The sequence below is a fragment of the Glycine max genome, chromosome 9 (assembly GCF_000004515.6).
Source record: "Glycine max cultivar Williams 82 chromosome 9, Glycine_max_v4.0, whole genome shotgun sequence".
In the NCBI taxonomy this organism is placed as follows: domain Eukaryota; kingdom Viridiplantae; phylum Streptophyta; class Magnoliopsida; order Fabales; family Fabaceae; genus Glycine; species Glycine max.
This window is the reverse complement of record NC_038245.2, coordinates 2338173-2482351: the sequence shown is the minus strand read 5'-3', so window position 1 is coordinate 2482351 and position 144179 is coordinate 2338173. Positions and strand designations below refer to the sequence as shown.

The following is a 144179-nucleotide window of genomic DNA, read 5'->3' as shown; positions in this document are numbered from 1 at the left end:
AATTTTAATATAAGAGGAAAGGGTAGTGTAATATTCTTATTTCTCAGAGAAGAATAGTGTAATTTACTTTTACTATAATTAGTATAATTATTTTTATAAATAAAATATGGTGAAATTTCGATAAAAAAAAGAATATATATGTTGTTGCTATATGACATTTTTCTATATAACAAAACTATCTTTTATAATAATATAATTGATTATTTGTTTTTTTTTATTATTTTGATTTTCACATAATTGATTAGTTGCAAATTAATTTTCTTTAATGCTACATCTCAAGCTTCAAATCTTTATAATTATGTTACGGGCATACTTGATTGAGTTTTTCTTGGTACATAAAAAAAATTCAGGAAGATAATATGATGTCCCACTGATTAGAGAGTGATTATTTTCTCATAGATAAATAAAATAAGTTTTATCTCTTAAAACGAAGTATCATTCATTCACATAATCCGAAATCAAACTACCAATAACATATTTAACAAACTTAACTATTTATTTAGTGTGTTGAACGTGGATGGTCCTTAAAATTGGTGTTTTGGAACAACACCTTGATTAAAATGTGACCTTTGTCCTTTAGACATTGGCAAACATAGAAATAGCCTATCAGCATGATGGTGATGCAACAAGTGTGCGTGTGTGAAGTCAAATTATTGAATTGATTCCACACAATGAAAAAAGGGGACACAATCAAGGTAGGTAGGAGTAATCAAATCAAAGACATCATGGAAAACTTAAAGCATCTCCTACCAATAAATCCATCAAATTTTATCTTATACTTTTTAATAATATTTTACACTTTCTAATAATATTACATTACATTTTTTCCTTTAAACATTTTAATCAAATTTTTATAAGTTTACTAAAATTTCTCAAATGGATCCCATAATATTTTTTTTAAGTCACGTCTCTGCATTTATTTAATAAAATATAATACAAATGAGTCCATTATGCAATAAGAGAAACCAATGTTGTAGTTGGTAGCTCTCTTTTGAAATGGACCTACCAAGTTACTCTCCAATAATAAAAGAGAGACTTCATCAAACTTTTGTGCATGTCAGCAAGAGACCTCCACTAGAGTTGCTCTAGGTGTCATTTTAATTTTTGATTATCTATAGTACAACCTTGCAAATATTCTGCTTTAAAAGTAAACCTTGCAAACATTTGTAGAGATTATTTGGGCAACGAATAGGGATAAAAAATAAAAACGCAAAGATCATGAATGACAGAATAAATAAATTCGAAGATAGTAATATTCCCAGTGGAAAAAGTTTGATTTTAAAAAAATCCTATTTTTTTTTAAACAATACTTTTTGAGATTTCTTGAAATTTCTCAATCAAAATGAACTCAAATCCTTTAAACAAAGTTTTTATTTAAATTTGATAAATACAAAAACATGTGATTGAAAGAAAAAATTAATGAATGTCTCATGCCAATCAATTTAATAAAAAATCTAAATAAACTCTATTTTTATATATTCTCAATGAAAACATATAAATGTTATTCGAAAAAAATATTTCTGTGAAAAATCAAATTCAAATAATATTTGAATAATTCGATGATATCCAATTATTTAGCAAATTAATAAAAATAAAATAAATCCAAAAGCAAAATTACTTTTTTTTAACTAGAAGTCAAAGTATTTATAAGTAAATTTAAATAATAAAAAGGAAAATCATTAAAAAAAAAAAAAAAGGAAAAAGGGTAGGGGAGGAAAAGAAACAAATAGACTTAAGAAGAGTGAAAGAGAGAGAAGACAAGTGACAAGAGTGTGAACTGCAAAGGGCTTCTCCAGCCTAGTTTGTTCTCAGATCTTCTTCTTCCATGGACCAGGTTCCTACCACAATTCAATCTTAACTTCATCACATTAACATTTTCTTCGATTTTCACTTTCCTCTCACAAACTCACTTTTCCTTTCCATTTTTTTTTTTTGCAGTACGAGAAGGTGGAGAAGATAGGCGAGGGAACATACGGCGTCGTTTACAAGGCTCGCGACCGCGCCACCAATGAGACAATCGCTCTGAAGAAGATTCGCCTCGAGCAGGAGGACGAAGGCGTTCCCAGCACCGCCATTCGCGAGATTTCTCTTCTCAAAGAGATGCAGCATAGGAACATTGTTAGGTTTATCATCCATTTCCCTTCTCCTTTCATTTGAATGCAATGTGTTGTTGTCGATGATGAAATTAATGTTTTATCCGTGCGCTATTTGTCGTGAATTTGTGTTTCTGCTTTAACCTTGGGATTTTTAGCTATTGAAATATATAATGTTGTTGCCGATGATGAAATTGGAGGGCTAATAGTGTTGTGGCCGCGTGCTATTTGTCGTGAATTTTTGTTTCTTCTTTAACCTTGGAATTTTTTGCTACTGAATTATAATGAATGGAGGTGGCTTCGTGTTGTTGTTGTTCATAGGGTTTGGATGTGTGGAAAAATTGATGACCTGATTTTGATACTTTAATTCCATTCGGCTGTTGTTTCTGGTGTTTGGTGTTCTGTGAACTGGTTGTGGTATTTGTCTATTTGATAGACTGTACGGCTGTGAATTGTTCTTGTAGGTGAGGTGGGTGTGGGATGCGTACACGATATGCCAACACTTTCATTTTTGAGTCATGCTTTTTGTCTTACTGAATTCTATCAATGTTTGTATAGATTTATTTGTTGAGGAAATAGTGTATGCATTGATAGTATATATAGGGTTTTTGCCCTGTTATTCAATCATAAATCGTTATGTATGATAGACTTGTTGACTTTTGCAATAACTAAGTCATACCAAATGATGGTTTCTGATTGGTTGACTGAATAATTTTTTTTTACATTGGCAGTGTATAAACTTTAAACTCTTTATATGCCTTGGCATATTAGCCATGAAAATGTTACTTTGCTATGTGCTGTTCTTCGTCTTATTCTGCCTTTTTAGTCAATTCATTATTGAGTTGCTTTGTGGTTGTGTGGATGACAGGTTGCAGGATGTAGTGCACAGTGAGAAGCGATTGTATCTGGTTTTTGAGTATCTGGACTTGGATCTAAAAAAACACATGGATTCATCTCCAGAGTTTGTGAAAGATCCGCGGCAAGTAAAGGTGAGCGACCTGTGATTTTTTTTTCCTTGGATTATACTTATTTGTAACTTGAGTTATAGATGTGAGAGTGAACAAGAAACTTAATCTGCCAAGCAAATATATGGGTTTCATATCCTTTGTCACGCCTTTCTAAAAATCAAATGAAGACAGTATGAGAATGATTGCGCGTGTCCGGTGAGTTTTGTGATGAATTAGAGTTTTGTAGTTTATTTTTTATTTCTTGATTGGTATGATTTATCCTTCAAAGTTTTCTGTTTCAGAAAATGAGTGATCAGTTGATTAATAAGTTTTACCTTTAGAATGTTGGTTGTAACTCTCCAGTCTTGCTAGCTATTGACATGGAAATTAAGACACTGTACTGAGATGCAGCTATCATGTATTTCATTGGTTTTGGTTTCCTTTCTTATTGTCCGTGTGATGTGACTGCCTCCCTCATTAATGTGCTATCTGAGTGTGATTAGTTATGAACTTATGATGCTATGTGTGATGTTCCCATTACATTCCCTTCCCATCTTGTTATTTTGCAGGTAAGATTATAGTTCAATGTTCCACCTTAACATTCACCATTACTGTAAAATTTATTTTGTCATGGGTTATATTAGGGAGATGCTAATTTTGGTGAAAATACCAGTTAGTTTGGATTTAAATTTTGAATTCTTTAATGATCCTTTCTGCAGATGTTCCTTTATCAAATTCTCTGTGGCATTGCTTACTGTCATTCACATAGAGTTCTTCATCGAGACTTGAAACCACAGAATTTGTTGATAGATCGCCGTACTAATTCACTGAAGCTTGCAGATTTTGGATTGGCTAGGGCATTTGGCATTCCTGTCAGGACCTTTACACATGAGGTTTGTGTGCTACCTTATATGAGCTTCTCTAGTCATTGATGCAGATAATAAAATTGAAATGGATTGGCTTTTTCACAAGAAAATGATATGCCATTATGCTGTGTTCTAAAGTTGCATCTTCTGGAACTCCAAACATAGTTGAAAATCTCACTTTTCTGTAATGCTAAAGCTACATGACTACCCGGGTGGGGGATCATGTGGTTTGTGTGTCCGCTATATGGGATGCAATATTGAGCACAATGGTGGTCAAGAATCCATGTAGTTGATCCAATTTAGTGGGAGTAAGGCATTAAGGCTTTGTTATTGTTAATCTTTCCTGTAATGCATTTGTTGATTTAAATAGTTCTTTTGAGAGCTTACCTGAATTTAACCATGGGATGAGTATCTAGTTAAATTGGGGTTTCCTCATTTTTGCAAATTAACATTGAAAAATTGCTTGTCCTCGAGAATACTGAAAGCTCATTGGTCCCTTTCGTGTAATTGTGAAGCATCATTGGTCTGTGCTCAGTGGCCACTTTCAAGCAATCCACCAAATTGGTATTTAGAGATTGTTTCGGTTAATTTTATTTTAACACTTAAAACATTGCCAATATGAGTTCCACTATAATAAGTAAACAAGAATGTTAGTAAGATTGCTCTCTGATATTTTGTTTACACTTTGCATATACCAGCCACATTATATAATCATCCATTGAGGGTTTGTACAATGGGTAGGATCAAACTGCATCATCTGAAAGGTCTTGAGTTCGATTCCTGCTAATGATCCTTCATTGCTAGGTCATCTGTATGTACTACTATAAGTTCTAAAGTCTTATGTCATGCCCTGATCCTTCCTCTAAACTTTTATTATCTCAAAAAGAAATTTGCATTTTTTAAATTAAAACAAACAAGTTTATTTAACAGTGCAGATTAAGTGTACATATAAAATTTCATGGAAAGGTATTGTGGTAGGCTGGTTGATGATTTTTAACAGTTTAATATTTATTCCCATTTCTGTGTTTATAATAATTGGTGATTGTTTGTAGGTGGTGACATTATGGTACAGAGCTCCAGAAATATTGCTTGGATCTCGTCATTATTCTACGCCAGTTGATGTTTGGTCAGTGGGATGCATATTTGCAGAGATGGTAAACAGACGACCTCTATTCCCTGGGGACTCTGAGATTGATGAATTATTTAAAATATTCAGGTGAATATCTATTTCCTGATTTCCATGAATTTTGCATTTCTGGGTAAATCTTAATAATATTTATCATCTATGAATATGTCTCTAGACTTTTAAATGCCATTTTTAAGTATTTATATGAGACTTGATTGAAGAATCTGAATCCTGTTTGTTACATTTATTTTGGGGGAGGGGGGTCAAGCTTACCCACGCAAACTCATTTACACATTCTTGTTTATAAGTTAGTTTTCAGTTTTGATAGTTATTGAATTATTGAACAAATTGCCTGCTTGGTCTCATAGTTCTGCTTCTCTGTTTGTGTGATCCCCCTCTCTTTTGTTTCTCTGAATCTTAAAGCTCTCCCCTCTCCCAAAATTGAATAATCTAAAAACTAGTATAAGTTAACAAAAAAGAAGCATGACATGTCTCTTTCTTGATTGAAGTGACTATGATTATATTGCATTTGAACTGATGGAAAATTGGCAATTTTATTAAATTTGTACGATATCACTTTTTTTCAAATTTTTCTTTTGGTAAGTTAATCGATAGAAAGAGAGACCTTTCCTAATTTTTGGTATTCTTTGAATTAAAATTTCTAATGATCATACCAAAACCTGTTAAATAGTTTTGAAGGCAAAATAGTCATAAATTTTTGCTTCCATTTCCATCAAATGAATAGTCAAAGCTACATATATATACTAATATATATACATATTGTTCCTTATATGAAGAATCTTGGGTACCCCAAATGAAGACACATGGCCTGGAGTAACTTCATTGCCTGATTTCAAATCAACATTTCCCAAATGGCCATCCAAGGTAGTTATGGCTGTTTGTCTTAGACCTGGACTAATTGTTGTGTTCTTCATTCAGTAGGAATTTAACCTTATCTCATACTTTGCAGGACTTAGCAAATGTGGTTCCAAATCTTGATGCAGCTGGTCTTAATCTTCTTTCTGTAAGTGCAAGACGTGATATAGTATTCTTTTTTATTGCCATTATTAAAATTTTTGCAAATAAGTATCTAGTTCAACTACCACCATCCTCAGTCTCTAAGGCTGGGGTGTGGTGATGTTTTCAAGAGGTTCAATTCTCTACTAGATTACCTATTACATTCCCATTCCACGTACTTGCCTCCAATGTTTCCATAAAAAGGTAATTGGATCTGCATAAATGGGATAAACCAAAACAATTTGTGTATTTTATTGCTAATTAAGAGAAAGCACGTAATTTGTAAGTTGTTTCAAAGCTAGATAGTTCCATTGGAAAAATTCTATTACTAATTGGTAGAATCATAATTGATGTTGTGCCTTATAAATAGCAATGACTGGTGCAATGCTCAACGGTTTCAGCCATTAGATTTTTATTTTTATTTTTTGTGATCAACAGGACTTTTTTATTTAAATTTTATAATTTACATTTGCATACAAAGCAGAAGACTGTTGAAACCCTTTGACACTCAGAGTTTCCCAGGCATTTCCTTCAATAGTTTTTAACAACATCAAATTTTGAGCTTAAAGCAGAGAGGAGGAAGGAGAGCAATTATCCTTTGTTTTTATGGTTAATTTTGATGCTAGTAAATGACCCTTGAATCTTTTGTTCGCCGTTTGAACATATCTGGGTCCAAGGCTGGTTTACATATCTGCTGTATGGTAGGAAATAGGAATGTGAAGTTATTAGATAACAAATGCATTCCTGTATTTGTTTTATCATATAATGAAATGAAAGATTTCATGGCATTTGTCCAGTAATATTTCCTCCTCAATCCTCTATAGCAATCTCGTTTAAGATTGCTAACATCCTTTTTGATTCCTAGGGTACTTCTACTATTGATTTTCTGTGGTGCTATATTGTATGTACTAACTGTCTATTGTATTCCAGAGTATGCTTTGCTTGGATCCCAGCAAAAGAATTACCGCCAGGAGCGCTGTGGAGCATGAATACTTCAAAGACATTAAATTTGTGCCCTGATTCCATATCTTGATGGCAAACGTGTTTATAGTAATATTGTGCAGAATTTATGGGTTTTGACTCTTCGAGAAATGCGTGTTGTCTTTTGCTACTTTTTTTGTGACTTGGGGGTTGGGACTGAGTCATACTTCTATTTTTTGGTCCTTATAGAATGTTTCAGATTCAACTTGAGTGATTGATTATATTGCATATTACTTTTTCTACTACACCCCAGGTAAAATCAGTTTGCTTGACATGTGATGGTGCTGCATGCTAAATGCAGAAGTGCGCAACTAAATAGTTTTAGATGCATAGAAATTACTTTTTAATTAAAAAATAATACTTTTTCAGTTGATTGTTTTACCAACCCAAGAACTTGTACAATGAAATTACTTTTGGTCGTGGTTAGACATTAACTAATAGTTGAACAAGGAAAATCTGTGAAATGGTTTCAAGGTATCAAGTTTTCCAAACTTCAGTTTTAAATATTAATATTTTGATCTAGTAGGTAAGTTTTTATGCGTTATGCTCTAATGTAGTATGATGAATTGAAATAAATCAATAATATTAGTAATATCTTTTTTGATATTTTTCAACATTCATTTTGAAGGTAATTGAATTATTGATGCCGATAAATGTAGTTTTTTTTTTTTTATAGTAAGACTAAGATTTAATTTCTTTTATAATGAATAATGTAACGAATATAGCAAATAGATAATATAAAAAAATGAACTGCAGTCGTTTCTTTTAAATAAATTTGATTATAAATTAATTTAAAATACTGAGTCCTTATGAAAATTTTCACATTGTTTTCAAATAATACTTTTTTGACACATAACTTAAAATAGATATAAAGTTCTCCACTCCACACCTTGTAATGTACTGTAGCTTGGAATTAGGTCAGTTTATTAAAAATAAAAAAAATAGAACTTCTGCCACTTGCCAAACAGGTGATGCTGACAGAATGGTATAGGAGGAACTTAGGAAGGTATTGAAATAGAAAGAATGAGCAATGCATCATGCATGTTAACGATGTTGGAAAAGCAAACTTAAAGAAAGTATATTATTGGTAACAGTAACTTGCTGTCTGTTGTGATTGGTTTTCAAAGTGAAATTGAAAACCTCTGCCAGTGGAAGCAGCAAAGCAGAAGAGAACGCAAAAACGAAGTTGCACATTGGAGGTGAAAACTGCGAAAAAAGCACACAAGTTCACTCACTCTAACGTAATAAATCTCACCGTCGCATGAAACATGCAACTGAACCATCTAAGGTCTAAATTGAAAGAAAAGCAAAAATGAAATTGCCATCTGCACCATAATATATATAGTATTTATTTAAGAGCCGTTGGATTATCAAGAGCCGTCAGCGTCAATGACCCAATGTTGTGTGCTATTTCTCCATATATAAACAAACACCACAGCATAGATCCTCTCATCATCGTAATGATCAAACATTTGGTGAGGGTATTGCAGAATATTCACACAACCTCGTACCCCACACTCTTTCATTCAGTGTTGTTCTACTTGGAGCGAGAGAGAGAGGTGTAAGAAATGGGTGTGGGCCGCGACATAGACGATCTGCCCAAGAACAACGCCAACCACACTGCCTTGACCCCGCTATGGTTCTTGGAAAGAGCAGCTCTCGTCCACCCCACCAGAACTTCCGTGGTTCACGGATCACGGCACTACACGTGGCACCAGACTTACCAGCGCTGCCGTCGATTCGCTTCTGCACTTTCTAAACATTCCATCGGTCTCGGCCACACTGTACGTAACTCTCTTACACCCTCAAATTATTTGCTTACCTCTAATTGTTTACGTGTTTTCATGAATCAGTTTATCAATTAACATGCATGCATGTTATCGTTGGTGTTCTAATTTGTCTTTCTATATTCTTATTTCTTAAGCAATTATTCAATTAGATCCAGAAGATATGATTTAGCTTGTTCACTTATTATGGCAACATGCAAATACTGCCGATTAAATTTGCACTCTAATTCATGCACGTACGTGGCCTGAGACCACCAAATGTCCAGAAAGAATTAATAATACGTATCATACAAAAGATTAGAGCATCTCTAAGGGAAGCTGATATTTATAGTCTTATAATTTGACATAAATTTAAATACTCTATATAAAAATTCACTTTAATTTAAATGTTGTTAAAATAAATATTTAAATTAATTTTACGGATCCTATCATGCTTAAAAAATGCTATTTTTAGTATAATTTTATTAATTAAACAATAATTTTTCGTGTCATTTTCTCCTGTCAGAAAAAAAAAGTTAAACAACTCTTGTTTTTAGTAAGTACTATGAATATGATAGTTCTAGACCATGTAATAATTTCTGCTATTGTGTATAAGTTTTCTGTTGATGTTTCTTTCTTTTGTTGCATTAAAGTGTGTTGTTCAGTCAATGTAGTTTTCTAATGTAATGCTGCCATCAGGTGGCTGTTATTGCACCCAACATTCCAGCCATTTATGAAGCTCATTTTGGAATTCCAATGGCAGGAGCTGTGTTGAACACCATTAACATTCGTCTAAACGCACCAGCAATAGCTTTCCTTCTTGCTCATTCATCCGCCGTGGCCGTGATCGTGGATCAAGAGTTCTTCACCGTGGCGGAAGAGTCCTTGAAAATCTGGTCCGAGAAAAGCAAAAGCTTTAAGCCTCCAATTTTAATTGTCATAGGTGATGATGAAAACTGCCACCCCAAGGCTCTCACACATGCTTTGGCCAAAGGAGCCGTTGAGTACGAGAAATTTCTTGAAAGTGGTGACCCTGAATTCAAGTGGAAGCCTCCTCAGGATGAGTGGCAGAGCATTGCTTTGGGTTACACATCAGGTACCACTGCTAGTCCTAAGGGTGTGGTGTTACACCACCGAGGGGCGTATCTCATGTCTCTGAGTGGTGCTCTTCATTGGGGAATGAATGAAGGTGCTGTGTATCTGTGGACACTTCCCATGTTTCATTGTAATGGCTGGTGCTATCCTTGGACACTTGCTGCTCTTTGTGGGACAAATATTTGTCTCCGGCAGGTAAGTCAATAGGTTTTTCTCTGTACTTTGTGCTCACTGCTCAGCAATTGTTGGAGTGGTTAGGACTAATTTTGTTGCCTTATTGATCATTTCCAATTCTAGCTTGAAGTTTGATGCTTTGGTTAATGTTAGTAGGTCAAATAGATGATTGCTTCATTGACCACATGATTGTGAGTCTCTTCCATAACAGTGACATGGTTGAAAAAGTAAATTAGTTCATATTGAACTCAAATAGTTAATCTGAATAGGATTCCAGAGTTCTTCTAAATCAATAATGTTTTTGCTGTTTATTTTTTGGTTGGTTGACTGGTGATAACATTGTACTTTGAAAGTTCGAAAGTACATAAATTTTTGTAAGTTTAACGGTGAAGCACGTAAAATGATTTTATGCTATCTTTAAGGCAGTTATTGTAAAATTCAACAAACAAAGTATTAGTACATAACCTTTTTTCCCATCAATTTTATTATATTTCAAATAGGCTACTCTCTTTTTGACTAACATATGTTGTAATGTTGCATACTTATTGCAATAACACAGGTAACAGCTAAGGCAGTATATGCAGCCATTGCCAAATACAAAGTGACTCATTTCTGTGCAGCACCAGTGGTTCTTAACTCAATAGTGAATGCATCTCCTGAGGAAGCCATCCTTCCTCTACCCCATGTTGTACATGTGAACACTGCTGGTGCTGCTCCTCCTCCATCTGTAATTGGTGCCATGTCCGAACGAGGATTTCGTGTGACTCACACCTACGGTCTCTCAGAGACTTATGGCCCCTCCACCATATGTGCCTGGAAGCCAGAGTGGGAATCACTTCCTATCGAACAGCGATCCCGGCTCAGCGCAAGGCAAGGGGTTCGGTACATTGCCCTGGAAGGCCTAGAAGTCATGAACACAGAAACAATGAAGCCAGTTCCTGCTGACGGCGCCAGTGTTGGCGAGATTGTGATGCGGGGCAATGCAGTGATGAAAGGGTACCGTTAAGATCACATATTATTCTGTTATTTATTATTAGATTAGATAGTAATCAGTGATTTAGTCCTTATTACTCTAATAGGTACTTAAAGAACCGCAAGGCGAATATGGAGGCCTTTGCAGATGGCTGGTTCCATTCCGGGGATCTGGCCGTGAAGCACCCGGACGGATACATAGAAATCAAAGACAGGTCGAAGGACATAATAATCTCCGGTGGTGAAAACATAAGCAGTGTTGAGGTAGAGAATGTTCTCTTCTCTCATCCTGCAGTGCTTGAGGCATCAGTGGTGGCAAGGCCTGATGAGAAGTGGGGTGAATCACCTTGTGCGTTTGTGACACTCAAGCCTGCAGGAATGGATGGTGCTGCTTCTACTAATGAGAAAATTTTGGCTGAGGACATAGTTAAGTTCTGTAGGTCCAAGATGCCTGCTTATTGGGTTCCTAAATCGGTTGTGTTTGGACCGTTGCCCAAGACTGCTACTGGCAAGACACAGAAGCAGTTGCTGAGGACAAAGGCAAAGGAGATGGGGCCTGTTAGGAAGAGCAAGTTGTAACTATGTCGGTGATGTCACATTATGCTGATGCTTGTTGCTCTCAAACTGTTCTTATTGTTGTTTATCTATATCTGTAATAAAAGGTTGGAGAATACTAACCAGTGGCTTAAAGAATTAAAAAGAAAAAAAGTTTTTGTAAGATAGTATACTAATGCACTTTTACTGTGGTTTTCAATATAAATCTTGTATTTATTTGATTAAGATACTTGGTAGTAACATTTTATTATCAGGCTCTGCTTATGATGGACCATGTTAAACAAGAGCTACCCTTGGAGCATGCATTAGGAACTGTTAGATAATATCAAATTAGATGTACAACAGATTAAAGAAAGTCTACCTGATTATCAGCAAGTTAATAAAAATTAATTACTAATGATCCATAAAGTAATACTAATTATTTGTACAAAAGAAAAGCTCTATCTTTTCCACAGCCTCACAGTCAAGAACTTGGCCGATACTTGCTAAAAGTGTAGATGATGGAGAAGTTGCACCTATGCCTAGCTTACAGCCTCAAGATGCAGAACTAGAGTCACAAAGCAGCCTCTCCCTCCCTCCCTCCCTCCCTCCCAGTAAGGGTCTTACACATGACCTCTTTTCCATAGTTACCTGTGAATTGAGTCACCTTCATTGTTTTCCCTTCCCATCCTTTGTAGTATATTCTTGCCAAATCTTAGTTGACACAATTGATTTGTACCACCCATTTTCTGTTGCTTAAATTGGGCCTTTAGACTACTTGACCCCTAACATCATGCATCTTGTTATTTAAAGAATTGATATGTTCTTTCTTTGTCATTTCATTATAGTGAGGAGCATAATATGGTTCTTTACTCCTAAATCATCACAAAATATATTGAAGTTGGCAAAGGCGTGTACTTCTCCCTATTATTAGTTGAGTTTTTCTTTTAATAAAAATGTAAGTAATCACAGCGAGTTTTATCAAAGGCTTTAAACGTCTTTAAGAAAAAAAAATTGGATTCTTTTTGAGTAAACCCAAATTATCTCTGTAACATCGTTTCTGAAAAGAACTCAGAAAAATGAAATACTTGTTAGGTGTTACTATTAAGTAAAGAAGAGCATGTTTGATTTTATGTTAAAAAACACTTGATCGTGGGTTTAATCAATCACTAGTGCATGCTTGTTTTATTGTTGCAAACAAACTTTTGAGGCAAAATGAGATTTATAAAACTGAGTTTGTGGATCATTAGATTTATCTTAGAATTCGTGCACCGCATTTTGAACGGAAATTCAAACATAGTCCTAGTTATTGCTTTTACGTTTAGAAGCATTAGAGTTAGTGCTAGCTAAAAAACAAATGTGTACATAGTCTGCATAGGTGCAGACGTTTGAGTAAACCAATTGAAACTATTCATTCATTTATTCTCCATCTAGTTGAACTAAGAAAGGACAATCTATATTGCTTACCTGCTAGAAAACCTCCAAACACTTGTAAATAAACTCAAGTATTCAGCAAAATTTTGAATAACTCTTCTAAGCAAATCGAATGATTTTCAACAACTATACTTTAATCAATAGGAAATAATCTTTTTATCATTTCTACTTCAATTAACTCATGATTATCAACAATATATGATAACTACACAACTGTCTTCTTTCAATAGCAAAAAATAACTATTTTGAATTATTTGACTCACATTCGACATTTTTTGAGAGGTATAAGAATTTAGTGTAGTAATGACTTTGAAAAAAATGTTAGAAGAAATCAAAACCTTAAATAAATTTTAATATGTTAAGGAATTAATCTTTGACTCCGACTCAAAAATACCCACAAGGAGGTTCAAAAAAGAAAGTCATTAATGACTCTGAAGTTATAGGTTTTACCTAAATCTAAGCGTGTAGCAAAGTAATTTGAGTATTTTGAATTATATCTATTTTTTTTAGAATAAATTGCACTATTGTATCTTTAGTCTTTCTAATATATCTATTATTCATTTTATTTCTTATAATATGTAGATTATTTGGTTTTAATTCATATCAAATATTTTGAGGACTAAGAAATATAAGATTGTCTTTGTGGTGGGAGAAGGGAGCGGGGGGAGGGGAAATCGTGTATTTGCATCTTCCACTAACCAAAAAATATCAACTAACAAATATTTGCCCATAAAAAAATATTCCAACTTTCAAGGACTAAAATCTTATTTAAAAATTTAATTTTTACCTTTGATATCTTAAAAAAATGATTCATTTTTATGCTCATAAAGAAGAAAAAGTCTGTTAAACAACATCTATCTCATTTGATCTTGATGGTAAACCATTTGAGCCCACAATATTTGGGCCCGTTTTAAATTGAACCCACCTAACACATGAAGACAGACACCCACTTTATATAGATATTTTTTTTAATCCCTCGCTTTCAAATATATTAGTTTTTTGTTTTGGTGAGTTTTCAAATATACTAGTTGCTCCTTATATTTTAATTACAAGATGCATCCTGTCACTTGAAGGTTGAAGCACATGTACAATTAAATGCAACTACACAAAGCATAAATACACTGTTTGCAAATTGTTTCAAATTTATTACGAACCCAATTAAGAAATACGAAATAAAACCAGTTATGGGTATATTCATTTGTTATTGAAAGAACTTTAATACTTGGCGTAGATCAGAAGAGGAAACCTATAGTATAAACAAAAAGGATTAAGTACGGTTCAATTATAAGATCAAACAGTTCTCATTGTCAGTTTGAGATTTGTTTTTTACATTTTTCCTAAATGATTATTGATCTCTTACTGACAAATGGCACCCAAGTGTGCTAGCTTATTTATTATCTTGCACCCAGACAACTGTACTAACATGTTCAACAGTACATGCATTGGGATTGTGGCATTCTACTAGGTTAATTCAAACTCAGCTGCCACCCTTTTGTAATGTTCCTTCCCTATTTGTTATATTTTGAAAGAAGAATTCGTTTATTTATTTTTTTATTATTTTTAAAACTATAAGATAATACTAATTATTATTTTCTTAATTACTCACTTTGTCTGTTTGTCAAGGAAGATAAAAAATTATGATATATGCCAAATATGTTATAGTAAAAAAATGAGAAAAAAATGATATATAAATAAATAGAAGTATATTACTATGACCATGACAAATGTTAAGGGTACTCATTAAAGAAATTACTATAAAAGCATGAAAATTACATACCACTTGTTGTTAACTATTTAAAAGTATTTAATAATTAAGCATACTTACTATATAGTACGAATGTTTATGCACGAATTCAATACAAAATAGGATGGTTAATTTTGAATTAAAAAAATTAAGAAAGAAAAAAGATAAAGTTTGTCGTAAAATTCTTTTGTCCTGTACTATTTAGAATTTTCCTTTAATAAGATGGATTATGCATGTTCTAATTAATGTCTTCAGTTAAGATGGCCATATTAATATTGTTTATCTTTGAGTTCATTATCCAGTACCTTAGCTTACTAGATTAAATTAGCTTCTATCTAGCGTAGAACCTAGATGCTAACATGCTTCTTCGTCCGGCAAATAGACTAGTAATCTTCCATATTGAACTTGTCTTACAAAACTCAAGTAAAGTCTAGCTAGTCAGACACCAACAACAAGGGTACCCAAATTCAACAATTAATATTATTAATTAGATCTAAATTCTTTTACTTGTGCGTGACAATGTAAAAGACAAAAACATTAAGATAGAGATGTGAACAAAGACTATATGTGGCTTTTCTTGAACTTGAAATTCACTTAAAGTCCGTGGCATAGGATCTCTAAATGACTCCACAAAATTAAAGCCAATGGATTGAACAAGCCCTGCCCCTTGGAAGTGAAGTCATTTATAGCACATGGAAAAGGGGCCACGTGGCTCAGGACCCAAGGGCTTAATCCTGTTTTTCAGTTAATGTGTATCAACTTGGAGCAAAAGATTATATTAAAATTAAAATTAAGATTTCTCACATCACATGGAAGGGATCTTATTTTGCAACTCCCAATGTATGAATTATGAACTAAGATAGAAAGATCCTCATCACCTTCATAAACTTAACCTCCCCACATTTCCCAGTAGAAATGGGTCTATCGTCAATTGCTTGCTTTACCCTTTCCTTAATTAAGTCTTTCAAGCGTTGTTAATTGCGGGTGAAGTAATTAAAGACAATCATAATTTTTGCAAAGTATAAAAATATTAATAGGAAATAAAGTTATGATAGACCAGGAAGCCAATAACTATCACTAATTATACTTATATATATATATATATATATATATATATATATATATATATATATATATATATATATATCGTGACGTGAGCACAAAGGCACAAACATTATTTATTATTTATATATAATAGCATTTACAATAGATAATTATTTATGAATTATTTATTATAATTTTGTGAGTCTTATAATTTTATATAGATTAAGTATTATAAACAAAAATTTACTTTAATATTAAAATTGTTAAAGTGAGTGATTAAATTAATTTTGTTGGTCTTACCATATTTAAGAATATATTTTTTATGGTATAATGTTGTTAAGCAATAATTACTTATATAAATAACTTCATATTATATACTCGAATGAAAAAGAAAAACTTAAATAACGTTAACTTGTCTCTTAAAATTAAATAATTCATGTAAATTCTTATACTGAATATGCTATAAACATATGTGCGTATGTCTACAATTATTTTTTGAGGGGATTTAATGTTAGAGAATTAATGTACGTGTGTGTGTTGATGGTCCATAGCCTTCATAAAATTCTACAGCTAAGCCTAATAAGTAGGCACTGTGGTTGGTGGTCGGGTGCAAGAACCCCACCCTATCAGATGTAAAGTCAGTTTGTCTTTTTCCTATTGGTTTGTTTCTTCTAAATTAGAAATGGAGCTGACTAATTCTAAAATGCAAATTAAGATGAAGAAAACAAGTAAATACCAATAAAAATTATTTGGTTCAATCCGTATGGATGGAACTCTCAAACCCAACAATAAAAATATGAATTCGAATCTGGCTATTGATGATACAGAATTTTATTGGTGAATAATCATAAATTTTATGTAATCTTAAAATCTATTCTAATTCTAATAAGTTTCCAGAATTTAACTTATATAAAATTGATCTCTTTCGAAAAAAAAAGATCATATATATATATATATATATATATATATATATATATATATATATATATATATATATATATATATATATATATATATATATATATATATATATTCATCTAACAAAATGAAAATGAAAATCTAGAAAGGAATTACTATTAGTTAGGGCCTAGAAAAGAAAAGATCGAGCTAGATTCAAAATATTGAAGTAGTGGAGCCCTAGCTAGGTTCTTTGACCCTGATTAAATGGTTGATTATTACAATGTGTTAGTCACTTCTTCTTCAAAACCTAAAAAATGTGGCATGCACGATCATAGCCGTCCATTAGAAGAGCCATGATGGATATGAAGAAGTGACGTCTCGACGCGCATAAGCCTTTGCAATTGCAAGGGTTCCCGCGTGCCCATGAACACCGTTGTCACAGGCAGTGCCAAAAACATTATTTTAGTCCATTTGGGTGTTAAATTGAACATATATTTCATTAGTTTAATAATGAGGGAAGTGGCAGTGATAAGCGAGTGTGAAGGGTTGGCATTTAAGAGCCCTATGAGTCATTGTTTAATACTATATATTATTAATTAATTAAGAACACATGATATGATATAATATAGTAATTTTGATGTATGATTAAATTAGAGGCCTGCTTCACATGGTAGGGTGACAAAAGGCTTGTTAGAGTATTGATGAAAGAATCCCAGTTTAATTTTGTTCCTTTGTGGGATGTGTGTGATTGGCCTGTCATGCAGGAACGTGTTTGTCTGAATTCAATCCCATAATAATTTTGATTTTACAAGATACCGCTACTTATGCTTTGCTCGGGTTTTGTGGGATGCACCTCTTATTATATTATTCATTCATCCCTAGTTTTAAGAATCCTATTAAATCACTTCTTTGAAGTTTGAAGGAGTTGGCCACCTTCAACAAAAATATTTTGAATCATGTTGAAATCAATGCTTAATATCTAAGTGTATGAATAATATATATATATATATATATATATATATATATATATATATATGGATTAAGATTTTAATTAATTAGTGTACGGATACACAGTATTGCTTACTATAGGTTGAAGAGATGTACATAGCTAGAATGAGAATATATTATAAAGATGTTATTACTTGTACACTTGAGTTTTTATATTTCATTTTTACTCCTATCTTTTGCGAGAAAAAAGGAAGAGACATACCCGCATTCTCCTTTTTGTCTCTGTCTCTTTTTCTCAAGGAGGATATATGTAACTATGTAAGAGAACAATAACAATTAGCAAATCCAATTAAGCATATACAACCAATAAAACGATACAGTTTCATTTAAATTAAAACTATACGTATATAGAATTTTATTTTAAAATTATCTTATCTTTTATATTTACATAATAAAATTATTATATACGAATCTATTTTAATTTTATTATTTAAATTAATTTCATATAAATTTATGTTTTATACTGGGGAGCAAGTTTTGAGAAATAATAGATGGAAAACAAATAATACAAGTGAAGTCTAAGTTAAAAAAAAAAAGTAGCAGGGATTTGCTGCATGTGGTTGAGTCGTTTTGGATTATATTGTGATTTATGATGAGATATTTTTTTGGTACAGATACTTTATGATGAGATATTTATAATATTATAAATGTTTTGTTGTTATAATTTACTATATATATATATTTGATATTTTATTTGACATGTATTATTTTCAAACAAAAAGAAAATGAATAATTGATTCAATCTAAACTGTTAATGATTGGATTGGTTGGATTTTTTTTATATAAAAAAATTATCCAAATTAAATCAAATTACGACATCACTCCTATCTATTTGTTCATTTTTTTTGTGACTAACTTGTTCAATTATAATCATAATTTATGAAAATGATCAAATGGAACGGTTGGTATAGCAAAAATACTGCTGAACTCTAGTACACGCTTCAAACAAATCACAAAATTGACTTTGAGGAAAAAAAAGGGTAAAAAATAAGTTCAAAGTGGATTTGTTATTCGTAATAAATATTCTTGTGTATTTTTTAAGCTTGAAAGCTAAGTATTATGATATATTTATTTGAGAAGTACTAATAACAGACTCACTAATACACTCTTTTAATACATACTTTATTATTAATTAAAATTTATTAAATATTATAAAATCATGAGTAAAGTTTATTAAATAATAAGTAAAACTATAAAATTGTGATTTTTATTAAATTCTAGTCAATAAAAAAGTATATTAGAATGCATTAAAAAGTGTTATTAGCATTTGTCTATTTGATTTGGACTTTCACATGTACTTTTAATATTAATAATCTATAAAATAATGTTTTTTTGTTTTTATACATAGTGTATAATACTATAATATTATGTTTCTTTAATATAATTTACATATATACTACTTAATTATCATCATCATCATCAATAGATATAATAAATCTGTCCAGCCTCCAAATAAAAAACTCCACGTGTTGTGTTCTACTGCATTCTTAATTTTTTTTCTTTTATTTACATTATAAAATAGGCTGTTGTTTTGCTGTACTTTGTACGGGTGATTTGGTATAGTTTTATTATTATCAATTCAACTATGATAGAAGTCATAGAACCATCAATCTCTAACCAACGTCTTAATTAGTTGAATGACTGGTTCCATTTTTAAAATATTGATTTATATAAGAAGGAAAAAACATTTTTATTCTCCATTTTTTAATTGAATATAATTAATTTCTAAATCAATCATTAAAATTTTAATTTCCAATTATATTTCAAATAAACTTGTCTCATATAAAGACTATATATATGTGGGAAATAAAAAAAATGCGGGAGTTAAAATTCATCAATCTGTCCTGTTTGTCAAGTAAGAATTAAGTGAAAATTAAAACATTTCCATCCAGTATATTTTCACTCATCTTGCAATTTTGTGTTACTGTTTCTAAATCCTTCATACTGTTAAACTAAAATTCATAATGAAAAATTATTACAAACTAAGGTGAAAAATATCAGAGACATAGCTCTTTTACATTATACTATAATTATAGACGTACACTTAAAAGAAAACTATAAAGAAATCATACGAGAGAAGATATATGTTGAGTATATTTAGAAACTATTTCAAGTTTGGAAATTACCTCTGTCTAGCGCGTCCAACAACAAGAAGATTTACATCCATAACTTTCCCAAAACAACAATGTTGGGGAAGAGGTGGTAAGAAAGTTTGCCCTAACTCAGATAAGAAAATGGAAATAACATAGATAATCAGATAGTGTGTACGTAGAAAAAATCACAATCCTACACCTTTTGGCCACATGGTTGCAACTTGGCCAATTTCTTTTGGCCTTTGCAATATGGCCGTTTGAAAAAAGCCAATTCATAATTATATGATGCATTTTAATATTAGAATAAAGATATAAAACAAAATCACGTGAGTGGAATTGTTCAAAATGCACACAAGTGATGATAAGTTAATTATCTCAGCATAGTTAATTATCTTATGTACAAAACCTTTTTCCAATTAAATTTACGAGTAATATTATGTATGTATATTGTGATGGGAAAATTTCCCAATTGCTAAATCATAGAGTTTGGAACAATAACATTGTTATTTGTGTTATTACATCACATTCAAGACGTATTATAGAATTGCCAAATGACTTATGCTCGTGTTTTAAGGGTAAGATCGACTTTGAGTATTTTAATAATCTCATGAAAACCTCAAATATAGTGTTTATAGCACAACTATTACAAATGTTGTCTCCACTCGTGCTTATTATGCGGACTCGATTACACCTTGATTTGAAGCCTAATCAACTTGTAAGAAAAGAGTATGGGTAATGAACAGTAGGAGATGTAGTTGGCGTAATAGTGGCTCTTTTGGAGCATATGATATGAAAATCAAAATTAAGAGTGACAACTTGAGAAGAGAGAGAAATATAGGGGGTAATAGTTGTCTTACCTATATATATGTAGTAGATTCTCAAAAGGTCTCATCAAACATAAGGGGTCGGTGATTCTCTCCACGATCATTGGTCCATTGAAAACTTGAATCCTTCAAATTATAAACAAAATTAAGGCCACCTCTTTGTCCCCACAACATGCCCACATCATGGCAAGATATTAAAAAAATTACACACAAGTAGGAAAAATAAAAAATTCAAAAGGTGACAAGGGGAAGAAACGTTTCGAAACTACTTTGTCTAAAAGTATAAAATCAGAGCCTTCAAAAGTGTCTTATCATGCTTGTATCATTTTATCAACAAAATGATTCTTTGAGCATCATCTTTGAATGTGTTCACAAGACTATATACACAACTAAGACTTAACTTTTGGAACCAAACAAACGGCAGGGTCGACGTTAATATGACTCTTTAAGGATAATACTAAGCCTAATTTATATTTATAAAGATTAGGCTAGCTTTTCTCAATTTTATAATCTTTGTCCTTTATCATTCCGACATACTATATTAGCTCCTCTCATCATAATCACTTTTAGAAGTTAGATTATCCACAAAAAGCCATCCTTAAGCACCTCTAGAATTGGCTAATAATTTTATTTCTAACACAAGCTTTCAAGTTGTGACCTCAGAAGATAATGAAAAGCGACCCTGATTCACATTAGCTTCTCTTAAATAGTTTATTTCCAAAGATTGAACTACTCTCGACCAAGAGAAAATTCAAATCAATATACCATGTAGCATGGAAAAGTCAGCTCATTTTGACTTTGAATGAAGTAAGTGGACCTGAATGTTCTCAATTAGCTCAAAAAGAATTTACTGATGGTGGTCTTGAGTCCCCCCCACCCCTCATTTCATTGTCTTTATGTGCAACAAACTTTGCTTGTAGATAATATATTTCAATATTGTTTGATATAATTTATTGTGACGTGTAAAAGTATTATTAATTGAATGGCTATGATCACTCATTGGGATCGGTATGACTCCGCATCTACATGGCTGCATAATTTGTGTTTGCATTTGTTACGAGGGAGAACATCACTGGTAATAATGACACCTTTTTTTTTTTTTTTTTTATATATAGTTTTGACAATTTTATGTTGGCTTAAGCGACGACCTAGTTGTGGCTTATAAATGTCTCTCATATTTGACTAATGCAATCCAATTAATTGACTTGATTAATAACTATGAGGTTGTCGCTTAGCCTATGATAAAGTAAATTTTGCATTAATTTTTTTTTATTTTCATCGGCTATTGTTGTTGGTCTTTTTTTTAGTGAGAATATTGCATGTCAAAAGAAAATATTATAATATAGGATAAATGATTTTTCCTTTCAATAAAATTAGAAAAAAATTGTCAGAAAAGATAAATTAAGATTGACTAGTGGTAATGAATTTAATAATTTGCATGTGAAGTCATAATTATACAACTCATTGATATTAAAAATAAATAAATCTCACACACATATTGTATATTTTTGAATATTTGATATATATAGATATATATATATATATATATATATATATATATATATATATATATATATTTCACTCAAGCGAGAAAATATTATTATGTTTTGAATAAATCTTATGAGTCATGTATAATTAATTATGATTTTTAGTTTTATGAAAACTATATAAAGTGCATATTTCTATTTTATAGTTTTCAAGAAATTTTAACCAATACAAAAGAAGTATATAAGAAGAGTATGCTAACAAAATGTGTTCAAGAGATTTTAGTTTATTTTCTTGTTTGAGGATTTTTCTTATCTTTTGAATCAATGAGTTTGCCACACTTCAAGTTTGAGTCTTGATTGTTGTATTGGGTTGTCCAACAATGATCTCATTTTTATTAGAATATTAATAACCGATACATATAATTTGACTTAATTGTACATTTTACAATTCAACTATTACACAAATTTTATCATCCCAATTTTTTTTTTCTTTTGCAATCATCACACTTTTAAATTTTACTGATTCCTTAAATCTGTAACAAAATGCTAACTTGTCCTTAAAAGTTGATGTTGTTTAGTCACTAATTTTGTGTAAAACCACATTGTGTTGTCATCAACATGATAGTAAAATTCTTGAGAATTAAATAAATATGATGGTAAAATGGGGAAAAATCTAGAGTGATAAAATGCTTAAAAATAAAAAAATATAATGATAAGTGCACAAAAAATTAAGTGATAAAATTTGTAAAGTAGTGATACTTAAGCGGTAATATATGCAATTAAACCAATGATTTAATTACTTTTTTGGGTCAACCAACACATTTGGTAATTAGTTTCCTAAATTCTGTAAATCAATTATGTTTTAAACTTGTTAGTCACATTGTGTAACATGAGTATTAAGATGAGATAATAATAATTCATCCCAAAATAATATCCTTTTCCAGTTGTTTATTCTCTTCTTTTAATGTTTGAAAAATTTATTCATTAAAATAATAATCGACAAACTAAGAAATAAATGAATCTTCTATTGATGGTTCAAGATATATTATTATAGACGAAGATTCATGTTCAGCATTATTTGAGTTTACATCTTAGTCTGATGTGGTGGATTAATTGGAACATATACAATACAACCCAAAATTCTAAAATGTGAAATGGTAAGTTCTTATGTCTGGCCAAAAACCAATTGCAAAGGGGAAGAGTTGATATAACTTTTTAACTAATCAATATTGCAGCATGTAAGATTTCATTCTCAAGAAATTGGAAGTTTGGATCTTACAAATAATGACCTTGCAATCAATTATAAATGCTTAATAAATGACTATGCAAGTCCATTTTCATGTATGAACAAGTGTTATAATATGCTCAATATCTATTTCAATAACAAGGATAAAAAATAAATTTTGGATTTATTATCTTTTTAGTCTTTAATTTTTTTTAGAATTTATGTTTTTAGTTCCTAAATTTTTTATTATTATTTATTTTTATTCTTTAACTTTTTTTATTCTTGCTTGTAGTCTCTTAACTCTTTTTCATGTTTACTTTTAGTTCCTTTAAAGGACAAAAAATAAATTAATTAAGGAACAATAAATAGAAATAAAAATTTCAAGGACTAAAAAAAATCCTAAAAAAATTAAAGATTAAAAAGATAGTTTATCCATGATTTTTTATTTTATTTTATTAGTAACTTACACAATTTATCATGGAACAAAATATACATAAGCCAACTTCATATTCTTTTATTCATTAAGCCTACTTCATATATATTAAGCAATTATATTAAAAAATTAAACAGTTGCGTTTTAATTTTTCTCTCCTTTATTGGAAGGGATTATTCAACATAACAGGTAAAGATAACTTCTAATGAAAAGAAAACTACTTTTTTTTTCTAATTTTATTCTTTAAAAAATATTATCCAAGCACTTTATAAACTTTTTTTTCTTAAAACATCATTCTTTGAAGAAATTATTTATAATTGATTTTTTACTAAAAAAATCTTTTAAAAATAATATTAAAATTCGAAGTTTCTATTAATTGTACCAGTGTTTTCAACCGTTACGGATCTCATATGTACTGGAATGAGTTATATATATTTAAGTATCCCTTTAATGTTAAAGTTATTTTATCATTTTTTTATTAAATTTCGAAAGATTTTTCATATATGTATATATAAGTGAGTTCTCAAGGGACAGTATTGTGTTAACATTATGCACTTGGCTAAGGTGGTATATACTCCATTGTTTTTAAACAAAGTTTCATGTTTGAAGTACTAAGAAATTTTTTGTTGATATGTTTTATATATAATGGATGTTCTTAACAAATAAAACTATATCCCGTAAAATGTTTTTGTTTTTTTAATTAAATAAAAAGAGACAGTGTTGTGTGCGAGGTGATGTATTCACATACCTAAACAATTACCATTGTTAAAATTACATTATTCAATAGTGAGGTTTGGTTAAAAATGTTCAATTTAATTCCTATCCTTGAAAATTGAATTCTATTCTATAAAATTGATAGAGAGAGAGACACACACCGGAGAGAAAGAAAACGATAGTGACTGCAATTGCAAAACTAAACTGTTGAAAAGCCAGAAAGCGAACTTTACTAAACATGGCTTTGATAGTAATTGAACATTGGCATCCCTGACCTTGCGTATGTATCTAAGTTTCGTAGCACTTGGATTATGTATTATCAATGATGATGCTGTCTTCGATGAATCTGTATTTGAATAATGCAGCTATGATATGCATGTTTTTGAAACTGACATGTATATTTTACCAATATTCTAATTTGTGAAACGGGAAAATAAGGGATAGACTGATATATATATATATATATATATATATATATATATATATATATATATATATATATATATATATATATATTTGCTAAAATTGAAAGGAGTTTAGGGAGCTTGTATAAAAATATTTAATTGCATGTAAATGCAATGGAAATGTCATTCAAGAAAACAAAGAAATGAGTTGTCTATTTGGACTCAAATATTTCAACATTACTTTCCATATATTTAATCGATAAAAGTTGAATCATAAGAAAATTTAAATGAGTTAATTTTTACATATTATCATTGTGATTTTTTTTTATATCATCAACTAACTAAAATTACCTTAGATGTGACTTTTAAAATAATTATAACAAATTTAATAATTTTATCTAACATAAAAATTTATAATTAAATGACAAGATTACAAATTTTATTTTGTCAATATATTGTAATTAAATTCAATTATAATTATCAATATAAAATAATATGTTTGTTGCAAAATAATAAGCATAATGAGAAGTAAATTATTGACCATGATAAACATATGAAAGTAATATATAAAAGAGAAGCTATAATTAAAATATATTTTAATGGAAGATTATTGGACAACTAAGTAGATTTTATGTGCTATAATTTTCATGCATAATAATGGATGCATATAATTTTTTTATTTATAAAAAATGACATTTTTCACACGTCCTTTCAAAGTTCATAGACTTTATACCTAACGTAAGACACGTATTATCAAACATCTAATCCTTTCTGATATAGGGCCACACATCTTCATAAACGAAAGCATAACATTTTTTTTTGTCCAAATATATTCGTTTAATATATTCTTTTATTAGATAAACCACATAATACTATTAATTAATTATTACTGGAGATAATTTAATTTTTTTTGTGGTGACAAATATTCAAACTATAGTCCAACGGTATGTGATTGGACCTTATAAGATCCTGTTTAACTAAATTGGGTATACCGAATTAAACAGGAGCATATGGGTTCATAAAACCTTCTAATAAAAACATATACTGTTTCATTCTTCAATGATTTATATCTATTGCTTCACTCAAGCACTGATGATTGTGCTTTCGAGAATTGTATAACGAGATTCAAAATAGGGGATAAGTTACGAAATTAATAGGATCGATCCTTGTTCAGAAAAATTCCTTACATATAATTTATTCACAAATTTAAACATTCAGTTTCAGCCATTCAATCATATTAATTATATGTTTTGTACTGTTCACCTAAGAATTGTGGAACAAGCATTCTCTAACATGCAATGCATAGTGCTAATACAAATTAACCGGTGATTTTAAAAATAAAAAATTGATTTTGTAGTGTGAATTATGAACAATCCAAATATCCTATATGATGTATATGAAAATCTTAATATCAAAATATATCCTAATAATTATTATTGTTATTGTGTCTATCAGGTCATCCAGATTTTATCAAAGTATATCAATAAAATTTTATCTTAATCAATTTTGTAAAGTTGAGTAAGATATAATTCAAAATTATAAGAAATCAATGGGTGTAGGTGATGTGATGGTATTGAAGATGAGTTTTGAATTTAAGGAAATTATTTTGAAGGGCATGGAATGTGGTTTGGGTAATGGTGGTGTCTGATTGTTGTGAAGGAACACCGCAGGCATATAGATAGGTGCCACGTTAAAACATTCTTTGCTTACGGAAAGAAATGGGAGAGAGAATCAGATTGAATGGCTCGAAACGTTTCTCCGCGAAATGCGGCTACTTGCCGCCTCTTTTGTTTCTTGTCAATTGTTTTGTTTAAAACTTAAAAACACCATTTTATATTTATATTATTACAGTTAGCTTTCATTTATTTATTTTTATATTTCATTTTTGATTCTAAGATAATAATAATACTCACAAGTGAGGGAATGGAGAATACTAACAAGTGTTCACACTTTTATTATTACAATCTTTTATTTATATTTGTTTCTCCTTTTCCGACTTTTCATGCATAAAATTGTGAGATTAATTCTAATAAACATGTAAAATTCTCTTTAGAGTGATGTATATAAAACTAAAGTTTCTTATTTTTAAATAAACTTCACTTGAAATTATTCTTTATTTTTACTCTAGTTGATTTTAGAGATAGGTTGCAAAATGGTGTTTGACAAAAAAAAAAAAATAGTCACACTACAAATATCTTTTATAGGACATATTGCTTGAATAGAGCAAAAGTAACGTACATGATAAAACAAGACTAATACATGCACAAATATGATGAAAATGAGTATTTAAAGTAATTATATATTAGAAATTTAAACTTTGATGATATTTTTTTAAGATTTAATATGAAATATTTATCGTCAAAAGTAATAATTGATTTTTGTCATATCATAAATATACACTAAAAATAAATTTTTTTAATATGATTTATTTGATAACTAAAATCAGAATTCGAATGTTGAATTATTTGAAACTTGAAACTAAAATGTTTTGTCATATTAATTTAAACAAATGAGAACAATAAATAAATAATAAGTTATTAAGAAACTGTGGCATCAAATAGAACCTTAATTAGATGGTGATTGATAAATCTCCCAGCTCTACACTTGTGTTATTTTATTAGTCCAACCCTTTTTTTGATTTAAAATTCCTTCTCTCTCCTGATGTTGCGTGTATTGAATGGAACTGTTTTGTGTGAAAAGTCAGCGTCTCTGTCTCTCTCTATAAACCCATTCTCTTTTGTTTGTTATTGAAGAGGAAGAACAATCAGTTTCAACCCCCCAAAAACCTGTTCCTTAATTTGCTTTTTCTTGCTTCTTAACAGCCAAACCCAGGAGAAAGCCTTTCCGCTCATACCCCCCCTTCTTAATAATCTCTAGCCTAGCTCCAAACAAATTAAAATTCCCACAACAATTGCATGTGTCTCTCATCATATCATCACATATCTTTCTCTAATTATATTGTTGTCTCATACTCCAACATCATCCATCATCTTCTATGCTAGCTCCAAAACATGTCACACACATACCCTTCTAATTCCTCCTCTTCATACTTGAATATAGCATCAACAAGCTCAAGCTCTTGGTCTTGTTCTTCTTCTTCCACTAATAGCTAGGGAAAAAAAAGCATGTACTGCAGCAGCATAATCATGGACAATTACCAAGGTGATTTAACTGACATACTCCGAGCAAGTGGTGGAGCATATGGTAGCACAGGCACAGGCACAGGAACTTCATCATCTGATCAATTACATACCACATCTCATCATCATCATCATTCTTCTTCTCACACCACCCTCTCTCATAATGATCACTGGCACCACCACCAACACTTCTCTTCTTCTTCTTCTGATCCTCCCATCACTTTCTCATCTTCTTCTTCTGTGCTAATTCAAGACACAAACTTTGGTGATCCTTTCTCAACCATGAGAGATCCCTTCCTTCAGGAGCTTGACATGCCTTCAGCTTCTGCCTACTTCACTGGTGGTGCCTTGGAATTAGAAGCAGCTGCAACTTTTGGTTCTGTTACTAATAATACTACTAGTTCTACTACTGCTACTACTGTTTTTGCTACTGCACACAAGATTCTTGAGGAACATGACAACAACAACATGAGAAGGCCTTGCAAAAACATATTCTCAAACATGATTCAGATCTCTCCCAATGCAAAGTTACCAATCTCACCATATGATTCCACCAACACAGCCATGGCACCTTCTCCAAGGCCAATTAAGCCTCCTGCTTTGGTTTCACCCAACATGGTGATGAATGCAAACACCTCCAAGGAATGCCTTGTAGACACCACAGGAGTGCAGATCTCATCTCCACGGAATCCGGGTCTTAAAAGAAGGTCAGAATAATAACATATTATATATACTTTGCATAATTAATAAACATCTGCACATAGAATCAAATTTAATTTATGCTTAATTTCATGGGAGCATCATAAATTCTGAATCACACACTACTTTTAATTTTCTTGGGGTGAAATTTTATGAAAGTGTGGTGGTGGATATGGTGATGAAGTTGACACTGTAGAGAGAAAGTAGGGTTTGGCATGAGTTAGGTACTTGTGTTCCTTTTCTTATGCTTTCCAAATCGGTTTTCCGTTGACTGGCCCAGTTAAGCTATGTAGCTTCTCAGAAACGAATGAAGCGAGAATTGAGAAATAGTGTTCATTGGTGCCATGAGGACTAAACATGGCTTATTCAATGAGGCTTTTCGTAGGCTTTAATCCACCTGAAAAAGTAGAGTACTTAGAGTTATAGCTCGGCGTGTTACACACACAATAACAGTCACACACTGAGCTTTCACCCAAACTTATCTTAAACCACCTGAAAATTCCTATTCCTTTTATCCCCATTCATTATCATCTCATCACAGAACCGTATTCCTTCACTCACTGCAAACCAAATTAAATTTCCTGATCTCATAGTAATTATATTTCTCTTTGTAATATTCTTATTAATATCTTTACTTATATCACGCGTTGTTTGGTCAAAGTTTAGGAGAGAATAAGTAATTAATAATAAGTAATTGATATAATATTATTGTGGTTTTTTTGTTGTTGTGTAATTGTTGCAGGAAGAACCAGGCCAAAAAGGTTGTTTGTATTCCTGCACCAGCAGCTGCAAACAGCAGACAAACTGGAGAGGTAGTTCCGTCTGATTTGTGGGCTTGGAGAAAATATGGTCAGAAACCCATTAAAGGTTCACCTTATCCCAGGTTAGCTTCTTGTTAGTTTAGCCTTAGCCTTAGGTATATAAGATTGATGTATTATTCGTTGTAAGATAAGATATTTTAGGAATAATATATAGCTACACCAAATATATATATATATATATATATATATATATATATATATATATATATATATATATATCACAAATTCTCTTCCTCTAAACTCAATTTCTTGTAAATTATTATACTTTTTATTAAATAAATGTTAATTATTAATTTTTTAGTAATAAGAAATTTTTTTTTCTTAACCATTCAATCAAAATCTTATATTTCCTATAATTTAGGATATATACCGTGTTAATTCCTTGAATCTTGACCATTGAATATGGACCGGTCACACTTTGAGGTTTAAAAAACAACTAGGCTAAAAACTTTCCCATTCAGAAAACACTCTTTACCCATTTTTTTTATTATTAGAAAAAAAATCACTATACTAACAAGCACACCTCTGGTTAGAGATTCGTCGTTTTCTTTTAGTTCTCTGAAAAAACTGGCAAAACAAAAGCAAATGCTTATTTTAAATAAGTTGAACCAAGTTCATCAGAGAGTGGTTATGGTACTCTGACATATCTATGGATTTTTACACAGTTATCTTTTAGGTCAGTAGTTGAATCATGAATGAGAGTTGTCACAAACGAATAAGAGAGTGTTAAGAAATTAGTTTTTGTGTTAACCCTATGTTATTATAAAGTGTACGTTGGAATATTTCTTTCTTATTTTCATTTGGGTGTTGTTATAGTGTTTCTTATTTGTGTTGGCATCTATCAGGGGTTATTACAGATGCAGTAGCTCAAAGGGTTGTTCTGCGAGGAAGCAAGTTGAGAGGAGCAGGAATGACCCAAACATGCTGGTTATCACATACACATCAGAGCACAACCATCCATGGCCAAAACAAAGAAATGCTCTGGCTGGTTCAACAAGATCACAGCCATCCAAGAACAACAACAATGCTGCTGCTTCCAATTCAAAGAATTCAGAAGGCTCAAACTCCCAAAAGGGTACAGCAACAAAAGCAAAGGATGATGAAGAGAGCAACAATTATAACAATAGCAGTGAGGGCAATGTGTCCCCAGTTGTGGCTGGGAACTCATCAAACAGTGTGAAGGAAGAGAATATGGAAGACATAGAGAAACATCAGATTGAGATGGATGAGGGAGAATTCAGTGATGGAATCCCTTATAAGCCTAGTTTGATGGATCATCAGAGTACTAATAACCAACAATCTGAGGACTTCTTTGCTGAGTTGGGAGAAATAGAAGCTGACCCTTTGGACCTTTTGTTCACACAAGGTTTTGGTGGTGCTGATGATCAAAGGGAATCCAAGGCCTTGGATCCATTTCATCTCTTTGACTGGTCAGGAAACAACAACAACAACAACAACACAAGTAGTTCATTTGAAGAACCTAACAATAAGAGAAGGTTATAACAAGACCTAGAAAAAAAAAGGCATGCATCAGCACCTCCCTCACAAAAGACCTTAATTTTATGATCATGCTTTAAGTTTTATTTGGTGGTGCAAATATCATTCAAGGTCATGTTATGCTCTTTTTTTATTATTTGGTTTGAAATCTGTCTTGTGGGGGAGGGTGTGAGAGAGATTGAGATTTCCACTTTTTCTGCTTACAAGTTACTACTACTACCTTACCTTTTTCTTTTTTTCTTGTTATTTACCAGAACAGTCAGGGAGATAAAATTAGTAGAGTGAAAAAAAAGAAAAAGAAAGAGAGTGCTGGTTGATTGGAAGCAAACTCAAGGAGTCCCACATTCCTCTTGGAATATTGGTGGATGGGACAGAAAGCTGAGGAACAGAAGGTTGCAACAGTTAAAACAAGTACATTCACTATAGACATGACTCGAAAGCTCAGTGAGTAGATTGATGATGATAATGGGATGGGACTAGCCCTTTCATCTTTTCAAGTGGAAAAAATTATTTAAAAGCCACACCCCTTGGTCATGTGGGGTTTTCAGTTTTCTACACAAAAAGTGAAAAAAAAGAGAGATCAAAGATTTGCTTGCTGAGATGAAGTTTATGAAAGAAGACAAGAATTTATAGAGGGTTAAAGTTAAGTTTATATTATATTATATTATAGAAAAAACATTATGCTAAAACTGTAAAAAGTAGTTATTTAATTATAATTAATTAATTTTAAAAATAATTATCTTAAAATAATTTAAATAATAATTTATGATGAAATCTATAAAATTATACATTAAACTTTTTTTTATTATAATGTACTATAATATAGAGCTTGACTTTTCATATCAGTCATTTCCAGGATGTGTGACGTGAGAGGGGAAATGCATGCTTTGGTTCCTCGGCTTTCTGTTTTTTATTATCCACCAACTCATGTTCATTGTTCTGAATGAGAAGAGATTACTTTATTATTATATGTTACTTACACTAGTTGTTAATTACATTTTGATTCTATTGTTTTATACATCATCATTAAAAAAATTGGTCATTTATATATACTGGGTCTTATATATCTGTTAGCATCGGCAGTTTTCTGTTTAGATAATAAAATCCAGCAAAACGAGGTTGGCATTTAATCATTTCGCATGTGCATGCTCGTCTATTTGTGCATGTATATTCATAATTAATATGTAGAATCCTCGATCCGTCTAAATATAATAATAAGTTTGGAAAACGCAAAATATATACATATATATATAATTACCTAAAAACCCTTGGCTCATTTAGAACTTGACCGAGGATACATGATGTTAAAGATTACGTACGTAGTATATAAATAATATATTTGTAAACCAGGTAAAAGCCTACACTACATGTTATATCTTCCGTAATTTTATGCTTCTGTGTGCATGTATATTTTGAGAATATATTCTAAGTGGAAGAGTTCAATCTTGCTTGACCATACACTATCTAGCTAAGTATCTATACTGAAATCCAAAACTTATCTGAAAGCCCTACAGTTTACAAATATGGGTAAACTGTACCTGTTCTTTGACCTTTTTTATGTGTTTTTCCTTTTGAGCTAAATAATTGCAATGCTAGTTTCTTCTGCTGAAGTTTGTGCAGTGAATTCTAATTAAGAACTTTTAGCAAATGAGTATACATAATAGCATAGTATACTGGATAGTTTAATTTACCTGAAAATAATGAAAGAAAAAATCAAACACAAAAACAAGATGATATAGAGAAAAAAAATGAAATTATCTTTTAGTTATCGGTATATATGGTTATATATCTAGAAATAACACTAATCATTTTCTTTTCTTGATACGATATTAGAGTTAAATATATATATTTTAGGTTTCTCTAAAACCTTTGGGAGTGTTAATAAAAACAGAGATACTATTTGTGAAATCTAGAATCTGAACTATAAGTCTATAAATATATATACATGATATATAGCAGATCATATATAATACACATTGTTTTGTTAATAATTTTACACAGCTAAAATTTTAAGATTTTCTAATTACGAGCTTCTTCAGTACTGCTGCATATGCATGTCATAACGAATTGATTAATTTTTGCTGTCATGGATCTTTTTCTTATATTAAGATTAATTGGAAATGTTTTATTTATGCTAGGTTACCTAAGCTTCCTTTGATTCCGATGAGTTAAACTTTGGTTCTCTTATTGTTTGTGACGTAGTTAACATTTTATAGGTTGTTCGTTCATTAACCATATGCATGAATGTATTAATTATTAGTTCTTTAAATATTGGTCAGTAGTTAGGCATAAATTTATTTTTTGAGTACATAAAAAAATTATTTGGCTAATGAAGAAAATCAATAATATTTCCTAACCAACGGTCAAAAATTAATTTCTGTCAAAACTTGAAGATTATCAAAGTAAATTACTCACAATAAATTTCTACGAGCATGATTAATTAGCAAGGCGTATATTTTAAAGTGTATAAATAACGTAGAAGTGTTGAAATTTAGTATATATTGTGCAGGGCACGGAGCTTAATAGTGTTAATTAAGAATGACTAGTGGATAATATTCTTTCAGTGTTCGTACATATTTTTCTATGCAATCATTTCGTGATAATTGGTGACAGCAGAGACTTTAAAGCTATGTTATAAAATATTTCACTTCATTTTTAATTTTTTTTATTAATAGATAAACTTATTTAATTATTTGGGAAATTTTTTTTTAATAGTTTTTCAGTAATTTTTAGTAGTTTTTGACATTTTACTTGAAGTGATATTTTTTAAAATGTTAACTTTTAATTTTTTATATTTTTTTTACTTTTATCTTTGATATATTTATTTTAAAAATAAATTATGATTTTATTATTTTTTTAATTTTTTAATTTTTTACATTTTTTGACTATTTAAATAATTAATTTTATCAAATATTTATAATTTATATAATAGTTTAGTTTTTCAACTTCTAGTTACCAAACTTTCAATTTTTAATTGTTAATTAATTTTTTAACTTTCAGTTAATTTTGTCCAAGTTTAACCTAGTTTAAGTGTTGTGGTAGTGGTGAGAGTATAACGTCCTGTGCAAGGGCACTTTGATACTTAATATTAGCTTTAGGAAGTTTAATATGTATAGAAATCAACATACAAGTTGCTGAAACTCTGTTTATAGCTAGAGGAAAGTGGCTCCTCGACAAGTAATTCATTTATGATCTTTATGTTAGTTGGATCGGAATTTCGTTGTGTTAGACCTCAGATTATTTTATGCTCTTATTCCTATCTTGTCGTTGTTTCTCAGTGGTTGTGAATGGTGATCAATATATACCTACAAACACGCCAATGCTTAAATTAGCAAAGGGATTTCACACTCAAGTGTATAAGGATATATTGTGTCCTTTATCCTTTATATGGTAATATGCCATGATAAAATAGGGAAAATAGTATCTCATATAAATAGAGAAAGTTGAACATGAGATAAAAAAAAAAGGTGGTAAAGTAGGAAGATTTTATTCTTATGAGGGTTAAATCATGATTCATATTTTCCAAGGATTTTAGGATAATAAAAGTAAGGGGTTTAAGTCGTAATCTTTTCCGATATCGAAATACGGTACGATTCTTTATCCAAAATATACATAAGGTGGGATGTTAATTAATTAGATGATATTTTGAGAGGAAGTTACACTAAGACCAAAGTCTTAAGTGAAATTTTGAAAGAGAAAGAGAGAAAAGTATAAATATATATGATGTGATATGATATAATAGAAATAAAAAAATAACACATATATGTTAATGAGATGTTTGATATATATTATTGTTAACATATTATTGAACTATTTTGAGGAATTTCTCCTTTTTACAGTCACAAGTGTTTGATTGTTATTGTCTTATGGATTGATCATGTGAAGAAAATAGTGAATCATAATCTATTTTGAATTATACATGGATCATGATTCATGATGGACATTGTGATTAATCTGTAAATGCCACATGAACACTTTTATGTATCCAAATTAAAATGTATCTATCAATTGTCTCTAACAATAAATCTTGTAATTCATATTTGCACACATTCTTTGAGATAATGAAAGTATACATTGGACCTCATCAAGTTAGGGTTGACCCAATTTGTTGAGACACCAACCTTAGTCAAACACCCAAACAAACATATATCTAGATATTTTTGGGAGTTGCTCCCTCAGTCCCTTGTACCACACTAACTTTGTAACTGGGCACCATTTAAATCTCAAGATCCTTAACAAGCTTACTCATTTGGGAAATCCATGGCCATGGAAACCTAAATGCTCGAAGCTTTGTTGCAATACAAATTCCTACAAAGACATTTAATGCTTAAGTTAGTGAAAAAACTACGTACATGTCCAAGTATATCAGGATATGAGATTGGATCATCTACTCGAATGTGGGTGTCCCTTTATATACATTGATATGTCATATTCAAATAGGAAAAGCACTATCTTGGCTAAATATGGAAAGTTGTATCCTTTAATGAGATAAGTAAACTTAGAAAATAAAATGATTTTATCTATATAAGAATAAAATCGTAATTTTTCTTTTGGTATATATAGATTTCAAGACTTTAGTTAAGCCATGATCTTTAATTATAGATATGGGGATATAACTAATATGATTTTGGTCCATCTAATCATTTTTTTATTTAGGGATTTAATTTTATAGTTGAAGAAAAATTTCTGCAATTGATGAGGCCATTGATAAGTCCATGGGTCTCATGATATACCACGGGTTGAGGAGATCGGACCCAAGATCCCTCTCTTGGACACATTATAGTGATCAGAGGATCCTTAATTTCAATTGCTGCAAGAACTTCAGTTTTAAGCGTAATAAATTAAATATGATAGCCAAGAGCATATTGACACAATGTAGTTCTACATTTTCCTGTTCAATTTCTTATATATAATTTTCTTGTTCATATATTGTGTGTGTGCGCTTAGCTTTCTTAGTTCTAACGATATATACGGGAGAAATTTTATGGTATTCATTGTGATATTTCTGTTCGTAGAATTGCTAGCTATCATATTCACCATTTACATTAATGAATTTTAGATGAGAGTTTTTCGAAGTTCATTATTACCAATAACATAGCCATGATTAAAATTATTTTTAGTTAAACTTCCTGTACTTTTATATTAAAATTTAATTCATGCAAGTGAAATTATCATACCATTTGTCCATTTGATTACATTCACACACAATATATTTTAATATACATAACGTGAGCCCATTCATTGAAATTGAAAGATTTACATGATTTGATATTTTTAAAAAAAATACTGTTCATGCAATATATATACGTACAGATACTTGAATAAACAGGTCATGTGCATGTTAATGTCAAATGCTCAAATGCATGTTATAATTAGCAAAAGATATGTGTTAGTGTATACCTATAGTGGAGGTTTCTCTTCTATCTAAAATGTGACATTTTGACCTCAACACCTTCAAGCCACATATCTTCTTCATAATGGAGACAACTTTTATTTCGCCCAAGCTAAGTTATTGGCTTTAGTCTTGTCAAATCCATAAACTTTAGTGAAATCCATTCCCACCCCCGCTTACAAATGAAGTCACTTCAATAGGTAGAGAAAAACAATAGTCTATTTAATGCTATTGCACACAAGGGCTTTTCCTCTACTAGTTGTTGATTGACGGGTAAGAGTCATTCATTATGGATTTGAAGGAATAAGGATGCAACTTAGCTTGTGGGAGTAACTGTAGTTCATGATTTTGAAGAAGGAAACGGGAGTCATCAATCGATAACACACATAAAGCTTAATGATTCTATGCTCTTTCTTTTTTTTAAAAAAAATGTTTGGTAATAATACCCTTTAGTCTTTTGATGGGTGAGTTAGCTTCTTTTATATATATATATATAAACCCTGGTATGATTTGCGCATGAAACATCACATAGTTTGAATTGGTCAAATATATTCATAAGAAACAGAAAAATAATATCCTCAAATATGAATCATAATTGTTCTGATTGCTTTGGTTAATTAAGTCTTTCTCAACGTGACATATTCCTTGATAAGTATTTTAAAAAGAAGATTTCACAAATATAATACATATAGTTTATTGTGCAGAAAAAATCTCTGCTTGTATGCAAGTAATTTCAATCATATATATATACTTTAATTTTAAATATTAAAACAAACACTAACTCGGTTTCAGACTTATTATGAAAAGATTAGTTACAAGTAATAATTTTTGGCATGAATTATTATAAATGTATATTTACTTTTTATTATTATTTTGATTTAACCTCTTTATTATATCACTTAATTATCACATCATATTATATTATTTTCTCTCCTTTTTTTTATCTTTCTCTTTCCACCCTCTCTATCCATCTCAAAAATGAGATGTTTATGAAATTGAGACTGAAAAAATACAGACAAGCAGATCACGGTTGCGGAATTAATTAGTTGTTTTTTTTTACCAGATGCCTTATAAATTAATGAAAAGGAGGTATGGACAACGATTAATCTAAATAACATCAATCACATCATGATAAAAACTATGATCAGGGTCATGTAAGCCGTTTGCTCAGTAATGACATTCATACGATGATTCAAAGTTCTTTCGATGTTAATGTCAAATCCACTTTTTTTGTTTTGAGTACCCTGCTTATTGGGCGGATTTGACGTTGTATTGACGTGGACCGTTAATCACGTATAAGATTTAGCTAATTTAAAGTGTTTAACAACTTTTAATTTACTATAATCATATATAGTAATCATGCTTTTTATTGAACTTTTGAATCACCATATCTATATCTTATATTCACATTATTTACCACCCAGTTAGCTAGGGAAAAAGTTTTGCTAAGTATCATCATCTGATGTAATGTCTCTGTATACTCTTAATAAATAATTTTTGGTTTTTTCTTATATAATTATTCTGAGTAATATAAATGAGTAAATTAAACATTTTAAGCCTGGAAGGTTTAGCGAAAATGAAACCAAATTCTGGAGTAACACGTGTTGACTTGTAGCAGCCTCCGACAGAGTTGAAATTTTGGCTAATGCCATGTGGATTGCAATTTTTAGGCCTCAATTGTATTTTGTTTTAGTTTGTTTTTGTTTACTTATCTCACTCTACCCAAAAAAAAAAATACTTAATTTTTGAATTATCACTTAAAAATAGAAATTCAACCGTTAGACGTACCTGTAATAAACGTTGAGTATCATTAATAATTATTTTTTATTTATTCTCCTTTCATAAGAGAAATGAATTTATTTCAAATTGTTTGTAATAATCATAATACATCGACAGATATAGATTTGAACTCAAATACAAATATACAATTTGTCCCCCTTGTTGAATTTATTTATATAGGCCATAGAGTCAAAAAAATTTTAACATTTTTACGAAGACTATATATAAATAAAATTATTTTATATAAATATATAAACATCATCTTTTAAAGATTTCAAAAAGGTTATCTTAGTATTAAATATTAAATATTGACTATCTTAGTAATTTTTACTATCTTAATATTTAAATATTTTTTTCGTGTGTAATTTTTTTTTGTTCAACGATAATCACGCATAATTATCTAATCCTCATATATATCCATAATAAATATTAAATATTGACTATCTTAGTATTTTTTATTTATTTCACATGCATATTTATTACAGTAATAAAAAATAATCTGAATATAAATATTTAACCTCTAAATTATCAATTAAAAGTAGAAATTCAATTTTCATAAATATCCATAATAAATATTAATTACCCTAAATCAAACATACTGTGTGTGTTCACGTGAGATCTACATCACTAAGAACAAAAAATGTCATCTTTTATTTTTTCTTGTTCCACTCATTGAAGGATGTATTAAATCACACCCCATTTCTCACATATTTTCACATGCTAAAAGTACATTTGTTTTATGGAATCTTGTTAGACTACCATTAAACATGGAGATAAAAATATGTTTTTCCATGTTTGTTATAATATAGTCAAAAAGGATTCTTGGACATGTTTTATTCCCAGCAAAATGAGATTCTCATGCTGATGCTCATTTTGTGTGTGTTTTTTTAATTAATTTGATTCCCATGGAATGAGCTAGGATGAGAACGTGGATTCCTGTGTGGTAGGAATGTGATTTATTGTGTAAAAATACTAGCTAATATATCATCACTACTAATATTCACTATCCTACTACTTCTTTATTTACCGACCAGTTCTATAATTCCCACTACGCTATATATTTTGCTCATGTAAATCAAAATTTCACTTTACATCTTCCTCTATGATGTTTTTCGGTTTGTTTTCTATCCTTTAGGTGGAAATTGTACAATGTGCAAAATATCTTTAATTGTGTTTTAAGTTTGATTTTAATTTCATATATGTATGTCTAAATGATGCACAATTTTGACGTCATGCATGATTAATTCATGGTATAGTTGATTGTTGATATGTAACGTGATAATTTTTTTAACACGTAAATAATATTTTACAAATATAATATATATTCTTAGGGAAAAAATAATGAGAACCAAACATATATTTGAAATATTTCCAAGAATTTTGGTTTAAAAAAATTCAAAGGATATAAAAAAAGCTTCTCAATGGTCAATCAAATTTTTTGTTTTCTAGAAATACCCAAAAATATCTATAATATTCTTAAGAATAACATTTTTGAGAATTCAAAATTCATTAAAACAAGCACCTTTAAGAACATTTTTCATAGGAAATTTTGAACTCAAGAACTTTTGTCTACTGGATCTTTTACTATTCTTACTTGAGAGATTTTCATTCTAAAAGTTAGGTTGTAGGGAAAGAACTCCCAATAACTCTTCTTTTTTCAAAAAATAATGTTTTTTAATATCTTCCTTCCTAACTATTTTTTTCCTTTTGAGTACAAATAAAATTCAAGAATCCAAATTGAATTCTATCCTAAAGTAAAAAATAACAAAAATTCTTCTATCTTATGTTACATCATAAAACTCCAAAAAATAATTTAAAAATCCGAAATGAATTTTTCTATTAAAGATATTTTAAGTGTTAACCCTTGACTTTATTAATGTTACTTGATGTAACCACAACATGGTGGGGGCCATTGTACACGTGACATCCATGTCATTGGTGACTAAAATGATTACACCTTTTCTTCTTTTTCTTCATTAGGTTTAGTTTGAAAGTTTAATATGTCTAATTTTGTAATTTAAATTAACTAATTTAGATTTAATTAAAAAAAATCAAATAATATACTTATGCTTATTTTTATCTTTCCCGTACAAAATTTAATAATGAAAACTATAATTTTTAGGCAACATATTATTATTTTTTATTTTTTATTTTTCTCATTTTATCATGTAATTACTTAAAAAAGTATATTGTAAAATACAATTTAAAAAAAAATTCATAAATGTTCTGTGCATTGCATAGAAATAAATACTAGTCTTGATTAACATAATCACCCAATTTTCTTTTACAAAATTTCCCTACCAATATTTTATCAATTTATCTTCAATTTTTCATGCCAGGTCAACAAAATATTTTTATTGTAATTGAAAGATAAAAAATAATGTTTTAAAACTCAGACAAATGACTGACTTAAGTAGCTAGTCAGATTTGCAAGTCATTAATTGAATTATATATATATATATATATATATATATATATATATATATATAATTATTTTATTTTGTGTGAAGATTTTATAGATAATTTTATTTACTTAATGTTGTATCATAACTTGTCACCTATAAATTACAACACATTTAATTTTACTTTTAGAGTAAATTACATTCTACTTCTTGTATTTTTTTCAAATTATATATGATATCCAATCATTTTTTTACATTACTTTTACTTTCATTTTTTTAACGTTGTTAACTAACCTCAATTAAAATATGTGAGCATATTAAATTGTCCTAACATCTTTCTTATACTGGTACTCCTATGTTTTTTTCAAATTGAACTCAATATCCATTTCTTTCACCATTACTTTTACCCCATTTTTTGTTAAATTTGTAAACTAATATCAGTTAAAATATTTGAGCAAACGAAATTATCCTAACATTTTTATTAAATACTCAATAACAAATTAACAATTGACTTGTGAATGAACTTTTCTTAAGACAATAATAATTTTTTCTTTATTATTTGACTCTTACTTCATTGTTGCTAACACTTGAAGAAAATACGACTCTTGATTGGGACACTATATTAAACACATAGCTATTAAAAATAAATATTTTAAAGAATTGAGTTAAAAACACAAACATAGGAGCAAAACACTAAAGTTTGAAGCAAACAACCATATTTAGTTAAGAGACATTGCTGGAAACACGTCCAACAAAAACACAGTAACCAAATGATCCAACACGCACACAAAAAAATGAACTAAAAAAAAATAAGAAGGAAGAGTATTAACACATATGTACCAACAAGATGAGTTCACGTCTAACAAAAAACTTAATTCACGTTCAATTAGAGAAAAAAGAAAAAGAAAAAGGAGTGTTAAAATATTTTCAAGTTGAAAATGATGTCATATCTTTTATGGAGTAAGAGAAACAAGATGAGAGTATTGTAGATATAAATTTTCATTAAAAATTATGTGACCAACATGTGTTCACTTTCTGTTAAATTATTAAACGATATTTAGGAAAGAGGAGCTCTGAGTGTAATGTGAACTAAACAATTAAGAAAAAATTTTAGGATGCAAAAAAAGAGAATTATCAAGTGCAATTTAAAAAAAAACACATGGACGGTGAGCTTGAAGAAGAAGACGATACATGTGTCTATTTTTGTTAAATTATTAAATGATATTAAGAGTTTTTTTTAAGGTTGAAAAAATAAAATGTGTCGTATGTAATTAAAACAAAAGCCAGGGTTCAAGTATAATTTACTTTTACTTCTACTAACAACAACGTTGGTTGGGTTCTTTACTTGGTTGTTAGGAAGCCACGCTTCAAGGTGTTGTGACCATCAACACTACAGAGGACTGAGGAGTACGCAAGATAAGAGCTTTACTCTATATTTTAATGTTACAATGCTATTGCCGCCAACCCATATGGCATTACATTCGCCGCGGCTTTTATCACTCACCCGAAGGGCCTTTTCTTCTTCTCCTTCTTCCTTTCAAGGAGGGGTTTCTATGGTTCAAGGAGCTTCCAGAGGAATTGGCCTCGAATTTGTGAGATTCTTTTCTTACTTGCACATCAACATTGCTTATCTGGGCACTGCTCACATTGTCAAAATTTTCATGTTAGTGTCTTTGTTTTTTTTGGTTCCGTGTTATACAGAGTATCCATCGGCTTTGCGGATGATTAACACCTTTAGTTTCTATGATTCTAGCTGTTAATTACTATAACTGTAGAATGGGGGTAACACCGTAACAGTAATTCACTCTTACTTTTAGTATGTTGTGTTTACTTTTTTTCATATTGTCTGTGCAGTGGTACTGTAGTAGCATTACAATAATTGCAGTCATTTTATAAAATATTTCTAAAGCAGAACAAAAATTAATTTTTCAATTGATAAATTTTCTTAGGGGCTAAAGATCAATGAATCCATTACAAGTTGATGATTCAAGAATGATAACAAGCCTTTTCATAATCTTCACTTCAGCACTGCTGTGTTGGCTGTTTTAGTCTCATGATTGGTTTTAGTATACCTTTCTATATTAGTTTATTAGTAAAGCTATGAAATTTGTTCAGTTCTTTTGACAAATATATGATGCTTGGACACCCTTTTTCATTCGAATATCGTGAAGCTATCTGATGAATTATCCTTTAATTCACCTCCACTGGCTCCACATATCAAAGGAGTCATCAAGAATCTTGGTTGTGATATTATTAATCTAATAATATTGCTGACACAGTTTTAACACTGCTTTCAGTTTCTTCCATCTACAGGTTAAACAGATTTTAGAATACGATGATAAAGAGCATGTTATTGCTACCTGCCGTAATCCCAGTGCATCAACTGGGCTTATCCATCTGAAAGATAAATTTGCAGACCGCCTTAAAATTTTGTCGTTGGACTTGACTGTTGAAACTTCAATTGAGGTTATGCTTCTTTTCCCTTACCTGTTTTCCTTTTAGTTAGCTCCAATAGAAGCATACATTTAAAATTTTGCGGAGGCTTTGTAGCTTTTGTTGTTATTCCCTTCTCCCTGGCCTCTGTCCACTTCTAAGGTTACTTAGTTACAGGGTTATATGGTAGATTCTATGCAGCACAATATGGGTGTAAGGATAGATATTATAAAACTTAAAACCTAAATGATATTGCATTTATCCTGCTTTCAGCTGCATTATAGGAACCACTGTCAAGGGAAAAATTAACAAATCTGGTGCCCTTTTCTTTCTAGACTGATGTTAGGCATTTCAATTGATTACCAGCAGTTAGCTGTTGTTAAAACTTAAAATGATGGTATGTTAGGGTGGCATGGCATGTGCCACAATTTTTTAGTTTAGGGGGAATGGGTTGGGATGATAGATGAGGGTGGGTGCAATTTTCCTTTAAGCCTATTTACATCTGAAATATGAACTTCATATTCCTTTTTAAGGATTAAGACAGTTCACTTGTTAAGATTTGTGCATTTCATAATATTCAGGCATCTGCATTGTCAATAAAAGAGACATATGGCCGTCTAAACCTTCTTATTAATGCATCTGGCATTCTTTCAATACCTGAAGTAATGCATCCAGGTAAAAAATTTGTTTCATTCTTCGACAATGGACTTATAATATCCACTGCCTATTGCAGCATACTGGAAATTTTAAGATCCTACAATCTCTGATAGCTGTATAAGTTTTTTCTTTTTATTTTTTATTCATGTATTCCCCCACCCCACCCCACGCCTAAATGCTCGCAGCTCTCGTAAAGAAAAAACAAGCTAAAGGATAAAAAAATCAATTTTTTGCGGATTTTATGTAAAAAGGGGAGAAAATAACTCGTTCCTATGAAGAAGGAAGTGTGAAATGGGGGCTAGTGATGTAAAATTGTGAGCTAAAGAGCTATTATCTTGTTTTGGGTTTATGTTTCTTATAAATACAAGGCAGTTTGATAATATTTGTTATCTATTCAAAACAGAAACAACATTGAACAAAGTGGAGAAATCATCTTTAATGCTTGCGTATGAGGTTAATGCAGTGGGTCCTATCTTAGTTATCAAGGTAACATCAATCTAATTTTCATTACAAAAGTTATTTATTTATCTGTTTATGATAGTTTTAGAAGTAAATATAGGTTCTTTATATGTATGAGGGAGTTATAGAGACCTTAGGATGCTGCAGGAAGAGATGGATATGACATGATAAATAATAACATGTCCATTGTGGTGATTATTGGCGGCTGTTGTTAGTAAATTCTGTAAACAAATGATTGGCTTATTGTAGAGGCTCCACAAGAATATTATTGCTTAGAAATTGTTGCTATTTACATAAGTTCAGGATAACTAAAACTCATGCTTGTCTGCATTTAATCTAAACTGATATACTCATTTAGATATTTGATATGTCATTCTTTTTATTTGTCAACTTATAATAATGGATGACACCACCTATACATTTCAATGGAATTGCAATGCTCATTTGATGCGGCTTAATGAGAAAAGTCAATGGCTGTCAAGCATTCCTACTTATCTGGCACATTAAGCTGGTTAAGGACAGAAAATAGATGTAAATGATTTCTATTGGTAAGACAGAAATCACTCTTAGTCCTGTCTATATACTCCTCCTTACCTTTTGGATTAAGTATTATGCATTTGAACTTAAAAGATTACCTACCAATTTGTCACTACACAAATCTCTAAAATTACTCTACAATTTTACTATGATGAGAGCAGTTCGATTTTTTTATTTGCTCTGCCAACTACACATAGTGATGTAAGATGGACTATCTGTAGACAAGACACAACTTCTGAATACTATTTCTTTCAGCTCTCCTAAAGCTGGCTAATCCTCTGAACCATATCATTTCCATAAAAGGCATATGCCTTTTGCGATGTCCCTCCTGAACATTCATCCAAAGACTGAAAAACTACCACTCTTTCTCCAAATCAATAGTTTCAGAGAGATCATAGGTTCAATTGCATCTCAATCTCACTAACAGAAGGTGCCTTGCCATTTCTCTTGCATCAACTCCCTGGCTGTATCCGTTACCATTTTGATGCTTAAATCCTTCATCTCATGAACTCACATCCCCCAGATCACATATGAGCCTACATTGATGAATTTGTAAACCAGTGTGAAATATCTCAATAATTGACTGAGAATTCCAAGAGGATTATTTTGTACACAGTTCTGTGTGAGGGTATACAGAGTACTATGAAATATTATATGTATTGTTAGTTTTTTACTCCAGACAAAATTCAATTTCTCAGAGTTTAGTTGGATTTGTTATAATATTTTAAAAAAAAAATTCTCTTTTACCAGTCAACAACTATTAGTTTAGAAAATGGACCTATACCATATGGCTGTGAATCAAGTTATAACATAATGGAGCATGCGGGTATGGTGCAAGAGAAGAAACTGCTGCACAAATTCTCTTACAGTTCCATGTGTTCCTGCTTACTTTCATAAAATGGTTGTATGCATGATAACAACCCTATTATACTCCTTACTGAGACCCTATTACCTCCATTTGAATTTGAGTAATTCACTCTGTTTTGTACTAATGCTGAAATGATTAGTTTTGTCATTCCATCACCCAAAAGATTTTTTCATGGGAGAATTTGTTTTAAGGGATATTGGTCCTTCCATGCCCCCAAAGGAATAATTTTCCTTTAACATTATACCTTATTTCTATTATTTTATAGTTCTGTGCAATAAGTACAACAATGACATTTATCATTATTGCTGTCTAATTTAATAAGTGTTCCTTTATCTTTGATTATATGTATGAATATGTTTTCAATAATTTTAGTCAATATTTTATATCAAATTCTGTGAATTTTAAAATCAGCATATGTGGCCTCTTCTAAAAGTAGGAGGAGGCCATGGGACTGGAAGAAGTGCTGCAGTTGTGGCTAGTTTGAGTGCAAGGGTTGCTTCTATTGGGGACAACCGTCTTGGGGGTTGGCACTCTTATCGATCTTCAAAGGCTTCTCTTAATCAATGTAAGACTTTATTATTACTATTATTATTATTGTTGTTGTTGTTATTATCTCTGTCATAAGATATTCAATATGATAAGTATAAGTGTCTCATTCAATCTGAGTTGTGTTCTAGAACTCCTACACAACTCATCCTATCCCATGTACAAGGATCCAACTGAGAAATATTATCCGATTGGATCTTGCAAATTGCCGGATTTCCACACAATTTTCACATAAAACCATACTTTGTTATTTTACATTAACCATTTTATAGTCTAGATGGCCAAGGCATTTCTTCAGTTGATAGTGCTTGCATGAATTCATACTTATCTTTTGATTTTCAATACCCTATAAGCTCGGTTCATTTTATAGTTGCATCTAGTTTTAAGGCTTAAATACTTTTTTCGTCCTTGCAATTTAGCGTTTTTTTCATTTTCATTCTTGCATTTTTTTCTTTTTGCTTTATCCTTACAAAATGTGTTTTGAACAGAAAAAAGCAAAAAACGGTTTTTTTTTTTACTTTAAACAGTAAAAAAAAGTGTTTTGAACGGAAAAAAAGTGTATTCTAAAACACTTTAAGGACAAAAAGCAAAACAAACACTGTTTGCAAGGGCTAAAAGGGTTTTTTTTTTTTGCATGGATGAAAATCAAAATAGTTCTAAATTGTAGGAACGAAAAATGTATTTAAACTTAGTTTTAATAAATACATGTTATGTGTTGGCAAAGTGTAAATCAAATGATTTTTGAAATTGTACAAACTGTTTGCAATCTTTTTCCTGCTTATTCTAACAGTATCGAAGACTGCCTCCCTGGAATTTGCAAGAAGGAAGGATCCAGTTGTATGCATTTTACTGCATCCTGGTACAGTTGACACAGATCTCTCTAAGCCATTTCAAAGAAATGTCCCCCCAGACAAGCTCTTCACCAAAGAGTTCTCAGTTCAGAAGCTACTAAGCATCATTAACAATGTGAAGATCCATGACAATGGCAAGTTCTTTGCCTGGGATGGACAAGAAATTCCTTGGTAACCCTGTCACAATTCATGTAAGAAATATATCAATAATAAATTTACATGGAAGTGACAGATTTGTGTGGCACATTCAGCATGTCCTGTTGGTGATTTTGAATATTTCATTATAAACTTACATGGAAGAAATGAGATCATAAAATAATTAGGACTTATAAACTACTCGTGCCTTTATGACAGTCCGGTTTTCAAATGCACCAGATCAGAAAGGGATTAAATCAAATACATAACTTAAAAGCACCCCACTCTACAAACCAAAGTCTTTTTTTAACATTCCAATCGAAATAAGAAGCATGAAGTTAACTGGAACTGCTTTAAAGTGTAGTAATTTATTTCTATGATTCTATCTTCATTCAAGTATATATATCATGATATCAAAATCCACTATTCTAAGAAAATAAGTTAATGTATTTTTAGTAGCACAAGAAAGAAAGAAAGAAAGATGTACCTAAAGCCTGCCGTGAGACCAGCAATCCAGTCTTGACTGTAACACATCAATCTCCCTTTAAGAAAGGTATGACCAAAAATCAATACCTTACCAGGATTTTTATTTTTTATTTTTTATGCTTTGACAACAGTTAGATTTGAGTAACAGAAGAATGAAAAACAATGGCTACACCCCTACGGTAAAATCAGAAAGCAATTAGACATCATTATGATTTATGCAAATAGGCCCCTTCAATAGACCCCCAGTGGCAAAACAAGTATATATTTATAGAATGAAATGGAACCAGAGCTACCAAACAAAATTACACAAGTGATCTGCCCTCAAACTGATATTGTTCTGTTTAAATTTATAAAATAGTTTTAAAATAAACGCTTATTTTAGAAGTAAATAGAATTTATTTATTAAAAAAAGTAAAAAAAAATACTTATTTTAAGTAAAAATAATTTAAATAAACACATCAAAAATCATAAAAATGTAATTTAAAAAAACACTTCTTTTTTTTAAAAAAAAAACTTAAACAAATTAGTTAATCGATTAAAAGTTCCTACTTGAAGTAGACCAAACCCGAGCGAGAGATATTAGTAACAACCAAAAACTTGGCATTCAATTTGTGTAGGTGTTGTGGAAGACCCTAATGTTAAAGCAGTGACTATACACTTAACCCAATACACATTATTATAAATGTAATGGTAATAAACACAAAAAAAATGTGTATGGCTTTAAATTTTACTTGTCTAGGGAGCTGCTATCATTACAGAAGAAGTCCCTGAGAAAGCATGCAACTTCACTTGCCCCCAGCTGGATAGCAAGTAAACACTAACCGTTTCCTATTACCATACATTGGCTGCATAGAATTGTTGATTGGCTGATTTTTTTGTTTTTTCTCTATCATGCATATACATGGTTCCCGAACACAATTTTTTTGCTAGAAGAAAAATGCTTGATTGTTGGTTAATCATACTCGTGTTTATCCTTTAAAAACAAAGTTCCACCTGAGGACAATTCATCAAGTTTGTTGTAGTTTAATTTGAAGTTACATTTTTTTTTTCTGTTACTTTTGATTGATCTATTTAACGCTAAGTAAAATTTTGTTGTTGTTTTAAAACCTCTTTTACAATAACATGTTTCCGTTTCTTTTATTAATTGACAAGGACTGTTTAGAATGACATACGCTTTAATTGTTATGAATGCTATATTAATTTACGAAATTGTTACTTAACATTTATCTTCTATAAAATAAAAATTGGAATGAACTCTTTTGAATAAATGTTTATACACAAGACCAGATGACTACGCTAATTGCTGCGAAAGATTCTTCTTCGATTGAAGATGCTGAAAATATCAGGAAAGCTTGCAAAGGTTATTTTTCTCCAATTTTATTGTCTCTAGCTAGGTATCTTTTATGTTGCAATATATATATATATATATATATATATATATATATATATATATATATATATATATATATATATATATATATATATATATATATATATATATATATCACCATAAAATAAAAAAGAATGAGAGAAATCAATATTAACTATTAAATTTTAGGGTTTATTATTTTTTATCTATAATTTTTTTTTAAAAATTATTTTTATTCTTTAATTTTTTTACTAGCCAATATTCCATAACTTACTTTTAGTCCCTCAAATTAAGCACTAAAATCGGTATAAAAAATTATTGACTAAACCCAAATATCCTAAAGAAAATTATGAACTAAAAAGATAATAAACCCTAAACTTTATTATAACTTGCGTCACATGATTTTTTTTTAAAAATGATTTTAGATAATTATTAATATTGTCATTTATACATGATTATAAATTTTAATGCATTCATATATCATATATTAGTATAATATTATTTTGTTTTGGTAAGACATTCTAGTTAATTTTTATTTTTTTTTACTAACCGGAAAACTCATTTAATTATTAAGTAAACATACCTTTTTAGTAACTTTTCAGTAGCTTTTAGCGTTTTTTGACACATTATTTGAAATAACATTTTTTTAAATGCTAGTTTCTAATTTTTTATATTTTTTTATTTTTATTCTTAATATATTTAACAAATTTATTGTTTATCTCTTTTAAATAAATTATAATTTTATTATTTTTTAATTATTTTTCACTTTTCAATTACTTCAATAACTAATTTTACTTAAATCATATAATTTAATAATATAGTTTTCCAGCTTTCAGTTAATTTTTCAATTTTTCAACTAGTTTTATTCAACATAGTCTTTATGTTTTAAATAGTTTTTTAATACTATGCTATAATTTTTAAATGTTTTTTTAAAGTAATCATGACGGCTTTGCAAAATTCATACAAGTGGAAAAAGATAAACAACTTAAACCACTCTTATGTCACATTTTGTTTTATAATATTAATGTTTCTAACTATTAATAAATTGATGTCATTTTAGTTTTAAAAAATCATGTCATTTTAGTATATGTAATTTTAGTTTGACTTGTTTAAATATTTTTTTGTTTACTATTATAAGAATTTTTCCATTGTATCTTACTCTTTTATAAAATTGTCTAAATTTCCTTTATAAAATCAAGATCTTGCATATCATGCCGGTGGATATACACAATAAACACTAACTTTACTAGTTTTTTAACCATGTTTTTTTTTTCAAAAAAAAAAACTAATGTATGATTTATATAGGATTTGGGACAGATGAGGCAGTTCTTATATCTATACTAGCACATCGAAATGTAGCTCAAAAGAAGCTTGTGAGGATGGCTTATGAAGAACTTTATCAGGAAGATCTTATCCAACAATTCAAATCTGAACTCTCAGGAAGCTTTGAGGTCAAAACATTACAATTCATAGCAATAGTTTTTGCATATTTGCAAAATGAAATTACTTCCTCACTTTCTTTCTATGCTCACACTTGGATGGGCATGAATATATTCGTCGAAATAAATTTCGCATTAGCTAACTGGCTAGCTAATGGATGACACTGTGAAGGGAAGTTCAGGACAAACTAGTGTGATCATCCTAAATTTTAAATGTTGATACTTTTATGAAGTATACTCACCAGTATAATAAATAAAAATTACTAGATCTGATTTTAATGATTTTTTTCATCAATTACTAAAACAGATTATTCAATTTATATAGAATTCAAATCGAGTGACTTTTTTTTTCTTGTAGATATAAATATTGGGCTATTTTTTATGGTAATCGTATTCCATCCAAGCTAACCCACGACATGTGATAATTTAGTTAATGTTCAATTTAATTGAAATAGGTTTGAAATCATATAACATTAATTAAAATCTTTTGGATATATCTATTCGATGATTAACTTTATTTTATTGAAAAATATAATAACTACTATTCAAATTAGAGAGCTATTTGCAATTGGACGATGGATCCAGCTGAAAGAGATGCTGCATTTATTAATGAAGCATTAAAGAAGGAAACACCAGATTACAAAGTAATAATTGAGATTGCTTGCACCAGAACTTCAGAAGAGTTTCTTGCTGCAAAGCGTTCATACCAGTTTCAATACAAGCATTGCCTTGAAGAAGATGTGGCATCCAAAACAATTGGTGATTTTCGTAGAGTAAGTGGACTACCAAGCTTATTTTTATTGACAAATATTAGTTATTAATTTTTGTTAGTTAGAAAAAATTAAATTCACAACTTTTTCCTCTTCTTCTCCCTTCAATCACCATATGCTTTATTTTCTTAAAAACATATTTCATTTTATGAAGGAAAAAGAATAATAAACAAATAGAAACGTAGTGCAATCACGTGAACTTGTTGTTTTACTTGGATAACATCATGAAACCACTTGTGAAACTAATTAAAATTAGGGAGTAAATTGTTTTCATGTTGATTTGATTAATGTTGAAGATGAAAACTAGCACAAACGTATGCATTTGCTTATCTTTCATTTACATGCATTAGTTCTATTGGTGCATAGAAGTAAAAATTTCTACTAGCACAAACCTTAACAACTTGCTCGAATATAAAGAAGAATGTATCTATAACCTTCCACCTCTTTCTGTTTTATAACTCAACAAGAGGCTTATGACTTTTATGCAGTTGTTGGTTGTAGTTACAAGCGCCTATAGGTATGATGGAGACGAGTTTGATGAGAATCTGGCTCATTCAGAAGCAAACATTCTTCATCAAGTGATCGAAAACAAGGCCTTTAACAACGATGAAATCATAAGAATTTTATGCACAAGAAGTAAGAAGCAGCTATGCTCAACTTTCATTGCCTTTAGAAATATGTATGGCACGACAATTACCAAGGTAAATATATTCAATTGCGATTTAAATTGTTTTACTTTGTAAAATAGATAGAAATAATGATACATTGGTATTCTTTGCTAATTGTAGGGATTATCAACAGATCATCCAAATGATGAATACATGGAAGCACTGCGTACTGTCATTCGCTGCATTAAGAACCCTCGAAGATACTTGGCTAAGGTAACTGAAATCATCAAATTATGTTAGCCACTATTATCTATTTTATAGCTTATAATTATATGTTCAATAACTTTTATTAAACATTTATACATTGAATTAGGTGTTATACTACGCCCTGAATGATTTGATAGCTGAAGAGCATGCATTGAGCCGTGTCATCATCTCTCGTGCAGAGAAGGATTTAAACGAAATCAATGACCTTTACTTCCAGAGAAATGGTATCACACTTGATAGTTCCGTGGCTAAGAAGACCTCAGGAAATTACATGAATTTTCTTCTTGCGTTGTTAGGAAACAATTGAGTTTACTTATTTGTGTTTCAGTTTACTATCTCTATATATTTGAGAAAAAAATATAATTATCGAAACCAATAAACTTAACTGGCTTTTGCTACCACAATAACGTAGCTTACTACATATAGCATGGTTGATTCATGGTTTTGGCATTTCATCAATATAATAACTTTTCTTCCAATAATTGTGAAGTGTGACAGTTAACATCAAAATGTTGCGGTCGCGTTCCTCTGTTCCTCAAAAGACGGGAATATTAATAAATAAGAATGCAACAATGCTGATAACTTGAAAGAACACAAGGTATAAAACCCTAAGAACACAAAAAGAAAAGAAAGAAACCAACAGAATCTCATGAAATACTGATACAAATCAAGTGTCACCAGGTTTTTCCAAATGATATTTCTACACAACAGAGTTTGTGTCTTTTGGATATATATTATTCTTGGTAGCTAAGCAAGATATCAAGGAAATATAAAGGAGTTACTTCTACACTATATTTATCTAAGGGAATGCAAAAAAGAAAAAGAAAAAGACTGATTTGCTGCAAGAGAGAATGATAAAAAAATGTTATTTTTTTACCAACATTTGAACCTTCCCTATAAATCTGTAGTGTGTGCTCTTAGTATTCATTAATGACCAAAATCCAAAATTCACTGTACATGCAACAGGTACTCCTTGTCTGCTACAAGGGGAATCATGAAAACTGCAAAAACTATTTGCACATTTCTTGAAATACGAGGAAGACACCATACCACAAAGTAAACTTTGGCCATTTTCTCATAATATTTTCCAAACAATTCCACTATCCCACTGTCCAAGCTCTCCCTAAGATGTTCATCAATCATACAAAGCCAGCAATGACAGGAGAAAAACAATAACCTAAATAGCTCAGTAATACATTTTTGTTTGCGAACTATCCATGACTGATCATAGCTTCACCTTCACCAAAGATCATCAAACACAAGTTTAACACATTAACTACAGAAGACATATTGATTAAAATAAAGAATGTCACACAACAAAATCAATCAACTTCAACTATGAGGCATATCGGAATTACACAATTTCAAGGGCAATAAAGAGACCATATCTACAACATGGTAGCAGGACAAAAGTAATCAAGTTAGAAAAGGCTTGAAAACATGTTATGACTCGCCAAAAAATAAATATGATGTTATACCTCAAGGCTACGATATCACTAGATGTGCTGGTGCTACCATTTTCAACTTATGCTTATTATCAGCTACTTGTTTCTTTCTCTGTTGGTAAAAATTTCATGTTTACCTTAAGTGGTCTGGTATAAATTTTCACGCAACCTGTTCCAAAGAGCAACTTGCCATCTCATGTCCCTTTTCATCTATATCATTTGAATCGATATCCAATTTTGCATTACTATTAGAAAATCGATTATTCACCCTCCTGTTCCTTAAAATCACTTCTGATTTCTTCATCAACTTGATGTATTTCTTCCTGACCCTCAACAGAGGATGCTTCTCAATAGCAGATTTATTGCTGTAAGCTTCCTTTAGAATGACTGTACAAGTTTTGTTCCTGAAAGATAGATAAAACATATGGGGATGCCGCTCGAACGCTCTATGAACTTTCTGTGGCAACCCAAAATACTTCTTGAGGCAAAACAACTTCTTCCTCTCGGCTGAATGCTCGACAAAAAGGGAAAGCAGTTCGTGAAGAACTCCCACAAGTCTTTTATCTGCTATGTCAGAGTTTGGATCCAAGTTTGAAAAATCATCGTAAGGTGAAATATATGGAAGCTTCTGAAATTCATTTAGCCAGTTCTCAATCTTCCTCCTCAACCTTAAACCCTTTGATGGAAAAAATGGAAATTCAATGGCTTCCATTGGACCCCCAGAGTAAAAACCACTTTTCATTGCATTTCTCTCCATTACAGAATAAATCTTTTCTCCACTTTCAAGAGCCAACCCCTTCAATCCATCTTCCATCTCTACAAACCTGAAAGATTCATCAAGAATTTGTTCCGGGTGCTGCAGCAAATCACTAGGCAACCCCAAATACCACTGCATCCCTTGAATTATCTTTAAAGGTAGAACATGCTCTCTGGTCATCAATATCATCTTCCTCAACCTGGACCTTAAGTCCTCCCTACATTCTTCATATACTCTCTTCTCATCCCTGTCAATCTCGGCAACTTCCGGTGTCAACCTGAACCAAGGAAGATTGTATTCAGGACCCGTAAACTCCTCAAAGATGGATGGATACTGCCTCATAAACCTTGCAACCTTCATGGGAACATCTAACTCTAATCCCCTCTTTGACACTGCAGAGATAGGAATGCAGCCATTGGGATCCCGGACAATGCAGTTTTTGAGGGCAATGATAGGCTTGAGCTGAACGGAGTAGTGGATGTGCTCAATTGAGTCATAGTATGAATCCTTTTTCCACTTCATATACACATTCACATAACTGTATCTCTGGATGTGCAAAAAATGATATTTAAAGGAGAGTTTAATTGTTTTGACTGCAGATTCCTTAAAGTTGAAGAACATTGATGCAGTTTACAGTGAAATGAACGGTGAAGCTGATAAAAAAAATAATTGGGTTTGTGTTTGAGAACTAGTTCCTGAGAAAGCTTAGCAGTGAGTAGGAAGAGAGTTTGACCTGAAGAAGATTAAGGGAATGATTCAGTCACAAATGGAATCAAAAAACAAACCTCTAAATCAATAGTCAAATAAAGTTTTAACAAACATGATTCCCACCTGCAGGGTACACACATTCATCATCAAAACAAAATTCTCGGATTTCTCATCCAACAAATCAATGGCCAGCTTAATAAAAACGCTTTGTTAAACTCTCGACAATTCAAATTAGAGGAGCTAGGGTTAAGTGTGATGCGAGGATGACTCACTCTTGGAGTGTGGAAGAGTTGAGTATGGAGTGCCTCCGAGTCTCGATCACCCAGCCATTGATGCGAATGCCGCGCCGACCACCGGCGGCGAAGAGCTCAGCACCGGCGGCTTTCAAGTCGTTCTCGTGGACTTCCAATTCCATCATCACCTTCACCTTCGAATTGGGTATTGAATATGGGCCCTTCAGATCAGGCCCTCTTAACCTCACCGACACCGTCGCTACGCCGGGATTTATGGGTCGGGCCGATTTTTCGAAATTAACAAAGTTTGGACCTAGGCCTTTTTCTTTCTGCACCTTATAAAAACTAACCTACAGCATCTTCTCACTTAAATTTGGGAGCGTTTTTATTACCAGTAATATGGGGTCGGAAAATTTATTCTCATGCTTGTTAAGAAGTAATACAATAATGCTTGGAGCAATCATTCTCATGTTCAGCCATTGTTCTTAGAGGAAGGGCTGAGAAAGTTTATTTCCCATGAGACGAGAAGTCATCCTTGTGGGTAAAACTTGATTCTTAATTAATAGTTTACCAAACACATTGATCTCAACAAGTAAATTTAAACAATCCGACTCATACACAATAATGTAAATGACTTTAACAACACTATTCAATCACAATTAAGTTTTTATTGATAAATTTATTAAGTTTTTGTAGTAATTCTTTTCAGTAAACTATAAAGTTACTGTGGTAGACCAGCTTGAAATTGAAGGCAAGTCATCAGAATAACCAAAGTTTAACTATTGCCAACATCATATTATGCGTATTTTCCCCCTTTTAATGTTGCCTCATTCGGTCATTCCCAGTTTCCACTAGCAGAATATATCACAAGCCCAACTTGGGCATTTACAAACGACTATAGCCAACCAAAATTATCAAACCACGCGTCCTTTTACTTCCATTCCTCACAATAATAATAGGTTATTAAGTTAAGCAACGTGCATGCAGCAATTGGAAAAATAAACATGGTCCACGGTAGCCTTCTCCTAACTTTGCCATTCAAAAATTGAAAGAGACTTGCTGCATGAGTTAGATTTAAATCTATTGGTAATTAAAAATAACAGTATAAAAGATATATTTATATATTTAATTAAAAGGATGTGTAGTTTAGTAAGATATTTATTTTTTATTTCTTACGGATAAACGAAAAATAGTATCCTAACGATCAATTTTTTTTATAAACAAATGTTAATCATTAATTATAAGTGAATATATGCTCATCTCTAGCTGACTAGGAGAAAATATTTTTTTCCAGTTGTAATAAATATTCTTTAATATGATATTTTTTTAAAAAAATTAAAAAAAATAGATTAAGATAAATTTGATATATTTTTTTATTTTTAAACTTTTAAATTTGTGGTTCTTATTAAACTTTTTATAAGAGGTATTTGATTTTAGTACTTTAAATATTTTTGTTTTGGTTTTAGTCAACCAAAAAAAATAAAGAATTAGAATACAAAATACAATATTCTATATATATAAATTCAAAGGGTTGACATAATAGTATAAAGTCTTAATGCGTTCATATGAGTGAAAATTATTTATTTAATGGAAGAACCTATGTTTGATTTTTACTGTGTGTAAAATTTTTCTTGGATCAACGAAAGTCATGCACCGTGAACAAAATTAATCTCTGATCCAATAAATTAGAGGATACCCATGATCTCAGATTAGGACCAAAAAAATATATATCTTTTTTAATATTTTCTTTTATCTTCTACTAAAATTTCGCTCCCTAGATTATTTTACTTTTATAAAATTGTTATAAAAAAATATTCTACTGCTGGAAAATAAAAGGTGGAATATGAAGACTTGTAAGGATAGTAGCTCTACTAGAAAATTGGTACTTTCCTGCTAAATTTCTTGTCAAAAAGATTTTCACAGGAAGTTCCCAGATCATGTGTTTGTCGACAAACCCCAATCCTAATATATTAATTGAACCATGACAACTAACCCTAGGTCAAAGACACTTTTGCTTTATATCAATGTGTTGGGGAATCCAATGTTTTACGTCAGTGCATCAAATACACTTTTGCTTTATGCTAAGAATCCAATACTTCAAATTCTAACCCTAACCCTAGGTTATAAACCATAATTATATACCTCAGACCATAAACCCTAACCCTAGGTTATGGAATCCAATGTTTTATGTCAGTGGGTCAAGGAAACAATTTTGTTTTACGTCAGTTCGTCAGAGACACTTTTGTTTTACGTCACAGAATCCAATGTTGCAAAACCTAATCCTCGATCAAGGAATCCAATGTTTTACGCCAGTGCGTAAGAGACACTTTTGTTTTACGTCAATGCATTAGAGACACTTTTGCTTTATGTCAGGGAATTCAATGCTTTAAACCCTAAACCTAGGTCGTAAACCCTAATTTTCTCATATGAACCTAAACATTGACCCTAGGTAAAGGAATTCAATACTTTACGTTAGTGCGTTAGTGACACTTTTACTTTACGCTAGTGCATTAGAGATACTTTTGATTTACGCTAGGAAATTCAATGCTTCAAACCATAATCCTACCTTAGGTCATAAACCCTAATTATGTAACCTGGACCCTAAACACTAACCCTAAGTAAGGGAATAAAATGCTTTACACCAGTGTGTTGGGGACACTTTTGTTTTATGCTAGTGTCTTATAGACACTTTTTCTTTATGTTAGTGTGTCAAGGAATCCAATGCTTTACGTCAGTGCATCAAAGACACTTTTACTTTATGCTAGGAAATCCAATGATGAAAACCCTAATCCTAATCCTAGATCGTAAACACTAATTTTGTACCCCAGACCCTAAACACTAACCCTAGGTCATGAAATCCAATGCTTTATACTAGTGCGTTAGGGACACTTTTGCTTTACTTTAGTGTGTCAGAGACACTTTTGTTTTACGCTAGTGTGTCATAGGCACTTTTGCTTTACGTAGGAAATTCAATGCTTCAAACCCTAACCCTGACCCTAGATCATAAACCGTAAACCATGATCTCTATATATAGAAGTCATATTAATTTTCATTTAATACATATGCATAACACCTTTTTTCTTTATTACTTTCTTCCAACTTTGCAAACACAATACACAACATGCCTTCATCATCTGTCAATTGGTTAGTGCATTACAATGGTCAAATAATCAAAACAGATAAAGGGGATACGTTTCAATGCCCCCACCCGATGTTCTTGAAAAAAAAACACAACACTTCACTCTTGAAGCCTTGAAACGAAAAATCCACCAAAGGATCTGACTTCAACCACCGTACCAAGCATGCGATATGTCATTTAGATACCTACAACTAGTGAGGCACAAAATGCTCAAATTTACAGTAGTGTAACTTGTTGACGATGAAGACGTCAAAGGTGTCATTTTTGTTGTTTGCTAACATGTGGCTCTTATGCATTGAATTGTATTCAAACATCTAGCTACATTCACTTCCCACTACAAACCCTCAACCAATATCTCATGAACCTCAATATTGTCCCCAGTCCCATTATTCACATACATTCGATACAACCTAAGAAACTTTTGCTTTAACCCAACCACAACAAAATTTATTTGAACCAAACACATAATCTTTTACTCAACTTTTTTCCGCACCATTTTCACCCAATTTGTTAGACTCATAAACATTTAATGTTATTGAGGATCAACCTCACCCATACAGGAGTACCCTATAATAGAGCTTACCTCATCAACCCAGTCAAAAGAGCTTGAGTTTAAATCAAAGCTTGACTTACCTAACGAAGAATTTGATCCCTTTAGTGAGGATGAAGACGAAGTTCTACGCAATCAACCCAATGGAGATCATAAGGAAGAAGCTAAGTCTATTTCTCTAATAACAATCGTACCACCATACTACTTGCCATCACACATGCATAATTTTGAGGAATCTAATTTTAAAGATTTTGATTACAGTCGTATGTTAGATTGCGACAAAGTCCAATATCTAGTGGGGATTCTTATTGAAGGGATGCATTTTCTAACAAAAGAAAAAGTACAACATACTTTGCAGTAGTATCATGTGAGCAACGGAGCTAACTACAAGACACAACAATCAAACTCAACAAAGTTAATTGTCATTTGTGATGATGATAGATGTGCTTGGAGGTGCAAGGCAACATACATCCTTGCAAGTAAGCAGTGGAAAATAAGAAAGCTCTGTGAACCCCATACATGTTCAAATCCAACAATCTCACAAGATCATACAATGTTTTCTTATCTGCTCATCAGTAAAAGCATCCACACGTTGATTGAAAATGATCCATCAACTTTAGTGTCAGCCTTGATAGGACACATGAAATGCACTAAAGAATACATTACCACGTACCAATAAGCATGGTTGACAAAGCAAAAGGCCATTGAAAACATCTACGATAACTGGGAAAGATCATTCCACGATTTACGAAGATTATTGCAAGTTATGTAGCAATTTTTTCCTGTTATGGTCCTGGAGGAGGAAACACTACCAATGCCACCACAAGGAGGACAAACAGTAGGGGGTTTCGTGAAATTTCATCATCGTTTCTGGATTTTCAGACAACATATCGATGAGATTCAATATTGCAAGCACGCGATTCAGTTCGATGGGACATGGTTATACGATAAGTATAAGGGGACCCTCTTTGTGACAGTTGCACAAGATGACAACAATAAAATCATTCTAATAGTCTTTGTCGTTGTCGATGATGAAACAACGAAAGCATGACTCTTCTTCCTCAAAAATTTAAAAAGACATGTGACCCCACAATATGGTCTATGATTGATTTCAGATAGACACAAGTCGATAAAAAGTGTCTACTCAAGATGTGATAGTAGGTGGACGACACAAAATTCTATTCATGTGTTCTACATTCGACAAATTGCACCAAATTACATGAGAAGGTTCAAGAACAATGACATAAAACTAATTATCAATATGGGTGAGTGTCAAAATTCTTTCTCTTCATATTAAATATCACTTAAATTTGTATTATAACTACTCAACATTGTATGTTTATAACCACTCAGCATATGCAAGGACAAAACCTAGGTTTAATCACTACTACGACAATCTGAGGGAGGAAGTGAATGGTGATTAAGAAATTAATTGGCCTATTGAGATTCCACGAGAAAAGTGGATTCTCGCATGGAATGATGGTTAACGATGGAGACACATGACCACCAATCTTACTGAGTCAATTAATTTGGTATTTAAGAAAACACAAAATTTTCCAATAAATGCACTAGTAAAATAAGCATATATAAGGTGTAATGCATTATTCAACTAAAAAGGAAGAGAAGTCGCAACAGTGCTTACATGTGTACACATTGAAATGGATATCCAAAAATTGGGTCAACCAAAGCGATATTTCATGTGTCGCATCTTAGGCCATTCAAAGAAAAATTTTCCCCACCGTGTAAGCTCAAGCCAACAATGTTAAATTTATATCATATTCTTTGTATTTTAAAATTTTTGTTGTATTGTTTCAAATTTAAATATTTTGTTCTATTGTTTGTAATTTTATATATATTTTGTAATTTAAATATTTTAGTTCAATTCAACTTTTTGGTTAAATATGTTTTTTTTTTAATTTCAATTATGTATTTTAATAATCAAATAAAATGAAAATACAAAGAATTTCAACTCTACATGATTTTAGTTCAATCGAAGGATTTTTTTATGGGTTTTTAGTCACTATTGTTAGTTACTATTGTGTTTTTGGTAAAACTACAACAAAATAAAGATATAAAAAATAAAGCCATGCTTATTTTCGTATTCATATCCTTTTAAATCAGTAATTTTAATCTTTCTATTTTTTTAATTGTGATATTTAATCACTCACTTTTAAAAAGGATTTCAATAATATAAAGAATTTTAACTCTTAAAAAATGATAACACTAAAAATATGCAAAAACAAATTAACAACATATACAAAATAATATCATTTTGAGTTTAAACAAAACATAAATATAAATAATTAAAAAAGAAAGAAAAATAAATGAAGGCAGTAAAAAATACAAAACAAATAAAAATTTTAAAACAAATAACAAAAAAAAATTAAAAAAACTCAATTAAGGAAAAATGATTTCTTAACTAAGTTTTTTTTTTTAAAAAAAAATCACATTTAAAAATGATTCTTCATTAACGGATTTCTTAACTAACACCAATATATATATATATATATATATATAAACATTAGTTAAGAAATCAGTTATTAAAAAATTGATTTCTTAACCAACACCAAAATAAATAAATAAATAACAATGACGTTAAGAAATTGATTTTTAACTTGCACGGTGTTGTAATCTCCTACTAACCTTTCTCTTAAAACTTAAAATAACGTAAATCTTCCACTATATATATGTTCTAAGCCCAAATACATCTAAAGTCTTTTTCCTAGGCTAAATATTGCACTACCCTTGATGCAATCCTACCCCTTAAGGATATTGGATAGAAGACTCCAAGAAGATTGAGTCAGAGATGCAAGAGAAGATCTTAGAGTTCTCATGAGCCTTAGGATAGATTTCGGGTCCATAGACTAAGTATGAGTCAACTTATCTTTGTACATATTAGATTAAAGTTTTATTATTTTTGGGTCGTGTATTTTTATGGCTCCATAATATTGGTAGGGTATCCTAGAAATGTAGGATTTTTTAGCCCTTATATTTTAGGGTACCTAGACTAATTTTTGTATTAGGGATAATTTTGTAATTTCACATGCATTAACTGAATATTTGATGTGTGTTGGAAAATAAATTTAATTGAATTAGGATAAGCCCAATCCAATTAAATTTTAGAGGGGGAGGTGAGCATTTGCTTACTACACCCCATTATCACATCATATAGTCATACATTGTGCATGTCCTTCGTATCTTACATGTCTCATGACACCTAAGCACATTTAGTGGAGAATCTTGTACTTGATCTTAAATTAGTGGATTGAATCATAACTAAAATTCACTAATCATAATTTGAGAATTTTTGGCTCCACAAATTCAATTTCAAATTCAAGTGAAATTTGAATAGAAATTTAAATTTTCCTCAAATTTTGTGTGACACTTAGGCTATAAATAGAGGTCATGTGTGTGCATTTTTCAACTTTGATCATTTGAGAATTAGTTCAGATCTCATTTGAGACACAAAATTTCGTGCTCCTTTTCTCTCTCTTCCTCCACTCATCTTTTTCTATCTTCAAACCCTTATCCATGACTTCCTATGGTGATGAACTTCTTCTTGATTCATCTTCTCCTTGAAGTGGAGTCTTCAATCATCTTTCTTCCTTCTCCATTCCGCTATCATTGAACTTCAAGAAGCAAAGGACTCCATTGATGGAGAAGATCCAAGGCCTACAAACTCCGCATGGAGCTACATCAACCCTATTATCCGATCCTCAACCTTATTTCAAGTCTACCGTGGTAGGAGCATATAGTATATATGTTACCATTACAAAACCTCAACAATCTGTTAATGCAACACCCTATGGATATACTCACTCATTTTAAGATTAGGCACATTTTGAGGTACCTGAACCTGGCACCTTAGCTTCATGAACTATTAGCCTTCTCAAATTATGTCTAATTTGGGGTCGGATAAATGAATAGGAGATGTATCTGGATACTGTGAAGGAAAAAAAATGGTCTTGAGATGAATGATAGAAGCTGAATATGAGAGGTTGACTTGAGTGGTAGGGGAATTAAGATGTTGGACTTAGGTACTCAAGTTAAGTGAACATCAAAGTTCCAATCACTGTACGGAGCCGAATATGGTGTCATTGGTGTGTGAGAAAGTGAGTTGAGTGCTGCTAACTTTTGGCTGCATACATTCCATAGGACAAGAGGCCAAGTTATCAGTTTATCTCAAGCAGTAACTTTGATGTACTTAGACACTAAAGCATCATATGAAAAAAAGATTCCTCCACCCGAGTTTCAGGGAGGATGCTTCATATTAGTCAATAGTCACAATCAGTTCGTACAGTTAGATAATGATTTGTAATTTGTCAAAACAAGAAGAGGGTATTAAAAAAATGTTGTTTGCTTTTCAGCTGTGTTTGAATACACGTTGGTTTTACGTAAAAAAAATCATTTTTTCTCTCCAAGTTTGGTATATAGGAAAGCATGAAAAAAATCCATTTAATGGAAGTTCTAACCCTTAAACAACCATGAACTTCATCCTCTTCTTTTTCTTTTGATTACCAGGAGGTATTTAGAGTTTTTATTTAACACTCAACTAATCATACTTTTATAGGATCGATTTATTTGAAGATAGAATGATACCTTTAATTACAACTCTATTTTTAAGTTCAAAATTAAATCTAAGATTCTTTAAAAGACATAGTATTGAATTAATTGTGTGTATCAAGGGTTTTTGTTTAACTTTTCTCTTCAAAATGTTAATTCCCCAAACATTAATTGACACTTTAAACATATATTAAACGTGTTTAATTTCTTCCTGATGAAAAGAGAAGATTGTTACAAATTTTCAATTGAGTTGGTTTAAACTAAACAAATATGAAGACTTAGAGCACTTACAATCCATAGTTATTTAGATAGGCTCTTTATCATAATTTTGTGACATCTTATAATTTTACATAAATTTAAATATTTTACATAAAATTCATTTCATTAAAATTACTGAAGTAAGTGATTAACTTAATTTTACAGGTCTTATAATATTTTAAAAATATTTTATTTATTATATAAATTTATTAAACATGTAAGGATTTACTTTCTTCAAATATGTCCTTAGATACGTAGCCTAATTTTTTCAATTTTATCCAGCATTAGCTTGTCAAATTTTCCGTCTAGTCATTAATTGCATAATTGTCGGCAAATTAATTCACTACTTACAATAATTATAAATATGCCTCAAGATGCGTACGTAAAAACGTTTCTGAAAGGGTGATATTATTGAAAGAGACTAGATACTTAACAACCGAATCCTCTCCAATTTCTTTAACGTCAGTGTCACTCTCCAAGTCACACATGTGGAGAAGATTGATGCCTCTTAAGTCAATTTTGACCCCATTAAATTCATTCACTAGTGTAACAGAAAATATATATTTTGATTCTTTAAAGTTATAGCCGACACTATTATCTAATTCCAATTATTCTTTATGGTGAGAGTTTTTATTGGCTATCTTATGTTGCTTTTCCAAATGTCAAACATTTTAAGTGACTGAAGAGACTTGCGAGGGCCAACATTATAAAAGTATGCCAACTTTTTGCAATTGTGAGAATAATCAATGATCAAGGATCATTAAAATTGAACAACTTTAACCTATATATTCATATCATCTGATTCAAAATCATATTATTTTTTCAACTCGAGCCAATCAATCAATATTGAATTATATGAGCTTTTGAGATTTTTTCCATATTGGTGTCAATTAGTTTGTAATACAATCTTTTTGAATATACAAAATCAATCATTACGATGACAGATGGAACGATTAGGTGCATTGATCCTGAAAATATACTATATATGGAATAAGTAGTAGAGCATGAACAAACAACCAAAACAGAAGATATTTTATTTTATAAGTGTGGATTTCATTTTGGAATTTGAAGAACAAAACGAGCACTGACTAAATAATAATGTCCTGTCAAAATGTTTCACCCTAGAATTTCTGGAAAAAAAATGCGTTGGTCATGCAGAATCCAACGCCCATTAGTGTGTTTTAGATTTTAGTCGACAAAGCTACAAACATGGTTTGAAAAAGATAAAGTTAAGGATCTTTGGTAACTAGTACCTCGAGCATTTGGTTAATAAAACTCAGAAAAAAAAAATAAACGCATTTTTATGTATCTCAATAAAAATTATACAAAAATACATTTAAAAATTATAGATGGATGTATTTTTATTTGTCTCAATAAAAAAAAATATTCTTTTATTTTCTTAGAGTATCTATAATACATACATAATTGTTTAATAACATTTGTAATGACAATTTTAATCAGGAATGTTCATGTTTCAATTGAGGACAAAAGATTGAATGAAACTGAACTGGAAGACCGTTGGTTCAATTGAACTGAACTTGAAAAGGTTTGTCGATTGAATCAGACTATTTCATTAAAATACAATTAATAGATTAATATATAATATATTTAAAAATATATTGGTAAATTAAAATTGTAAAAAATATTTGTGACAAGATTCTCATAGGTTTTTTTGAATTAGATAAAATCCCATAAGGATTGGTATTAAAAATTTTAACTTTGATGTTTCTTTTTTTGTATGTGTATGAAAAAAACATCTATAAACTGAGAGATAAACTTCTTACATAATCTCAATATCTTGATAGTGTAGTTCTTGAATCTCAACTGAGAAATACCTTAAATTTCTGGGAAAAAAAATGTGTTGGTCATGCAGAATCCAACGCTTTTATTATCAATGAATCATTTCCATTCTTTAAATCAAATACTAATTTTTAATAACAATCTATCTCACTCTCTTAATAAGCTTTAATACCAGACAATCTTTCAGTAGCAAGTTACAATAAACTCACAACTACTGTTTCTAGCACATACAAAGAAGAGAGACATAACAAGACTTAAAAGCTAGCCACACAAAGGTGTTATGTCCTTATGTTCATGGCTTGATTAATTGTTCCAATTTTTGTTTCTTGGCACTCTATATCGTCCATTAGATCGTAATCAGTATGTGGTCGTTCTGTTTCGTCAAAATTGATGCTTGACAATAATGAATGAGATTGTGCAATTGGATTTGAACTATTGGGAACTTGTTTCATTGTTTCCACTTTAGGGAACACAACAAGATAATGTGATCACACTCCTCCGGGGTACCTTTTCTCCTAATGACGTTGCAAGCATCAATGCACCAGAACAGTGTGATGGAAAAACACAAGATTATTGTGTCTTCATATTCTTGAGTTGCTGAGGCCAAGTGTTAGCAGCACTTAGCACCAACCTTTTGTTTTCCACACATAAAAATAGATTTTTGTGTGGGATATATATATATATATATAGCTGCGTGTCTTAATATGTCTACACCATACTTTTATACACTTTTGTTTTCTTTCACGAAATTAAAGTGTAAGATATGTATGTAACAACCATTTATAATAAAGAAATGCTTATGGACACACTTGTCTGAACTATGGATGATCAGCATGCTAACTTGATTGTTAGCTTCAAAGATTTTAAATTGCGGTCATAGTCGTTGTTGTAATTTTATCGTGTGTTTTTTAATATTATGAGAAATTATAGATAAATATAATTGATGTGATCATAATTTTTTTTGTGTGTTATGGCGGTCTCAATGTAATTATAATTATAATTATGTTGTAACTGCAAATATTTAAAAATCTTGATGTCAAAGTCGAAATCACAATTTGGAAGACCGTATTTTAAAACCTTAGAGTCTACGTATTTGGACAAATTTTGTAATAAAAAAAATACATATTTCAATACACAAACAGAAAAGTTATGTGACTGCTGTAATCCAAAATATATATAATCGATATCTCGTGAGAAATGAGAGAAGCATGTGCTTCTTAAATATATGTTAGAAATACTTTAATCATAGAAAATCATTTTATAAATACCAAGAGAAATTGAATTTCGAGCGGTATAAAATGTATGGCACCATAAATTTGTATGCGAATAATGCGATTTGATTTGATGCTTCTGATAAAATAGGATGAAATATGTAGATTGAATCATGTTGGAAATAATTATTTCAGGGGAAAGGGAAAAGTCATGTGTAGTGTGGGAATCCTAGATGATGCTTACTGTATAAGGTGGACAATTGTATCCTTATTTCCACGAGTGCTAGTGGTAATCAAGTTATAATGCCATTCAATTGTGTTTTTCAAAATAGATAAAATAGAAAAAATTCATGTAAGTTATTTTTATTCTTTTTATGATTTTATAAGTTATATTAGTTGCACGCCAATTGCAACTCACTTAACTCATCCATTATTAAAGTGACAGGGGTCATTAATTTTAAAATTTCGATTACCAAAATAGAAAAAACATATAAAATTGAAAGGAAAATAAAGATGGGGATTAATGCTATGTTATGTATTTAGGTAGTATTTTTTGCCTAACTTTTTTCTTGTTTATAAGCTACTTTTAAGAAAAAGCTAGACCAAACACTTGTTCATAAAAACTCTTAAAAAATTAAGGAGCTTATTTTTAACAAATTAAGAAAAGAGAAAAAAAAACTCCATTCCTTAGTTTTTTTTTTTAAAGCAAAAGAGCCATATATATTTCCTAGTAATATGCCACATTTTTAAAAATGGATTCCCCTTAAAAAATGCATTTTTAGCTTAAATTTAAAATTAAGTTATAAGTAAAAAAAAAAAGTTGACCCAAAACATACCCTTAGTTTGTAAACATTTTTATTTCTTATTTACACTAATTATTATAAAATATTATTTTATTTTTTCTATTTTTAAATATTAAATGTATATGAAATAATAAAATAAGATTTTCAATATATTTATTTTCACTTTTTTGTTTTTTTATTATTTATACAAACATTTGGAACTAAGAAATAGAGTGAAAATGTCAATCAAAACTGTTTTCTTTATTATTAGTTATGTACAAGACTACATCTTTTTGTTATTCAGATATACAATTATAAATTGTGCCTAAGCCCTAAGGCTTGAATAAAAAAAAAATTGCACTTAACTTATCTCTACCAATATTTAAAATAGAGTTACATCAAGGAATAAGAATAAGTCAAACGATCTTATTAGAATATTTATAAATTATAACTAAAAGTAAAAATGAGTTAGACCGTGCCAGATCTTATATAAATCTAATCTAATCTTTTTTATATTTTTATAACTTAAGTTTGAGTCTATTATTTGTCATGAGTTTATTTTTAGGTGTAGGTTCAGCCTTTGTAAAAATTCGACATACCCGTTAATTTATTTAAATGCATGTTTCATTTTAAGAAGTGCAAAAAATATTATTTTTTAAATAAAATCAAATATTTTCATTAAAAACAACAAGACCATTTTTAACCATAAGATATGGACAAAATTTGACTACAAACATTACATGTAGCATGCTTCCAAAGTCTTTTAAGTCTCACAAAAAAAAATCATATTCATGTTACCCACCTATGCTTATACGAATTAACCTATTTCAAATATTAATTGAAATGATTCAAATTGTCAAACTATTAAAATAATTTTGTAGTTTAAATATAATAATATATATCATATTAATAATAATAATTTTATTATAAAGTATTATTGCTAAACAGATCAGTCCATCAGCTTAATAGACTTTTTGTAAAGCCTGTGGCCTGACCTATTTAACTAAATAAACTTCTTAAAAAATTTGAGTTTATTTTTTGTTAAATAAGCTGAGTCAAGTCAGACCTTAATCAAATCGAGTCATAGACGCCCGAGAGGTGCCCATGTCTACTTCCACCCCTAATCATGACTTAGTCTACATTAGGTCAATTTAGACCATGCTTATTTTGAAAAGAAAAAAAAACTAGACAAAGATTTTTTATGAAATCTTATTTGATTAAAATGTCAAATTTAAGGTTATTTGAAAAGTCTTTTTAGATCTGATAGGTCAACCTATTTAAATTAATTAGATGATAACTTTTTATTAGTATATTATTATTATTATTATTATGATTAAATTTTATAATATATTAAAATCATATATCTATTTATTTATTAAATATTAAGCCGATTGACCTAGATATAAAATCATACTAAGACTGTTTTTGACAAAACTACTTGGAAGCTGAAAAATTTACTTGTTAAATTATAAGTGTTCAGTAAAACTAGTTTTTAAAATAACTGAAAAGTGTGAAATAACTAAAAAAAATAATAAAATGATGATTTCTTTTAAAAAGGGTAAGCATGAAATTTGATAAATATATTAAGAATAAAAAGGAAAGAAAATATAAAAAGTTAAAAACTAGTATTTTAAAAATCATTATTTCAAGTAATGTATAAAAAACATAAAAAGCTACTAAAAAAGTTCGTATACCAAACAATCAAAAAAGTTTTTCAACTAATTAAAAAATAAAAATTAACTGAAATGTCTTGTCAAATATAACCTAATAAATTTTTTGAATAATAAGTTGATGTCTTGTTTAAGAGTCTTATTGTAAAATTGACATTTAAATTAATTTCAATGACATTCAAATTAAATCTTGAAATTAAATTTATATCATATAAGCAAGTTAAACTTGATTCTTATAAAATACAAATTACTTATTTTTATCCATCTTATATTTTAAGTAACTGTTAATTTATTATAGTTTATAATTTGTTTAACATATAGTTTTATCTCATTGACTTATTAGCTTATTATCCTATCCAGAGATAAGTCTATTTCAAAAATTCAATATGAAATAGATCTTTGAACAAAGTAATAAGCTAAAGTAGGCTTTAAAAAAAGTTAAGTCAATCTTAAAAAAATAACCTATAACTAGAGCTTCTAATTCGGCCTAACCCACATGACCAAAAAATCAACTTACAAAAAACACACAAGATCCAAATCCACCCACATTTAAATGCACTTGTGTATTACTGATCAACATTGATAGGTTCACCTTCTAAAATAAGTTATGGTACCGGGGGTATAATATTAATCATTTCCCCCATATGTGTTAGCACTAGTCCATGGTGTTACATTTTTTAAAAAAGAAAATTACTATTAAAATTTTGGCTTAGCTCATTTCATATTTTAGTCCAATATTTTTTAAGTTTATTTTTCTTTTTACGACGTCATTCATTATATTTTATAACTTTTTCTCTTTTTTTCTCTTAGGTTATGTTCAATAAATTATTTTAGTTAGTTTTTAATTTTTTTTATTAATTATAAAACTTGTTTAATTGTTAGGTAAATATTTTTTTTAAATAGTTTTTAACTTTTTTTAATAGTTTATAGTATTTTTTGAAATATTGCTTCAAATAGAATTTTTTTTAAAATACTAGCTTATAATTTTTTATATTTTATTTCATTTTAACCTTCAAATATTTATTCAATTTCCTTTTATCTTTTTTTAATATGCCATTTATATCATTTTACATTTTCCATTACTTTAACCGCTAATTTTATCAAACATTTAGCCTATGTTTAATACAATATTTCAAATAGCTTGTAGGTTTTTTTATTAAATAAAAAACTTGTTTGACTATTTGATAAATAAACTTTTTTTTAGTAGTTTTTATCTTCTAACTTTTTATAATTTTTTTCACTTTTATTTTCAATATACTTATTCATTTTTATTGGTATTTTTGTGTTATTTTACATTTTTCAACTACTTCAACAACTAGTTTTTATTGAATACTTATAATTTAATAAGTTAATTTTTCAATTTTCAGCTTTCAATTGATTTTTTAGCTTCTAGGTAACTTTTTAATATTTAGTTATATAGTTTTGTGAATCATAACCTTAGTTGTATAATTTTTTCTAAAAGGAAACCATTTTTTAATTAAAGCGAAAAGGCCATTTAATCCTTAAAAGAAGAATTTTATCATTGATAATATCCTACTGAATTGAACAAAGTTTTCTCCAACGTAAGAAAATTGTGATCTGTAAAAAAAGAAGTGAAGTCTTTATTATGTCCAATAATTAGAAGGTCTACACAAATCAGGTCTGAGCCAAATTTCAAAAGATACATTAATACCCAATAATTACACATTTAGAAATGAACCCCCCAAAAGCCTTGTGATACAGCTAACAAGTTGTTCTCTTTGGACACCTGACATAGTTTGAATGTTTGATATTTCCCCCAAACATCATCTCCAGAAGCTAATTGACACTCATCTACCCTCCACGGGACTCTTTATCTCTTAGTTATATAATTTGTTGTGCAAATAGCATCTCTAGTAATTTTTTACACGAGTTTAATGGGTATGATATGTTAGGATAAAAGTTTTCATATTCTTAATCAATAATCATGTTTTAAATTAGTTATAATGGATTTTGGCTTCCTATGGATTCATCTGATTTTGCTCATGGATTTTGGCTTCTTATAGATTCTTAATCAGGTATTTTGCTCTTTTCTTTTGTCTTATTGATATTTGATGTGTTTCTAGTTGGTTGGTTAAAAGGTGCCATAGTTGAAATATTTTTGCTAACTAGTTTAGCCAGCTAATTTTATATAAAAAATAATAATTATCATCAAAATTAACAAACTTATTATTATTATACATAATTATTTATAATTAGATGGTCATGTAACAATGCATATCTTACTATCGTGATGAATAGCCACCAAAAGAGACAAGCAAAATCAAATTAATCCTTCAATTATCTATTTTTGCTCCCACATTTGTTTTGGGCTAACAGCCTAACCCAACACAAGGTCTGGACCAAGACCTAATTTGCTCGGAATTTTCTCCCTGTACCGCATAATTTTCTTGTACACTTAATATTTTTTTAACTTTTTCATTTTTGACTTTTCAAAAATTACTCCTGCAAATAAACTTATAGTCCATAAGAATCATACGGATTGAGAATCTCTATAATTTATACGGATTACAATGTTTTTTTAATAAATTTAATTATAATTTTTATAATTATTACATTAAATATATTTTTATTTTTGATCTTATTACAATTAATTTTGATATAATAATGTATTTTAAATAAAAAACACAGGCTCAATAAAAATTTATATATGTCAAAAAATTAATTATTAGATCAAAATTAATTATCACAAAATTTATTATGTAAACTTATATATGCATTAAATATACATTAAAAATTTTAATGTTATATAGCGATATTAATTATTTTATCATATAATTGATTTATCACCTCAGCTGATTAGAGTGTCGTATTAATAACGCAAAAATATTGTAGGTTCAAGTCTTGCATCAATTATTATTTTAAATTATATATGAATTGTAAATCCTTATATTTATTAACAGGAGGATTAAGTGATAGAAAATATGAAGATCATATTCATAATCCATCTTGAATAAATATTTCCCTAATATATACCTCTGAACACACAGGACTACGAGGATATCCTCATGAAATTGCATTAACCAGTGCCTACTTTAGAGCAAAATCCTAATAAAAATATATAGGATATTGGGAAAGGCCTCAATCAAAATGCAACTTTACAGCCTCAAAAACTATGCTTTTGTGAAGAAGCTAAGACTCAAAAAGCCTCTATATATAGTGCGGAGTCTTCTGGATCATCGAATAAATTTCTTCCAAGTTCCAACCACCATGTGGGAAGGAAGATGAAACAGTGAATCATTTACTTATACAAGAAGCCTTTTCAAGAGCAACACGGTTTGATTCAAAAATTGATTCAAAAATTTCAAATTAAACTCACATCAAAGACGAATATAGATACTAAACAGCATACATAGAAAAAGTTAATTGGACTATATGGTGCAACTCCATTATCACATTGTGAGCTTTATACACTGTTTTTCTCAAAAGGAGCATAAAAATAATAAGGGGATTTTTGAGGATTTTTATGATGTCCACTCTTGCTCCTGTTTCCTAATAGTCGTAAAGTTAACACATGATCGTTGAGAAGGATCAGAAAATATTTCCTTTCTTGCTCTAAATGCTATAAAACTTTTTAACTTTCAAACAATGGAAGTTAACTTGATAGGATTCTAGATACTTATTTCAATTAAAAATTGTGAATGAGTACAAAATAGCCACAGAAGACTCCCACCGTTCTGAGATATATAAATATGTAAATGTATCTTTCGCGATTCATCGACACCCCAAGTAGTGTAGACACTAAAAAAAGAAAAAAGAGAGAAAAAAAAAGTGATTAATAAAATTAATCATAATATGACAAGAAAAAGATATAAAAAAATTATGTGTATTACAAGATTTAGGTGCTAGCAAATCAACACTCTATCCCCAAACTTGGCAATGACGACTCATGGAATTCAACATCATCATTTGGTAGAGGACTACTAAGCGACACACAAATAACTACTAATCACAACAACAAAAGAGTCGAAACAAATGCTATTTTTTTGGGTTTTTTTTTGTATGTATCTTCCAAAAAAAAATTGTCTAACTTACCTAAACAAAAATAAGGTTAAACAATTTCATAATTAAGAGTTAGTAAAATTTTCTTAATTACACTAATAATATTTTATAAAGTTGTTTAAACCATCTTTATTTAAGATAAGTTAGACAACGGTGAAAATACAATTACTAATCAACTTTTGGTTATTTTTAGAGCACCAAACTTATTTTGTAATTTTTTTAAAATATTAATATCTTGCATGATGAGTTAAAGATTTATTAATTATTAATGTCCACAATAAATAATGATAGTTAGTAAATAAAAATAAGAAAATATTTATCAATATATCACTTTGTTAAAAACAGAGCTAGCTAGTGGAATGATTCCACATACACAGTATGCACTTATTTGTTGTAATTAGGTACACTGAACAAAACAAAATATGGGAAAAGAAAGCCGGCCACCTCTATGTCTATGTTCTATAACTTTACACAAATTCATTTTAGCCACTCACTGCTGTCATAAAATTTCCTTTATTTATTTTTTTTCTTTTCCTATCCCTCCCCTCTCCCCTCTCTTTCTCTCTCCACATACCAAACCCCAAGTTCCCTTATAAATACACAGAAAGAGTGTGAGGAAGTTGTGTGAGTTGAGTCTGTGATGATAATGATGATGATGATGTGTTCCATGTGGATGTGGGTTGTCCTTGTGGCCATTGCTGGTGCCCTTTTAGTCCTAAGATCTATCCTCAAGAATGTAAATTGGTGGCTCTATGAATCCAAATTGGGTGTGAAGCAGTACTCTTTGCCACCAGGTGACATGGGATGGCCCTTCATTGGCAACATGTGGTCCTTTCTCAGTGCTTTCAAGTCCAAGGACCCTGATTCCTTCATCTCCTCCTTTGTCTCCAGGTAATTTAATTACTACTACTACTACTTATTATTATTATTATTATTAACTAGTTGTTATTTCTAAATTGTGACTTGTGAGTCTAAGTTTGACTTAAATTTAAGTTTATAAACTGTGTTTCGGGCTAAAAAATATGCGAGACAAAAGTAATTTGGATTAAAGTTTGTAAATATAAGTTTGAGTTAAACTTAAGTTTACATTCTGAGTTTGGAAAAGTATCTTTGCATGTTTAAAAATCAGATGAAAAGTATATATTTGAGGCAAAATAACTTTATTAAAGGGATAGGATCCTTGTTTTTACTTTTATTTTATTTTTATCTAAATGTATCGTAACCATTTCAAATACAAGCACTCTAAAGTCTTATTTCTTTCAAACTAAATTTCTAAACAAAAAAAATTACTCTAAAAAATATACTTTTGAGAAATAATTAAACATGATTCCAAACCCATTTTACTTTTAAACATATTTTTTGAAACTTTCTCAGCCGAAATCCAAACACACCTCAAAGGGTCAATGGTTCCCGTGATCCTCCTCTCACCTCAGGCCACTGACACCACCCCTTAGGCCTTAACCAAAGCTGCTGCTGTTACAATTAGTGGTCCAAGAAGCACAAGATAATGTACTTTTTTTTATACTTTATTTATATCTAGTTTTGCAGAAAAAGTTGGCTGGCCTTTGTGAAAGTGAAACTACCATAATGCTACCTTTCTAGCTTTTGGAATTGAAGTCCCTTTCCAAACCGAAACAAAACAAAACAATTCATTCAGAGAGGAGCTGCACCTGTTTGTCATTTTCACTGTACTTTGTTAACCATGCTTTCTCTCTCTCTCTCTCTCACACAGAGCACTGTCACAAGTTTTCTTCTACTATGTGGCAGTGGCGCAGAAGCCACAATTTGTTGTGGACAGTGTGATACTCCAAATTTTGTCTGTTTCTGCTTTCTACCCTTTATTTATTTAATTAGTTAATCAATTAATTAATTATTTACTTTGAGCAATTTTTTATACAAAAAGAATTATATTTTCAAAAAGTTTAGCTTGAATTTTTAATATGAAAAATATTAGTTATTTGATTTTTTTTCCATTTAATTTAATTGTTAGAAATTCACACCCCTTCTTATAATGATTTTTAAATACACACCTTTTTTTTTAAAGATAAAAATATGTTCAAACTTGTATTTTAATGTTAAAGAATTTTTTTTTTGGTAATCATACAAATAAGCAATTTTGAGTATTTTTGTGTGGGGGTGTGACTTAATGTAACTAGCAGCTAATTTTAAGTGCTTTTTTTTTTACGTAATTTTAAATTTTAAGAAATAAAATTTTAAACACCTATGATTAGTTGAGAGTTTTATTTGAAATTTATACATGCAAAAAGAAAAAAATTACTTTCGATGACTTGTCCACCTTAAAACAAACAAAAATAAAGTAAATATTTACTATGTGAAAATGTATACTTTTTCAAAATAAAAAACAATTTAAACATTTCATCACATAAGAATGAAATTTACGTTAATAAAATTATCATGCAATACGTGCAATATATAAGTTTTGATGTCCGGATACGTACGTCATGATGTGGAGTCCATGTCAGCGTGGGCCCTCCGTGATTAAGCTGGTCTATAAAGTTTTATAGTACATTTTGGAATTTTTTTAAACATGAATTTAAGATTAAATCGAATATCTAAATTGATAATACTGCTTATATTATATGGCATAGAATTGTCGCCTAGTATTATTGGCTTATCTTCTTGGAATAAAGTGGAACAGTTATCAATGAAAGTTCCATGGAGAGCAATAGTTCTCACAGTAACTTCCTTTCCCCCCAACATTGGCAATAATATTATTTCGAAGTGTTTCAAATTTGATTCTAGTTCTCGAATCCAAGCGTAACTTTTGGTCCTGCATGTGTTGTTAAATATAATGATATACCCCTCGATCTTTATTAGTGTGTATGGATTAATTTTATGGTGAAAAATAATTATTTATTTTTTAGGGTAAATGTAAAATAGAAAAATAATTGTTTCTACTTTTTTGTGGTATGACCATGATTTTGTAGGATAAAATTGATTCTAGAATGTGATCCAAACACACTATATGGCAAGTCGGATTTTATTTATTTTTGTTAAGAATGAAAATTGATCAAAGAAGTTTCATAGGTTAGTTGTGGTTTAAAAAAAATAAAAAATTAAAGCGTTGTTGAATACGAGGGAGGGACAAAAGATGATGGAGACACTTGATGTCATTTAGCAAGTTTAACAAAATATTTTAATTTTGTAGCATAGATACTTAGATAGGTTGTCTTTTGCTGTGTATTTCATGAATGGTTAAATATTATAGGTGCTTGGGCAAACACATCAAATGTCGTTATAACATTTTAAATTATTTAATTATGTATCTATTGTTGTCAATTTAGCAAATAGTTTAACGAAAACGTAAAGTTTCACCTTTGATCATGCCATGTATCATGCAGATACATTATTTGTCATTTATGAAATACTGACACATGCATTTGCTTCATTTACTAATATTGGATACGTATTTCATACTTGCTCTTGGATACTTCCAAATGTATCTGCGGTGTAGACGTGTAGTATTCAGTGTTAGACACCAACAACTACATAAAGATTAATTTTAAAGTTAGGATTAGCCCAACAATAAATAAAGTTTAAAGTAAATTTTAAGAGAATTTTTTTAATTTAAGTATAAAAGCAATACTTAAAAGTCTTTTTATCAACATATATGACATTTTTTAATATATGAAACTTTTTTGTCTTATAAAATTTAATAGAAAATATTTTTTTATTGGTAGGTTTCAAACATGAACTTTAGTTGTGTTATCTTTGGTCAACCTGTTAAAAGTGGGTCACTTTTTAATGATATATTTTGTTGTCAATAGGTGTGATGCAATCGTATTCAAACATGAAAGTTTTCCTAATAGAATAAAAATTGATACTATATATTTCTGTTTTTAGGCAATCGATAATGATTTATGTCCACACAGTGGTTTATAATTTCTCTGTTACTTTTAGTAATGCCAGAAGCATATTAGTTTAGATTTGTTATATTTCTAGAGTTCAACATGCATACATTGAAAGTTTAAAAGTTTGTACACGGTCAATTAATCAAAAATCATAATTTACATAATTTTTAAAATAATTATTATAAAAATTAACAAAGTTATAAAAAATGTCATTACATGCATTACATATATCATATTTGTGCATCATAGTTGATGGTACTAACGGCTTTGATTCAATCAACAAATTATGAAGATTTGGAAGAACTGGAATGTACAAGACCATGATGTTTGGAAATCCAAGTATAATTGTGACAACACCTGAAATATGCAAAAGGGTGCTTACAGATGACGATAAATTCACACCTGGTTGGCCTCAATCTACTATAGAGCTCATTGGAAAGAGGTCATTTATTTCAATGTCTTATGAAGAACATAAGCGCCTTAGGCGTTTGACATCCTCTTCAATCAATGGCATGGAAGCACTGTCCCTCTACTTGACATATATTGAAAAAAATGTGAAATCTTCCTTGGAGAAATGGGCCAACATGGGACAAATTGAGTTCTTAACTGAGATCAGGAAGCTTACTTTCAAAATCATTATGCATATTTTCCTTAGCTCAGAGAGTGAACATGTTATGGAGGCTTTGGAGAGGGAATACACAGCACTTAATCATGGAGTTAGAGCCATGTGTATTAATATTCCCGGATTTGCATACCACAAAGCATTCAAGGTAACTTTAGCATAAAAGTGTGTGGAAAGACAACTTAGATAAAGTTCCTTATATGCTTACATCAAGTTTTCAAATCAAATAATGACGTGCAAATGCCTTTTTCAGGGTCAGCAACATTATTCTTTATGGGGCTACTTAATATTGGTATAAACATCTATATGTGATTGTTTGAGTTGAAAACTTGATGACAAGGACTTGTATGAAAAAAAAAGTTTTATTAGCATTTATTTGCTTTTAATTTGAATGAAATGCATAGTAGTGTTTTTCTTGCAGCATTAACCTCAAAGTATGAGGTGGTTAATGGTAAAAACTAAAGTTACTTGTCATTACTTGAGGAGAAGCTTTTGACATTCTTATCCTTCGCTTGAGGAAAAACTAAAAATGTCTTCAGACAAGGTCTTCTGTTCAGTCTTAGAAGTACAACAAATTTTCTCTTTCGTTGATTTTGGTCCTCAATCAAGCATATTCAAGGATAACTATATCATTAATGACATTGTCACATTAGTGTGTACGTTCTTCAAATGAATCAGTAGTCCCTTTCAGTCAGACTCAAGATTATAACATGAAGGAACAGAATATAGTCCATGCAAATTTTGTAGTTATTTAGGTACAACATCTTATCACTTCATGCTTTCATTTCAGGCAAGGAAAAATCTAGTGGCCATATTTCAATCTATTGTGGACGAGAGAAGAAACTTAAGGAAGGGCTATCTGCCTGGAAAAGCCAAAGATATGATGGATGCTCTGATAGATCTTGAAGATGATGAAAGAAAGTTGAGTGATGAGGACATCATTGACATCATGTTGATGTACTTGAATGCGGGCCACGAGTCTTCAGGACATATTACCATGTGGGCAACCTTCTTCCTGCAAAAGCACCCAGAATATCTCCAAAAGGCTAAGGTATCAAGTTAATTTAACTATCATAGTCCATCTAAATTTACATTTTCTAAGGGACAATAAACATACATTTTAATCGCTTCATCTTGGAAAGTGTCAGCATGTCCTACCCTGTATAACAGTGTGACACCAAAATTTAGCTTTTACTTCCTAATATGGTTTACTCCTTGAGTAGGCAGAACAAGAAGAAATAATAAGGAGAAGGCCTTCAACACAGAAAGGGTTGACACTTAAGGAAGTTCGGGAGATGGATTTTCTTTATAAGGTATGCATCTGTTTATCTGAAGTTAATATCAACTGATACTGGATCAACTATGTTTATACATGTTTCCATTTTCCACATTCCTTAGGTGATTGATGAAACATTGCGTGTGATTACATTCTCACTAGTGGTCTTTCGGGAGGCAAAAACTGATGTTAATATCAATGGTTAGTACTGTCAATATCAGAATATTCTATTTACAAGGATTCATAAAGACATTATTGCATCTCCAATATCATAACTTTTTATCAGCTTGACCTTGCTTGGTAGATATGATAAAAGAAGTAAACAAAGTTATACTCTTCTCCTTTCTTTTGAGCTTAGATTTGAGTAGGGTGCAAATAACCACTACTTACTAGTATGATTTTTGTTCACTACATAAATGTTATGAGAATATCATGATGTGGCATGAACTATAATCTTTCATTCATGTCACAAAAGTACTAACTGCAAATGAGGTGATACAGGATACACAGTTCCAAAAGGTTGGAAAGTGCTTGTGTGGTTCAGATCAGTTCACCTTGATCCTGAAATATTTCCTGATCCAAAGGAATTTAACCCTAATAGATGGAATGTAAGTTGCCAAGCTTTATTTTTTAACTGATTTGAATAAAGTCTATGTATTCTGCACTTGTATATGTTCCTTATCATTTAATTTTCAATTTGGTGGTGCTGATTCATAGAAAGAGCACAAGGCTGGAGAATTCCTTCCCTTTGGAGGAGGAAGTAGATTGTGTCCTGGGAATGATCTTGCCAAGATGGAAATAGCAGTTTTTCTTCACCATTTCCTTCTGAATTACCGGTGAGCAGCATTGCTTAAATTTATTTTCCAGAATAAATTATATTTGTCCATAGTTTATAAGATCTATGATTAAACCTAAGTCTACTTCTAAATATATTGAATTCGTTTTGAGATGTATAAAATCCAATGGACAGAGAGGGAATACCTGCCTACTAGGATTAGTAATATCATTTATGATCTTTTGCATATCTCATTCTTTTTTTTTTCATGCACGTTCTTACAATAACAGTTTGATAAATTGAACTGTTACATAAGGTAGCCAATCATGTATGTGTATCAAAAGGAAAAAAAAAAAGAGATGGAGCAATTTATTGATAGTAACAAGCATTCTATTAACAATGCTACTTCTTGATTGCACAGATTTGAACAGCATAATCCTAATTGCCCTGTGAGATACTTGCCACATACAAGGCCAATGGACAATTGCTTGGGAAGGGTCAGGAAATGTCCATCTACAACAACCTAAGAGCACATGTCTATGCTGTTTTTTATTTGAAAATCCATCTCCATGTTTTCCCTCAGCTATATGCTTTCATGTCCACTTTGAGCTACGTTGTCATAGCTTCAACAAAATGGAGAGGAAAAAAAAAGGCTTGTCACAGCACATGCAAATAAGTATAATTTCGAAAGCTCCATCTTTCACCCTCTTTAAGTACTAGTTAGAAGCCTAGTATGTCTTACATCTGATATGTTCTGAAAAATGGACAAAAGTAACTTTGTTTCATTAGGTATTTTTTCAAAGGAAAGAATCGAGTTTCTATGTCTTGTGCTTCAGGAGAATTTACTAATGTGTGCATCTACAATTGGGCTAAGTATAATTGTTATATATAGCACACACAAATTTTTGTGTATTAAACCAATTAAAATTAAATAATTGTATGATTGGATGGAACTTTACGTAAATATTAAATTTTGAAATAATGATGTTCCAATTCAGAATAACCAAGTACATAAAAGTGATCTATTTATAATATATCAGTACAAGTCATGCCACCAGATGGCCTTCATCCACATCATAGTAATAATTTATGTCTTGCAAATTGCAATGTCAATTGGTGAGTGCTAAATGCAATTGGTTAGTTCGGATGAAAATAAAGTCCATTTCCTAATGAAAATCACATGATGTCTAATAAAATGTGAGCACCCTTAAGAGTAATGCATGTGCATAGAAGATTAAAAAGCATGTTAGAGATACAAGGTGAGTTGGATGATTAAGAACACCCTTAAGAGTGATCCATATACATAGAAGACTAAAAAACATGTTAGAGATACAAGATGAGTTGGATGATTAAGATAAAACAAAAGATGAAAAAGATTATGGATTCCATCTTCTTTTTACAAAATCAACAAATTAATAACTAATATTTATAAATAAATAAATAACAAGTATGTCAGGTTTCCACTCTATAAACTTGAAACCTTCACAGTTAGTATTCATCATATCATGTTAATATCCACAATGATCTGATTGATCTCAAATGTGTATTCATAATATTTTTTTATCAATAAATATTAATTATTAATTTTTTTATAACAGAGGCCGAGGAAATCAAATCGTTAACCATCTTGTCTCTCCTTTTATCAACCAACTAGTGACAACGGAACTTCAACAAAGTATTTGGGGGAGCTAAAATAAAGTTTAACTTATAAATCAAATATATAATTTTATATTATATATTTAATTTTAAGTTATTATGTACACACATCTTAAAGAAATAATATTAAACAAAATCATTAGAAAATACCAGGGTGTAGTGTTTGGAAAGAGATCTAAAAAAATTTAAAAATTTAAAATGTATGGTAATTTAATTATTGAATTGATTTCTTTCATTTTTAAATTAATTTGTTTCGATAAAATAGTTCTACTTTTTGTTTAGTCATCTTATATAAATTTAATGTTATGTAATAAATTTTCATTTTATTATATCAAAGTACACACATTTTTTAAAATTAAATTTGCTGAAAGCTCAAAGACGACCTTATTAGTTCTTCATTTGCCAACACTTTTGGTTAGACCTCCTCAAAGTTTTTTCTTGATACCTCATTTCATTATTACAATTTTCTTATCATATTCACAAAATAATTATAAAAGAATGATGCAATTCTACAAAAATCTTGTACAATACACATATATTGGATGTAATAGTTTTTTTTTTACTTTATATACGTGCATGTAATATAAAAAATAGGTATCATTTCTATAAGATATTTTTTTTATAAAAATTTCAATTTGATACTAGTTTTACTATTTTATCTTTTTAATTATTATTTTAGTACTCTAATTTATTTGTTATGGTCAATTTGATTCCTTTAGTTTTAAAAGATTCAGTTAGATTTTTTTTATATTTTAAAATGTGTTCAATTTGATCTTATTTTTCTTCTATCATCTTCATATATTTTAAAAAAATAAGATCAAATTGAATCTATTTTAAAAATAAAGACTTCATTGAAAAATTTCAATATAAAAAAAATAAATTAAATCTAATATACATAAATTAAGGTATCAAATTAAACCTTTTGAAAATAAAAGGAATAAACTGACCCTAAAAAAAATAAGAGTCAAAATAATAGCCTAATTTTAAAACTTCAATTTCCCTTTTTTTGTGAAATGCTCCAACTTCCCTAATAAACATCCAACATAACACAACTATTAATTTATAAACTTATATTACATATTTTTATTTAAGTAATTTTATCTCAACTTCTAAATAAAACAATAAATAAATAAAGAGAATTTATTATTTAAGATATTGCTCTACAATTAATTTTGTGAATAATGGAATATTTAATCACATAAGATATTTTTTTATAATATTGAAAATGAAATAATGACATAATATTTTTAATGAAAATGGATAAAAGATAATTGTAAAATGTAGAAACTTAGTTATTTATATTTTTTTTCATGACATTATGTATTTTTAAAAATATACTATATTTTTAATAAAATATATTATGAAATATTTCTTGTCCTAAGAAAAATTCTTGAATGCACGAGTGTCATGGACAATGTTGGAGACCGTATCGCTGAAGACAAGATTGTAACCAAAGGTAGATCTAGAAAATATTTTTAAAACAATATTTTTAGATAAAAAAATATTATAAACTTTCACAAATACACCATCTCATAATAAAATATATATAAATATTCAAATTTTTGCATTGTGTTTTTTAAAAAATTATTTTATGAGGACAATCTTAATTTTGTATAGGCACAAAAACAATATTTACTTAATATATTCAAATAAAAAATTATTTAGTGAAAAAAATTATCCCCTAATATCTAATATGCATCCACCCATAGTATTGTTGATGTATTCAAATTGATTAATAATCATTTTTATATGTAGATGATTTAATATTTGTAATTAATTAAAAAAATTTAAATTAAAAAATAACAAAATTAATTATTATTATTAGATAATTATTAAATATATTTTAAATTTAATAAATATATCTTTAATTATTTATGTTTACCTAATAATTTTCCAAAGCCTAGGTAGCATCGGTCACAATCCTAATAATATCTTGTGATTTTTCATTGGGAAGACAAGTTGGAGCAATTGAACAAGTCAATGGCCACCGTTACTGCCACCAGTTGCTTTGTGCAAATGGGTTGAGATTTTGAGGCCAAAGGTGGGAAGGATTATGCAGAAAATGTTGCACAGTTAGCTTTTTTCAGATGCCTAGAGATTTGAATCATGAGGTGGAAAGAAGATCCTAGGACAAGAAATTATTAGTGTTGGTCATGTAGTCAAATTGGGTAACAAGAAATTATCAGGTGATTTGTCAATTATGCCATGATGGATTGACAATGATATGATATATAAATAATTTAATACTTTAAATTAATTAAGATTTTTTAAATTAAAAAGGAATTAATTAAGTTTTTAATTTTTAAATTATTAGAATTTTAAATTTTTTATCTTAAATTATTTTTAAAAAAATTAATTCCAAATTTTTTTGTCAATATAAATAGTTCTTATTATTAATAATATATGTTAACTATTGAACTGTTTATTTAAGTTGTCAAATGATTGATTTTTTTTATTTTTCAACTAAGTCATAATTGATGTGTTAATTTATGATTTTAAAACAACTGATTTAATGTATTATTGTCAAATAAAACCAAACAAAAAAAGGCTAATTACTTAATAAAAAAAATAAAAATAAAATAAGATGGAGGACATTAATTTCCAAAATGATTCAAGTACAACAAATTGAACCTGACATATATATATAAGTCATCTAATCTATTTTGTTTATGACATTATATCACTTAATAGAATACATTAACAACAAGTTTATTTTTAATAATAATAAATTTTTTAGGAATCAATTTTTATTTTAAATAATTTAAGAATAAAAATTCAAAATTTCATAATTTTAGGACTAAAAATTTAATTAACTCATTAAAAATAACAAAATTAATTATTATTAAATTTAATTTATCACATGATTATTAATTAAGATCTTCTAATAATTTTTCAAAGGTCAGGATAGTATCTTCAGAATCATAATATCTAGAGATTTTTCATTGGGACGATAAGTTGGACCATTTGCTTTTTGCAGATGGGTTGAGATTTTGAGATTTTATTGATATCATCACATAAATAATTATTATTTTTGCCCCATTAAATTGATATCACACCAAGGAAGAGGGACAGGAGACAAGGATTATGAAGAAGATGTTGCACAGTTTGCTTTTTGCAGATGCTTTGAGATTTGAGTCATGGCATGGCTGACTTAGTTAGAAAGAATCCTATGACAAGTTGGGGTAGCTTCCAATCCTATTTCTTGAGGGATTTCTCATTAACATTCATTAGAGTATGATATAAATTGTTCATTAAAACAAAAGAAAAGTTTAATTTAAAATCGCTAAAATATAATTTTTATTTTTATTTTCTTAAATTTCTAATTTTAATTTCTCTATTTTTTCATTTTTAATTGAGACAATTTATTTTTTATTTTTTAAATATTCTTATTTTTTTTAATTAAGACACTTTATGTTTTATTTTTAAAATATTTTATTTTAGTTATTTTTTTTTTAATTGAGATATTTTTATTTTTTATTTTTTAAAATTCTGCAATTCTAATACTTATTATCCAGATGAAAAATATTTTTTTAATTATTTAATTGTTAATAATATTAATTTAAAAAAATTAAAAAACATAATTAAGTCTAAAAAGAAAAAAAATACTAAAATTATATATTTTTAAAAAGTAAGAACAAAATATCTTAATTAAAAAATAAAAAAATAAAAATTATGAATTTTTAAAAATTTGATATTTAAGGAACAATAGACTAATATAATATGAGGAGTTATAATTTTAATATAGTAGGTTATAGTTAATGAGTGCATATCCGTGCAATAGAATTACAATAACTTAATGATCGGTCAATATAAGTCTTAAAACTTTATACTTTTATCACATTAGATCAATTCATTATAATATCTATAATTATTTCATGAAGGTCCAATATAAACCATAAAAGAATACCAAATTAACAATATCTTCAGCATGAGTTACAACTACAACTTATGATATTTTTTTAAGAAGAAACCTTATAGGCTTTCAATTTGCAGAACTAATTGGGCCATATATATATATATATATATATATATATATATATATATATATATATATAATTGATTGGGCCTCGATGGAACAACTATTATTTTGTAAAGAATTCATTTAAGTTGCTTGGGACACCTAACACTTTTGTTGGGACATCCACTAATATAGCGAAAGAGTTAAAATGTCCTTCATTTTTTATATGGATCGACGATCCGTATGACTCATACGGATTGACAATCTGTATCAATTTTTATTTTTTCTTTTTTTTCAACTCATACAGATTTTTGATCCGTATGAATTTTTTTTAACTTGTGTCTTCTACATCATTATTAATAAAATACACTGAGCTAATAAATACATTATATTATAAATAAATAGTGTTGCTATATATAACATTAAAATTTCTAATTTATATTTAATGTACATGTAGATTTACATAATAAATTTTGTGATGATTATTTTTTATCTAATAATTAATTTGTTTACATATATAAGTTATAAATAAAAATCATAGGTTTAATAATTATTTACATATGTAAAAGAGTATCAAATTTATTTAATTATCAATTGTAATAAAAAAATTTAAATACATCATTCAATTAAATATCATCTTTATTTAATTTTTAATCATTATAATAAACATCTAAATACATCATTCAATTAAATATGATATTTAATTGAATGATGTATTTAGATGTTTTTATAGCAATTGATAATTAAATAAATTTGATATTTTTTTTTTACATATGTAAATACTTATTAAATCTATGATTTTTATTTATAATTTATATATGTAAACAAATTATTTATTAGATAAAAAATAGTCATCACAAAATTTACTATATAAATTTGCATGTACATTAAATATAAATTAGAAATTTTAATGTTATATATCTACTAGCTCAATTGGTTATACAGATCAACAATCCGTATGAGTTAAAAAACTAATCAACAATCCGTATGAGTTAAAAAAAAGAAACTCATACGGATCGCCAATTCGTATGAGTTTTATGAATTTTTAATCTGTAAAAAAGGTGAAGAACATTTTAGTGTTATGCTGTGTTGTGGGTGTCCCAACAAAAGTGTTGGATGTCCGAAGTAACTGTCATTCATCTAGTGCGGTAAAGTCTATAATTTAAGACTTATATTAAGTCGCACTTGAGCTACCTGCTGCTCCAAATATTACACAAACTCTGGTCGGATCTGTACTCATAATTAATATGAAGGTTAAAGAATAAGAGGAGTTACAATTTTAATATGGAATACTAGAATTAATAAGCTTAGGAAAAAATAAATGTCTAGGATGTAAGTGAATTTATATATATTAAGATAAGATTTCTAATTTACATATCTCCTTTTATATAAAAATGAATAAGTCTAGTCTCTCACATTATTTCTCAATTAACTCTTTAACTCAACTTTAAGAGCAATGAAAGCACAAATAAACTTATGTATTTATATATGGGATAAGATCTGTTTATATTATGTGTAAGTCTAAATATTTACACTAAATCTCATCCGCTGATATGAATTACTCTAATGGCTTAATTTATTATATTTTAAAAATTAGAAAATTGAATAAGTGAGCCTTGTGCTCTTTCTCTTCATTGTTGGTTTTTTTCCTGTTTGTTGTTTCCCATTGCTCGTTCAATTAAAGTCAATTAATATTTTATTCAATAGACAGTGATCGAAGCTCATTTTTTTGCTAGCGTCAATAAAAAAAAAAAAAACTTTGAACAATGTCAATAAAACATTAGCCTCAATTGAGGTGGTAAGAAACAATCTTAACCAACCTAGGTTCTAGCTTATTATCTTAGAAAGTATCATGAAAATGATTAAGTTTTAAAACATGTTCTTTTTCCCGGATGGATATCTATCCATGAAAAAATATTAATGCATAAACCAGATTGAATTTTTAACAAATAGATCAAATTTGTTAAATAACTTTTTAATAAATAAAAATGAATTATCATGATCTGATCCATTAAGATACAACTTAGAATTATAAATTAGCCTCAATTGAGATCAATCAAAAACAGTCTTAATCAACTTAATGTGGCTTATTATTTTAGAAAGTATTATAAAAATAATTAAGTTTTAAAACATGTTCTTTTCTTTGGATGAATATCTATCCATGAAAAAATATTAATGCATAAATCAAATTGAATTTTTAACAAATATATCAAATTTTTTAAATAACTTTTTAATAAATAAAAATGAATTATTATCATCCGATCCATTAGGATACAAATCATAATTACAAATTAACCTTTAAGTTTTTCTTCTGCTTGAAGTAGATAAACTTGTTCGTATACATTTTAACTAAAAGAAATTTTAAAAAATTAAACTTTTCTCAAAAATTAAAATTAACTTTTACACTTCAACTTTTGTTGACAATACTTTCATTTAGTTTCTCTAAAAAATTGTATGCACAAGTTAATTTTACCTATTGGAAAAACTTAATTTATTTTACCTTTCTAAATATGCATACAAAGTTTACACAAATAAAACACAAGTCTAGAAATGAAAAAGCACCCGGTTCCAACGCGCAGGACGTGACACTTCAAACACTTAAAAAACGCTTTCTAACACGTGAAAATGCACTTGATAAAGCTGCTAGTTTCAGAAGAAATTTGAACGAATTCCCATTCATCTAAACATCTACTTTCTATAAACAACAAGTACATGGACAGAGCGCTAAGGTAACAACAGCTATAAAGAAATTACAATAAAGATTCAAACAATGGTTCTATCTACAAGAAGGATATTTCAATATCCAAAAATATATCCTAATAAAGGTGAAACTTGCATAGTCACAAGAGCCTCCAATATTGCAAACTATAGACTATACCAGCAAATGATATTTAGCTGGCTGGCTGTCCTACTCAATTCCACCGTTCATCTCTCCTCGAGTCTAATTCTTCAAACTTCCATCAAGCATGGATCTACACATTTAAAAATGCCAAAAAATTAGAATACTACATTATTTGATAGAGATAGCAGGGAATCACTAAGCAGGCAAGAGATATAAGGTTGACCCTGTGGTTGGGGAAGAAAGAAGGGAGCCGGAGAGGTCACGGGTTTGAATTCTCCTAATTAACATTTCTAACAAAACTAACAAGCAAGCATTTGCGGATAAAATAAAATAAAATAAAAAGGAAAACCAAGAAGCCAAATGGAATGTCTCCAAAATGATAAAACCAAATCACATGTCCGATCAATATGAGAAACTTGCCCTCATGACTAGGTTATATGAAAAATAAAATTCACATTTCCTTGGCATAAAAAAATCTACGTCTTCTATAGATGTATTATAGTATCATGTATGGAAAAAGTGGGGAAAAAAAGTTTTTTTACCCTCTTTGGGGATTTTCTCCCTTTCGCTGATTTTGTTGTAGCATCTGCAAAAGCTTGTGCAGCCTCCGCATCAGCTTCTGCTGCCTCTGCTTCCTTTGCTGCCTCCTCTGCTTCTGCAATGGCGGCTTCTGCTTCAGCAACTGCTCGAGCAGCAAATGCAGCTGCCTCTTGTGGAGTCATAGACCTTATCTTTTCTAACTCTAAATCTATCTGAGATCTAGTAAGGATGTTGGTCTCATCCCTGTCAATTTTCATAGAGGCTTTCTGCCTCCCTTCCAAATATAACACGGATGAGTTTCTTCTTCTGTCAGAATATGCTGCTATAGGTGCAATTCTATACTTGCGATTTACCTGAAATACCAAAGTCAGCCCTAAAGTAAGATCTCTAATAGAAACAACTTAATATAACTCCCACTCAAAATGAGAACATTCAGAATACTTGTCAAGCTCACGTAAAACCAAATGACTAAAAACATTAAATCAAGACAATGGATTCCTGAAAATTATATTATAAAAAATTGTTTCTAGTTCTTACCAAAACACACAAACTTTGTGCAAGTCTATGCATGAGTTTGGAGTTAAACAATGTATAGCTGTATAACGCAATCCTTACCAATTAATTACCCACAAGCAGCATCTATACGTAAGCAACAGTGAATAAAATAATGCATGAGTGTTGAATAACAACAATGTCTTAAATCCCAGATATCAAAGCGTGACAGACGGCCCCAAAAACTGAGATGGCGGATAGTCACTATCTTGAAATTTTTTGTATAGTTTACAAAAGTATACTATATACATAAAAAATCTCAAAAAAGATAAAAATTAATAGCATTCATAGTTAACAATAAAAGTCATATGTGTCTTAAACAAGTAAATACCAACAACAGTCAAATGCAAAGTTTCCTAGATAAGAAGGAATCATCAATTATCAATCACTATCTTCTAAATCCTAGTCTTCTTTATCATTTTCACTACTATTACAGTCATTGATATCATTCTTGAAAATTGAAATCCCTATAATACCCCCCCTCCCCAAAAAATCCCTAATGTCACGTTCAAAGGGCTTTTTTGGAATCACCAAATAGCGCTGCTATGGCCGCTATTTAAAACCCCAAGTAATACCAGCAACAACAACCAGAATAAAATCTCGATTAGAATTGTTTCTTATCATTTTAACTAGTCAAAAATCAGTACTTTCAAGTTTCAATTGTTTTGCCTACACCTCTACTTATATTCGTTTCAGCCATCTCCCCTAATCCTCTGGTCCTGGCATAAAACCCAACTTGCACCCCAAACACTTCATCATAGTCTTATAATGAGTAATTGTAGAGATTGTCTAATCAAACAGAGCTTAGACTAAATGCTTCAGTACTTGTCCAGGAAATAGTATCTATGCCCACTCCTTTAAATGACAGTTCCATGTTTCCATCTCATTCAATATTCACGCTCCTACATTTAAACCCATAAGCTTGTAAAAGCAATCCATCCACACTGGTGGATGAACAAACTGGGTTTGATACCACTCAATTTAGAGAAAAGCCTGTTCCTAAGAGTCAGGCAGACTAGAGAGGAGAGCTTATGCCACTTATAAATAGGAGTTTCATTTCTCACAACGAGACACGGCATAATTAAACATGTAGAAATATACCTTGATCAGTTTTCCACTTGCTGTCAAAAACTTTAATTTTGCAGACAACATACTTTTTAAGCCTGGCAGTGCCCAATATTGGTCCTACAGATTTCAAAGCAATGAAATTCAACTGCTGTTGAAAGCAGAAACAATATAGCTTATAACATATGGAATATGAAGTAGAGCAGTACTTTACCAAATGGGAAATTCACCAGTAATAAGCAGATGTAATGTCATTCCATAACCATAAAAATTTTGGTTATTAGAAAGTTTGACCATCATCACATTTTTAAGCATCATTACTATCAAGTATATTCATGTTTAGAGGTGGGGGACAAGATCATTCAGCCAAGGAAAGATCATAGAATAGACCAAATGTACACTCAAGATTCAAGAATGTGATCTTGACATTACAAGAAAGCAGTGAAGTTGCACCTCTCTATTGATTGAACTTAAATAGGTCACCTCATTGTTGGATAAATCAAGATATGACTAGGAATCGGGAGGGGGTGAAAGGTCATAAATCAAAAGATTGTAACACAGATTGTAGAATCCTACCAAAAGACACAAAGTTATACATAAAGACACCCATATGATTAAAAATAAAAACAAAGATAAAGAAAAAATCTTGCAAATCTAACATTAAAATAATCTTAAACTAAAAATTCAAATTCATAGATTTATAACTCAATTGATAGGTCCAACGTAACTCATAAGTCATAAACAGTCACATAAAATACAAAACATAAGCTTTTCATAATTCACTCATAATCAGCTAACCTAAATCCCTAAAGAAAATAATATAAGCATCTCCAATCAGGCGCATGGACATATTTTGTTCAGAAAAACAGAGGTGAACTGAGAAAGAACAGAAGCAGAAGAAGAAAAATGTTCCAGCGCAGCCAGCACAGCAAATGTCCAAGGAAGAACTATAACCATCACAGAAGGAAAAACAGAATCCCAGCAGCCCAACTAGAAGAGAGGAGATGAAGAAGATGAGGTAGAAGATAGGAGACAAAGCACAACAATGCAAAAGCTGAGAGCCTGAGATTGAGAGACAGGATTTGAACTGGAGAAGATAGGAGAAAGGAGAAGAGAGTTGTGCAAATGAGAGGCAGAAGAAGACAGGGGTGTGGAAAAAAACAATCTTAGGGTTTCGAAACAGGTTCAAATCTCTAAGCTCTAGATGAACTGGGTTGCGAAACCTGACCCAGAGAAACAATCTCCAGGATCAGAATGGCACAGCAATCCCTCAATTACACAAGGAAGATCACAATCTCGCTGCAATCTCACTTGTTCCCGATCATATGTCCAATTTAGCACGCTATTAAGGGAGAAAATCATATGATTGTGCAATCCTACAATCTTAATTGTGATATTGTCAACAGTGGGTCGTCTCACCTTGGAACTTTTAAACCAATACGAAAACTAATATATTTCTCAAAACCTGATGCTTTTCTTCGACATTAACCTTGAGGGGCTTTTCTTTTTAGAAAGCCATACATTTTTTCCCTACAAATCTAAACTAAAAGGCCTTGTTATTAAACTCAGAAAATTGCAGATCAAAAAATGCTGAAAAATTCCATTGACACTTGTATGGTTCCATAAGCAAATTTGATGAAGATTGGACAATTTCATTTGATTATTTTATCAATTTATCTAGGGCAAGCAGAACAAACAAAAGTTTGGCTTAGCACTTCATACCTCTATGAAAGCTGCAATAGCTGTCTTATTAGAACCACCATTCTCCTTCAAGCAAGTGATCGCTTCCATTATAAGTTTATCCAAACTGTATAAAGTAAACAGAGAAAAACATATACTGTCATGATAGACATAAATCAATTACACCCAAAAAACAACAAAGACACACACAATTTAAAGGAAATGAAAGCTTTTTAGGATGCATGCAACCAAAAAAAAAAGTAATCCAGCAAACATGCCAGCAATTAGATCAATGACCCTAACACTTGTTAGCCAGTAAGAATTCCCTAGAAACAATTGCAAATAGCACCACTGAAGAATCACTTTTAACTTTTTCAGCAAACCAGGTAGCTAATATAATAAAATAAAATACCATATCAAAACAAAACAAGATTCCAACCTTAAATTAGACCTCTTTGGACCAGGAATATGCACCATATCTCTAGAAACTTGAAGAGGCTTAACATCAACAATTTCTTCATCACTTGGAGCAACAGCAGTGATAGCCATAGAGTTCTCATCCTGTCTCGGGACCTGATGCACCCTTCTGACTGATAACCTAGATTTTTCCCTAGAGCTCCATCCATTTGCCATCACACTCAGATTTCTCCATTTATCCTATCCAAAACCCCATATCAGAACCACAAAAACAAGTTGTGCATAGTAATATAGATGGACCAACACTAATTCATTACAATGTAAGGAAAATGAAATAATGAACCTCAACAAAATAAAACATCAACAAATGCAACCAACAAGGTAACCAGACCTTGAGATCCACATTTGACCGCAGGTACAAGACACTACTAAACTCTGGATCCTTCAGTATGGTGCGCCATTTACCAACACCATGCTTGACAACTCCGGCTTTAAGTGCTTGTTCCTCTTCTGCAGTCCATTTCTGCTTCGGAGCACCCATCACATATAGATCAGAAACACTCTCAGCTGGCAAGCAATAGTAAATTACATAAGCATTATGTTTAGCTCTAAATACATAATCACAAGTTTTGCAATCATAAGACATCAGAAGCTCTTCCGATTACTTTAAACTTATATCCCATTAAATATTGAATTTTACAAATTCTTGACTCAAGATTCTTTATCAAATCATCTAAGAAAATTTCAACTTTGCGTTTGTTTTGATTTTTAAAGACAGCATACAATCCAATTATTGTACAAATCACGCAACTTGTGTTATTAAAAATTGTTCAATTCCCTACTTCCATTGTTAATCCATTGATTCCAGACAGCAGATAGTTCAAGGATGTGATTTTAAGGTCACACATGGCACAAAAACTATAAATTCAACGGAGGAAGCTGATCGTGAGCGTTCAAAGAAAACCCACAAATCCATTCTTAACACGGAAGCTACAGAAACATGCAAACCACTGTCCAATCAAATAACAAAACTTTGGAATTCAACATCAACAGAAAACCTAATCAGAATTGTTCATCCGAAATAAAAAAAATAAAAAATACTGATCCCACAATCGGACCTAAAACAATTGAATTTCGAATTGTTCTACGAAACCCTAAGAGCAGAATTTGAGAGATATCAGCGACGAAATAGAGAGGGAGAGAGAACGAAAAAGAGGAAGAAACCTTAATTGGAATTGATTGGGTGAGAAATTGGTGATTTAAGGTCCCAGAAATGCCCTAACCGGACCGGAGACCAGCATGTGCATTCAACACATGCATGAAAAGAACAGAAATAAAAATAAAAATAAGACTTTTGTACTTCTATTCTCCCAGTTATCATTAGTCTGTGAATTTGTTTTTTTATATATAAATTTTATTTTATTATTTTAATTCCATAATCTTTTTTTAATGTTAATTGTATAATCTTAGTTTATCTATTAAAATTTCAACAAAAAATTTATCTATTAATTTGACAATTAATATTAATTGAAATACCAACGTTGTATTTCATTGCATTGTAATCTAAACACATTTCTCACGTAAATGTGTTGAGGTAACACTTTATTACATGTGACGTCCGTATTTATGTTATACTCCAAACCAAAAATATGTGTTGAATATGTCATAGAATATGCAAGTTAATGAATAAATCAAAATAATATTTAACTAAAATAGTGAAGGACGGATTAACAAAAAAATACTTTATAAAAAAACAAACAAAAATTATAAAGTAATGCCTAAGAGAACCAAAAATAAAATTTTTAAAATAAATAAAATGACCGAAGGTTACATTTTTTATCCTCTTTCAATGACTATAAATTTGTAAATTAAAATTCGTCATATAATGACTTGAACTAATTATAGTAATTAGGGAATAAATAAATTTAATGAATATTGTAAAAAATATTATTAGTAAACCCTAAAAATATAAATATTTTAATAAACAAGTCATTTTGTCCTTAAAGTATAAAACAATCTCATATTATATTATAATGTTGAATAAATGAACATTTGAATCCATGTAAAATATACTTGAACATCAATTTCATCTTCATTTTATTTTTACTTTAATTGAACATTTTAAAGTTTAATTTTACATCAAAATATTTTTTGAAATGGTTCTTTGATAGGTGAATTGAGTATTAAGATTTTTTATTTATATAGTAAAATTAAAAGTAAAAGCTTAAAATAATTAAAATTGAGCAGTATCTAGTATTATATTTTAAGTTTTAAACACTGCTACAGTCCACTCCTCTGCCGCAGTGTTGTAGATGTTGATCATTTGATGATGCTGTCCCTGTTGCCGGAAACGAAATGGGTTTGATTCCTAACCCTAACCCTAACCCTAATGCTAAACCCAAGCAACCTGCGTTTTGCTTAAAATGGCCATGGAATGATGCAAACCCTAGCCCTAGCCCTAGCCCCTGCAAGTTTGAGGGTCCTTTGCCATTGAAATCTCTCCAAAACCTTGGCTTAATCGCTTTCAATTTTGCGAGCTCTGTTTCGAGTTGGAAGAAGAAAACGAGTCCAGCTGCAGCGTCGGAGTCGGAGGCAGAGGCAGAGGCGTTTGCGTCGGCTCTGGCGAGCGGGAAGGAAGCGACTTTGTTGGAGTTCTACTCCCCCAAGTGCAGGCTCTGCAATTCCTTGCTCAAATTTGTCTCCGAAGTCGAAACCAGAAACTCTAATTGGCTCAACATTGTTATGGCTGATGCTGAGAACCCCAATTGGCTACCCGAGGTATCTTCTTTTTCACTTATTTGACCTAAATGATAGGAATTGAGATTACTCTTGGATTCATTCATGTTGGACTGAACTTTGGGATAAAATCCTGTTGACATTTTGTATACAAGGGTGCATGATGCTGAGACTGTTATTGATTAACTTTATTTCTGAGCCTGAATTGTTGTAGGATAATGGCCATTTAGCAACACAGAAAAAATATAGACAGAAAAAGGATGGACAACTAGCAACTAGGAAAAAAAACATAACCTAATAAAGTTTGGGAAAAAAGCCAACTCTTCCCGATTACACCAATTAAACCCGTTAATGAGAACAAGTTCTATCTATTGGAATAAATAAATTCTAACTATATAAATTAATTTGCATAAATTGCCATGGACAAAATCAAGTCGTTTCCCCTTTTATGTCAATTACACATGTTTTTCATTCAGAGATGAAACCAAACTTGCTAAATACCCATGCAGCCATGCTACATAAGCATGAACAGTTTGTTGGAAATCCTACGTCAACTGTAGTTTATAGTTAAGGACCTATTTGAATAAGTTTCTCCAGAAACACTTAAGAGAAGAAAAAAAGAAGGAAAAATTATATAAGGTTCCCCGTAAGCTAAAATTAGCTCATGTGTAAGTTAAAAATAAGCTTTTAGAGCTAATATGAAAGAAATTCTACAGATTAGCTTATGCATAAGCTAATTTTAGCTTATAGAGAAGCTTATTTCAATTTTTTTTCTCTTGTATTTGCTTATGGAGAAGTTTATTCAAACAAACCCTAATTCACATTTCTCTTGCATTATCATAGGTGATATTTTATCTCAATGCCAGTGACACACTAGGTTTTTCCACCACATGCCTAAATCAAGGAAGAGCTTTTGAAACAAACTTGTGCATGCTTGTCATCATTCTGTAAAACAATCTGGATTTGAATCATGTGACTAGCATACAACTCAATTGATTCTCTAGCACTGGTCTTCGGTCTTCCCAGTTTTGGCCAGGCTGGAAAAATGATCAAACAGCAATAAAAATGGATAACTCTTCATATAAGCTGCCTTTCTGTTTAATTTTCCTTTTTCTGTTATATTTTTTATTCTGTTAGTTCAGGGTTCCACTTGTTTTACATTGTTTAACATATTTGATTATTACTACTGTCATTTGTTTGTGCTATGGAAATTGGGTATACTTGTCATTGGTTTAAGATGGATTTTGGCTGGGTATCATACCTTATTAACATTTACTTTGTTGCTTTGTGAAAGTTTTTTTTTTATATTGTTTTGTTTCTTTAACTCAAAAGTACGAGTATATATCAAAGTTGGTCATTAGAAAGAATTAAATGTGACAAGGGAGCTTATCAAAGCTTAATATAATAATTATTCATGTTATCTCCTAGAGTAAGTATGCTGAACTACATTTGCGCAGACCTGACCTCGCACTGTCAGTCTCATGCTCCCAAGCCTTCTTTTCTCCTCCTCTTTTAGATGCAGACCTGTTTCTCTATCTTTTTTTTTCAAATGTGATGATCCTCAGTATATCCCTCTCGAGAAGTATTGCATTCTTGCCTCTTCTTGAAAATACTTTTTGGCTTTTTTATTTTTTGTTCATTCTTTCAGAATTACCTTTGCATGCAAACCATTCTAATTTTCTTTACACTCCAGCTGCTGCTTAAATGAGCTTAACCTGATATCTTGCCTTGGATTATGTACAGCATGCATTGTAACAAATGCTGCTTCCACATTAAACTTACCTTTTAACTGTCGGATTATACCTTGGACAATCTCATTTGTTAGCATATGCTATTAAAAATTGACAAATGGACAATGCCAGCATTTTATCCAAACAGAGAGTACCATCCCATCCTACGATCACTCTTGAGCCGAAAAGTTCAAAACATTACATTCTAAGTCCATTTTCATATATATGTCCTTCAATGCATCTAGTTTTGATATGCAAGGGATCCATTTTGACATATTTCTGTGTGAAACTTCAGATGATGGTTCTGACAAGAAACATCAATTTTTTGGAGGGGTATGGGAAGAGCATCAAATTTTAATTTAAGATTAAAACACATTGTTGATGAGAGATTTGAGGCCCTTATCCTTTACTTGATGGAAACAGCCGAGGTCCAAATTTAGGATGGACTTACAAGTTTTCTTTGAATACTTTAACCATTAATTAAAGCTATTACTTCTCGATATTCTTGCATGACCTTCATTGAAATTGGTTTTGCTATCTTTTATACCTTGAGGATAATGTTGTATACGAATAACTCAATATTTTATTTATTTGTTTAATCTCAGGAGAATACATTTTGTTCATAATGACTTCTTGCTGACTTATTTTTAAATCTTTCTATTGCAGCTCCTTAATTATGATGTTAGCTATGTTCCTTGCTTTGTGCTTCTTGACAACAATGGAAAGGCCCTGGCAAAGACGGGTGTCCCAAATAGCCGTTTACATGTTATTGCAGGACTCTCCCATCTTCTCAAAATGAAGCGTCCTCAACAAAATAATGGATGATGAGCCTAGTGCATGAAAACCAACCTTCTGTTCAAGTACCAAGGCACCATAACAGGAGTTATACAGTTAACTTGATGGTTGAAGGAAAAAGTGGGAAGAAAGGAGTCGTGTGCTCAACTCTCTCACTAATATTCTAACAAAACTAACTTCGAACATTTTGGATTGCCTTGGTTTAACTTTAACACGGAATCATCATTATATGTAAATTAACTCACATTCTTATGTTTCCAAGAACTACTTGCACCAATGCTAACCTACATGCATGGTGAGTCTCGTATTGTTGTCATCTTTGTTTTGCATGTCAACGTGCATTTCATTATCTTAAGCAACGGTGCCCATATCCTTTGGGCTCTAAGGGAATCCTTTAAAGCCACATCACAATTTTCGCATTTAACATCAATCTCTTCTCTTAAGCTAACAAATTTATAAATTTTAAAGAATATTCTTATTCCAGAACAATTTCTAAAGATACTCTCGTTCAATACAGGGAACCAGATTGATAAGAGTAGATAAATCAAAACTTTCAAAAGAACTTATAATTTGAAAGGAAAGAATAACTAATATGAGAGAGCAAGCGAGGCTCCTTTTAAAGGGGGTAAAGAATAATATAAATAAATTAGTTTAGTTTGTTTTTTTTTTTAAAAAAACTTTGAGCAGTTGTAATGTTTTTTGGCAGGCCAAATTTACTGCCTCAAGAGGACTAAATCTTTTTCCCATTTATAATTCATAACATCTTTCTGAAGTATTCTTTCTTTTTCTTTTATTTTTTTAGTTAAGGGCTTCCTTAATTTCTCATTATTAGCAAATATTGATTGAAATCCTGATAGACACTGAATATGAAGATTTCTCTGAGTCATGATTCAAACTTGGTTCACCCCATTTTTTTTCTCACTCTACGTAGGCCTCATTGGTAACAAATATAATATCTTTAACCTTTTTTAATAAATCATATCTTTAACTTAGTGTGTATATATATATATATATATATATATATATATATATATATATATATATATATATATCCTAAAATTAATTCAAAATTTAAATATATACAAATATTTATAACGGTTTTTTCCAAGAGTGCTTTAATCTAGTTCTGGGATTGTTGCCCTTGCATTCACATAAATATATCATATATACTTAACTTCCTAAGTTCCCTAGAGGCAAATAGAAAGAAGCTTCCCAAAATTTTAGAAAATTTCAGAGAGGGATAGAGGAAGAAAACATGAAGAGGTTCTACAGGTGGAGAAAAATTACAACTAACAAGTTGTCTTCAAAATCAAGAAACAAGAAATCTAAAGTTGTCAAGAAACGTCCCGGTAATTAATGGCCTCTATAGCTCTAACTTGTAACATATAATAATGATCATTCATTTGTTCTTATTATTCTTTTGTGGGTTGAAATTTCGAAAAATCAAATGCAAGATTAATATTATTGTTATTTGTTGGCTTTATATTAGTATTTATTTTTCTATTTTTTTTCTCCACAGAAGATGATTATAGTTCGGAAGAGCAGGTTTTGCGGATGTTTGACATGAATATGATGTATGGACCCTGCCTTGGATTGACAAGATTAGAATTATAAAGTTGGGAGCGTGCACACAAGATGGGTTTGAACCCTCCTGAGTAAATTAAGTGCCTTTTGGAAAGTGGCAAAGCTCAATCAAAATATGTGTGGCATAAGTTAAACACCCGTGCAGGAATTCTTACTGTTGAAATATCACGGGAAGGGAATTTTTTTATTGAAAGAAAAGATTATTGATACCTAACTATGGTGTTGTGAATTTGATTCCTCAATTTTTTTAACTGATTAAATCTTTCTATTTTCAAAATTAAATGAATTTGATTCTTCTATTAAAACACATTAGTAGCTTCTGCTTACATGGCTCATTCCGTTTGACATGATTTACGAATGATGCTCGCTGCTTCTACATCAACTAATCAACTAATAAAAACATTCAAAACACAAAATCCATCCAAAATATAACAAATGAAAAAGAGCCTATCCACTTGATATTCAATCTAAAGACAAAATCACCTCTTGAACGAAAATAATCATCACATGGTCACGCTATACCTTTACACCCTATCACTTACAAATGTTTGGTATAAAAAATCTAGAAAACAAACTGATATAGCTTGTATCTGCCAGCTGATGCATGAAGGCAAAGAAATGAAACAGAATCAATCACTTCAGCATCATACCACTATTTCCTTGAATCACATTTTTATATTTTATATCTCTAAAAGCTAATAAATTAGTCTTTCCTTTTGGCTTTTGATTCTACCTTGTCTGGTATGCATGATGACCAAAAAGTTGGCACCAAAGTGCATGCAGCTTGTATCAGAAGTCCAAATGGAAGTCCTGAAAAGTCATTTCCTGTTACCTTAATACACGATGCAAGTGCAACACCAAGGTATCCACTCACAATGAATGCAAGGGCAACACACGACATAAGAAATGCCATTACAGAACCCTCACATCCTGGGGGACACATCTGTGCTATTAGGACACTGAATGGCAGAATCTTAAAGAAAAATAGAACCTCCAAGAATCCTGAGAAAATCACAACATAGAGCGAGTCCGGCATGCCCATTTGTCGATAAAAACCTCGCACGAACAAGAAATCTGAAACCATTAAGAATGCCATCATAACTTGAATGGCCGATATCAGTTTCCTTGATGAGACAGATTTGAAGTATTGATTATATATGATGCCCCATAGGAGCATTGTTGCCTGGCCAAACACCTTGGAGATACCCAATACTGACGAGTCTATTTTCAAATACTGTGTCTGGTAAAAGAACATGGTGCCTGTAAGTGCAGGAATAATGGCATAAGATGCTGTAAACCATGATATTGAATATGCAATTTCAGGCTTTCTTAGAGCAACCAATAGCTGTGAAAGCTGTTTCCTTATTCCACCAGATGGACTCTTTGGGAGCCTGAGAGAACTCTCACGAACCGAGATGGTTATAAAAAATTGGAGAGCAAGGAGAAGGCCAAAATATAAAAACATGGACTGTGGGGAGAACCGGCCAATAAAAATTCCGCCAAGAAGGTTTCCAAGGACTCCTCCTGCAGAGGAAGCTATCCAAACAAATGATTGGAGATTGCCTGAGGAGGATGGTTGGGGGTGCTTGGTTGAGGAAGGAGTCTGTTTAGCCATCTCTGCAACAATGGCATCATTTGCAACCTCGGCTATTGAAGCACCTAGATTACTAAGAAGGAGGTATATGGAGATTGCGAAAATAGACATGTTTGTTGGAGAGATTGCTATGACTAGCCACGACAGTGCCTGCAAAAAAGCTGCAAAAAACAGATTCAGAGAAATATTTTAGGAATTAGTTATATCAACGGTAGAAATTAGAAATGCAATAAAACTACAAACATTGGTATCATGAACCAATTATCCCAAAGGCTTAATGTAATAGGTGAAGACAAATGAGGGTTTTTATATTATATCTTAATATGCCCCTTCACAAAAGAGCCCTATGGACTTGAAGAGTGTACTATACACAAGCTCACCTACCTTGTGCTATAATTCAAATTTTTATCAGAAGAGAATGGGGAGAGACAAGGATTGAACTCTAGAACACTTGGTCAAAGAGGCTTCTACATCATGTCATAAAACAACTATCCCAAAAGCTTAAGTTATTAAGTGAAAACAGGTGAATGGTTTTATATATCTCTCTAACAACTGGAATGATTTTAAAATTCATAAAAAATGTGATTCTCTTAAAAGCTTTAGTTGATGACTTTTTGCTTGTAAAAAAAACGCCATAAAGCTGTTCTTACAGAAGAGAGCTAGAATGAAAAAAAAAAAAAAAAAACTTCCAAACCAATTCCAATTTTAGCAACCAAGAAATTTAGTAGGAAATTTCCACCTAAAAAAGGGGATTTTCCTCAATACTATAATTGAAGACTGCTTGCACAAAATCAAAAAATGCAATAATATTATAAGCTGCTCTTAGAGATGAGAGCTTGAATGGAGAAACTTCAATACCAATTCCAATTTTAGCAACCGAGAAACCATGGAGGAAATGTCCATCAAGAAAAAGAGGGAGAAATTCATGAAAATTCAAGGCAAGCAAAATGTTGGACCCAGAGGTCATTGATTCATGCTAAGTCTTTTAATCAAATCATACAATTGGTTAGCCTAGCTATTTGCCCCTTCATGAGGTAATCACTCATCGATTCCCTTTAGGTCAATATTTTGACTAGGACTGGCATATCAGGGATTCTTGCTAATTAGAGAGATGGAATAGCTTACAAGTAAAAGGAAAAAACATTTTTAGACCAACGAGGATAGAAATAATCATGAAGTCCACAATGCTGCACTTGAAATGGCTATGTTCCAAAGTTCGACAGATATGGAAGGAGTAGGTTTAATTACATCAACCTTTTATGTTAAATGAAACGAATGATGTGGAGGTACCAACTGGAGTGCATCATAAAGATATATACGATTACGTATACACTTTGGAACAAATTCAGAATGAAGAGACTAAAGTGCAGTAAAACACATATTTGGGTTTTTCATTCTTTTTTTCTAATTTTGTTTAGGAGTGATGACTGGTCAAAATCCTGGAGATCCTTTTTTTGCCTTAGGCTTGATACAAGGAAAAACAGATAATATATTACCAGTAACCAGTAACCATCAGTATCTAACGACTTTAAAGAATCTATAAACAAAAAACATGGGACTTAAGAGATTATTACATCAAATAGTTTCCAACAAAAGCAAAATAAAAAAAAGAAAGATACCAAACTCTATCCCATTGTTTTCAAGTCCAGAATCTCAATCCTACTTTTTCTTCATTCATTTTTCTTTATGCTTTTTTTTTTCCGATTAAAGCATCCCACACTGAAGAAGCAAACGTCTTTTCCTCACAGTTATACACACAAAGGATCAATTCATTCATTCATCAATTCTCTTATCCATTTGGGATAAGAAGGAAGAACCAATCCTCGATTCCAAAATCCCCACATCACGGAACCAACAACAAACTGTAGGAAAGTTGCAAAAGTGTGCAACTTGGCTCTAACATGATCAAATCAGAGAGAGAAAGCAAAAGGGTACATGGAGAAACCAAAAAAGAGTGAAGATTTGGTGTATGGTGTACCTCCAAGGGCGATGTAGGGAACTCGGTGCTGGCCAGAGATGTAGACAGAGTCTGAAAGAAGGCCATAGAGTGGTTTTCCAACCATGGGAAGATTAGCGGAACTCTGAAGAATTTGAAGAGTGGAAGGGTCCACATTCAGACCATCTTTGAGGTAGAAACTCACTACCAACCATGGAAAACACCTGAATCCTTGTACCCAAAACCCCAAGCCCAGAACTTTCTTCATCAATCTCCCTCCACCGCCACCGTCTGATGCCACCATTTTTGTTTCACTTTCGTAACCGTTAAGGAAGAGAGAGTGAGAGAAAGTATACGTGTTTAGTGTTTGAGACCAAACAGAGTTTTGATTTTAACCAAGGAATTGTTGGTTGCAAAGAGGTTTCGGGCTTTTTAAGGAAAAAAGCAGAGTCAGGTGCTGTTATGTGTCTATGAACTATGATCTGTGTTTTCCCCAGTGACTACATTTGCACTCACAAATGACATTTGTTGTTGCTGTCTTTGAAGTTTGAACCACAACGTTTTGTTATGGGGGACACGTGCTGACACTCTGTGCTCACACCTTTCTTTCTTTTCTTGTTGCATTCCTTTAACTTTTTTTTTCTTTCTAAAATAAAACAAATATTTTTTTTATCTTATCATAATATTAATATAAAATAATATATAAGATGATTTTTTCTTTTTTAATATAATTTATTTCAATAAACATGAATTCAAATTTTAGATCACATACACAAATAAGTATAACTGATCCAATCGTTCATGGTAAACAAATTTATATTTACACGTGTATTTTCTTTCTCGCAGCGTGTTCTTTTTTAATCTTAATAATCCTTTTTATATAAAAAAAAATCTTAATATCAGATTCTCTGAAATATTCCTGTAGGTAGATCTGATCTGTTCTGGGTGATTGTTTTTATTTTCTTTTCATTTTTGGTTATGCGTACGACACACTGAAAGGTATGCCAGCAAGTTTGTGTACGTGTAAGGTCTGACATTTTTTTCACAATTTTTATTATTAAATAAATTTAATTTTATGTGAATATTATTATTTATTTTAATGAGCTCATAAATTTTATTTAATAAAAAAATATATCACTTTTCATTTTTGTGTACAACTAGTTGGCATTCTTGTGTTTCTAATATGATAATTTTAAATAATTATTATTTGATTTTAAGGAATGTTTTATTCCAATTAATATGTTTATAAAAGTATGAATTCAATGTAATTTTTTATTTTAATTATTGAATTAAATTTGTGTTTGATGTAATTGTAAAATATAAATAATTTGTTGGTGAGATAATATGTATCTATTAAAATATATTTATTGTTATTTGTTAAAATGAAAAGATAAAATGAAGACATTATTGTCATTGCAACATCAGTAACATTATATGGAATTTGAGTGCAGTAAACATTTTCCGAAACTATAATATAAAATGTTTCATCTTCTGATAATGTTGAGATACAAATTATAATCTTAGAATGTATTCTTTGTTCATGCGTGCGAGTTTGAATAATAAATACCAAACTGATCTGATGTATTGTTCGTTTTTTATGATCACACAACATTTAATTGGATTTAATGCATGGAGGCTTTATTCCATTAAAATAACTTGATAGCAATAAGAAGATTTTTATAGAGAATAAAATAAAAGATGACAAAACATTTAAATCAAATTAAAACAGTAATTTATTTTAATTTAATGTCAGTATATTTTATTCAGTTTTAAAAACTTCATAATAATAAAATGATTTTTATGAAGAATAAAAAATGACAACATTTAAATCAAATCAAAGTAACTATATATATAAATGATATATATATGATGAGAGATCAGATTACTTTAATAGTAATTTTTTTATGATTCATTTTTTGAAATTCAATGATTATAATATGTAACTAATTTTAATTATTTCAAGAAAATGAATAATAAAAATAAAAAAAAATTTCTTAAAATAATATATATATATATATATTATAATAATAATAATAATAATAATAATAATAAAACAAGTATCGAACTCCAAAGATGTGTCCCACCAATTGGACTGGGAAGTTGAAGAAGAGAGTGGCTTTTCTTAACAGTTTAGTTTAACCTTCAAAAGTATTAAATTAGTGTATCTTTTAAGATTATTAATATAAAATAAGTAATACTTTACAAGTAAGGCATTTAGGGGCTTAAAAAAAATGGCATTTAGGTCTGTGAGTTGTGACAGTATATAACCGTCAAAAATTACTATTATATACTACATAAGTTATACTTATGAAATACAACTTATCTTACATTCGTAGATATAAAAAAAATTATATAAAAAAAGCACTTTATTGGTTGAAAAAAGCCGAAACTGTCGTCCGGAATATTTGTAAATTGGCCATAATCGACGGCTAACTCATGCTACTTTTATTTTTGTCATTCTCATCCATGTCATGATATTATATTTTGAGTTACTTTGGCTAAATGTTGTTAAAAAAAAATGCTTTTGCTAAAGAAAGAATCTGATATGATCATAGCATACAAACAAGAGGAGCGGGGGAACATGATATCATCATAACCATCGTCATTATGCACACGCTATCCTTTTAAATTAGATGATTTGAATTATTCCATTCATTCGATTACACAATTGTCAAATAAGAGTACGAAGTTATAACTTACAAACATAATGATCAAGTAATAGAAAAGAGATGGATTCTACGGTACGAAATTAAAACATATTTCATATGTAGGAAAGTCTTATTTTTTTTACTTTTACTTCTCTAATTTCTCATTATGTCCCTTTCTTTTTCTTATTTTTTGGATCGGTCATTGTTGTTCTTTTTAGGATATGATTTGTAGTTTATTTTTGCATTTGCCCTTTTTGTTCTTTTGGATTCTCTTTTTTGAATTTGTTCTATGATGTGATTTTTTTTTTTTTAAATTGCAATTGATGAAATCACCGTCAAGTCAGACAGCCACTTCAACTCAATGTGCATGTGAATTATTGGAAAGATCAGCCAGAATATTCGATAGTTGAATTTTTTCATTTTGGTAGAGAAGAGGGGAAGGAAGACAGACAGGTACAAAATTTTTCCTTAGACTCCGTCTAGAATAGAATATGGTTATCCTTATTCTTGACAAAATTCAGTGCATAACAACCCTATTTCATGAACAGCGTTCCTTTCCAAAATTTCCCGTTGACAAAGTCAAAGAAAAATGAAAAATAATTCATACGAATCTATTACCGAAGTCACAGCCATTCTAAATTTCTAATCATCATACATTGATACTTAGAACAAGGATGGCACATTGAAACCTAAATTAATAGACTACAAATCTATAAAAAGAGGCACAATACTTCACAAGAGGTCCACCAAGCACCAGTTCAAACAGAAGACCACCCAGTTTAGTATATCAAGCACAGGAATCTCAAATAACTAAATGACAAATTCATAAAGTAATTCTCCCTATGATCTCATAAATATTTCACTTTGGAAGAAAAGATGTGAGCAGAGGATAGGCAAAAAGTGTTACAAATGTCAAACCAACACAACAGTTATAAGTTATACAATGATTAACCAGAAAAGTCAACTAAGAAAAAATTGATTCAAAAAGATTATTCAACTATAGGTTCTTAACTCTTAAATCTGCTTTGTGCCTTTAGAAATTTCTTCCAACAGTCATTCGCCAAGCATATGGCAACTTAAAAACATATTGGAAATTAAGAATTGTGATCTCAAATTCTACTCCATGACTGCAACTCCTCCAGCAGCTTTTATTTTTTCTATTATTTCATTTGCCTCCTCTTTTGTGATTCCTTGTTTTAGCACAACTGGAACTTTTTCAACAAGATCTTTGGCCTCTTTCAATCCTAGGTTAGTAAATGCTCTTACCTCCTTAATCACCTTGATCTTTGCGGCAGCATCAAATTTCTCCAACTTCACATCAAAAGCTGTTTTCTCTGCCTTTTTCTCCTCAACCTTTGGTCCAGCAGTACCACCTTCTGTACCCATGCCCATGCCATCTGTGGAAATTGGCTGCAACTTTGGAAGTTTTAATCTTTCTGACAAAGTAGGCATAATTTGACCACGTTCTTCTTCCGATAGTGCTCCAATTCGTTCTGCAAGCTGAACAATTTTTTCTGAGGGTGGAGGTCTGGGGCCATAGGGATCATAGAATTGAGGGATTCTGTACTTTATTGGCTTAGCCTGTGGATCTTTAGGAACAGAATCACTCTGTAAGGCACGAGATTGCAAAGGCCCACGTGTATGCGGCCGAGGGAGACGGCAAATTAATCTGGAAAGGGGCATAAACCTCATCTCTTTGTTCAGTCAAAATAGTGACTCATGAAATCAAGATGTTGAAAAAAAATGCTCTTTCAACAAACTAGTAGCACCACCCCTGAAACAATTTTCCCAACATGCTAAGGTTGAACCGCATACCGCATGACATATAACATACATGATAACAAATACAACTCATATATTCATCCACATTCTCACCCTAGACACTTCAAACAAAAGAGATCACCACGAAAGAAGGTAGCAATACTAGCAAATGCTAAACAGTAAACACATAAAACATCAACTTCTTCTAGCACTTCCAATTTCAATAACAGAAATGATATGTGAACACCCCATCACTCCAAACACCCAAATTTCTCAAGTATCAATTAGCACTTGGGTGTCTACTCATCATTTTCCTTTCAATAAAAAAATACAAAATCAGCTAGTGAATTGGGAAGCGTTCTTAACTAGAATCCAGATATTCCCGTGGAATATCACAAAACACTCTTTTTTACAATCCAAATCAAAACATCAAATGCTCATCTCATATTTTTCTGCCCCAGATACTGAAATATGCATATTTCACAATTCATACACAACAAAACAGGAACCATAATTGAATCACAACCAGCGCGCAATAAAACAAACAAAAGCAAGTAAGCAAATTGAACTTAATGGTAGCCAATAGAATGAAACACAAGACACATTATAAATTTGATGCTCCTGCAATCTACAAGAGAAAACCCAGAAGAAAAAAAGAAGGGATTAGCCCAAATTTTCAAGTTGATAGTACATTAATTGGAATTTTTCATGGCGCTGGGAAGAGCCACCGAGGAGTAATAACAATAGTGAAGGTGATAAGCCAGTTGAATTTGTGGGTTCTATCCATCTAATGAAACAGCATTTCCTTCGATCGAAAAGTAACAAAAAAAAAAAGCATGCGTTACCTGCACGAAGTGAGTGTTGGACTTGAAATTTTCGCTAACTGGTGGGGTGAAATGGCGAACTAAGAAGGGAAAGCGTGGAATTAGGGATTGCGGTGCTGCGAGTGAACTAAGCAAATTCTGGATGTGGGCTTGCAACTTTGGCCCAGGTTAACCCAGCAAAATTTTCAATGGACTCGATTTAAATTTAATATAAAAATATAAGTATAAGAAAAATTGACCAAATGTAAATATAAAATTATAATCTATAATTTTTTACCAAATATAAATATAAAAGTATAATCTATAAAAAGTGTGACAAGTACGTTCTATGTATAACTTAATGAAAAATTTGATCATAAAATTTATAATTTAATGTTAAATTAATCTTTGAAAAATATAACTTGATATCAAATTGATCTTGAATATTATAACTTAATGATAAAATGATTCTAAAAACTTAATGGTTAGATGTAATTGTTATACTTTTTACATGTTCAGATACTAAATCAAAATTTTATTCTTTTAAGAATTAAATTGTCCTTATAGGATTTTGCCTCACCCAATGTCTAGCCAAAAATTCTCTAACTTAGGTCGAACCAATGTTGCCTAAGCCCAAGTTGAAGATGTCTTAATCAAGATAGAATTAAAGATGTCATGATGAAAGTTTAACTGTTGATGGCCAGGTCTAGGCCAAGTTGAAAAGCTTTAGCCAAAATTAAAATGGACATACTCTAGCCGAGACCAAAGTGAAGATACATTAGTCAAAACCAATAATTAAAGATACTTTAATTGAGATCAAGTTGAAGATGTCTTAATCAATGAAAATTAAGTTAAAAATATTCTGATTGAGACTAAATTGATATTATTTGATAAGGTAAAATTAAAAATACTTGTGTTAAGACCAAGTTAAAATTACTTTAACTAAAATCAAATTGAAATTATTCTGACAAAAAATGAGTTAAAATTACTTTGGTCAAGTCTATTTTCATTTTTCTTTTGGCCAATGAATTGTTTTTTTAATAGTCATGCCTTATGGGTTGATCCTCCTTAAGCGTGCGGCTTGAGCCTTTATTAAGTGTTGTGTTGTAGAAGATATATATGTAATAGTTGATTTACATAGAAGATAGAAGAAAGAGAAAACAATGAGGTAAAAGTGAGGTGAATGCATCATATAATACATGAATGTAATTATTTTACTTTACAAGTAACATTTTTTTTTCAAATGTTATTTAGTATAGATATAAATTTATCGAAAAGAAATATAATAAAAAACATTTAGTGAAAATTATTTTTTGTAAGCATTTTAGAGAAAAGTATTAGCAATACTTTTAAATAAATATAAAAGAGAAAGGAAAAAAAATTTACTCTAGTCGACGGTAATTGTCTTACAATTATAGCACACGAACTGATTCGATCCCGATAAAAAAAAACATTCAACTTGTATTTGATTGTGCTTTAGTGTTTTTTGTTTTTTAGTGAAAAATAATTTTTAGATAAGAGGAATAGGGGAAGAAAATAAGTTAAAAGAACAAGAAATAAAGAACTAAAAATAGAAAATCAAAACAACTTAAACATATGATTTGATATTTTTGGTTTTAAAAATTGAAAAGATACATTACTTTTGGAAATAATTTTTAAACACTACACTTGTCAAATATTTTTTTATTTCTTATTTTTATGAAAGAAAAAAGAATACATTTTTCAAGAATAAACATCTTTCACAAAAATTGTTTTGTGAGCAGGGAATATTCTTCTAACAAAAACAAACGACTAAATATTTTTTTCTGAGCAAAACCTAATTTTTATTTTATGAATTAGCAAAACCTAAAGTTGTACACAAAGAAAAACAAGTAGCTATACAGATAAATTTCAGACAACATCCCTCACATTCATCATTAAAAAAGTATATATTCTTAACTCTCCTAGCTAGCTACTTGATGAAAACTACATACTCTAGAAAAACCAAGGTCTACTTAAACCCTTTACAAAGTTATTATACATAACACATCGTTCGATTATATGCTTAACAAGACTCCATGCACTCAATAAACAGAAACGTAACAAAGTATAATTTAACAAGCCAAGCATATACTAATCTAAGACCTAGATGGGCCCTTGTGTGTAGCACTTGGTAATTGCATATTCCAATCGGTCTGTGATTCTTGGAACCGAATGATAAGGACTGGCCCTACTGATGAAATCAAAATAATAACCTTTCATATGATGTCAAGAAATACCTCCAGAAGAAAGAAGGGAATTAGAATTCGATGGAATAGTTCTTCTTCATGTTATTCCCTTTCATATATATGACAGTACTTATAACAACTTCCAAAAGGAAAAACCATAATGACAGTAGATAACAAATCCAATAATAATGTGTCAACATATTATGCTCAAATACGATATATGTGCATCTAATACAACACGTATCTGATATGCTAACAAAAGAAAACATATATTTGATATACCATTATTCTAACATATATAGGATATGGTATGTGTGAAATACATGTCTAGATATGTATAAATATTCATAAAATATAATAAATATATAATTGTTATTATGCAAATCCAAATCAACAACATACTTCTCAAACTTTACTAAAAGCAAAATAAAAATTATAAACCATTATCATTATAAATCACTCCACTATGTCTACAAATAGAAAAACTATCAATTTCATTGTTTTCTTAAATTCATCAAGGATAAATGTTTCTCTGTTTCTGTTGGAATTAATTTTCCAAACATTTTTAAAGACTTGGACACTTAACAGATACTGAGTGAAGTGAAGTATCCATGAGTATCAGTTGCTCTTAGGGATAAAAGTCGTTCAATCCAACTGGGCGGTTCCTGATCCTTTTGGGCCTCCCGTTTTGGTCATTGTTTTCTTCACTAACAACCTTATCAGCACCACTCACGGTAGTAATCAGAAACTGCAGTTTGATCTGTCCATTACAAGGCCACATCTCAATTGGAATGTGTAAAAAGCTTAGTAAAGAAAACTCAAACTTCAGTCCTTGAGTTGTCTCCACAAAAGTTTGAGGCAATAGAACTGCACCATCAGACGTTGCCCTAACTTCATAATCAAACTTAGGGATCCACGAGTTAGGCCCAACATGGAAAAGAATCAATGAATTTTTCTTCTCCCTCTTATCATTGCTGATCACAAACAATTTTCCATCACTTACCGCTTGAAGAACACGAGTCGTCGTGTCGCGCCTCAAAGACACATAAAAAAACTCTCCATATTTGAATGGTATTCTCTTGTAGAAATGCTTCACTTTGAAATGTTGCCCTAATTCGTTGGAATTGGAAATCCAATCACAACGTGGCTGGGGACATAAACATGGTACAAAGGTGCATGTCTTCTCATGATCACGTTTCTCACTGTACCTCACAATTGCATTACAACCATGTTTTGCATAACAGCACACGGTTTTCATTGATTCCATCACTGCCTCAATAGCTCGGCAACGCTTGTCCCCGATGAACATTGAGCAAAAGGGACACTTGTACCCATGCTTGTTACAGCAGGGAGAACAAAGAATTACGTGCCCTTTGGTGCACTGCATTTGAAGTCACGCAAAAAAATTAAGTGAATATGTATGATAAACAAAAAAAAAAAACTGTAAGAAATAGTTGAAACTCTAAACAAGAATTAATCTAGCTAGAAACATGATAAACAAAAGAAATAAAAAATTGAATAATTTTTTCATCAGCCTAGCTCGAGAATGGACAAACTGGTGCATAAAATGTCAAGCAGAACAAAATAGAAACATCTGCGGTGTTATATTTGCTACAAATTCGGCCACACATCCACTTCTTTTCAGTTCTCATATTTGTTATCATTTTGTTAATAATACATATTGCATGTAGTTTGAACTTGAATGGCAGGTTTGTTATGAAGTTTTTTTAATAGAATCTGTCAAAGTTAATAAAAACAGAATTTATTTGCCAACATATACATTTACGCATTGCCTTTTGAGACTTGAGTTCATCAAGAATGTATTAATAAACGAAACAAGAGGTTAAAGAGATATTACAGCTCGTTCTAATTAGTTCTTTTTTGTTTTTTGTTTTTTAGGGGGTTCTAATTAGTTCTAAGAACAGAAAAAAGTGATACTTCTTTATATATAATTCAGCAATACAATACTAGATCACCTAATAAATACTAATTACACATATAGATCCACACATTGCATGAATTATTGTAAAAAACTCGATTAAAAGGATATTATTTGTCAAGCACAACATGGACAACGTTGAAGGGTAGTCCTAACCTATTGGAGCTGGTGAGGATGGAGGATTGATTAATTTTAATTGAAGGAATAAGCGACTTGAGGGAAGAACAAGAGAATTGATTACTGTCTAGAAAACTATTGTCGTCAACTTAATTACCCATCGTAATGCCAATAATTGTAAGGGAAAAACCAATCATGTAGAGATAGATAACTACATTAAGGTCGTTTCGTATGAGAAAACATTTTTTATTTTAATTTTGTACAGTGAAAATAGAAATAAAAACTACTGCTGCTGCTACTAACAATAAAAATAATAATAAATTCGCTATTTTTATGTATTTTTTTAAAAAAGAAACAAAAAAAAAATAAATAGTTTTATAATTTTTTTTGAGGAAATAGTTTTATAATTAAAACTATTTTTTTATGTAAACCTAATTTTAATGATGAAGTATGAAAATAAATTGAAAGACCTACAAAAGAGAATCATAAAGACAGTTAGTAAGCCAATGACTGTAATTGGTAAAAAAAAAAAAAAAAGTCAATGAGTATAGAGATTACAAAAGAAAATTTATATTTTACTATGTGATTTATAAACAAGCTCTTATCAATCAATTAATGTAAGAGTACTCATGGGAAAGCTTCTCAACTTGGATATAAACAAGTTGAGATCAAGGTTCTCTAAAGTATAAACAATTTTTACTTAAATAATGTTACAAGAGATGTTTAATCAGATTGAAAATAGGGTAAAAATATATATTCTCATTAGATCTTTATATACATGCATCATTTGTTGTTCTTTATTGAACTACTTATGATTTGGATTCAGATAAGTATACCCATGTGGAATCATATTTTAGATATATTGTGGATACACCTTCACTTTTTTTTTATCAAAATCTTAAAAATAATTGCGTAAGTATTCATTATCTAAGAACAATCCCACAAACCTCGGTAAAAATCACACTGACAATAAGGCATTACAAAGTTCATCTCAGTAGCCTCCCTTCTCGATGATTTGAAAATTGAAATATTTATTTTCCAAACCTTTCTCTTTTTTTTTTCTTTTTAAGAATTGAATTGGCTAATTAGTCATAACAAATAGTTGTTGTAACAGTGTATTAGACTCTCTCTCTCTCTTCTAAAATAAAAAACGTGTATTGTTGTTCAAATATATTGTGGAATATAATAAAAAAAAGAAGGCTTTTTGTCGGCTCGACCAGACATACTTGAATATATATATCAACCGGATCCAATTCAATCAAATGAAAGGTAAATTTAAAATTTACAAACTACATGAAATTAAGTATTCACACATCCTTTAAAAAAAAAAAAAAAGCATTCACACACATATAACATATAGAAAAGGCTAATTAAATTAACAAGTAAAGAAGAGAGGGAATTAGACAAACCTCGTAGATTGGAATGGTTAATGTATCACGACACCCACAACAAACAAATACATCTGGATCAGTTAAAATCATCGGAACGCCGTTATCACCACCACCATTAACAGCTGGATGGGCCATATCAGTGTTATCAAACCCGTTTGGAACAATATAAAAATCTCCCTCTCTGTAATTGGACTAATATATGATGTCTCACGCTCATATGAATTGAATTTCTCTCTTCATTTTATATATTTAGTAGTGAAAGAAAGGATCATATATGATGATAATAACAATAAGTTAAAAAATGGAATGATATTAATTACATTGTATATTTGTATTAGTGAATACCTTTTTTGCTCTTATTTTATTAGTTAATTATAATATTTTAGTTAATTCATTGTACATATATAGAAGGCATAATTATTTTTCTTCCTTGGCAAAAAGTATCCGTTAGACTATTTTTTTTTAAAAAAAAAAAACTAGAAATCTCATACTTATATATGTACATTTTTTTATAGCTAGTAGAAAATATTTCCATAAAAAAAATAAGAAAATATTAATTTTTTTTCTAAAGAACAACAATGTTAATAGAACATAAAAGTTAAAAACATAAAAACCATTATTATATAAGATCCTTAATTTATTCATTATTTTTCTTTTATATTTTTATATGAGTATGATGAAATCATATCAATTTAATTTTGATAAACTATTATTCGATAACTATCAATTGTATAATATTTTCTCAAAACTCACTATTGGATTGAAAATTATTTTTACCTATAACAAATATATAAAATTTCATATTAATTCAAAATTATTTATTAACTCATCCATACAAATTAAAATCAATGAAATATAATTTTTTAAAAATATACTAAAATATGAATCATTAATTATCTTTTTTTTATTGTTAATTTTCAACAAAATTTTAAAATAAAAATCTTAATAATATTTAAATATAATTCAATAGTCAGATTGATAAAAAAATTATATCAAATTATAAAATTTTGTAATAGTTACTTAAATTACAATTACATGAATGTAATTTGGTTCCTCTTTATAGGATACATTGTGATAGTGTATATTGTTAAATGAAAAACACAAATAAAAACAATTTTTCAAATAGTTACCTTAACGTTTCTTAAATGACAAGATCGTTAATTCATTCAACAAATGTATCATCATTTATTAATCAAATACCATCTTTGCTAAAATTAGTTAAAAAAAACTAACTATAAGCTAAAAAGTTAACTAAAAGTTAAAAAATTAACTTATTAAATTATAAAATTATGTTTAACAAAATATTTTAATTAATTTTAGACTTTTTTTTACTAGCTTACTAACTGACAAATTCATTTGATTGTATGATAAGTAATTTTTTTAGTAACTTTTAGTATTTTTTGAAATACTATTTGAAGTAACATTTTTTAAAACGTTAATTTCTAGTCTTTAACTTTTTATTATTTTTCTGTCATTTTACATTTTTTAACTATTTCAATAGCTAATTTTACCAAATACTTCTAATTTAATAAGTTAGTTTTTCAGCTATCAGTTACCTTTTCATCTTCAAGTTAGTTTTGTTTAATATAGTCTAAGTGTTTGATAAAATTAACTTTTAAAATAGCTGAAGAGTGTAAAACGACTAAAAAATAGTAACATTGTGATTTATTAATAAAGGGTAAGCAATAAATTTGATAAATATATTAAGAATGAAAATAAAAGAAAATATAAAAAGTTAGAAGCTAGTACTTCAAGTAACGTTTAAAAAAAACACTATAAGTTACTAAAATAAAATTTGTTTACCGAATAATCAAATGAGTTTTTCAGTTAATAAAAAAATTAAAAACTAACTAAAATATCTTGTCAAACGTAAACAAAATAATATGCATTATCACAAAATTTACCCCTCCAAAAGTTTAAGGGTCATTTGATGATTATAAGTGCATTAAAATAGTCGAGAAAAATCAAAATAAAATTAAAAAAGTAATAAATGTATCTTAATGATAATTTTTTTTCTCCATCATGGGTGTCTCTCACTTCACTAGGTTAGAAACTAATTTTGCATCCGATACCGGTATGTGTTTGTAGTCGACCCAATGAAATTGTGCACATGGAGGGAAATGGAGGGAATAAAAAATAAATTATCTCCCTAAAAAGATCGTTTCTTAACATGTAAATGTAACACATTCTTAAACCAGTGTCCAATCCCATGAATTATCATTAATTATCATTCATGTAAATTAATAAATATAAAAAATAATAAATGTTTAATTTGAATACGTGAAATAGTCAAAATACTATACATTTTTAAGTATATTTTAAACTTATTTATTTATTATTATTATATATATATATACAATTAATAAATATAAAACAAAAAAAATTAATAAATATATTTTCAACATATACTTAAATATAATCCAAATGATATCTTTATAGCTGTAAAATAATTTTATGTTTTCATCCAATCGCACACAAATCATCATTTAAATTACTTTAAAATAATTATTTTAAAAGTTAACAAACTTATCATAATGTTAGATTATTATTGGTAGAATGATTATATAAATTTTTTTATGCAGTTAGTGAATAACTTTTTTTTTCTCTATAACTAAATATAATTAATATCTCGAACACGTTTCAAAAACTATGAAAATATATATAAATACAATTTAAAAATTCAATTCAATTCAAACAACATTACCATATACATTTAAATATTTAAATAAATTTAAATTCAAGATTTTGAAATCACCAAGACACCACCACATGCACTTGTGTTTTGTGATTTCTTACAATTTTATCAAATGTAGTATAACTACAATCGTAATTCAAAACTTTATTTTAAATATATAAAAATCCTCGTAAATTACTATTTTACTACTATTACGTGAAATTATTAGATACAAATATATTTTATTAACTGTGTTAAGTTATATTCTTTTGCAAGACTGTGTTAAATTATTTTTAAAATATAAATATTAAATACTTTTCATATAGTTTTACACAAAAAAATCATTTCTCCTAAGTTTTATAAAAATGCATCCATATTCCATAGTCATTGGAAAAACCGTAAAAAGATTGCGTTGTGCGTTGTGCGTTGTTTGAGGCCAAAATATCTGTTCACTGATTAAAGATAAACACAGAGACAGGGATTCCAGAACCAGCGATGAAACCTCAAACAAAACAAAACTAAACTAAACTAAATTAAAAGTAAAAACAAAACATGTTGGTTTTTCAAAATCAATGGCTGTGTCTTCCTCTCACTCATTCCCTTTTCTCCAAGTTACTTCCCAGAACAAAACATGCAGCAACAGTGTTATCCCCAAGACTATGCCCCGTTTGGTGTCATTCAGTAGCTCGTGCCACCACTCTGCCCACTTCTCCAGGTTCTTCATTTTCCCTCGTTTTTCTTCTCTCGTGATACCCTTTTCCCCCATTTATTAGGGCTATTGGTGATTTTTTCTGGGCAGCCTAATGGATTCAGTTTTTTTTTTTCAGAGTTTAATTTCTATGCATTATTACTGTGAAAGATTTTTTTTTTTTGTGTTTTTAGTGTGACTTTTAAGACAGTTATTGTAAAAGCTAACAAATTCACATACATGTTAGTTTGTGATTGGATTGGATGACAATATAATTATTTTTTAACACTATCCATGTATACACTATTTATTCTTTTTTAAAAAATCTGCGTTATCATGGTAAAAGTTGACAAATTTATCATACTCAACAGTTTGTGATTAAATGACAATGTAAAAATCCTTTGCCTTTACACTATCATTGTTTATTTTTGAAGGTGGGGCGGAGCAGGTTGTGGACAGTTCGTTTGATGCACCTAAAGTGAAATTATTGAAGCAGAAAATGGAACTTCTTGGTATCAACTTGGAAAAGTCTTGTTTGCCTGGGAAGTACCATAACCTGTTTTGTCCAAAAGTATAATTTTTTTCTTCCTAAAAATCTAATCCATTTTCTGTACCAAGTCTTATGTATGTATTTGGTTTATAAGTAGGTTTCTGAATCTTGTTTGCTTTGATATGCTAGTGCAAAGGTGGGCAGTTAAAGGAGAGGAGTTTGTCTTTTCACATTATCTCTGATTGGTATTCTTCATCTACCTGCTTTGTGTGTGGTGACTGGTGATAGTTGTTTGTGTTTTGACGTGATGTGCTCTGGAAAATGTGTGATGTAGTGAATTTGCAATGTGGAGGTGTTTTCGAGCTCAATGTGGTTGGGCTGGTCAGGTGACATAACATGGATTTATAAATTTATGTCTCCTTTCAAACATAAAAACTTGTAATGGGGTAACAAAGACAAACTACTTCTACATGATTATTTTTGGTTTTAGGTTTCTGCAGATGACAAGGAATTGTACAGTGGGGTTTGTACTAATGCCAATTTATATAGGCAATTAGCAGAGGAGAGCTTAGGATTGGAACCACTTGGTCCTGAGGTATTCAACTTGCTTATTCTGAGAATCCAGCTGTTATTTTACTGCTATTCTAGTGAAGTAGTGAAAATTGATTATCTTATGAATTGTACTGATCTTCTCTTTGTTCTCAATAGCAACAGCCTAGAAAAGAGCACAAGGTGTGACTCTTCCTAAGCTAAAAATGAATCCAAATACAAAAGCATATTGACATCCATAGAGCAACCCCCCCAACATGAACACCACCTCAAAGAGTGATATCCTTTATATAAAACGAATTCTTGCAGCAACCACCTAATCTGAAACTGACAAGATATTGGTATAAGCTTTGATCAATTGCCTGTACACCATGTTTTGTGTGCCTACCACTCAAAAATCTATACGATACATGGTTTTTATCACTCTGACAGGTTCGTTTAGTAACTACTATCTCCCTTATTAACATTGTCCATAAATCAATGCCCCATTAAATCTTGTATTTTTCTTCAAAATGATATACTCACCTACAACTTCGACACCAAGACAACTGATGTCTGATGCAACCCCCAAACAACATAAAACTTGATAGAATAGAACACGATAATAAACATAAGTGCATACTGGTTTTCCTGCTGCATTGAAGTTCTAGCAGAAGGTCTCAATACAAGACTGTCTGATATCGCCCAATTTATCTTGCGTCCACCACATAATTGACAAAAAGTCTTGCCTAAATCCTGACACAGTCAAGCAAAAACCGTTGACAGACACAGAAAAAAGTGAATCAAAGCACACATTGTGATATGCCACAACACTCCCAACTTGGACCTCTCTCACTACATATAAATCACCACACTGTGCAAATTACAATTTTATAATTACTATTTTGTAGCTGAAATAGACACAGGGTTTGACTTTCTTGTGCTTTTGGCATTATTCTCCCAATTGTTAAGGGGAATTGTCTTAATAATAGAGCATTCACTTGACACTTCAAACTAAGGTTCAGTATTATCCACCTCTACTTATGTTCAAAGGTCAAATTGATTCCAATAATAACACTACTTTTTCTCCCTATATGGCCCTCAAACAGCTAGTATAAAGTGTCTCACCAATTTTCATAACATGTGGCTTTTTAATTAATATCTCAATATTGAAGGTCCAATAGAGGCTTAGAAATATTTTGTCCAAGATTCAATCATGCTACCTAGTAAATGTGGTTAAATCACTTTGGTATGGCCAAGTGTGAGCGAGGAAGGTAAAGCTACTATCTTGAACGAGTATTAATGTATTGCCTTATCAAGTTATCAAAGCTTGTTTCTTTATGTGCTTCGGTCAATATATTGCAACCTTCAAGTGTTAGTCGAATTATTTGCTTATGTATTGATTTGCTTTTTCCCTATTTTAGGTTGTTGCTTATTTTGGAGAGAGATTGATATCAGAGAAAACCCTGAGCAGAAATGCTGTAAGACAATTGTCTAACAATAAGGTATTTTCAACTGTTCTGTTATAAAACCTCCAAGTTCTTGTTTTATGATTGTAAAATTATTATTTTTTTAATTTCTAGAAAAACTGAATTTAGATCTCACAGGTTATATACCATTTCATAAGGGAAAAAAATCTTCAATGATCTTGGCATCATGAACTTTGTCCTGTAATCTTAATTAAAAGACTGATATTAAGTGCATAAAGATGGATGTGAAGTATGTTTTTGGATTTTTAACCTAAAGCAGTGGCTTTAGGTTTGGAATATAGTTGATGGCAATATAATAATGGCTAAATAAAGTTATATTGATATTTGATTACTTTAAAGTTGGTATTCTGTTGGCAAAATTAATTATTCACAATTGAATTGAATGAATACTGCCATGACTTAATAATACTGAGAGACATCCAGCATATGCATGGATGTGTATGTACCACTGCTTACGAATTTGTATAATCAAGGGTTTAAGGATGTGTGCAAGTTTAGGGTTATACTACTGTGGAGGAATTATATCCTTTTACTTGAACCAGAGAGGTAGTGCCTATATTTTTTTTTCTCTCGTAGAAGTAAATTTTTCTTTAGTTTTCATGGCTTAAAGATCATGAAAGGATCTTGCCAATGATCATAATCATTGTTGTTTCTTCTCTTTGTTGTCTTAGTTGTTTTTACATGGTATTTTTGTAAACATTTTTATACATGTTTTTTTTTTATCGGCAAAAGTAGACATATTATATATATTAATGAAAGCAGTACAAGTGGTACTGATTTACAAACAGCCTAGCATCAACGAGAGCAGACCTATGGTTAGCTAAGACAATATACAGAATAAGTATTAGAGAACCAAAGATCTGGCTATTAACTAGGTAACCACCCACCCTCAAAACTGTACATTTTATATACTATTCTCCCCCTGAGTACAAAAAACATCTCTAATACTGCTAGACCATGAGTGAAATGGGATATCGAATCCTCTTTCCAGGTTTTTAAACCAGGTCCAGCAGAAGAATAATGCATGCTCCATCAATTTATGACCATTAAAGCTTTCATTTAGGAATATAATCCTATTTTTATACATGGTTTAATTCTTAAGAACTTAACTAGTTAGTGTGTGTTTGGTTTAAGTATTTTTTGCGTTCCAATGCACATTGAATGCAATTTTACTGAGAGGAAGCTTTGGTGTTAAACATGCTAAATGTCAATACAAACACAACCTTAGAAGTTCTAAACATCATTGTGTATTGAATTTTTTTGCAGACTGTCATTGCTTTTACTTATAAACAAAATGGGTTGCTTGTTGGTTGCAAGTACAGAACAATGGAGAAAAGATTTTGGCAGGTAACTTTTCTAATTTGAACCATGTTAGGATGTTAATCTGGAGCTTTAAACTTGAGTTACCTCATATAATGTAATTGTAATTGAAACAATAACAGCATATAAATTATGTATTTCGAAATCACCCCAAGCATTTCATGTATATTTGATGAAAAAAAGGCAATTGTGGTGTTAGAGATGGAAAAGAAAGGATGCAAGTATAAAGCTTAATTTTTCTCCTTGCCTACACTTTCATTTGTAGAAAATGTTTAGGGGGAATATATACAAATCTATATGAAAAAATTCTGCTAACAGCTGAGAATCACTGCTTGATGCTATTTTTATCGCTGACCAAGCAACCGTAATTTAGCAATCATCAGCCATATCAGTACATTTATAAGATTAATTGCTTACAGATGAATGTATAAGAGCCTATAATTGTTTCTGGAATCTTCTAATGCTTTGTTGCTTGTATGAGTTAAAAAATTAGTGTAAACCCTCTAGTTGATCCTCCAAAGATTAAGGAAAACCCTTTGCAAATTTCTTGAATGAAAAGGGAATAATATTATTTCTGAGAAAATGAATAATACAAAGCTATAAGCAACAATATAATATATAGGCTAGAGTAAATAATTGTTAATTAATTCCGTTCGTAAAATAAAACTCAATTTACAATAATTATAATACTGTTCTACTAAAAGAATAATTTACACTACTTACAATGATTACAAATAGAGAATGTGGGACTGTTGTCACTATTTTTGTCACTAAATTAATCCTTCAAAAGATTAACATGTCATCACATTAGTCCTTTAGAGATTTTTATTAAATTAGTCCTTATAAAGTCCAATATTTCACCATATTCATCCTTGTAGAAGACTAAAGTGGTGACATGAAAGGAACAATATGGTAACAAATCTGTGGAGGGTTAATGTGTTGATACCTAGTTTTTAAGGGAATAAAATAATTTGGTCACAAATCTGTAGAGGGTTAATGTGGTGGCACCCTAATCTTTGGAGGACCAAGTTGAGGGTTACTTTAAACAAGCACATTTTGATATGAAGTATAATTGATCTTAATACTAAGTATTAAGTAACCTGATGTTTATCATTCAAATGTTAAATTTGATTTTCAGGGAAAAGGCGCGGACAAGATACTGTATGGAATAGATGACATTAGTCAAGCCTCTGAGATCATCATTGTAAATTTTGTTCACTTACTTTTCCCATCCTTATCTTCTTTTGCCATCAATTTCCAAATGAAAGCTGAAAAAAAAAGAATTATAGCTATTCTTACAGTCCAATGATGATGATAGGTTGAAGGGGAAATTGATAAACTTTCACTCGAGGAGGCTGGCTTTCAGAATTGTGTTAGTGTTCCAGTGGGTGCACCAGAAAAGGTTTCTTCAAAAGATTTGCCACCAATTGAAAAGGTTTGGGGTGTTATTAAAATTTGTTTTCACTTCTCTTGTAAGGCTGAGTGAATATTCAATGTAATGCCTTAATGATGCAAACATCCATAATACTTCTTGTCTTCTTTTTCTTTCATCAAAATCTTTCTTTGTGTGTATCTATCCATATATCTATATATAAAATATATTAGACGTGGTCTTAAGTACCTAATGAAATGTAATTGGCCACTCTGCAGGTTTGTCAATGTGTTCATTATGATTGATGAATTGCAAAGTTATTTTGTGACTTACCCATTCTCACTTCTTCAGGATTATTTCAAATATCCAGACTAATTTGCTCTTCTAATTTTTCATTTTTATTCTACTGAGTCTGGGGTAATTGAAAATGTAATAACAAAGAGTCAAAGTACAAATCATTTTGATATAGATACTAATTGTTTCAAGAGAGATCTTTTTTGTTTTGGAGCCACTTTCATTCTAAGAAACATTATAAGTTATAATTCTTAATTTTGAAAAGAAGAATCTATCTAAACGGATTTCTGTTTTTTCCTTTTACCTACTAATCATAGCAAATTGCCTTTATTGCAAAATTGTCCAAATATAGCTTGCTTATTCTTTGAAAATGTGTTATATTGCCATTACGTATAAATTCTGTTTATGTTACTCTAGCTTTTATAATATGTTAATTTGTGTGTGCTTGTCTCTATGAAGTCAGGACACTGCATTTCGATACCTGTGGAACTGCAAAGAGTACTTGGATAAGGTACACACATTTGGTTTCTTCCCATTCAATTAGATCTTTCTAACACAGAAGTGAACTGCTTAGTAGTTTGGTTTCCTCTCTCTGTTTTTTTAGGCAGTTCGCATTATCCTGGCAACTGATAATGATCCACCAGGTCAAGCTTTAGCGGAAGAGCTGGCACGGCGCCTTGGGCGAGAAAGGTTGTATATCCTGTCATTTATTTTCCATGTTAAACAGTGTGTAAGTACAAAATATATCCTGTCAATAATCAAGGTTCAAGACACATATTCATGGTACCTCAACTACTTAATGTATTAGGTTCATGCATGCAAAGTTGTCCATATCTAACTAATAAATCAAAATGCGAACCAAATCTGGCACTCTAATAATGGTTCAGAAAGTTTAATGGATCTAAGGGATCTAAGGATAGGTTATGCATTCTGTTCTTTTCCCGCACTTGAGGCATGTGAAATAATAAATGTTCACTTTTGCTTTACTTTTTCAATTGTGTCATGTACTTTGCATTTGTCTACTTATTTTCCTTCCTTTTTTTTGGGCATCAGATGTTGGAGAGTACTCTGGCCAAAGAAAGATGAATTCAGCTCTTTCAAAGATGCAAATGAGGTATAACTCTGGCTTTTTGTATATTATTCATATTATCTTCCCTCCGTAGGGTAACTGAAAAAAATCAGTTCACTAATGGATTTTGGAGCTTCTTAAAAATGAACTCTCCAGGCTCAATTAGTGACATGAGAAATGCTAGTAACACAATCTCTAACACTCTTTTGAATACATTATTTGTTACTTAGTATTAGTTAATATTTATTGGAAAATGCAAAATTTTGTAGGGCTCACTTCATATTTAATGAACCTCATTCATGATTTTGTAGTTTTTAATAAATTTTAACTAATAAAGAGGGTGTATTGGAAGTAGTGTGCTGCTAGTAGTGCTCGACATGACATACTATTATGTTTGTATTTGTATTTGTATTTTTCACCTTTCAAATGCAATAAATACCTCAACAATATAATTATTCAACCATGGTTTATGAGCCTAGGTTCTCAAATACATGGGAGCTGATGCTTTGAAGAAATTAGTTGAAAATGCAGAGCCATATGCAAATGCCAATTAGGTAATTTCATCTATGAAAGTGGATAGATTTCAGTGCTCATGATGAAAACCATGCATATGCCTGAACTACTACAAAAGTTTAGTCATACAAAAAAATGTAAAGTAGTGTGACCATATTCGTATTATTTTTAATTAAATTGGGTATCGAGATATCTCATTTATTTGGTGGCTAAATTTTAGTTGTTTAGTGTCAGTATTTCAAGTGTATGTGGGCAGTGTGTTATGAGATTTTAATTGGGCTCTTTAAGGGTCAGAAATGAAATACTTTTGACTATATATGACCTTCAGAATAGCATCTTAATCAAATGATTATTTGCAAGTCATACGTGGTTATTTCTAATTGTGAATTATGGAAAAACCACCTTATTGTCCCCAAGTTTCTGCCATTCATGATTAATTATATGATTACTTATAGAAAGAGAAGATGGAGTCAAAATTTTAAGTTCATAGTATAATAACCACATGTAAAATTAATTAAGAATAGTTGCAGATGGCAATTAAGATGGGATACGTGATAATCTAATAGAATGACCGGAGCAATGTTTAAAATTTTCCATAAAAAGGAGTATTTCACAAAAGGATATGTGATAAAGGGACTATGGAAATGGAAGTTTATACTCACTGCAGCAGTGGATGGAAAAGGGTGGCAGCATTGAGCTAGAATGTTTTGCTAGACATATGTCAGGCAGCCCCACTCTAGTATTTTTGAGCTAGAGCCTTACATGTGTACTCCTTACTCATCAAATGCTCTCTCTTTAATGATATTCTTTGCAGATAAAAGAAAAGAAAAGAATTGTAGTATATATATTTTTTTATCTGTAGGAATACTTACATTTCCTTGACTTAAAAAAAACTGTTTTGAGAGTTCGATTAATTTATTTAAACAAGTTAAATTTAAAATCTGAATTTGATGATTTGTTTAAAAACATGAATGTTGGAAATTAGTTATTCAATATTTTTTAACTTTATAACTTTTTGTTATAAATTTATTATTTAACATATAACATCACCTATATTAAGATGTAAAAATAGAAAAAGGTAATTTATAGACAAAGATAACATTTTAATTCCTATATTTTTTTGGTCATTTATTTTTTTAGTTCTTATTATTATTATTATTATTATTATTATTATTATTATTATTATTATTATTATTTATTTGTTTTAGTCTCTATCATTAATTTATTCTATTAAGTGTAGCAACGATGACGTCAACATAACATCATGATATGTCAAATCAACAAATAATGATGTCATCAAAAATGTTGTGTTATCACAATAATGTCATTAAGGATTAAATTAAAAAAAATGTTATATTTGTTGGAACTATAAAATAAAAAGGATAAAATGTGTTTTTCTTTCCTTTGTAATTGGTAAAGTTTGGATTTTAGTGAAATTTTTTTTCTTGATTTTTTTTATAAAAATTTAGTCTTTAAAAATATGTCACTTTTTTTAGTACATGATGATATCATTACAATGATAACACTTTTGATGACATCGTCATTTGTTGGTTGAACATTTTTTCATAACATTAATAAGTGATGACATTATCATTTGACTAGTGGAGAGAGACACTTGGTGCCACTCCCTATTTTAACAAAATAAAAAGGAAAGAAAAAAAATAGAAAAAAAACTAACATGAGAGTAGTGAGTAAATTATTAGGAGAAGTAATAAAAATTTAAAAATTAACAAAGGGTAAAATGGTCTAGTAAAATTTATACACCAAATGAGAGTATTTTCTTTATCATTAGTATAAATGACATGACATGAAGATGACATCATCGTCATTAATAATGTTAGTACTCCACACAACTAGCTAACCACGGGGAATAAAGTAAAAATAAATAAATTTTTACAATGAATAAATTAAAAAAGAAATAAAGAATTAAAATATTTTATTTACAGTGAAAGAAGTCGTCAAAAGTACTTAAACATTCTTTTTCCTTGAAGATGTACATCTCTTTTTTCTTTTCAGAAATATATTTTCAAGATTAAATATACCTATTCTAGAAATATATCTTTGAAACTATAATTTATTGTTTCATATATACATTTCCAGAATGGCATACGTTATTTTTGGTAATGATAAATTATACCTCAATCAAAGTACTTAAGAGTCATTGAGGGTTGGGACTTAAATCATTAACATAGACTTGAATTAGAAAATGAATGAATGCACTTAAAGGAAAAAACCATCATCAAAAGTTTTGCTTTACAATTAAGGTGTATAATAGATGAAGTTAGTCATGATCATACCTTACATAATATCACATGAAGGAAAACACAAAAATTTATATGTTATTGATGAAAACACAATATTATATAATGAATACACGGTGAATATGATTTAAAATTAGGATTTAAAGAATAATAAGGATAGATTTAAAATAAGATTTTAGATAGGATTTAAAGAACCTCAATGATAGGGCAAAAATAAAATTAACAAACATAAGTATAAGATAAGTGTTTATCTTGTCAATGATTTTTTTTTTGTATTTCTATTCAACGATCTTAATTCCTAAGTGATATTTTATTAAAAAAAAACATACTTCCAGAATAGGTACATTTAATTTTGGAAATACATTTCCAGAAAGAAAAAAAATGGGTGTACATCTTTAAGGGAAAATGGTATAATGGGTAGGTGGGAGGTAGAAAGGGGGTATTTGTGTATTTAGCGAAAAATGAGTGTAAATAGAAAGAGTCTTGTCCCACACGGACCCAACCCCACCTTTGAGCACGAGTGTAAGAGAAGGTTTATGGTAAATACACCTTCCATTTATACTTTTACACCCCTTCCACTTATTGAAAAATAATAAGAGATAGGAGGTGTACAAGTAAAGAGGAATGTGTTTAGAAAAAGCCTAAGAGTACTTATTGGGCCGCCGGGTCGTAAAGGTTAAGACTGAAACAAACGCAATCAAGTTTTTGAAATTGCTGTACTAAAAATTCGACCGTTGTAACTTGCAATTCTCTCGCCATTTAGAATTTTGTCGCTTCTCTTCTCTTTCACTTCTTCCAATTTCAAATTCTTCACTCACCCAGTCGCGCTTTTCTCTGAATTTCACGATGCGCACGTCCAGAAAAGCAGAACCCTCCAACAACGACGTCGTTTCTTCGGAACACAGAAACTGGAGCAACATCTTCAAATCGCTGGTTCAGATGGTGTGCAGCCAGCAGAACCAGCTTCACTCCTTCGCGAGCCGCCACAAGTTTCTCGAAGACCGCCTTCGAATGCAGCACGAAGGGTGGGTCTCCGATGTTCGATGTCACAAGGATCAAATTTCTCAGGTAAGCAATTGTTCTTTTCTCTTTTTAGGGTTTCCCTAAAATTTTAAATAAAGAGGTGTGTTTTGTACTGTTTTTTATGTTTTCATTGCCACTGTTTGTGTAGATGAATGGGATGTTGACGTTTGAGGAGAAGAAACAGTCGCTCGAGGCGGCAAAGGCGGATTTTGCGCTTAGTTTGAAGCACAGAGAGGCTGCTATGTTGAAATGGATTTTAGGTCAGTCATTTTTCTTTGATTTCTTGTAAAAAGTTTTTAATTTTGCCCTAATTTTACGGGGGAAATGTTTGGTTTTGGTTCTTGGTGTTAGATTCTGAATTTGATGTTTTATTCCTGAATGTTTTGCCTTCAAGGAGTAGAAAGTTGGTTTTGTTGTTTGCTTCTATCAAGGATGGAGATTGTTGTGGATTTTTTGTTATGGATAGTTTCTTGGTATGATGTAGATTTTTGTTATTTGAAGTGCCTGAGTTGAGTTTTTGGGGGACACTAGAGAACATGCATTCACTTTGACCCCATACTGGAATTATTTGCATAGGAGAAGAGTTACATTAATAATTTCTTGAATTTGAACAATTTTATCTGATCTGTGACTAGAAGAAATGGCTTATAAGGTGAATTTCTACTGTCAATCTTGGAAAGGTCCTGGATGTAACATGGTACATGGTACATGGTACATGATACTTAGATAGGGATTATTTGCATTTCCCAAATGTGAATAACTTTACATGATAGTACATGACTGTAAGAGTTGGCTTAGGTGGTTAAATTCTGGATTGGAGGACCCATTTTGAAAGTTCCTGATCCTGGATGATGGATCTCTCCTAGCACATGCTATGGAGATTTTTTAGTTTCATTTTTTGGTTAAGATGGTTTAAATTATCAATATCTTTGATTTTTGCTACTCAAGGGAAAGTTGTCAGTAGTTGAAACATAGGGGTTTGAATTATTATTTGAAATTGTTTTAACTGCATTTATTGACTTGTGTTCATTTATCTTCTGATTGCAGAGCATGCAGAGGATGAGTTGGCGGATTTTAAAGCCTGGTTTGAAATCCTTTCTTGTAAATCCTCTAATGGAGAAGTATGTTATTTGTTGTCTGCCTTGCATATTTATTGAGTTTTTTAAAAATTTCTTATGCTTTACATTATGCTGAGCAGTCACCTTTTTAACAGGATCAAGGAACAGCATTTAAGGATACTGACTTGAAGAAGAAAGGAAGCACGGATAGAGGGAACATGTCCACTAGGAATACTGCAGAAAAAGAGAAGTATTCCAGTGAAAACAAAGATGAATTTAGTAGGTTAAAAGGTGAATATGATAAGCTTGCTTTAGAAAAATATTCGGAGGTGACGACACTCTTGGCAGAAAAGAAATTTATGTGGAATCAATATAATGTAATGGAGAATGATTATGCTGATAAATTAAGGACTAAAGAAGCTGAAGTAGAAAAAGCAAATGAAAAGATAAAGATACTTGTTTCTAGCATGGAGCAGCTACAGTCTGAAAATTATGAAAAGGATAGTAAAATATCAGAGTTACAAAGTAAAATGGCTGAGATGGAAGCTGAGACAAAAAGATTGAACAATGAAATATCTGAACTCTCAGTGGAGTTGGAATCTTTAAGAAAGTTCAGGAACAGCCAAGTTACACCATCTGTTTTAAATCGCTGCACAGAAGGAACTAAAGCACCTGAGTCAGGAGTTGTTAAGAGCAACAAGAGTAGAAGAAATATGACTCTGAAAAAAGAAATATGTACTCCTGATGCTCCAGTTCCTGCCAAATCCTCTGAAAAGGTATGACCTGCTCTTTTACTAATTGCTTATCTTCCTATATTGTCCTGTTAATTTTTTCTGCCTTCTATCATTCATGTTCTTCGCTGGTGGTACCATTGGTTACTGTTGGCTTTCTTTTTTATGGATCAATACTTCGAGCTCAGGATTTTGTTCTTGGAACATGGTGTATGTTAGTGGTACCCTGCTTTCAAAATCCAAATGATAGAATTTTCTGCTAAAGTATGACAACATAATATATTCATTTCAATTGAAATGCGTGTTCATTGTATGAGTTCCCCCATTCCATGATTTTCCTTTTATTGTCTGCAAATACTCTTTTCTGCTTTATTAGATATCCATTTCTAAATTTGCAACTTCATGCATTCCACAATAACTTGTCAACCTGATACAAGACAGTTTAGCATATTTACTGCTCATTGAGCTGCCTTATTTAGCATATCTGAGAGGAAAGTTTAGATTTATATACAATTTCCCATCATTATGTCATGTTCTAGTAATGTGGATGGGTATTCTTCTCCAATATCACTTCTTGGTACTTCCTGTGTGTCATGTTGAGAGTGATAGTTGATAGTTTTAAATTTATATAACTTCTTGATTTTGTTATAATTGAGAAAAAGAATGCGTTACTTCTTTGTTTTATATAACTTCCTGAATCTTAATGTCCAGGGGACAAAAACAAAAAGCATGAAGAGGAAAGAGGCTCCAGTTATTCCCACTTCTGAGACTCCGAAACTGTTCTCTTCCGGCTTCAAGGTTCCAAAACTGAAGTCCTCTGTAAGGGTCACATGACAGATGACACCTTCCGATAACTTTTAGTGTGTTACTTAGGATATGTTAGTCTTGTACACGCGACTTTTGTATTATATGCTCCTTGTGTAAACTATGTATTATGAATGAGCTTTCTGTTAGGTATTGATTCATTCTTAGCCCTTCTGGTAGATCTTTTAATCTTGTTAACATTCTAATTTTCTAATGAAGTAAATAATTTCTAATGACAAGTGTATCAAATCACTCAAGTAACAATAATAACGAGTAAAGTTGCCTCCACAGAGACATTGCGATATTTGGGTAATTAATAGTAAAGTTAGTAGACTATGAATGTTTGAATGATGAAGGAAAATAATGACATACTTTATTGAATAAAAATAATGTAGTAATTACATAGAATGAGATCTAGTTACATCAAACCTCAACAAGAATGACTTTATCTACTCATAGTCATGGGAAAAGGAGAATCTAATAGAAAGATAAGGGAAGATTAATCCACAACACAAGCATGGAAGTCACCACCCAAATGTCCCTGGCCTCTTTGCCTTCAAAATCTCAAGATTTGGAACCAAGCTTTATGGTTTTGGAGCCCTTTATATTGCATTTGAGCTTCTCAACATTGGACTTATCAGATTAGCTAGCTTGAGATGAACAATTTATTAAACAAGTAACTACTAAATAAGGCACAAACAAAATTAAAAAACACAATATACCAAATAATTAATAAAAAATATTGCGAAAAAGCAAGTGTAGGAGACAATTATAACCTATCTATTTCAATTTTTAAAAAAATTATATATATCATAATTTAAATTATTTATTATAAATTATAAAAAAATAATTTATATATTGAAAATAATTTATTTCTTAAATTTTTTTAATTATACTATGATTATAGATTTAAAAATAATTATAAACTATAATTATAATTATATATAAATATATATTTAAATATTAGTTTACTTATATTTCAAAATTTTCTAACTCAAATGATTGACAAAGTAATACAAGATTCCGCGTTCTATTTAACTACACACAAAATCATATATGGTCTAACTCATTAGTACCCTAAGCTATACACACAACACCAATGATTTTGTGTGTAGACTTTCTCTTTGGACTTCAAAGTTGAGAGTCTTAGACCAAAACGGCAAAACCCTCTCTGCCACTTCCACTCACAAACACCATGAAGCCCTGTTAGAGAAACACCACACATAACAAAAACTCTCTGCAGTAAGGAAATAAGAAAGAAGCATGCGTCTTCGTTATTCCCACACCCTACGTCCCTTATTATTCACCTCCTCAAAACTCACCACCATGACCACTCAAACCTTCTTCCACTCTTCTCCATTCCCAAACCTCAAAAACACTCTCTTTTCCCAACGGCACCGTTTTCCCTGCCACAGACCCTTCTTCACCGTGTTCTGTTCCAAACCCATTTCAAGGAACCCTCCATTGCCACTCAGAACCAACGGCTACCACGGTGCCTCTCAAGCCAGCATCCCTAGACCAGGTAAGATGGTGCCCTTTTGCTGTTGGGGACAGAACAACCTTAAATATGTGTTTAATGTTGCTAACCTGTAATGTTGCTGGTTTTGTTTTCCCCACCCCAAGTTCAATTGGAGAGCCCTGTGGAGAAGAATATGGAGTTGCAGTTAAATATTTTGAAAAAGAAGTTGGAGGCTATTGGAGTGGAAACTGAAATGTGTGAGCCAGGGCAGTACAATCACTTGCTTTGTCCTGAGGTGTGTCTCTTACCTTTCTTCAAAGTTGAATGTTTTTTGAACATTAGAAGCTTTTCATGTAGGACTTGTCAACTGTGATGTTTAGATGCTTTGGAAAGTTTTGCAGTTTTGTTAGACCTTTGTCTGTCCCCAAATAGCTGTTTCACTCGAGACAAAAAAAACGTGTCTTTGTTGTTGATCATGTTTCAGGTGTGGAGTTGTGTACAAATTTCCTTTTTTGGTATCGAATTGGAAGTTTGTCATACGGTGATTATTTGAAGGGGCAATTTTTATTTTTGAGTTGAGGGAGTAGATTATTCTATTAAAAATGACAATCCCCGAAAGAGTGAATCGATAAGAGTGTTTCACACCAATGCATTTAATTTGTTTGATTCTAGTCTCCATTTTGCTCTGGGATAGTGGGACTATGTAGTGAGAGTAGTTCATTTTCCTTACATGGATCACATTTCATACATCCCCAGTGGGATTTGAAGGTGATTTTTGCATTTGGTAGATGTGCCATTAATATTATTTTTTTATTAGTGCCTAGGTGGCGACCAGGAAGAAAGGAGCTTATCTCTTTACATTGCACCAGATGGGTATGAGATTTATCATTTATTTCATAAACTTATCTGATTCTATAATTTCTATTTCATAGCTGATCGGACATCTACTTTGTTTTAATTTTGGCAAATTTTGAGTTTTAGTGGATCTGCTGCATGGAATTGCTTTCGCGGAAAGTGTGGGTGGAAAGGCAGTACACAGGTTAAATATTGTCATTTTCCAGCAGGTCAGGTCCTGATTAACACAGGCAGATGTGGTATTTGGTTCATTTTTCTACCTTCTTCTGTAGGCCTTTGCTGGTAGCAATTCTGCAAGAACTCAACTAGCCCCGGTTAAAAAGATAAGAAAAATCACAGAGGAGGAATTGGAACTAGAACCACTTTGTGATGAGGTTATTAAATTTTACCTTAGCTAATTTTGTCCCAGCACTTTATAATTTTTTGGGTGAGCTATACTAGTCATTTGAAGGGCAGATATTTCTCATGACTAAATCCTGTCCTCTGTTGCTTAGTGTATGTTTGGGTGAGTGTTTCTTGATTTTAGATGATTTTGTGAAATGATTTTGGTTAAAATTTAGTTTGAAGTGAAGTGATTTTGGTTAAAATTTAGTTTGAAGTGAAGTGATTTATGTTTTGAAGCTTTTGTTTCAAAAGAATCAAAAGAAGTTTGTAGTGAAACAGTATAAATTTGTCGACCCAAATTTAAAAGCTACATCAAAGTTGCCTTTTGTTAGAAACAGAGTTGGAAACATTTTCACATTTGAGATAATAGCAAAATGTGAAACCAAATGTGTGGAAAACACATTTAGTGTTTAAATAAAGTGGTGCAAGAATATCAACTAGTTTTTAAATTGTATAAAATTTTTGGACTTGATATATTTCATGAGAACTTTTAATGCTATGGTTGGATTTATAAAATTAATGTTTGTAAAAAGTTATTAAAGGTTTAATTTTGCCAAGTTTGACACTTATCGTCAATTGAATTTGATCCTGTCCCATTACAACTGTGTGTCTATTGAATATGCTGATATTTATTGCTAATTTGTGTCCCTGCTATGCTATTTGAGTGCTTTATGTCTTGGCAGCAGAACCATTGTTTTCTCATATTGTTTCTGTTCTCTGCATTTAGTTATGGCCTATTTGTTCTGGATATGCATGAAACTAAACCTGTATTTTTTGAAAGTAACAAACACAAAGTGGTGTGGGTTGTTGCTCTCTATAAACAGAAGTATGATGATAAAAAAAACTATAAACAGAAATGCAAACAAGCCTTTAGTGATTAGAATTGATACCTAATGGGTCCTGCTTTTATGTTTTATTTATCATATAGTTAGTCTTTCAATTGTATTGATAATATTTTTTGTTCATTTCCAATCAATGTGGTGAATGCGACTTTGTTTGCCCTGTTTCAGCTGGTCACGTACTTTTCTGAGCGCTTGATTTCAAAACAGACTCTGGAGAGAAATGGTGTGAAGCAGAGAAAATATGATGATCAGGTCAGTTTACCGCTAAATTACGAGCTTAATTTGAGTGATATAGAATATTAATTTTTAAGATAATAATGATCCAGTTAGTAAACAGCATAAGTTTGATGGTACTCTTATCAAGACAGAACAGATTTTACATACTTTTTCAAATGATAAAAGAATTAGGGATATAATATTCTGAATATGAATATGTATCTTCCATGTATGGTAGTTCCTCTACATTAAAATTCCTTATGATTGTCTGGTTTCTTTGATTGAAAAAGAGATCCAAAAGCAAACATTTGAGGTTGGTTTTGGTTTTATTTACCAGAAAATGCCCCTTGGTGTATATGTATTAACTTTGAATTTGATGATATGACTGATATCATTTACACCTACTAGCTGATTGAATAGGCAGTGTTAAAAATGACAGTTTCTATTTAATGTTATTTTTCAGTTTTCAACAACACTTATTGATTAATTAGGCAAAGATTTCTATTGATTTTATTTAACAGAGATACTACCTTGAAAGTTCAACTATTTCTAAGGGTAATATATAAGCATTTACTTTCTTAATGTAGCTACTGTTCTATCCCACTCTTTTACTTTACAAGTGACTGACCTGTTACTGACTGTTTCTGTAACATATGTTTGGTAGATTGTGATTGCATTCCCGTATCATCAAAATGGAGGGCTTATTAGTTGCAAGTATCGAGACATCAACAAAATGTTTTGGCAGGTATTGCAATTACTGATGATGCTGAGAATTAATTAGCATTGAAATTTGAAAGTTAAAATAACAGTGATGGTAAACATCTTTACATATTTTGGTGAGCATAATTAAAATAACATCTCTCCTACTAATTATGTGAACATGGAAGTTTTTTGTTTAGATTATTAGTGTTGGTGCCTTTTAGTTATGGGCATGTGCACTGAGCTCCTACTCTTACGTCCTTGTAACCTCAATTTATGTATAGTATGCAGTTGTAAATACAATCAATCAAATAAAATAAAATAAATCTAGATAATTATTTCCATCTTTATCTTTCTGCTCTCATCATCATCATTGTTATTAGTTTTTGATAAGCTGGCCAATAGGTACAAACTACAAAGCCATTGTTTTGCTTTCCTTATTCTCTTCTACTTCTCTCTTTCCTTCATCCTCTTTAGCTTTAAATAGTCGTGTTCATTGTATATGTCACGACAACCAGCTATCATCAAGGCTTAGACTGTTAGGTGAAGACACATGAATGATTTTATGTTACATTTCTAACATGCTCCCTGACATGAGCCCTTTGGGCTTGATGTGTGGATAATGCATAGCCCTAGCTCCCTTGTGCTGAAATTCTTTTTCTTATTACTATAGTGGGGGAAACAAGTATCAAACTCTAGACCATTTGGTCATAGAGTCTTTGATACCATGTCATGAACTAACTATCCCAAAAGCTTAAATTGTTTGATGAAGACATATGAACGGCTTTATATTATGTCTCTAACAGAATAATTAAATTATGCTGGAAGCCTAGAAGATATTTTTTTCATATTATCTTAAATCTTAACATATGTTTTCTGTCCGTTGCCAAATTTGTTTTTATGTACACATTATATTTTTCTGATTTTATGACAATTACATCTTTCCCATAATATCCTTTTATTTCAGGAAGCAAATACTGAAAAGATCTTTTATGGATTAGATGACATTGTGGGACATAATGACATCATCATTGTATGTATTTTGTACTCTGTAGAAATTATGTGAAGGTTAAAGTTTTGCTTTATGCTTAGTATATTGGTTTAACGCTGTAGGTCGAAGGTGAAATGGACAAGCTGGCAATGGAAGAAGCTGGCTTCTTCAATTGTGTCAGTGTTCCTGATGGTGCACCTCCATCAGTCTCCTCAAAGGAGGAGTTGCCACCTCAGGATAAGGTCTTTTTTTTATTCTTAATATACTGTATCTGTAATATTATTTGTGTAATTTTTCATTTTCTTATGTGTTGTCAGTCTTACTGTGGTCGCATTTATAAGCTAATGCTCCTGTCATATTTCTAATTCTGTAAAGCTAGGACAAAAAGTATCAGTATCTGTGGAACTGTAAAGATGAACTAAAGAAGGTTTGTTAATTATTATTTCTTTCTTTTGAATGTGCAGAAAGAAACAGCTTCCATAAACTCTCCTCATTATGTTTCTCAATGTTTATATTGATAGGCAACTCGGGTTATACTTGCCACTGATGGGGATCCACCTGGTCAAGCCTTGGCTGAGGAGCTTGCACGCCGCATTGGAAAAGAAAAGTTAGAATGTTTTTGTCTTGATTTTATTTATCACTTATATAAATTATCATAATCATTGATCTATTTGAGAAAATCTCATGCAGTTATGCTTTCAATTAGCAGATGATGCCTATATTTTTTGGTAGTAGTTTCATTTTACTTTATATGTGCTGTGTATTTATTGTATTTGGGTGAGTAATTTTGAATCTAGAAAGTGGCCAAAATGTTGTATAGATAAACTATTTTTAGTTGCTTTTGCATGTTTTGGGTGTCACTGTAAATCTTTTATGTGATGTTGATATTGTTATTGTTTCAACATCTTCACGGCTAGACAAGACAGAATGGCTGTTTTCACTGTTCTATGCATTTAGTTTATTCATTGTTTTTACATTTTAAAAAAATTATGGGAGGGTTGTTTTTCTCTTTTCATGCTTGTTTCACATTTTTTTAAACCTTTCTCTCTTGGGTGGTTGCAGATGCTGGCGGGTCAGGTGGCCTAGAAAATCAAGGTCAGACAATTGCAAAGATGCAAATGAGGTCAGATATCAATTTGCATGCCCAAGTTCCCCTTCACCTTCACCTGCACCTTTCTTCTCACTCTTGTCCCCTAAAAAATAAAACCCCAAAATATTGAAAAGAAATGATGCTTTTGTAACTTTTCTGTAGACAACTCTTATTTTGATTGTCAAGTGACTATGAACTATGAATGAAGATGCATGTGACAGATAGAACTGTAATGGTTACTCTTAATCAGCTTCATGTTTACATGCATTGTCTGTGAATTTATTATTGTTAATGTTAATGCTTATATTAGTAGACTAGATTAGAAAGTTAGAAACTTAGACTGCAAACTCAAGGTTATAAATATACATTTTACTGGCTGGTGTATGCTATTCATGTTGGTCTAGTGTGCTTGGTTTTATTGACATACCTGTTTGGATTAGCTTATTTTATATATATATATATATGTGTGTGTGTGTGTGCGCGCGCGCGTGTGTGTGTATGTATATATTTTTTTTTTTCTGGGACAGCTTGCTGATAGATTTTTATTTCCTATGATGTGTTTCCAAACACCTACATAATTATCCCCCCTATAACTTATTCACAGGTTCTCATGTATTTGGGCCCTGATGCACTCAAGGAAGTGATTGAGAATGCTGAATTATATCCAATACGTGGATTGTTTAACTTCAGAGATTACTTTGATGAGATTGATGCATATTACCATCGAACCTTAGGATATGACATTGGTATCTCAACTGGGTGGAATAATCTGAATGACTTATACAATGTAAGGGCAGTTTATTACATTCCTATATTTTCTTAATATGATGAACATTTTGTTGTATATTTGTTTTTTTTTGTTTATTTATTTATTTACTTATTTACTTACAGATAATAGTATATCAAACAACAATGCAGGTTGTCCTATTAATGTGACTAGATTAACACCCATGTAATAAAGAGAAAAATTGAAAATTAAAAAATTCAAGATATTAAAGAATATCTCCACCCAAGATATTAGGGTCTGTTTGGATGTTAGAATTGGAATTAAAACAGTGGATTTTGATTTCAATTCCAATTCTTTTAGAATTCAAATTGGTTTAGAATATTATTTTGTGTGCTTACCAAATAATTAGGATGCCAGCATCATGTAATTCTGTTAGATTTAAGTTTTATCTGTTTTTGTATTATGACTGGTAAGTAGATTTATTAAACTGTTCAATGTGTCACCAGGCATCAAGGAAAGGTGTAATATGTTATGAATTGTGATTGTATTATTATTTGAAAAAGAACAATGGTTTTGAGTTTGTATTTAGTGGGATATTGGAATCATGTATCAGCCTTTAATTGTAAAATACATATTTCCAGTTCCTTGCTCATCAGCACAACATTTGCAATAGTTGTTGATGGAATTTTATATGAAAAATAATTAATTGATTTGAAATTAATGTTTGTGATTCTATATCATACTTTTAAATGTATCCTTGACTACTTCATAATTTCATATCTGTGATTTGATCTGCTAACAAAAATGACAAAGTATTATCCCATGGGGTTGTGATTTTATCTATTCATCAATTTTTTTTCTTAACAAAAGTATGTTACATAGCATATAACAATGCAACCCTTTTTCTTTGTATGGAATTGTAGATCCTGATATTGTTCTATTAAATTACTTTTATCAGGTTGTACCAGGAGAACTGACCATAGTAACTGGAGTTCCTAATTCCGGGAAGAGTGAGTGGATTGATGCTCTTCTTTGCAATCTTAATGAAATTGCCGGCTGGAAATTTGCACTTTGTTCTATGGAGAACAAGGTTAGATTGTTCATTGATGACTTTCAAAATTATGTTTCTATTCACCAAAAAATGTTTGCATTTGCTATTTGCAACTGGAACAAGAATCATACCTTTCTTTCCTTGATCAGGATATTTTTTGCACTCTTTTAAGTGATTATGAAATAGTGGATTAGGTTTAGATATTTGTGGTAATAGTATGGTAATACATGTGGTCCTGTGCTTACTCATGTATTTCTATTGTGATTTTATGGTTAGTTTCTGTTATTCAGAGATCTTCTCAGATAAGAAAAGTAAATAAATTGATTCTCTTTCTCCCTCTAGTTTTACTTTATTTGTTGTATGTAATGATTGTTATTTGTTGGACAATAAGTTAACTGAATGTGTTTCAGAAATCGTTGATTGACTTAACTGGTTCTGGATGCTCAATATTGCATAAACATCATTGGGTGAATAAAACTATTCTATTTGTCTCCAATCTCCAACATATTTCTTCATGTTAACTATAAACAAAAGCTCTTCTCATTTGGTGGGGTTGGCTACATGTAGTTAACTAGGTATCCTGGTGTATGATGCTCTATTCCTAAAAAAAAATCAGTACAAGGTAAATTGGGCTTGTGCTCTGCTCACATCTCAAGCTCAAATTACTGTCTGCAATAGATGTTTACATTTAGGAGTGGTCTATATGTCAGATATGCAGATATATTGGAAAGCTCTTACAGCTGTTTTTTTCTTATTTTAGAAGAACCTTTTGTTTTTGGCTTGTGTTTGGAGTACGTATTGATGTACCTATATATGTCTTGTTAATTCCATAGTTTGGTCATCCCAAAAGTGAGTGTTGGCTATTTTGGGATTGCAGTTTCAGTTTTGAGTGGCTGCTCTTTGTAATCTTCACTATTTATTTGTTTGACTGAAGTTCCTGCTGGTTGAACCTGTGTTAAATTCTGTCATTTTCTCCAATTTTATCCATTACGTGCCTGGTTGTAGCATATTTGCCATGCGGACAATAATCAGTTTTAAAATCATTGCCTCTTACATTCCAGTCAGAATTTGTGCATTTTTTTCTGATTCTTTTTTGACTGCCCTATATATAGGTTAGAGAACATGCTCGAAAACTTTTGGAGAAACACTTGAAGAAGCCTTTCTTTAATGAACGGTGAGCTTTGCATATTATTTTTATGATTTATACTGTTTGGTCATCTTTTTGTCAGCCCTTTGTTATTTATTGCTTTATTACAACAAAATAGCCTTATTCCACTAGGTGAGGTTGGTTACACGAAAAAATGATGTCATTAGGCTCAATTAAAAATTAAATTCTCATATTATTTACCATGAGATCCCTTTCAATAATTTTCTCCAATGTCCTTAAGCTCCCTCTACTCCTTTTTACAAAGTTAAAAACCATGTGATCTACACTCCTTACTATTGCATTCAGCCTTTGAATATGTCCAAACCATCTTTTAACCAATTTTCTGCCATCTTTTCCTTGATAGGTGTCACATCATTATCTCCACGTATATATTTGTATCTTGTGTTTTCTTGTACGGTCACATATCCATTTTAACACTCTCATTTTTGTTACTCCCACTTTTTCCTGTCCCTTTAAAGCCTAACATTCACTACCATAGAGAATAACTAGTTTATTTGCAGTCTCAAATATCTCATAGTGCTTTTCTCAATTATAACCTCCTCAAATGTATTTTGTGCTTGATGTCTTTATTAATTTCCCTATCATTTAGTATTGAAACATGTGGTATGGCATCTCTAATTTTTACAATAATTTTCCTTTGTTTCTTGCTAAAATTGCAATATATATGAGCGATCAAGTTACTCCAAGAGTAATTTTAAAAGAGTTACTCTTCATTCCAATCCTTTATTTTCTGTTAATCTATTGATTATAATGAGTAACTTGGCTTTAACCTTCCAATTATAAAAATTTAAGGGTTGGGAGTGGAATGTGGAGTAACTTGATCCCTCCTTATATATGGGGAAGGGTCGAGTTACTCTAAGATTAACTACAAAAGAGTTACTTTCCATTCTCACCATTCATTTTTTTTTGGAAATCTAAATTGTTTAGTTACTTATTAGAACCATTAGATTTTAAGAAAATAAATGGAGAGGACGAGGAGCAACTCTTATAGAGTTACTCTTGGTGTAATTTGCTCCCCCCCCCCCACCCCCCCTCTCTTCCTCCTCCTCCTCCTCTCTCTCTCTCTCTCTCTATATATATATATATATATATTTGATTATCTTAATTGACTTATTGATCTAATGATAGTTACGGTGAAAGTGTTGAACGGATGAGTGTGGAGGAATTTGAACAGGGCAAGCTCTGGTTAAGTGATACTTTCTCTCTCATAAGGTAAGTCCATTACAAGGAGCCCAGCTTGTAGTTATAACTTGTGGAATACCATATTCAATCATTTGTGCATTTTTAGCTTGATGCTTGTTATGATTAGTGGCACTGTTGATTTTTTTCTTCATATTTTTTAAAAATTTCAAATATTAAGGGGAAAATCTTTCTAAATGAAGGTATAAGTGAAGCGGCAATAAAATTTAGTGCATTTGACTCATTTATTAGAACTGAATTTTCTTTAGTAGTACCATTAAATTAAATCTTTGTTTCCTTAATATTGGGTATTGGGGTTTCAAATTGTGGTTATAGTTGTGTGTTGTGTGGGCCAATGTACCTAAGGTGGTGGCCACAACATACATGATGCATGCACATAAAATAATCAGACTGAAATTTTAATCCTTGTTGGGTACCAATGTTGATGCATAAATTTTTAGGTCTCCTTAGTTTATTCTTCTAAGCCTTTGAAATGGTTTCATAGAAATGAATGACGGGGGATCCTGACATGAACCTTTTTATCTTAGCTTTATGTTTGAATTATGTCAAAACTGCTTGCTTTTGCAGTTCGTGTCAAGTAGACTGTAATCACTGTACAATACCTACATTTGGTTACACCGGTATTTTAAATTAGTAATTTAACTTGTACTGATGAAATTTAGTGCTTGGCTACTTGGTTGTTGATACTAGGTGTGAAGATAACTCCCTTCCAAATATAAGTTGGGTTCTTGATCTTGCAAAAGCTGCTGTATTAAGGCATGGGGTGCGTGGACTTGTAATTGATCCTTACAATGAGCTGGATCATCAACGACCCCCAAACCAGTAATTCTCTTAATAACTTATTCTAAACTTTGATTTTGTTTTGCTTTTGTTTAAGTTGTACGTGAACTCTTTTGAATACTGGGAACTGCCTAGAGAATTCCTTTCATCCGCTATGAATTTATATCAGAGAACTACAATTGAAATTATAGAACAAGAAATATATCTGAATATTGTGATTGGAATCCAAGGCTTTCATCTCGTCATACATTATCTGTGATAACTAACATTTATTTTGAAATGGGTCTGTTTGGGTAAGCTTATCCAGAAGTACTTTTAGGAGAAAAAATAAGAAAAAATGAAATGAGCTTCTCCATAAGCTAATTTGTAGAAGTTCTACAAATTAGATGAGAGAACTTCTACAAATTAGTATGTGCACAAGTAAATTTGAGCTTATGCAAAAACTCATTTAGGTTTTTTCTTCCTAGAAGTGCTTCTGGGTAAGCTTACCTTAATCAAGCGGGGTGGGGGGATAAAGGTCTAATAGAAAACACTTCTTGTTTTGCATTTGTACTAAAATCAATCTCTCTCTAAGAACATACTGTGTTACCCTGATTATTCTTTCTGTTGCCAGCTACCTTTATTGTTGTCTAGATAATGGATGGATAATTGATTATTGATGTTAATTTATTTGTTGCAAACATGCAGGACTGAAACAGAATATGTGAGCCAGATGCTTACCTTAATCAAGCGTTTTGCCCAACATCATGGATGCCATGTTTGGTTTGTGGCACATCCTAGGCAGGTTGGTAACAAACAGCTTTGGTTTGATCGTTTTTCATTTTACTCTTTCTGATGTTCCTCATTTAATAGCTGCATAATTGGGTTGGGGATCCTCCCAATCTCTATGATATAAGTGGAAGTGCACACTTCATAAATAAGTGTGACAATGGAATTGTTATTCACCGTAATCGGGATCCTGAATCTGGGCCTATTGATCAAGTACAGGTGAGTGTTTGTTGCATTATTGTGCTTATTTAGGTATCATACTAAACAAAATATACTAACTTAGGCTTGCTTCAGGTTTGTGTTCGAAAGGTACGGAATAAGGTTGCAGGGACAATAGGTGAAGCCATGTTGTTGTATAATAGGTAAATATATTTTTGCCTTGATTACTGTGCTAACATGCATTCAACTATTAGTACATGATCAGGGTTTATGATGAAACTTATTGTAATCTCACACTATGTTCACGCTTCCTAGTTTCTTGTGAGTCATCGCCACTTGCACTGTGACATAAACAGCACCTCTCATCATAGGTTTTCTTCTGTGAATACTTGCAAAGATTTTATCCTCACAAACCCCTCACAGTCACACTTTGGTACTCAAATGAATCACTCGGAAAACTAGAAAAGTCATAGTGGGATTAAGGTGTTATCCAATTACTTCATTGACTTGGGGTTTGAGGGGTCTGTTTGTGCAAGCAATTTTCCTCATGTTTGGCACTTTTTTGTTTAAACAAAAATGTTACCAACACACTTTCTCTAACACAATTTTACTAACACTATCATTGGTTTAAATTTATTAAAAACTACAAAATTAAGAGAGGTTCATTAAATACTAACTGAGACCTACAAAAATTACAACCAATAGTAGACAATATGTTCAAACGAGTATGTTAGAGAGTATGTCACTAGCATTTCTCAAAAAAATCCCGGGCAATTAGTGTTTGTTTAATGGTAGCTGATTTTCTTTGGCAAATGGCAGGGTTACTGGTGAGTACACGCCATCTGATAACAACAGACCAGCTGATAGAAAGAGATAGCAATGAGACAAGTAATATTTTGGTAGGCTGTTATAGTGGTCACTGATCAGCAAGAATGTTGTATAATCAAGTAACATCGGATACTCGGATCGGATCGTGTCTAAACATGGCTACGATTTTTTCACTTGGGGTGCCAGGTCGGGATCAACAACAATGCTGGATAACATCTTAACATCGGTTGTGAAAATTGGCTGTATCATATCATTATTTGACTTGGTTATTTGAAGATCTTGTTTCCTATATGCATCCTTTTATACGTGTTAGGATTACATCTTAATTTAATTTTGAAGTACTGCATTTTAATCCTTGTATAGGTATAGAAAGATTTCTTTGTTGCAATCCCTTGGATCTCAATTGGACGAGAGCTATAATTGCTTTTTTAGAGGCTGTTTATAATTCTGCAAGTCCTATTTTAGTCCATGCAGTTCTTGACTTTAGAAAACACTCATTTTAATGATTTTATAAAATTGTTATTTGCTTTGGTCCTTACTTTTTTTTATACAAAATGATAGTAGATAACGTGTAAAGTGATTGAAACGAGTCGCAATTTGCAAACTCGGGAATTGCTAATTTTGTATGTTGGGCAATTGAGTTAATGACTGTTGATGGTTATTTTTCCTTAGCGTTGCACAAAATGATCATCTCCTTTTGAAATTGGATCACATAAATAAGGACAAAAAATTTCCTGAACATCGCTGCTGGGTTAAGTAAAAGATACTACAAAGATAAGAGAAGTTTGAGCAATATAAGCAACTAGAAAAATAACATAACATAAATACAATGACAGAGACGTGACACTGGGATACATATCTCAAGGATCGCACTGTCAACCAGGGTCGATGAGTGATCTGCTTCTGCAGTCCTCTATCTAATTATAAATAATTATGATAAATGTTATGATTATGAATAAGGTTTCTTAATAACCTGTTT

At 30.6% G+C, this 144179-nt stretch overlaps 15 protein-coding genes across 29 annotated transcripts; 10 read left to right on the top strand and 5 right to left on the bottom strand.

Moving 5' to 3' along the window:
* The first annotated feature begins 1704 nt into the window (after positions 1 to 1704).
* Positions 1705 to 7304, top strand: LOC100780359 (cell division control protein 2 homolog). The gene is made up of 8 exons (NM_001253087.3): positions 1705 to 1834; positions 1939 to 2123; positions 2962 to 3082; positions 3760 to 3933; positions 4959 to 5122; positions 5830 to 5917; positions 6003 to 6056; positions 6980 to 7304. Exons 1-8 carry the CDS (start codon positions 1826 to 1828, stop codon positions 7067 to 7069), a joined length of 885 nt encoding a protein of 294 aa, NP_001240016.1. The 5' UTR covers positions 1705 to 1825; the 3' UTR covers positions 7070 to 7304.
* Positions 7305 to 8475: 1171 nt separating this feature from the next.
* LOC100777882 (acetate/butyrate--CoA ligase AAE7, peroxisomal) lies at positions 8476 to 11856 on the top strand. The gene is made up of 4 exons (NM_001414516.1): positions 8476 to 8814; positions 9496 to 10086; positions 10625 to 11061; positions 11145 to 11856. The coding sequence occupies exons 1-4, from the start codon at positions 8599 to 8601 to the stop codon at positions 11614 to 11616; spliced, it is 1716 nt and encodes a 571-aa protein (NP_001401445.1). The 5' UTR covers positions 8476 to 8598; the 3' UTR covers positions 11617 to 11856.
* Positions 11857 to 27588: 15732 nt separating this feature from the next.
* Positions 27589 to 32763, top strand: LOC100805707 (probable WRKY transcription factor 14). Of its 6 annotated transcripts, none has more exons than XM_041005331.1 (4): positions 27589 to 28728; positions 29463 to 29603; positions 30387 to 30971; positions 31298 to 32763. In XM_041005331.1, exons 1-4 carry the CDS (start codon positions 28007 to 28009, stop codon positions 31353 to 31355), a joined length of 1506 nt encoding a protein of 501 aa, XP_040861265.1. In that variant the 5' UTR covers positions 27589 to 28006; the 3' UTR covers positions 31356 to 32763. The 6 variants fall into 6 exon arrangements, 4 of the variants coding, with proteins under 4 accessions (XP_040861265.1, XP_006586862.1, XP_003534796.2 ...); XM_006586799.4 differs by having other exon boundaries at positions 27590 to 28728; positions 31293 to 31771; XR_005886487.1 differs by having other exon boundaries at positions 27591 to 28728; positions 30387 to 31149; positions 31293 to 31711.
* Positions 32764 to 41943: 9180 nt separating this feature from the next.
* On the top strand, positions 41944 to 47298 carry LOC100819040 (C-factor). Of its 2 annotated transcripts, none has more exons than XM_003533050.5 (6): positions 41944 to 42203; positions 42925 to 43077; positions 43626 to 43719; positions 44105 to 44187; positions 45977 to 46130; positions 46902 to 47298. In XM_003533050.5, the coding sequence occupies exons 1-6, from the start codon at positions 42060 to 42062 to the stop codon at positions 47135 to 47137; spliced, it is 864 nt and encodes a 287-aa protein (XP_003533098.1). In that variant the 5' UTR covers positions 41944 to 42059; the 3' UTR covers positions 47138 to 47298. The 2 variants fall into 2 exon arrangements, with proteins under 2 accessions (XP_003533098.1, XP_014617357.1); XM_014761871.3 differs by having other exon boundaries at positions 42909 to 43077.
* A 126-nt stretch (positions 47299 to 47424) lies between these two features.
* LOC100816900 (annexin D8) lies at positions 47425 to 52460 on the top strand. The gene is made up of 6 exons (XM_003533048.5): positions 47425 to 48943; positions 50258 to 50403; positions 50946 to 51164; positions 51650 to 51862; positions 51950 to 52042; positions 52143 to 52460. The coding sequence occupies exons 1-6, from the start codon at positions 48871 to 48873 to the stop codon at positions 52341 to 52343; spliced, it is 945 nt and encodes a 314-aa protein (XP_003533096.1). The 5' UTR covers positions 47425 to 48870; the 3' UTR covers positions 52344 to 52460.
* Positions 52461 to 52664: 204 nt separating this feature from the next.
* Positions 52665 to 55393, bottom strand: LOC102666656 (protein WHAT'S THIS FACTOR 9, mitochondrial). Of its 4 annotated transcripts, none has more exons than XR_415829.4 (3): positions 55219 to 55386; positions 53515 to 54971; positions 52665 to 53273 (listed from the first exon to the last, which is right to left on the bottom strand). XR_415829.4 is itself a non-coding variant. In XM_014761869.3 (2 exons), exon 2 carries the CDS (start codon positions 54857 to 54859, stop codon positions 53642 to 53644), a length of 1218 nt encoding a protein of 405 aa, XP_014617355.1. In that variant the 5' UTR covers positions 54860 to 54971; positions 55219 to 55393; the 3' UTR covers positions 52665 to 53641. The 4 variants fall into 4 exon arrangements, 1 of the variants encoding a protein (XP_014617355.1); XR_005886485.1 differs by having other exon boundaries at positions 55070 to 55380; XR_005886486.1 differs by having other exon boundaries at positions 53515 to 55069; positions 55219 to 55380.
* Positions 55394 to 73580: 18187 nt separating this feature from the next.
* Positions 73581 to 80538, top strand: LOC100813185 (ent-kaurenoic acid oxidase 2). Its single transcript, XM_003533045.4, has 8 exons — positions 73581 to 74063; positions 77337 to 77814; positions 78457 to 78717; positions 78890 to 78979; positions 79065 to 79143; positions 79444 to 79550; positions 79660 to 79778; positions 80139 to 80538. Exons 1-8 carry the CDS (start codon positions 73813 to 73815, stop codon positions 80242 to 80244), a joined length of 1491 nt encoding a protein of 496 aa, XP_003533093.1. The 5' UTR covers positions 73581 to 73812; the 3' UTR covers positions 80245 to 80538.
* A 7409-nt stretch (positions 80539 to 87947) lies between these two features.
* Positions 87948 to 93803, bottom strand: MYB55 (MYB transcription factor). Of its 4 annotated transcripts, none has more exons than NM_001354191.1 (7): positions 93652 to 93803; positions 92819 to 92994; positions 92450 to 92667; positions 92053 to 92137; positions 90367 to 90450; positions 88716 to 89066; positions 87948 to 88303 (listed from the first exon to the last, which is right to left on the bottom strand). In NM_001354191.1, the coding sequence occupies exons 2-7, from the start codon at positions 92966 to 92968 to the stop codon at positions 88292 to 88294; spliced, it is 900 nt and encodes a 299-aa protein (NP_001341120.1). In that variant the 5' UTR covers positions 92969 to 92994; positions 93652 to 93803; the 3' UTR covers positions 87948 to 88291. The 4 variants fall into 4 exon arrangements, with proteins under 4 accessions (NP_001341120.1, NP_001341119.1, NP_001341121.1 ...); NM_001354190.1 differs by having other exon boundaries at positions 93546 to 93761; NM_001354192.1 differs by lacking the exon at positions 90367 to 90450.
* An 872-nt stretch (positions 93804 to 94675) lies between these two features.
* On the top strand, positions 94676 to 97991 carry LOC100527038 (uncharacterized). 2 transcript variants are annotated; one of them, XM_006586586.4, is made up of 2 exons: positions 94676 to 95205; positions 96007 to 97991. In XM_006586586.4, the coding sequence occupies exons 1-2, from the start codon at positions 94783 to 94785 to the stop codon at positions 96112 to 96114; spliced, it is 531 nt and encodes a 176-aa protein (XP_006586649.1). In that variant the 5' UTR covers positions 94676 to 94782; the 3' UTR covers positions 96115 to 97991.
* A 1749-nt stretch (positions 97992 to 99740) lies between these two features.
* Positions 99741 to 103462, bottom strand: LOC100820136 (probable folate-biopterin transporter 7). The gene is made up of 2 exons (XM_003535093.5): positions 102845 to 103462; positions 99741 to 101027 (listed from the first exon to the last, which is right to left on the bottom strand). The coding sequence occupies exons 1-2, from the start codon at positions 103104 to 103106 to the stop codon at positions 99976 to 99978; spliced, it is 1314 nt and encodes a 437-aa protein (XP_003535141.1). The 5' UTR covers positions 103107 to 103462; the 3' UTR covers positions 99741 to 99975.
* A 2814-nt stretch (positions 103463 to 106276) lies between these two features.
* LOC100816926 (50S ribosomal protein L7/L12) lies at positions 106277 to 108197 on the bottom strand. Its single transcript, XM_003535092.5, has 2 exons — positions 108057 to 108197; positions 106277 to 107224 (listed from the first exon to the last, which is right to left on the bottom strand). The coding sequence occupies exon 2, from the start codon at positions 107140 to 107142 to the stop codon at positions 106567 to 106569; it is 576 nt and encodes a 191-aa protein (XP_003535140.1). The 5' UTR covers positions 107143 to 107224; positions 108057 to 108197; the 3' UTR covers positions 106277 to 106566.
* A 2652-nt stretch (positions 108198 to 110849) lies between these two features.
* Positions 110850 to 113803, bottom strand: LOC102662420 (E3 ubiquitin-protein ligase SINA-like 1). Its single transcript, XM_006587923.1, has 2 exons — positions 113687 to 113803; positions 110850 to 111602 (listed from the first exon to the last, which is right to left on the bottom strand). Exons 1-2 carry the CDS (start codon positions 113801 to 113803, stop codon positions 110850 to 110852), a joined length of 870 nt encoding a protein of 289 aa, XP_006587986.1.
* Positions 113804 to 116731: 2928 nt separating this feature from the next.
* LOC100814805 (primase homolog protein) lies at positions 116732 to 124422 on the top strand. Of its 2 annotated transcripts, XM_003535088.5 has the most exons (13): positions 116732 to 117057; positions 117465 to 117601; positions 117710 to 117765; positions 117855 to 117906; positions 118011 to 118115; positions 119473 to 119553; positions 120805 to 120885; positions 121997 to 122062; positions 122177 to 122293; positions 122988 to 123035; positions 123129 to 123214; positions 123578 to 123638; positions 124073 to 124422. In XM_003535088.5, the coding sequence occupies exons 1-13, from the start codon at positions 116895 to 116897 to the stop codon at positions 124145 to 124147; spliced, it is 1128 nt and encodes a 375-aa protein (XP_003535136.1). In that variant the 5' UTR covers positions 116732 to 116894; the 3' UTR covers positions 124148 to 124422. The 2 variants fall into 2 exon arrangements, 1 of the variants encoding a protein (XP_003535136.1); XR_001382579.3 differs by lacking the exon at positions 124073 to 124422 and having other exon boundaries at positions 116755 to 117057; positions 122984 to 123035; positions 123578 to 123634.
* A 2657-nt stretch (positions 124423 to 127079) lies between these two features.
* Positions 127080 to 130138, top strand: LOC100812121 (uncharacterized protein PFB0145c). The gene is made up of 5 exons (XM_014761866.3): positions 127080 to 127435; positions 127539 to 127650; positions 128438 to 128511; positions 128604 to 129224; positions 129891 to 130138. Exons 1-5 carry the CDS (start codon positions 127214 to 127216, stop codon positions 130011 to 130013), a joined length of 1152 nt encoding a protein of 383 aa, XP_014617352.1. The 5' UTR covers positions 127080 to 127213; the 3' UTR covers positions 130014 to 130138.
* Positions 130139 to 131060: 922 nt separating this feature from the next.
* LOC100804637 (twinkle homolog protein, chloroplastic/mitochondrial) lies at positions 131061 to 143738 on the top strand. The gene is made up of 21 exons (XM_003534746.4): positions 131061 to 131505; positions 131607 to 131737; positions 132260 to 132315; positions 132424 to 132481; positions 132570 to 132671; positions 133692 to 133775; positions 134404 to 134484; positions 135406 to 135471; positions 135552 to 135671; positions 135809 to 135856; positions 135951 to 136036; positions 136492 to 136552; positions 137124 to 137306; positions 138205 to 138336; positions 139410 to 139471; positions 140594 to 140677; positions 141356 to 141487; positions 142133 to 142229; positions 142298 to 142432; positions 142508 to 142575; positions 143192 to 143738. Exons 1-21 carry the CDS (start codon positions 131247 to 131249, stop codon positions 143247 to 143249), a joined length of 2103 nt encoding a protein of 700 aa, XP_003534794.2. The 5' UTR covers positions 131061 to 131246; the 3' UTR covers positions 143250 to 143738.
* Positions 143739 to 144179: the final 441 nt, after the last annotated feature.

Coding starts and splice junctions, on each gene's coding strand:
- LOC100816926 (XM_003535092.5), bottom strand. CDS start 107,142: ATGAGGTTTATGCCCCTTTCCAGATTAATTTGCCGTCTCCCTCGGCCG.
- LOC100816900 (XM_003533048.5), top strand. CDS start 48,871: ATGACTACGCTAATTGCTGCGAAAGATTCTTCTTCGATTGAAGATGCT. Junction 50,404..50,945: donor AACTCTCAGGAAGCTTTGAG/GTCAAAACATTA, acceptor TATTCAAATTAG/AGAGCTATTTGCAATTGGAC. Junction 51,165..51,649: donor CAATTGGTGATTTTCGTAGA/GTAAGTGGACTA, acceptor ACTTTTATGCAG/TTGTTGGTTGTAGTTACAAG.
- LOC100780359 (NM_001253087.3), top strand. Junction 2,124..2,961: donor CAGCATAGGAACATTGTTAG/GTTTATCATCCA, acceptor TGTGGATGACAG/GTTGCAGGATGTAGTGCACA. Junction 5,918..6,002: donor TTCCCAAATGGCCATCCAAG/GTAGTTATGGCT, acceptor CATACTTTGCAG/GACTTAGCAAATGTGGTTCC.
- MYB55 (NM_001354191.1), bottom strand. CDS start 92,968: ATGGGTGCTCCGAAGCAGAAATGGACTGCAGAAGAGGAACAAGCACTT. Junction 92,138..92,449: donor CCAAAGAGGTCTAATTTAAG/GTTGGAATCTTG, acceptor TACTTTATACAG/TTTGGATAAACTTATAATGG. Junction 89,067..90,366: donor CAAGTGGAAAACTGATCAAG/GTATATTTCTAC, acceptor TTGGTATTTCAG/GTAAATCGCAAGTATAGAAT.
- LOC102662420 (XM_006587923.1), bottom strand. CDS start 113,803: ATGGCCCATCCAGCTGTTAATGGTGGTGGTGATAACGGCGTTCCGATG. Junction 111,603..113,686: donor TAACCATTCCAATCTACGAG/GTTTGTCTAATT, acceptor CTTCAAATGCAG/TGCACCAAAGGGCACGTAAT.
- LOC102666656 (XM_014761869.3), bottom strand. CDS start 54,859: ATGTTCTTCAACTTTAAGGAATCTGCAGTCAAAACAATTAAACTCTCC.
- LOC100804637 (XM_003534746.4), top strand. CDS start 131,247: ATGCGTCTTCGTTATTCCCACACCCTACGTCCCTTATTATTCACCTCC. Junction 131,506..131,606: donor AGCCAGCATCCCTAGACCAG/GTAAGATGGTGC, acceptor CCCCACCCCAAG/TTCAATTGGAGAGCCCTGTG. Junction 140,678..141,355: donor GATACTTTCTCTCTCATAAG/GTAAGTCCATTA, acceptor TGTTGATACTAG/GTGTGAAGATAACTCCCTTC.
- LOC100814805 (XM_003535088.5), top strand. CDS start 116,895: ATGTTGGTTTTTCAAAATCAATGGCTGTGTCTTCCTCTCACTCATTCC. Junction 117,766..117,854: donor TTTCACATTATCTCTGATTG/GTATTCTTCATC, acceptor TGTGTGATGTAG/TGAATTTGCAATGTGGAGGT. Junction 118,116..119,472: donor TGGAACCACTTGGTCCTGAG/GTATTCAACTTG, acceptor TCCCTATTTTAG/GTTGTTGCTTATTTTGGAGA.
- LOC100527038 (XM_006586586.4), top strand. CDS start 94,783: ATGGGTTTGATTCCTAACCCTAACCCTAACCCTAATGCTAAACCCAAG. Junction 95,206..96,006: donor ACCCCAATTGGCTACCCGAG/GTATCTTCTTTT, acceptor GCATTATCATAG/GTGATATTTTATCTCAATGC.
- LOC100812121 (XM_014761866.3), top strand. CDS start 127,214: ATGCGCACGTCCAGAAAAGCAGAACCCTCCAACAACGACGTCGTTTCT. Junction 127,436..127,538: donor ACAAGGATCAAATTTCTCAG/GTAAGCAATTGT, acceptor CTGTTTGTGTAG/ATGAATGGGATGTTGACGTT. Junction 129,225..129,890: donor CTGCCAAATCCTCTGAAAAG/GTATGACCTGCT, acceptor CTTAATGTCCAG/GGGACAAAAACAAAAAGCAT.
- LOC100820136 (XM_003535093.5), bottom strand. CDS start 103,106: ATGGTGGCATCAGACGGTGGCGGTGGAGGGAGATTGATGAAGAAAGTT. Junction 101,028..102,844: donor TCCCTACATCGCCCTTGGAG/GTACACCATACA, acceptor TGTTTTTTGCAG/CTTTTTTGCAGGCACTGTCG.
- LOC100819040 (XM_014761871.3), top strand. CDS start 42,052: ATGTTACAATGCTATTGCCGCCAACCCATATGGCATTACATTCGCCGC. Junction 43,078..43,625: donor CTGTTGAAACTTCAATTGAG/GTTATGCTTCTT, acceptor CATAATATTCAG/GCATCTGCATTGTCAATAAA. Junction 46,131..46,901: donor AAAGGCTTCTCTTAATCAAT/GTAAGACTTTAT, acceptor TTATTCTAACAG/TATCGAAGACTGCCTCCCTG.
- LOC100805707 (XM_003534748.5), top strand. CDS start 28,007: ATGTACTGCAGCAGCATAATCATGGACAATTACCAAGGTGATTTAACT. Junction 28,729..29,462: donor AATCCGGGTCTTAAAAGAAG/GTCAGAATAATA, acceptor TAATTGTTGCAG/GAAGAACCAGGCCAAAAAGG. Junction 29,604..30,386: donor AAAGGTTCACCTTATCCCAG/GTTAGCTTCTTG, acceptor GGCATCTATCAG/GGGTTATTACAGATGCAGTA.
- LOC100777882 (NM_001414516.1), top strand. CDS start 8,599: ATGGGTGTGGGCCGCGACATAGACGATCTGCCCAAGAACAACGCCAAC. Junction 8,815..9,495: donor CCATCGGTCTCGGCCACACT/GTACGTAACTCT, acceptor TGCTGCCATCAG/GTGGCTGTTATTGCACCCAA. Junction 11,062..11,144: donor GGCAATGCAGTGATGAAAGG/GTACCGTTAAGA, acceptor TTACTCTAATAG/GTACTTAAAGAACCGCAAGG.
- LOC100813185 (XM_003533045.4), top strand. CDS start 73,813: ATGATAATGATGATGATGATGTGTTCCATGTGGATGTGGGTTGTCCTT. Junction 77,815..78,456: donor CATACCACAAAGCATTCAAG/GTAACTTTAGCA, acceptor CTTTCATTTCAG/GCAAGGAAAAATCTAGTGGC. Junction 79,551..79,659: donor TTAACCCTAATAGATGGAAT/GTAAGTTGCCAA, acceptor GCTGATTCATAG/AAAGAGCACAAGGCTGGAGA.